This window comes from Podarcis melisellensis (assembly GCF_964234715.1).
Source record: "Podarcis melisellensis genome assembly, chromosome: 13".
NCBI lineage: Eukaryota > Metazoa > Chordata > Lepidosauria > Squamata > Lacertidae > Podarcis > Podarcis melisellensis.
This window is the reverse complement of record NC_138545.1, coordinates 47,409,458-47,536,688: the sequence shown is the minus strand read 5'-3', so window position 1 is coordinate 47,536,688 and position 127,231 is coordinate 47,409,458. Positions and strand designations below refer to the sequence as shown.

General features: G+C 46.0%; 5 protein-coding genes across 7 annotated transcripts; all 5 read right to left on the bottom strand.

The window, feature by feature from the left end:
• Window positions 1-7,515: 7,515 nt before the first annotated feature.
• LOC309354171 (UDP-glucuronosyltransferase 2A2-like) lies at window positions 7,516-19,713 on the bottom strand. The gene is made up of 6 exons (XM_081884156.1): window positions 18,894-19,713; window positions 17,035-17,183; window positions 15,710-15,841; window positions 15,269-15,356; window positions 13,705-13,924; window positions 7,516-7,925 (listed from the first exon to the last, which is right to left on the bottom strand). The coding sequence occupies exons 1-6, from the start codon at window positions 19,627-19,629 to the stop codon at window positions 7,637-7,639; spliced, it is 1,614 nt and encodes a 537-aa protein (XP_081740282.1). The 5' UTR covers window positions 19,630-19,713; the 3' UTR covers window positions 7,516-7,636.
• A 10,393-nt stretch (window positions 19,714-30,106) lies between these two features.
• Window positions 30,107-48,883, bottom strand: LOC309354165 (UDP-glucuronosyltransferase 2A2-like). The gene is made up of 6 exons (XM_081884135.1): window positions 48,091-48,883; window positions 46,558-46,706; window positions 43,769-43,900; window positions 42,271-42,358; window positions 39,441-39,660; window positions 30,107-30,422 (listed from the first exon to the last, which is right to left on the bottom strand). Exons 1-6 carry the CDS (start codon window positions 48,848-48,850, stop codon window positions 30,143-30,145), a joined length of 1,629 nt encoding a protein of 542 aa, XP_081740261.1. The 5' UTR covers window positions 48,851-48,883; the 3' UTR covers window positions 30,107-30,142.
• An 8,634-nt stretch (window positions 48,884-57,517) lies between these two features.
• LOC309354048 (uncharacterized protein) lies at window positions 57,518-76,938 on the bottom strand. Its single transcript, XM_081883754.1, has 5 exons — window positions 76,773-76,938; window positions 71,529-71,586; window positions 70,129-70,222; window positions 61,312-66,863; window positions 57,518-57,657 (listed from the first exon to the last, which is right to left on the bottom strand). The coding sequence occupies exons 1-5, from the start codon at window positions 76,786-76,788 to the stop codon at window positions 57,564-57,566; spliced, it is 5,814 nt and encodes a 1,937-aa protein (XP_081739880.1). The 5' UTR covers window positions 76,789-76,938; the 3' UTR covers window positions 57,518-57,563.
• A 3,367-nt stretch (window positions 76,939-80,305) lies between these two features.
• On the bottom strand, window positions 80,306-94,700 carry LOC309354267 (sulfotransferase 1B1-like). Of its 2 annotated transcripts, none has more exons than XM_081884387.1 (8): window positions 94,518-94,700; window positions 91,488-91,689; window positions 89,469-89,594; window positions 85,449-85,546; window positions 85,180-85,306; window positions 83,304-83,398; window positions 82,584-82,764; window positions 80,306-80,499 (listed from the first exon to the last, which is right to left on the bottom strand). In XM_081884387.1, exons 2-8 carry the CDS (start codon window positions 91,633-91,635, stop codon window positions 80,387-80,389), a joined length of 888 nt encoding a protein of 295 aa, XP_081740513.1. In that variant the 5' UTR covers window positions 91,636-91,689; window positions 94,518-94,700; the 3' UTR covers window positions 80,306-80,386. The 2 variants fall into 2 exon arrangements, with proteins under 2 accessions (XP_081740513.1, XP_081740512.1); XM_081884386.1 differs by having other exon boundaries at window positions 91,488-91,679.
• Window positions 94,701-97,665: 2,965 nt separating this feature from the next.
• LOC309354256 (sulfotransferase 1 family member D1-like) lies at window positions 97,666-117,337 on the bottom strand. Of its 2 annotated transcripts, XM_081884365.1 has the most exons (9): window positions 117,107-117,337; window positions 114,397-114,552; window positions 112,015-112,163; window positions 108,215-108,340; window positions 106,980-107,077; window positions 105,072-105,198; window positions 102,879-102,976; window positions 101,430-101,610; window positions 97,666-99,034 (listed from the first exon to the last, which is right to left on the bottom strand). In XM_081884365.1, exons 2-9 carry the CDS (start codon window positions 114,468-114,470, stop codon window positions 98,922-98,924), a joined length of 966 nt encoding a protein of 321 aa, XP_081740491.1. In that variant the 5' UTR covers window positions 114,471-114,552; window positions 117,107-117,337; the 3' UTR covers window positions 97,666-98,921. The 2 variants fall into 2 exon arrangements, with proteins under 2 accessions (XP_081740491.1, XP_081740492.1); XM_081884366.1 differs by lacking the exon at window positions 114,397-114,552.
• Window positions 117,338-127,231: the final 9,894 nt, after the last annotated feature.

Below are 127,231 nucleotides of genomic sequence, written 5' to 3'. Positions count from 1 at the left end.
CAGTTCTTATTTTTCATTTTGTACATCTTTGCTAGTTTGGTGGGTGTTAAGTACCACCTATACATCATTTTTAACAAATTCTCTTTTAAGGTCATGGATGCGGTAAATTTTATTCCTAAATCCCATAGTCTTGTCCATTTCTCATACTTGATATTATATCCTAGGTCCATTGCCCACTTAGTCATGACCTCCTTAATTTCTTCATCTTTTGTATGCCATTCCAACAAAAATTCATATACTTTAGACAAAATCTTTGTATGACCTTGTAATACACCAGTCTCCAGTATTGATCTATTATGATTAAATCCATATTTTTTTTAATCTTTAAGGAATAGATCATTAATTTGGTGATTGTCAGGGAACTGCCATCGGAGCCAGAGGCGGAGGCAAGACTCCCAAGCGATGCTGGAGAAGGGCCCAGCAGGGAGAGAGGCAGCTCATCGGCTGGGGAAGGAAATCAGTGTAACACCAGGGATAAAGGGGGGCAGATGGGGGAATCATAAACAGCAGCAGGAGACTTTTTCAGGTGGTTCGCAATCTATCAGAACCACCTGTACCACCGGGGCCTGGTAGGGACCCCAAGATCTCCTGCAATGCTTTTGCAAAGTTTTTTGCAGATAAAATCGCTCAGATTCAGAAGGAGGTAGACTCCACCGTGGGAGCAGGGCCAGGGTGGGAGAGTGCTAGAGTTCTGTCTGGTCCTGTTATATGGGATCAATTCCAATCTGTTACCTCCGAGGATGTGGACAGGCTGCTTGGACGAGTGAAACCGACCACCTGTCTCCTTGATCCTTGCCCATCCTGGCTGATAAAAGCGAGCCGGGAAGGGCTGGGCGATGGGCTCTGCGGGGTGGTGAATGCTTCCCTCTGTGAGGGAGCCTTCCCAGACCCGCTGAAAGAGGCGGTCATTAAACCGCTTCTTAAAAAAACATCTTTAGACCCGGCCAATTTGGCCAACTATCACCCAGTCTCAAATCTGCCATTCTTGGGCAAGGTGATTGAGCGGGTGGTTGCTGAACAACTCCAAGCACGCCTGGAGGAAACGGACCATTTGGATCCCTTCCAATCGGGATTCAGGCCTCACCATGGGACTGAAACTGCCTTGGTCGCGCTGGTTGATGATCTCCGGCGGGCTAGGGACAAAGGTGAGAGCTGTTTCCTAGTTCTGCTGGATCTCTCAGCGGCCTTTGACACCATCGACCATAACATCCTTCTGGACCGTCTAGAGGGGCTGGGAGCTGGGGGCACTGTCATACAGTGGTTCCGCTCCTTCCTCCTGGGCCGTGTCCAGAAGGTGGTGGGGGGGGGTGAGTGTTCAGACCCCTGGGCTCTGACTTGTGGGGTGCCTCAGGGTTCTGTCCTCTCCCCCATGCTTTTTAATATCTATATGAAGCCGCTGGGAGAGATAATCAGGGGGTTTGGACTGGGTGTTCATCAGTATGCAGATGACACCCAGCTCTACCTCTCCTTTAAATCAGAACCAGTGAAGGCGGTGAAGGTCCTGTGTGAGTGCCTGGAGGCGGTTGGAGGTTGGATGGCGGCTAACAGATTGAGGTTGAATCCTGACAAGACAGAAGTACTGTTTTTGGGGGACAGGAGGCGGGCAGGTGTGGAGGATTCCCTGGCCCTGAATGGGGTAACTGTGCCCCTGAAGAACCAGGTGTGCAGCCTGGGAGTCATTTTGGACTCACAGCTGTCCATGGAGGCACAGATTAACTCTGTGTCCAGGGCAGCTGTCTACCAGCTCCACCTGGTACGCAGGCTAAGACCCTACCTCCCCGCGGACTGTCTCGCCAGAGTGGTGCATGCTCTAGTTATCTCACGCTTGGACTACTGCAACGCGCTCTACGTGGGGCTACCTTTGAAGGTGACCCGGAAACTGCAATTAATCCAGAATGCGGCAGCTAGACTGGTGACTGGGAGTGGCCGCCGGGACCACATAACACCGGTTCTGAGAGATCTGCATTGGCTCCCAGTACGTTTCCGAGCACGATTCAAAGTGTTGGTGCTGACCTTTAAAGCCCTAAACGGCCTCGGTCCTGTATACCTGAAGGAGCGTCTCCACCCCCATCGTTCAGCCCGGACACTGAGATCCAGCGCCGAGGGCCTTCTGGCGGTTCCCTCATTGCGAGAAGTGAGGCTACAGGGAACCAGACAGAGGGCCTTCTCGGTAGTGGCGCCCGCCCTGTGGAACGCCCTCCCATCAGATGTCAAAGAGATAAAGAATTACCTGACGTTCAGAAGACATCTTAAGGCAGCCCTGTTCAGGGAAGTTTTTAATATGTAATGCTGTATTGTTTTTAATACTGATTGGGAGCCGCCCAGAGTGGCTGGGGAAACTCAGCCAGATGGGCGGGGTATAAATAATAAATTATTATTATTATTATTATTATTAATCGGCGAGGGGGCTCCAGGACTCCTTGCCGGAGACCAGCGGGGAGAGCACGGGTCCTCCGCTGCCCAAACCCTCCCTGCGCGGAAGTCTTCTGCGCAGGGAGAGTAGGAGGAGACTTGGCGTCAAAGAACTTATTTGCTGGAAGAGGTTCAAGAAACGCCCACTGACTGATTCTGCTAGCGACTGAAACAGCCACGAAGTGAAGGGCTGTCCAGACAGAAAAGGTTTAACCAGGCAACCTAGCCAGGAGTGGTGGCAACTTACGCAGGAGCAACCCCTATAACCATTACAGTGATATTCCATCCATCCTGACAATCTAGGTTTTAGTTCTTCATAAGGTCTGATTTTGATTATGTTATTGTCTTCTTTCAACAAATATCTATAGGTTATCCAATCTCCTTTCATATTTAATTTTTTAACTGAAAAGGCTTCCCTGCTTTGATTGAACTCATTCTGTAATCTCCAGAATTAGCATTGTGGCTCAGTAACTACTTATTTGGAATTGGTGGAAACCCTCAACACATGTATCAAAAATTGTGTGTTACTATTGCCAAAACTGGAGACGCAGGTGGCGCTGTGGTCTAGACCACAGAAGCTAGGGTTTGCTGATCAGAAGGTCAGCAGTTCAAATCCCTGCGACGGGGTGAGCTCCCGTTGCTCAGTCCCTGCTCCTGCCCACCTAGCTGTTCGAAAGCACATCAAAGTGCAAGTAGATAAATAGGTACCGCTCCAGCGGGAAGGGTATAAAAGACCCCTAAATTTAAAAAGTCTGTTGTGTTCTTCTTGCTCCAACTGAGAAGAGATCTGCGCTTCCAAAGAATCACCACACATCATCTTTGCTTAAGAATAGATATATTATTTCCAAGAATTACCAACAGTGGAGGAATGGAAGATGAAGATGATGGACTTTTTGGAGCTGGCTGACCTGACTGGAAGAATCCGCGATCAGAAAGAGGAGGAGTACCAAGAAGAATGGAATAAATTTAAGGACTATTTAGCTAAATATTCTAAGATAATATAACTAGAATTACTTGTAAGTACCAAATTGGCCTAGGAGTTAAACATGTTAAATTGTATAACATTATGGACAGAAGATAATTTGAAAATAAAGACAGATGTTAATCGTTTAAGTTAATTTTATTTAAAAGTAGTATTGGAACACTGCTACAATGACCTATATGGAAACTCAGCTAAGGGGATTTGAGGAAGTCATTTAACAATGATAACAAATTTGGGATTTTAACAGTGAGGATAAATGTTTGTTTGTTTGTTTGTTTGTTTGTTCTTTATATTGTAATCTTTTTTGTTTGTTATAATTTTTTTATTTTGTTTGTTATAAATTTGGGAAATTAATTTTAAAAAATTGGAAAAAAGAATTTTTTCTTTTAATTAAATTAATTTTAAAAAATTGGAAAAAAGAATAGATATATTATTTATTCCCCCACCTCCTCCCTCCTTTTATTAACTTAGTGTGGGTCCTGCTCAGGGCCAGATTTAGATGAAGAGAGGCCTTAAGCTATTCCACTTGTGAGGCCCCACCCAATCCCCCACCCTCACGACTAGAAGAAAATGGAAGCGTGTTATAGACAAAACTGAGTGAAGCCAAGGATGATGACGGGTATTTAAAATTCTGAAATTCACCATTTCTCCTCTAAAGGACAACAGAAAAACTTCATCCAAATTTGTTTGTCATTTTCAGTGTACAGACTGCTCAGTGTGGACAACCTCTCTTGAGACATCGTGACCCTTAATTCATTTTTAATTCTTTGGAGTCTCGACAAACTCCTCTCTCCTGAGCAGTTAGTGACCATAAAGCTAAGAAATAAGCCGCAAAATTGCTTCCACATTAGGAAAGGCCATCTGAATTTTTTCCTCTATATAATTGGATAAAGGTTTGTATGAGGCAGAGAGTGCTCTGCTGTAAGCCTACGGCTTTGTCTCACGTACAGGTGAAAGTCCAAAAGTTCATCACTAAGTTTCAGGTGTTGAAAATAAAAATTGCCCTATTGGTTCCCTATTGGTAGGAGAAAACAACAGAGGCCAGTCAGAGAATATTGAGAAGCAAAGCAGCTGACTTGTATCTTTTGATTTCTCTCGCTCTGCCGTGAGAATAAAATATTTGTTTTTGGAACTTGAAGGTATGTGTGTGGACTGGTAATACACTTGCACAGTGGGCATTGAATTACCAAGTGGTAGCAACAAACAGGACAATTGTTTGACCCTCAGACAAATCTGGCTTCCTTTTTTTTGAGTTTTATTTATTTATCAACATTCTTATGTTACATTGGTAAATATTATCATATTATTACATCATATCACAAGGCTTATTATAATATAATTTTCAACATGTATACAAAGTTTATATACCTAAAGAAAAGAAACAAGGACAAAAAACTATTCCAAAATTATATATGTACCATCACTTTGGACTTCCTGTCTATCCCGTTGCAGATTCCTTTTTTCCAAATGAATGTACTCTTATTATTGTATATTTCTTTACATATTATCTAATACATTCCTATATCAATATGTACCCTTGGTCTTATTTCTCAACTCAGTCTCTCTCCAACGTCAATCAAGTGCTGGCGTAGATGGCGAACTTTTACTGTATTTTTGAACGTATATCTGATGTCTATCCCACTTTTCCATAAATTTTTGTTTTGAATTGCCTCTCAGGGTATTTGTCAACTGCGCCGTTTCAGCAAATGCTTGTGGCTTGTTATGCCAGTCCGTTATTGTCGGGACTTCCTCTTCCTTCCACCCCTTTGCCACCAAAGTCCGAGCTGCAGCCGTTGCATATAAAAATAGCTCCCTAAAGGCATTCGGGATGTCCCTGCCAACAATACTTAACAGAAATCCAGCTTCCTAACATGTGTGCATACACACACTGATCCCAACAGCGAACATTACAGAATAAATATGGGCAATCTCTCGTTTGGGGCTTTGCCATTTTGTGGTTTGCTTCAGGTGCCGAAAGGTCTTGGGCTGGCCCTGGGTGCAACAACTACCAGACCAGTCAAATTCGATTTCAGAGGAAAGATACCATGAGGGATGTGTATCAGCTTGGTGTGTGTGTGTGTGTGTGTGTGTGTGTGTGTGTGTGTGTTGCTGTGTGAATGTCCCATGTTTGCCCACTACGGAGTGCCTTAGCTCATGCAGCACAACAAACTCTTTTCCCTTTTATGTGTCCAACATCCACCCAATCTTATCCAAAAGATAGAATAATGCCAGTGTGCCTTTTAATGCTAGTGTCAGGGCCAGATTTAGGTTTGATGAGGCCCTAAGCTCCTGAAGGTAATGGGGCCCTTTATATGTCCAGCTGTCCTTTGTCAACAACAAATTGTCACTGTTTTTTGTGTTGAATATATGCTATATGGTGATTTATGGACGTAATAGGTATCTAAAGCCATTTGCACGTAACAAAATATGTATTTTATCAAAGTAATCGTTGAACTGAAATACAATTAATAAGTATATTAATAGTGCAATTTGGGGGGGCAAGAGAGTGGGGCACTAAGCTGTAGCTTGTTTAGCTTATACGTAAAACTAGCACTGGCTAGTGTCTGCACTGGGAACTGGGAGTGGAGCAGTAAATGAATGAGATGGATCTTGCTGCTTTACTGCGTGCCTGAATCTCTGTGTTTCTGCAAGCAAGGACGATAGACCTGTCAAGTTCTTCTGAGACAAAGAATTCCAAAGCATTGGGGCCACCACTGAAAATGCCCTGCTCTGATTCCTTATTGGCTTGTACCAAACACGGAATGCAGAACAGTATTTTGACACCGTATCTCATGGGGATAGTCACAAAAGGAGCATTAAAGGAATGCCTAATGCTGTCTTATATGGAAGAAGACAGCTCGGTATTGCCTGTGTGGACTGCTGGCCTGGCTTTGAGACCGGGTTCTCTCGCAGGTCTACCAGATTTAACCTAGGAGATTGCTCTACCATAGAGATGCAATCTTCAGTTCACTATCCGTGTATTGTATTTGCTGCAGTAGTGGAAGGGAGGAGTATGTATGCCCATGTTGAGATGGTGCGATTTAACTTTATTTGGTCTTTTTCAAATAGCAAAACCATATGATAGTTTGCTAATGAGCTTATTCCAATTTATAAAAATTGATCTGTATTCTGAGCAGTGCAGCCAAGCCATTTACAGTATAAAAGCTACGGCCATTGATTCTTTTTCTTCATCACTATTACATTGCTTTTACATTACTAACTTATTATGCTGCATTTTCTGGATCTTTATTTTTATAGAATAATCTCAACGTGGGGGGAGTAACCCTAAAGCGAACCATTATGGATACCCAGTGCTTTTTTTCTAATATGTTTAGGGACGCGGGTGGCGCTGTGGGTTAAACTACAGAGCCTAGGACTTGCTGATCAGAAGGTTGGCGGTTCAAATCTACGATGGGATGAGCTCCCTTTGCTCGGTCCCAGCTCCCGCCAACCTAGCAGTTCGAAAGCACGTCAAAGTGCAAGCAGATAAATAGGTACCGCTCCAGCGGGAAGGTAAAACGGCATTTTTGTGTGCTGCTCTGGTTTGCCAGAAGCGGCTTAGTCATGCTGGCCACATGACTGTATGCCGGCTCCCTCGGCCAATAAAGCGAGATGAGCATCACAACCCCAGAGTCGGCCACAACTGGACCTAATGGTCAGGGGTCCCTTTACCTTTACCTAAACATATATATGTTTAGGGGTACTCTCATTTTGACTCAAGAAAATCACCATTTTATAGTTCAAATTGGGTGGAAATAAATACAGTAAATGGACAAAAGTACAAAGAACATGCATTACACCGGGAAAGAAAGTGAAGTTGCTATTGGAGGTGGTAACAACGAAACTGACCAATCACCGTGCTAGATTCCAACTCCTACTTCACACATTAAACGCTCACTTCTGTATAAGACTCAGGAAACACCGTGGCAGGAAAAAGCACTGTGAATACCTACAACTCTCCTCTCTCCACTGCTGAATAGAGGGTTGTTAAGGCTGGCTTCAGCTGAGCATTGCAATAATAATAATAATAATAATAATAATAATAATAATAATAATAATTTATTTATTCCCCGCCCATCTGGCTGGGTTTCCCCAGCCACTCTGGGCAGCTCCCAGCAGAATATTAAAAACATGATAAAACGCCAAACATTAAAACCTTCTCTAAACAGCTGAAAATGCTTAGCACTTTTGGAAGCAGATTCCATAAAGGGGCACACAACAATGGCTGAGTCCCAAGAGAAACTATTCTGTTTTCGTCTTCATAATGATCCTAACACGTTTCCGACAATACAATAAACAGCACAAACAGCATTTGACAGCAATGAATGTGAAGAGTGCCATGAAACCAATCAAGAAGGCAATGGTATCCAGGGAGTGATATTGGTACCAGGTCAAGTGATGGGCAGCTACTCTCAAGTGCTTGGCACCTTTGTGGCGCATGACAAACTCTATCCAAAAGACAGCCCGGTCCAGCGGCTTTAACAGTTGGTCATGGTGGATCTGTGATAGCCTTAACGCGTTTTCCTTATATCTGGAGGAAAGAGAGGTGGGGAAGAGAAATAAAAACAAATTGAGATAGGCAGAGGCGTAGGAAGGTCAGGTGGTACCCAGTGCGTAAAATTTATTGTCACACCCCCCCACACGTTGATTTATATACCGTATTTTTCGCTCTATAAGATGCACCAGACCACAAGATGCACCTAGTTTTTGGAGGAGGAAAACAAGAAAAAAAATATTCTGAATCTCAGAAGCCAGAGCAGTAAGAGGAATTGCTGCTCAGCGAAAGCAGTGATCCCTCTTGCTGCTCTGACTTCTGGGATAGCTGCGCAGATTGCATTCGCTCCATAAGACGCTCACACATTTCCCCTTACTTTTTAGGAGGGAAAAAGTGAGTCTTATAGAGCAAAAAATACGGTATTTTTTTGGCCTGCAAAAATGGTTTTATGTTATTTCATATTTTCCTACAAAGGAATAATAATTAATAATAATAATAAACTTTTATTTATATCCCGCCCTCCCTGACCAAAGTCGGGCTCAGGGCGGCTAACATCAGATACATAACACTGGTATAAAATCAAACAGGGCATTACATCTATGTCCCAGATACCTCGATATCTGTCTACCTTATCGGTTGCGTCGCATAGATTCGCATTTGTTAGAGCCAGATTTAATGTGTTCCCCTCAAATGTGCTGAGCAATAGATTTTCTAACGGTAAAACCTCTGTTTTATGCGCATGTGACAACAAATCAATAGAATCCCTTTATCATATCTTGTTTAATTGTCCTTTATATATTGTTCCCCGATCAAGGATTCTGAGTTCAATCATTTTGGAAACTGTTGCTAAACCACCTGAATTACATCTAGCTTATCTACTCCAGGATATTGACTCTTATAGAACATTACAGGTTGCCAGATTCCTGAATTCAGTTCTTTCATATAAAAGACTTCATGGAATGCTGCATGACTATTAAAAATCTAGTAAACTCTATGCACCATCTTTATCTTCAAGGCCACAATACGGTACATCTAGAGATTGTATGTAATGTGAAGGAGATTATGCGTTGAAATATTTTAGTTGATATTTTAGAATGCAAAATGCTATTTTATTTATTGATTGGTTTTACCTTGTGGGCTTATAGCTGAATAAAGTATTATCTAAACAATAATTAAATTACTTCCTAAAAACAAGTCAAAATCAAATTAAGGTCTAATTAGATGGCTTTCCGCAGGGCTAGGGTTGGGAACAGGAAGGGCTCCACTGAATTGAAATTTCAGCCTTCAAGACATAGGGAAATGGCCAGGTAAAAAGCTATTTTCATGGAGGAGGGTCAAGATATTAACTGATATGCATGAAATTTCATATATAGCTCTATAATCCCTAGTGTACTAAGATAAGACCTTTGGAGCAGGCATTTTCAAAAAAAGTTTTTTATGAACCGCCCTAGTAAGGCAGTAATTGTTCCTTGATAATTTGTCAGTCCTACGCCCCTGGAGATAGGACCAGAACTCAATTTTTGATTTCAGTTTAGCAAGCACTGTAGCATTAAAGTCCTTGATGATTACCCCCAAAATTCAAAATCAACACCTTTATTATGTCACCATGATCAATTGGTTAGCCTTTTGTTGCAACACACCCACATGGGCACACCTCTGGAAACTGTTAAGCAGCATTAAAACTTGCCTACTGTTTTCCATTCAAGATCCCAAAGTGACTTATTGCTAATGTTGCAGCTGCTTAACTGAAGGCAATATCCTGCCCAGATTAATATTTCGGAAATATTGCAACAAAGCCTGTTAGTAAGCAGTGGCAATGGGTCCTGTGGACAATGAGGTGCCAGGGGCCTGACCAGTTGTGGTTTTCTCTCCATCCTTTCCCTTGCAAAGATATCGTGGGCACCTAAGTATTTGTACAACTGCAATGCTTAGGTAAAGGTAAAGGGACCCCCGACCATTAGGTCCAGTCGTGACCGACTCTGGGGTTGTGGTGCTCATCTCGCTTTATTGGCCGAGGGAGCCGGCGTACAGCTTCCGGGTCATGTGGCCAGCATAACTAAGCCGCTTCTGGTAAACAAGAGCAGCGCACGAAAACGCTGTTTTCCTTCCTGCCGGAGTGGTAACTATTTATCTACTTGCACGTTGACGTGCTTTCGAACTGCTAGGTTGGCAGGAGCCAAAGATGTTGGCTATTTGCAGTTTATTTATTTTTTTATAAGATTTTTATTAAAGTTTCAAAAATTATATAAAAACAAAACAGAACAGTAATACAAACAAACAAAAAAGAAAAACAAGTATAATTTCAATCCCTAATTTTCTTATAACTTACTTCCCCGACTTCCTCATACCTCCCCTCTCTGTATTCCAATTTCTATTTTGTTACTTCAGCAAATCCTTTCCCTTAATTTTCATTTAATTTTTGGCCTTTCTTTTCTTTTTACTTATCCATTACGGCTGGAAACCACATAATTTCTAAACCAACGTCATTCTAACATTCATTGGCTATTTGCAGTTTAGTAGCACTGCAGAGAGCTTGCTGGGGAGACCATGCATGACAAGGAACTCAAAAATAACTTTAACAAGGTTTTAATAACAAAAACAAAACTCCTTTTACACTAAACATAACATCAAACATGACCCAACCACCAACCCATCCTCCAGGGTAATGAGAGAGTTAGGTGCTGCTCCTTATATACTATGCCCAAATGCTGACACAGCTTAATTAACACAACCTAGCAGCACCTGCTATGTTTCACAGCTGTAAGACTGGGTCTCGTTATTTGCCCTGGCCCTGGCCCTGGCAACGGGAGCTCACCCTGTCGCGGGGATTCGAACCGCCGACCTTCTGATTGGCAAGTTCTAGGCTCTGTGGTTTAACCCACAGCACCACCCGCGTCCCTCCGCAATGCTTAGCATCTAACTAAACTGAAAATGTGTCTTACTTTGGTTCAGAAGGTGTCCCTGCTATCCAGTTGCTTCACTGCTGGGAGAAACGTTGTGGGGCCACCACCTCTTAGGACCCTCTCTCTATCCTCCTAGTTTGCAGTGAAACGGGGCATTTAAACACTGCAGCTGTATAAAAACTTAGCACCTAACTAAGGGCTCATCCACACTTCTGCTTGTGCCGTGCCCAGAAATCATGCGTCCCAGAGGTTTTCCCCTTGCCCCGTTCCTTTTCAAGGGAAAACTCACTCTTTGGCGATAGATCAGAACAAATGGCAATCCAGGGCCAAAACGGAATTGCTGTTTCCTCCAATTGAGCACTAAAGAGCAGCTTTCTCTTGGGTGGGGGAAAGCAGCAAGACAAGAGGAAGTGTGAATAAGCCCTGAGTGCCACAGCTTGGTTCAAAGTTGGTATCGCAATGTCTAGGGTGGATTCATGCCAAAGAAACTGTACATTACTCAACCCATATAAATAGCCAAAGGCGATGACAAATGTGCAGCAACAGAACAAATAGAGTGATACAGATCATACATCTATAATATGAGCTAACACCCAAGAAGTGAGAGAAAGGTTACCAGAGACATCAACAAACTGAAAGCCAGGTTGATTTCAAATCAAACAGTTTTATAGTGGTTTTATCCAACTCTAACTTTTTCCTGATTCTTCTTTTACAGCCAGTGCAGCCCCACTGAATTCTATGGGGATTGCTTCCCCATATGTATGGTGAAATATACTCAGAGTCGAAAGTGGATTCCATGCTCTTTATTCAGCTCATAGCGGTGAGGAGGAATGGAAGTTCCCCCAGAATGTCTGCCTTATATACATTATTTACACAATGGGCCCCATGTGATTGGCTAATTCCAGGATTCTCCTGTAGGCCAATCAGGTTGCGGGTTCCCTTTCACCTGGAGCTGGATTGGGTGGCTCCTGTGGTCCAATCAGACTGCTGCATTCTGAATCCTATTACTCTAGGACCAATCAGACTGCTGCCTTTTGGATCCTATTCAACTCAGTACATAACATATGCACTGCATGGCAGCCTGCATAGCTTAGTCTTAAAGGAGCCACACAGGGCTGTTAATAAGTCCCCCCCCCCCATAAATTCCCAGACCTGTGTGAAAAGATTATTCCCCTCTTTCCAGAATGTGCAGTAAAGTGGAGGCATATTAACTGGGCTAGGAGCTGGGAGATCAGAGCCAAAACCATCACAGAGCCATGAAGTTCCCTGTGTGATCATGGGCCAATTACTGTCTCTCTCAGCCTCAACTCCCTCACAGGGTTGTTGTGAGAATAACATGGGGGGAAGAAGACCCATGAATGCCACCTTGAGCTCCTTTGGGGAAAGATGGAATGGCTATAAACTCAATAATTGATAAATAAAGAATGATAATAATTATTTTCAGCCTGTCTGTCCCTGATTTTGAACTGGGGGAGGACTGTGTGTGTCACCAGGTTTGAGTCATGAAAAGCAAACACCTACAAAACAAAGGAGGTGCAAATCTGTGACAGAACCACAATATTTAGGCATATGAGCACCTGACTTTACATGCATATTGTTATGTACTGAAGTTCTCACCCTGGGCCAGCAGGGGGATACTGTAGATAGTTTTCACTCAGGTCCACGTCAGTTATTTTAGGTGGGAAACCCTGGGTTGTTGTTGCTACAATGTTGATAGCTGGCTGCCTATAAAAGCAGGCCGGCTGAGCTGTTTGCTGTTCAGTTTTCTGTTCCAGCTTACAAAATAAAGAGCTGCTTTGGAGAAATCGCTGTGTCGTCTGCCATGTCTACCCACTATTCTACACATATCTTCAGCAAATCCAATGTGTGGGTGCATACTTGCCCGGGTGAGGTGTGCAAGCAGGGTGCAATACATGCCTTGATACTATGGACATTGATTTGAATCCTACTTTCTACAGCAACATTTTGAATCAACCACCATTTTGAATTTATCCATACAGCAACCCTGTAAAGTAGACTGCAGTGCAATTCTAGGAAATTTTGTAATTCTAGCAAAACAACAACGGGCGCAGTGCTAAGGAGCAATACTCTTCCATAAAGCCACTCCCGACATAAGGATGGGGGGTTGCGGGCTCTTGCCCACCATCATCCGTGCGGAGCTGGCTGCGGTCCCGCGTGATCAGGGGAATCCTTGGGCCGCGTCATACCACCCTCCCTCGAGGTTTTCCCTCGGACTTTGGTATGGACCTCGGTTGGTCGCCGCAAGGGGCCTGATAGGAGTTTTTCCACTTGGCTAATTGGCATTGTTTTTGAAAGCCATTTGGTTTTTTAGCTTACCTTGTAGCAAAACGTCACAACGCCTTTGGTTTTGGAGGTTAGGCATTGGTAGGGGTATTATTATGCAGATGAGTCGGGGGGAGCGCCATCACCCCCCAAAAAAAATATTTAAGGGTAGTCCGATAGAGGATTCTGGGGGGCGTTGCCTCTTCCGAAACCTATGGAGGCTAGGGCCTAAAGCGCGCTCCTGAGCGGTGACCCCTCGGGGAACGCCTAGGGATGTGCATCTCAAGGGCTCCTCCTGTTGGTGTTATCCCTTTCCGGTTCTATGCCGGATAGTCTGATAGGACCAATGCCTAAAGCCAATAGCGCTCTTACCTGTAACCAATAAAGTTGTGGCCATTTTTCATCCATTAACCTAACATTCTGGTGTCCTGTGTCTTTATTTATCCCAACTGGAGTGGGGGGCTGGAATCACCATGTAATCAGCTTTTGACACTTGTCATGGCTTCTGCCCATTTCCACAGGTAAGCTGCCATATACCTGGCCCTGAAGCAATCTCACATGCATTCTGTAGACTAATGGAGACCACTAGTCATCTCTCACTTTCAGAGGAGAGTTTGCGATTGACTCACGTGGCGTTGAGAATAACAGCCTTCACAGCATCCACTAAATCTTCGGCTTCCATTGTCTGGATGTCCAGCCCTACAGCCATCCCCTTTGCCTTCATGTGCTGAATATTGTCGGGCTGGTCAGCAAACATGGGAATCCCCACTGTGGGAACGCCATGGTAAATAGCTTCATAAATCCCATTGATCCCACCATGTGTTATGAAGGCTTTGGTCTTGGGGTGACCTGGAAGGAGAAGATGAGACTCTGTTGACTATGGGATGATAAAAGTAGGTTATTAGCATTGAGTCTCAGCAGCACTGCCCATTATAGTCCAACTGTCAGGCAATCTCTAAAGATTGCAGTTCACTATACATATTAATGTTTCTAGAACTCAGCGCTGACCCTGGCCAAGCACACAACAACAGCTTTGTAAAACAGAGAGAGTTTGTAGTCTCTGATATCCTGAATAGTGGAAGACACAAAGTACCAAAAGTTTAGCACTGTCTGGGGGCTTGGTTTTCCCTGGGGTATACCCCATGTTTCCCCTGCCTCTTCCTGTTATGAGAATGGTTGCTAAACATGGGAATCCCCACTATAGGAATACCATGACAAACAGGTTCATAAATTCCACTGGTTCCACCATGTGTTATAAAAGCTTTGGTACTGGGGTGTCCTGGAGAAGGAAGAGGAAAATTTACTGGAAATGAAATGGTTAAATTATAATTGATCTTAAGCTACAGCATTCGAGCTTAGTCCACATGCCATGCTATCCCTGAATGTTGCATATAGATATATCCTCAACAAGGAAGCAGGCAGCACAAAACACAGGAGCAGTCCAACTTGCTGGTTGGACTAGAAAGCACTACAGTTTTATGATGATACTGAAGTGTAGATGGGTTTCCATGAAGCAAGGCAAAGTGATAACTGCACGAACCTTTTTTGAACTAATAGAACTGGACAACAGGGGCAGAGCAACTGCTTATATACCGTGGTACTTCGGGTTACATACGCATCAGGTTACAGACTCCACTAACCCAGAAATAGTACCTCAGGTTAAGAACTTTGCTTCAGGATGAGAACAGAAATCATGCTCCGGCAGCGCGGCGGCAGCAGGTGGCATCATTGGCTAAATTGGTGCTTCAGGTTAAGAACAGTTTCAGGTTAAGAACGGACCTCTGGAACAAATTAAGTACTTAACCCGAGGTACCGCTGTACATTTCTGAATGTCTGGGCCATGCCCAACGTGATTGGCTATCTAAACTTCTAAGCTGCAAATCATAACTCAGAATTTAAGGGCCAATGGCAGTGGCCCAAATCCTGAAATGTTCTGTGGTTGGATTATCATGTATCGAATCAGGACACAGGGGCTCAGAATCCCTAGTCCGGACTCAAGCTCAGGCAAACACAGACCACTGGATACATAACAACTACCATTCTGTGATCAGGAATGGAATAGAATAGAACAAGGGGAGAATGCTCATTGCTGTCATGAGTGAAGAATATGGGGATGGAGGAAAGATATTTCCAAGGGACTGGCAGAACACAGCAATGAAGCCATAACTGCAACAAGCATGAGGTCTCTCTCACCAAGAAGATCATTTTGTGGTATCCAGTCATAAATCCTGGTGTTTTCTCCTAAGGTTTCTGGTCTTTTCCCTTTGTGGCGCCAAAGAACCTGGTTTAGAAAAAAAAGAGGAAAGCTTCCATGACTCCTACATTCATAACGTAGGTGTAAAATTTAAGAAAACAAACAAACTAAAAGTTATCCAGAGCAAATTCCATCTGCTTCTCAAAGCAGACCTTGGGGAGTCTACCTTCTTCTCTATGAATTATTCTGCACCAATAATTAGCTCTCATAACATGTATTAGACAAGGATAGCTTCAACATCTAACACAACTCTAATGTATTTAAGTAAAGGGATGTAAAGGAATGCAATTTCACAGGTCAGTTAAGGGAATTGACGCAGCATTTTCACAAGTCCACTATACAACTTTTTGTTTTCATTACCAAACAACATGAATACTGACCTTCTGTGGAAGCTGGCTAAGTGCCGAAGCAACGATGTTGCTCTTTTCATCCGTTAAGTTTGCAACAAGAGAGCCCAGAGAAAACACCACAATGCCATGTTCCCCTGAACTCTGGACAAATTCTTCCATTTCCTGTCAAAAGTTCAAAGCACATTTTAAAAATAAATATATTGACAAGTCACATTCCTCCATGTCTTTTCCATTTGGACCTGATGCATGAGTAGCAATGTGAATATTTTTCTTGATATTTAATGTTGTGAGGGAGTGTTTGGGAAATGATCTTTAACTTCCAGCTTCCAAACTGTGCTTTAGGCCCCATGGAAGCCTATTAGAGTTTTAAATGTAAAAGGTAAAGGACCCCTGGATGGTTAAGTCCAGTCAAAGGCGACTATGGGGTGCGGCACTCATCTCGCTTTCAGGTCGGGGGAGCCAGTGTTTGACCACAGAGAGCTTTCCATGTCATGTGGCCAGCAGGACTAAAGCACTTCTGGCACAACGTAACAAAGTGACAAGTGCCAGAGTGCACAGAAATGCCGGTTACCTTCCTGCCACATTGGTACCTATTTATCTACTTGCACCGTTGTGCTTTCAAACTGCTAGGTTGGCAGGAGCTGCGACAGAGCAACGGGAGCTCACTCCATCGCGGGGATGTGAACTGCTGACCTTCCAATCGGCAAGCCCAAGAGACTCAGTGGTTTAGACCAGTGTTTTTCAACCTTTTTTGGGCAAAGGCACACTTGTTTCATGAAAAAAACCACGAGGCACACCACCATTAGAAAATGTTAAAAAAATTAACTCTGTGCCTATATTGACTATATATAAAGTAATTCTCTTGAGTAGGAATAAAATAAACACAAAGAAAGTATTTTATAATTACTTTATTATGAAATAGTAAGTAAACAGAAATATGAAAAATTATAAAATACTTTATTTTTAAATCTTTTGAATTTTTCAATTTTTCCCATGGCACACCAGGCAACATCTCGCGGCACACTAGTGTGCCGCGGAACAGTGGTTGAAAAACACTGGTTTAGACCACAGCGCCACCCAGAGAGCAGAGCAGACAACAGACAAAGTCACTGGTCACTCCAGCTGCAGACACCTTTTCTCCACTTTTTCACCTGTGCTTTTCACATCAGCCTGAAAAGCAGAAATTAAGCAAGCCAAGTTCTTCCTGGCACAACTATATCAGTGATGATAAGCTTCCATCCTGCTCATTATCTACATTTGCTACACTTCTCATAATGTATAATTCACCCAGCAAGAACAATGGGACCTTCTCTCAAGAAAGCACGCCTAACTGATTTTTTTTTTTTCAGAATTACCTCTGGCAAAGGCTTGGCTGGCTGACACTGCAGACCCCCCACAAACTCAAAATTTGGTAGGAGAGGCCGTGGGAATTCAAGGTCCCAGTAGGTACGGATCAACCAGATTTCCGCTTTCCCCATCACTTCACACTGAGTTGTGGGTCTTCCTGTCGAATGAGAAAGAGGAATGAGGTTACATTCAGCTTGTCTCTCCTTCACATTTTCAACATTTCCACAAATAGTGAAAGCTGGTTCACACATTACATTTCAACTGGACACCTAAAAAAAGGAAGAGATGTGAACAGGAACTGTGGACAGAAAGAAATACATGTATTATGAGCACTCATTCACTAGCAAGCCTGGACTGGCTATGGCTCCTTGATGGCTATTCTTTCAGGGGAAGTCCAAGTTTTCTCCTCCATAACGTTAGAAAGAACCAATTGGCCTGAAGTCAGCATTGGTAGCTGAATGTGCACCAGAACTAGTGACAATCTATTGACAAACCAGGCCATTGGTTCAGTTCTTGTTACTGAATTCTGCATAGAACCCTGTGCAGATACTATCAGTTGCAGCTTTTGGTTCCTTCAGTTTCCTTGACTTTCTTTCCCCCTCAACATTACCGATGCATTGATAACATGTCTTCCCCTCAAAACAGCAACAACAGTGTGGTGGTGATTACATATACAGCTGTATGAAGATTATCTTCATGTGGTATCTTTCCGATGTGCAGGAGCTAAGGAAAGGTCAATTGTGGCTGCTCTCAGTTTCTTTCTTCCCCAATCAATTTCAATTGTCCACATTAGTGCATTAAAATGCCATTCATTTAAAAGGCTTTCACAAAAAAAGTGTCACTCCTAACAGACATATTTTTGTATGCACTTTTGCATATGATACACATATTTGCAAGCAGTTTTCCCTAATCTACTAAGCTATTCTCACAAATGTATGCATTTCCCTGCATGCTTCACATAACTTACACATTTTTGTACATTTTTTTTGGTTGATTGAACTGCATTGCAAAATTTAGGTAACTCCAGTTACAAAGCATAGTTGTATGTCAGTGGGTCTGTCACTCCGGGAAGTGGAATTTACATAGCTTTATAATAGCTTTTCAAGTTTCTCCACCATCCATTGCAATAATACACATCAGTAAAATACCACACAGAAGGATCCTGATGAAATAATAGATAGAACTACATAAAAGTTCCTTGCTCATCATTTGTTGAGTGGTGGAAAAGAGCAGAAAATCCCAGAATAATGTCTGTGCTTCAACTCCAAAGCTAATTTTAGATATGATTCTAGTTCAGTTTGAGCTCAGGGGGAGTTGTACAGAAGGCGGAGCAACTGGGTGAAGCCATAAAAGAACAAAACAGGTAAGATTCACTCCTCACTCCCTTACTCTCTGTAAAGACAGAGTTGTTCCACCTGGCCTTTGACTCTGAATCAGTTTGATTCCCTCCCCCTCTTTCTTTTTCCTTTCTCCTCCTATGAAGAGATTTCTCCCTAATTGTTCTAATGCTGTATCTTAATCTTTTTAAAATTGTATTTTAATCAACTTGTTTTTATTATTGGTTGTTAGCCTTGGCTGGGGAGGGCAGGGTATAAATAAAAAAATATTATTATTATTATTATTATTATTATTATTATTATTATTATTATTATTATTGATGATCAGGCTCTAAAGCTTAGTAGAGTCTATTCCCAGCTGACAGTGGCTCTACACAGCTCCAGGATGAGGCCTTTCCAATCCTGCTACTTGGAGGTCCTTTCTAACTGGCCATGCCAAGGATTGAAGTTGGAATCCTTGACCTCTTTAGAGCATCTACTCTACCAAATAATAACAATACTTTGGGAAAAAGAAACAAAAACAGGCTTACCTAAAACCTGACTGTAATAAGAGTCCCAGTCGCCATACCAGGTCTGGAAAACATGGTCTTGCACGAGGTAAGATATTATATTCTTCACCCTTTCTCCAAATGACATTCTGTCCGTGAGCCCAGACAAGACAGCAGGGGCATAGGAAGGAGGGGCGGGTATCTTGCCACAGTGTCTCTCCACCGTTAAGCCTGGCGTGAACTGCAGGGTGTACACAAATGGGATGTCCATTTTCACAGCAATCAGGTCGCCACAGGGTGTCGCAGGGTCTGCAAGGAGCACGTCGTAGTTGCTCTTTTTCAGGCGGGCCATGAGTTCCTGATCAGCCAGCACATTTTCACACTTGAACTTATGGAACTCGTGTACTTTCCTCATCATCTTTCGCATCTCTTGGTAGAACCTGTAGAAGGTCAAAGCAGTTGGCTTGTGGTCCAGCAACAACGTGACGAATTCCTCAAAGAATGACTGGGCCTCAGCCTTTCCATAGGGCACAGGGAACACCTCAAACTTGGCAGCTGATATATCATCACTGGGTTCGATTAAGATGGACGCTGATGGGGCTAGGATGCTGACATTGTGACCTCTATGCAGCAGTTCCTGGATAATGACCTTGATATTTAGCCAGTGGCTGGCATCCTCTGGCCAGATAAGCACATTCCCACAGAAAATGTTTCCTACTAAGGCAAGCTGAAGTATTAACAACTGAATTGCAACCGCTCTTGCTGAGGTGGGGACCATGATGTGTGTTTCTGGGAAAGCCAAAGATTCGTCTTCTGTCACTTGTCAACAAAGATGTCATTCAGTGCATAAAACTCCTATTCCACACCCTACTTCAGAGAAGACTTTTTACCAAGTGTGTTGAGTCTTGATTTTTAACTGTCCAGGTGGAACACTGTTTGAAGATTTCTGGAATGAGAAGACAAATGGCACAAGCCATCTCCATCACTATTTCAACTGAATGATATTTTTACATGACCATAACCAATACAAATCTACTACCCACACCAATAAAATTACTCGAATATCATTTTATTCAAATAGATGATGCACCTATCGTCTCCTAGGCTATATCGCTCAGGTCCTTGGGGTATAAGCTAATGGCAGCTGTTCCAGTGGCATAGCAGCTTCGATATATTTGGGGGTATAGGATTGTTCATGGAGTTTTCTTGGCAGGGATACTGGAGTGGCTTGCTGGTTCCTGCTCCAGGTGACAAACCTAGACAGCATCTTAAAAAGCAGAGATGTCACCTTGCCAAAAAAAAGTCCATATAGTTAAAGCCATGGTTTCCCCAGTAGTGATGTATGGAAGTGAGAGATGGACCATAAAGAAGGCTGATTGCCAAAGAATGGATGCTTTTGAATTATGGAGCTGGAGGAGACTCTTGAGAGTCCCATGGACTGCAAGAAGATCAAACCTATCCATTCTGAAGGAAATCAGCCCTGAGTGCTCACGGGAAGGACAGATCCTGAAGCTGAAGCTCCAATACTTTGGCCACCTCATGAGAAGAGAAGACTCCCTGGAAAAGACCCTGATGTTGGGAAAGATTGAGGGCACAAGGAGAAGGGGATGGCAGAGGACGAGATGGTTGGACAGTGTTCTCGAAGCTACGAACATGAGTTTGACCAAACTGCGGGAGGCAGTGGAAAACAGGAGTGCCTGGAGTGCTCTGGTCCATGGGGTCACAAAGAGCCGGACACGACTAAACGACTAAACAACAAGTAGGATTGTTCTACTACTTTCACCAAGCACAACTTAACCTTTTATTTCCCCAGCTTGGATGATCCTCCTACTAACTGCGTTCATGGCATTCAAACATGCAGACATCGTGCCCATTATATTTGCAGAGCAGAGTAGACATGTGAAGCAACCTTCCTGGGACTGTTCCACTGGGAACAGGGGGGAGATTACCTGTCTATTTCCTCCCTGCACACTGAAAGCTCGCGTGTCAGTGGGGAGAAAGCAGGCTCAGGCATTTTCCCTGACAAGCTACCTTATCATCTGCTGGGAGTGCATAGACATGCTATCTTGTATGTGGACATGAGTCCCAATCTGGGAGAAAGGTGGGATGCAAATATATTAAAATGATAATAAGAAGAATTGACTTCCACATGCAGCCTGAAGTGGTACAGTGCCAGCGTTCTGTGTTTGCAGTGCCGGATTAAATGTTTTAGAGAAGGAAGTGTCCCAGAATTGCAGCCTTAGCTGCCTTGGGGACCAGTTCCTTTGCAGGGCTACACCGCTGTAATTACTGTTTCTCTTTCATTATTTTATTTTACGGTAAAACGGAGCATTGAAAGAAAAAGAAAGAAAACAAAAAGAGGAAGCAGAAAATAAAAGTTCCACATCCAGCCCAGCCCTCAGCCCCTCAAGGTTCCAACATTTGGGGACCCTTTATCATTACGAAGAAACTGACCATCATCATGGCGACTGCATCATAAACCGTACTTTTCTGTGTATAAGGCAAGGTTTTTGGTGTTATTGGTGGCTGCGGGAAGGGCTGGTTTGGATTTGCTGTCGCTCCAACAATTGGGCAGGTAATTGGCGGTTTCTGGCGGCGATGGGACATATGAAAGGCAGCTTTTGGGATGTGCGCGAGTGGCAGTGTAAGTCAGGTGGGTGAGCGATTTTCGTCAATCCCCCCTTTAAAAAGCTCAATTCCAATCCTTCCCCCCAAAAAGCTCAACAACTCTGGGCAATCTTCACCCATTTTCCTAATTTTGAGTCCCCCAAAATACGGGGCATCTTATACACGGGGGCATATTATACACAAAAAAATACGGTACCTTGGGTCACATGATTCCCTTCGCCCTCAGCTTGGCCAACAATTCACTTTGCCTTCCACCAATACAAAAGATTTTAGGTGTCTCCTGACTTACCTGGCTTTGCTGAGATCCCCACTTTCTGGTGCAGTAGTAGAGAAACAGAGGTTTCCTCAGTCTCATAGTAAGACTGCACACTGCTGGTGGAAATTGACTATTTAAGCATAAAACACAACTGAGCCCCATGAGCTCTAACAATTACAGTCCACACCCTTGCCAGTAACAAACAAAAAGCCTAAAGGTTTTCCTGTAATATTTTTGCAAAGCTGGTGATCACCAAAATTACTAAATTTTAACATTCCTTCCCTCAGGTTGTATTATAAGCATTTCCTGCTATGGCACAAGCAAAAAGCACACTGTTCACTTCCAAAAAAAAACAGATAAAGAGACGGGAAGGAAGAAAAAAAAGAACAGAGAAATGTGGAAAGGCAGGAAATTTGGGGAAATGAAAAAGGCAAGAGGAAGCAAGAAAAAAAAGGTGCATTAATTTTTTGTTGTTTATTAAATTTTATATTTCCCTTCAGCTGTAGATTTGAGGGTAGTTCACAGCATAGAACTACAAGGAAATTTAAGAACATTTTCATGTATGCGACAACGGCGGCAAGAGTCTTAATAGCACAAGGATGGAAGAATGAAGAAACCCCGACTAAAGAACTGTGGCAAGAGAAACTAATGGACTATGCGGAATTGGCGACATTGACACACAAACTACGTGACAAGGACAACTGTGACTTTAGAGAAGAATGGGAACCTTTTACAAAGTATTTCAAGAAACAACAAAATGAATTGGACTCCTTGGCAGGTTTTGAATAAACATACACAAATTTATTATTAATAACACATAGTAAAGGTAAAGGGACCCCTGACCATTAGGTCCAGTCATGGCCGACTCTGGGGTTGCGGCGCTCATCTCGCTTTATTGGCCGAGGGAGACAGAGTACAGCTTCCGGGTCATGTGTCCAGCATGACTAAGACGCTTCTGGTGAACCAGAGCAGCGCACGGAAATGCCGTTTACCTTCCCGCTGGAGTGGTACCTATTTATCTACTTGCACTTTGACGTGCTTTCGAACTGCTAGGTTGGCAGGAGCAGGGAACAAGCAATGGGAGCTCACCCTGCTGCGGGGATTCAAACCGCCGACCTTCTGATAGGCAAGTCCTAGGCTCTGTGGTTTAACCCACAGCGCCACCCGCATCCCTTCATTAATAACACACAGATAGATAAATTAAGGATCTTTATAACTTTATAATCTGCAGAGACGTATATGTATTGAAAAACCAGAGAGAGGACCTGAGGGAAATCAGGGGGAGGGGGGTTTCTGGGGAGGGGAAAAAATTGGAGGGGGGAGAAATTAAGGATGATATGTCTCTTGCTAAAATGTTATGTTGAAATTCCTAATAAAAAACTTTTAAAAAACACACGGTAACATTAACAACCTTAAAAAAAAAGAACTACAAGATAAAAACAAAATATACACAATAAAAACAAGAAAGGGGGGTAAGGGAATGCCCCCAATTATTTGGGGAAAATAGGTTATCTACATTCCTTAAGCTACAGTTGGGTCTTATTACCTTCTCTGAGCCTCCACCCAAAATTATAACTTGTGATGAGGATTTGTCACAAAATGGCTATTATCCCTGTAAAATGTGTTGAAGATTCTGTTTATAAGGACTGATTCCCTTCCAGGAAGGCGGCAATTGCAGCCCATCACAGCTCCTCAGTGGACAGGGGGCGGCCTCTTCATCTTTCGTGCCTGGCCATTTGCCTTGGGTTTGGCCAGTCACAGGGGAGGACAGGATAGCCCGCTAAATTCTAAATTTAAATTACCCAATGGTAGTTTGGGTGTGTTGTAGGGCTTCAGTGGCAGAGGAAGGAACCCAGCTGCCCAGAGTGGATAATAATGGGCTTGACGCCAGTCCATCGCTGTGTTATTGGGAGCCAGTAGCGCAGTCAGAAACCCACCTTACAAATTGGAATTGCCCTCGAAGTAAGTGGGCAGTATATATTGAGCACCTTGATGTGAGATAATCAGATGCCATATTTGGGGGCCAGGAAGAATTTTGCCTTGGGACGTGGGTGGCGCTGTGGGTTAAACCACAGAGCCTAGGACTTGCTGATCAGAAGGTCGGCGGTTCGAATCCCTGCGACGGGGTGAGCTCCCATTGCTCGGTCCCTGCTCCTTCCAACCTAGCAGTTCGAAAACACGTCAAAGTGCAAGTAGATAAATAGGTACCACTCCGGCGGGAAGGTAAACAGCGTTTCCGTGTGCTGCTCTGGTTCTCCTGAAGCGCCTCAGTCATGCTGGCCACATGACCCGGAAGCTGTACACCGGTTCCCTCGGCCATTAAAGCGAGATGAGCAGCACAACCCCTGAGTCAGTCTCAACTGGACCTAATGGTCAGGGGTCCCTTTAACTTTGCTAGATACTGAATAGAACAAGAATCCTGCATTTCTCAGATCTACAGTTCACACTCTTCCTCATACACCTTTTATCAGGTTTTGTTTGTTTGTTTAAGTTAATTAATAAAAGGTGTGTTTATGACTGGACCTAATGGTCAGGGTTCCCTTTACCTTTTTATCATCTCTTTCCCCCAAATAACTGTGGGCATTTCCCAAATAACTCCCCCATTCTTCTCAAGGCACCTCTGTTCTTTTTGCTTCCTCTCTGCCTTTTACGTTTCTCCAAATTCCCCATCCTTTCTCCCCCTCCTTTCTTATGTGTGTTTCCCCCCCCCTCCTTCCCATACCTTTCTCTGCTAATTCTTATTTTCTGTTTCCTCTTTCCCGTTCTTCAATTCAGTTACGAGAAGTTTCAGAGGGAACAGGGTGCTTGTTGCTTGCACCACACCCAGGGGGAAAGTTCAAAATAAACCCTGAGGGATCAAATGTGCTCAAATGTGTGCAACGGTAGTTGGGGAGTCAAAAGTTAGTAAGTCTAAGGGTCACCAGCTTCCAAAAGACAACACATTAAAAACTTCCCTGAAATCTCAGGCCATTCCAAAAAAGAAGAGTGGATTTGTAAATTAAGTGAGTATATAGAATTGGCAAAATTAACTTCAGTTATAAGATATCAATCAAATCAAAAGTTAAGAATGGAGTGGAAGTATTTCGAAGACTATATGTCAAAATATTGTTCTAAAAATGACATGTTAATGGGCTTAGAATAAAAAATGTAAGCAATAACAAAAGAAAGAAAGAAAGAAAGAAGAAAGAAAGAAAGAAAGAAAGAAAGAAAGAAAGAAAGAAAGAAAGAAAGAAAGAAAGAAAGAAAGAAAGAAAGAAAGATCAGAATTTAACAAAAATAATTTATTATAGAATGCAAGGGGGGAAAGGTAGAAAGAAATATACAGAAGTCAAATTGCTGTGGAGGGAAGTAGAGGGTGGGTGGTGGGTTTTATAATTAAGTGTATAATTATGCTACTGTTGTAATTTATATATTATATTTTATGTGAGGGAATCATTGGGAATTTTGTTTATTATGTATAAATGTTTCAATAAAGTTTCAATAAAGAACTTTGAAAATTGAAAAAAAAAAACTTCCCTGAACAGGTAAGCCTGGGGACTCTTTTTTCTATTTTTCCTTTTGATTGGGAGGCAAAGTGAATTGTTGTCCAAGAGGCAGGGGTGGAAGAAGGGGGGCGGTGGTGGCGATTCGCCCCAGGTGTCATCACTGAGGGGGGGGGTGACATTTGGTCGTCAGGTGAAGGGGCAGAGCTGTGTCGCCTTGCTGGCAGCCTTCCCCCCCTCCCGTCTTCACTTTGACAGCTCAGGAGAGGCTTGGGAGTGGCGGGCGGGTGGCACGCCATTGCCCCCCACTCCCGGGCTGCTTCCTGGGGGGGGGCAAGCCTCCCCCGAGCTGCCGAGAGGAAGAGGGAAGGGAGGAAGGCTGCTGGCAAAGCATCATGGCTCCCACCCACCCACCCCCGTCCAGGAAGTGGCCCGCCATAGGCGGCTCACTCCACGCCCCTGGCTGTCTCGCCTCCTGGGACGCTCGCCCCGCCCCCATGGCCCCGCCCCTTCTGTGCACCAATCCGGGCGCGGGAGCAGCTAGCTCCGCCTCTGCCAAGAATTCTTGCGGCGAGGAAATGGAAGAACGTAACAATACCAACAATTACAGACTGGCACATACTGATGTTAGAAGATGTACAACTAGCGAAACTGACGGGAAGAGTTAGAGGAGTATTAAACCAGAAAATATTTGGAGAATGGAGAATATTTAAGGATTATATAAGATCATATTGTACCAATCACATCATATTAGCAGAACTTGAGTGATCATTGTAAACACAACAAATAGAGTTTGTGGAGTAGATGGGAACAATATGAAAGAATATAAAACTATGTGGAAAAAACGACGACAATATAAACAATACAATGAGAATGATTGGAAGACTCGTTTTGTCAGAAGTCTTTTTTATTTAAGTGTTTAATTAAGTATTAATTAGGAAGGTTAAGGGGTTTTTTATGGACGGAAATTTGCTTTTTCTTCTTTCTTTTTGCTGCATTTTCTTCTTTTCTTTTTTCTTAATTGTTTTTTCTTTAATTTTCTTTTTGTAATATGAGATTGTAAATTCTTTGAATAAGTGTGTAATTTATATTAATAAAGATTATTTTTTTAAAAAAGAGGTAGGAGCTAAGCAGATCTGTCTCTGCATAGCATGGCTGTAAGATGAGGATAGGTGTTTTTCTACGCACTCAGTCCCTTGGAGACACACTTGCTTTTAAAAAGTGGGAGCTAGTATTCTGAGGAAACCGAACCCTGCACCCAGGACCATTTATTCCCATCCTGGAGAACTGAAGCATATCTGCAGCCTTGTCAAGAAATGAAAATGCAAAATGTGAGTCATCTTAAGAATTGCAAAGTCACTTCCGACCTCGGGAGGAGGTGGTGTTGCAGGCGCACGCCCCCAACACTCACACAGAGGCTGGCTCCCAGCCCCGCGCAATCAGGGGAATCCTCTGCCACATCATCCTCTTGGCTAGCCAATCAGCTGGCTCAGGGGGTGTGGCTTGTCCTCTTTGCCGCCAATCAGCTGGGGAATTTCCCTCCCACCCACCCACCCTTCAAGGTTTCTCCTTTGACCTTGCTATGGACTTCGGTTGGTCGCCGTTAAGGGGCCTGGTAGGAATTTTCCCACTTGGCAAACTGGCACCAACCATTTGGTTTTTTCCTCTACCTCATAGCAAATCGTCACAACTTCCCTGGTTTGGCGGTTAGGCACTGGTAGGGGTATTGTTACCCCATGTAGATGAATGGGGGGAGGAGCACCCCGGTTTACTGAAGGGTAGTCTGGTAAAGGATTCCGGGGGGCGTGGCCCCATCCGAAGCGTATGGAGGCCAGGGCCCAAGGCACGCCCCCAAGCGGTGACCCCGGGGGAGTGCCTAGTTGATGTGCCATCAGAAGAGCTCCCCCTGCTGGTGTTAACCCTTTCCGGCCTTCAGGCAGACAGACTGAAGCCGGATAGTCGATTAGGACCAATGTCTAAGCCAATACCGCTCATCACCTGTAACCAATAAAGTTGTGGCCAATTTTAGCCCATTAACCTTGATTATGGTGTCTTGTGTCTTTATTTCCACAGGTAGGAGGCAGGAACCCGACACACAATGTTTATACCTTCAGCAGATGCAGAATTGGACTCTGAGGCAGCCATTGGCTCCTCCTTTTTTGGATCACTTTGGAAGGCAGCAGCTGTACTGAAGACGATCATGCACATGGAACTTAAGCCTTTAGTCTTGCATTTTTTCCCCATTAATGTGTGATGTTTCATTATGCTTTTATATTTGTTGGAAGCTGCACAGAGTGGCTGGGGCAACCGAGTCAGAAGGGGGGGGGTATTATTATTATTATTATTATTATTATTATTATTATTATTATTATTATTTACTACAAGCAGACTCTGGTGTGCCTGATGTCTCATGGATCATATCCATTGTGCATATATTAAAACAGGACCAAGTGACAAATTTCCACAAAAGACCCTAACTGCTGTTTTTCAGAAACTTGTTCTTCCTTTCACAAAGGACTATGTGACATAATTTTCAAGTAAGTAACTGTTTTAGGGCAATGATCAGGGCTGGATTTAGGTTTGATGAGGCCCTCAGCTACTGAAGGTAATGAGGCCCTTTATATGTCCAGCTGTCCTTTGTCAACAACAAATTGTCACTGTTTTTTGTGTTGAATGTATATGGTAATTTATGGACCTAATAGGTATCTAAAGCCATTTGGACATAACAAAATGTGTATTTTTTCAAAGTCATTGTTGAACTAAAATACAATTAAGAAAAAGTATATCAACAGTGAAAAGGGGCACAGGTGGCACTGTGGGTTAAACCACAGAGCCTAGGACTTGCCGATCAGAAGGTCGGTGGTTCGAATCCCCACGACGGGGGATCTGTTGCTCCGGTCCCTGCTCCTGCCAACCTAGCAGTTCAAAAGCACCTCAAAGTGCAAGTAGATAAATAGGTACCGCTCCAGCGGGAAGGTAAAGGGTGTTTCCGTTCGCTGCTCTGGTTCGCCAGAAGCAACTTAGTCATGCTGGCCACATGACCCAGAAGCTGTACGCCAGCTCCCTCGGCCAGTAAAGCGAGATGAGCGCCACAACCCCAGAGTCAGTCACGACTGGACCTAATGGTCAGGGGTCCCTTTACCTTTATATTAATAGTGAAATACAATTAAGAAGTAGTATATCAATAGTGAAATAATTATTAAGCTCTAACTTAAAATGATTTTTTATTCATAACAAACACATTGGCATTTGGCAATAACAAAAGTTCCTTTAGAAACACAATTTAGGTTTCATTTTATTTGTTTTTTTATCTTATATTTTGGAAATGTACATCCAGTTCTTTTTTTCATTAAAAAAATTTGGGGGCCCTCAAGAGAGTGGAGCCCTAAGCTATAGCTTATTTAGCTTATATGTATGTAAATCCGGCACTGGCAATGATACACAATTTTAAGAAATGTATGAGGGGGCACCATTTCCAAATAAGCAGGTACTGAGCCACAAAGCCAACCTTGGAGATTATAGAATAATGTCATTTAAAGAAGGGAAAGCAACCCTACAATGAACTATCACTGATATCTACAACTCTCTCTTGGCTGCTGACTGGAGCGTGGTTAAGAAGGATCTCCTTCATGGAGAACACGTGTTGCGGTGGGGGCTACCATGACATCCCCTGTTGCTGGGTGGGTTAGTATGGATGGCCACAGAATTGATTGGGCACCTCCAATTGTTGCTGAGGAAAATGTAATGTTGCAATTTTATTTGATTGATGGTGCTATTTATTCCCTGTGTGCAGCATTGAGCTTCCTCTTTTCACTGCGCACATCGGATTATCTGCCCACCCTCCCTATACTTAGGGTTTGTTCGCTCTGACCTTGCTATGCCTGTCATGGGCTCGTCTGCTTTGGACCAGGGGCCTGGTAGGAATTTTTACCATTTGGCTGATTGGCTGGTACCATTTGGTTTTTTGCCTAAAGTAAAGGGACCCCTGACCATTAGGTCCAGTCGAGGCCGACTCTGAGGTTGCGATGCTCATCTCGTATTATTGGCCGAGGGAGCCGGCGTACAGCTTCCGGGTCATGTGACCAGCATGACTAAGCCGCTTCTGGTAAACCAGAACAGCGCACGGAAACACCATTTACCTTCCCGCTGGAGCGATACCTATTTATCTACTTGCACTTTGATGTGCTTTTGAACTGCTAGGTGGGCAGGAGCAGGGACCGAGCAACGGGCGCTCACCCCGTCGTGGGGATTCGAACTGCCAACCTTCGGATCGGCAAGTCCTAGGCTCTGTGGTTTAACCCACAGGGCCACCTGCGTAGCAAATCATCACAACTTGTAAGGTTGCTGTTAGGCATTGGTTAATTTTGGTTGGTAGAGGGGATGTAGTTGGCTGTGCCTGCCCCTCCAATGCTGCTGCTGCAAGGGTATTCCGGTAAAGGAATCCAGGGGCTTGCCATGCTCTTGTCCGAACCCCTGGCACGGAGCTAGGGCCACGCAAGAGCCCCTGGAAGCATTTGGGGAGAGGTGAGAGCCTGGCGCCCAGCTCTACGCTCTCCCCAAAAATGTTTACCCTTACTGACTTCCACAGGCTTGCAGTTGTCAGTTCTGTTCCTACCTCTATGTGGGAACAGATAGTCTCTAACCAATGCCTAAGCAACCACTCACATGCTGTAATTCAATAAAGTTGTGGCCAAAATTATGCCAAAAACCAAAACAAAAATGTTGTGGGAACCGTGTCTTTATCTGGGGGTGTCCTGGGGGTCCTCGACACGCAATGTTTGGTTCGTTGTACAATCATTTCAGTTTAAAGTTGTTGCAAATGATTAGAGCCTTTGAAGTAGATTTCCTGAAGGGGCTTCAGCACACCAAGTCTGAGCGTACCAAATAACGCAAGTGAAACTATGATGACCGAGTCACAGGAGAAGTTATTCTGTTTTTGTTTTCCTAAGGACTCTGCCACATTTCCGACAACAAAATAAACAGCATTTAACAGCAATAAATGTGACGACTGCCATGCAACTGATCAAGAAGACGAAGACGTCCAGGGAGTGATACTGGTACCAGGTCAAGTGATGCGCAGCTACTCTCAAATGCTTGGCACCTTTGTGGCGCATGACAAACTCAATCCAAAAGACAGCCCGGTCCAGCGGCTTTATCGGTTGGTCGTGGTAGATCTGCGACAGTCTCATTGCATTTTCCTTATACCTGGAGGATTGGATCAAGAAGGGGAGGGGGAAAGAGAGAAAAGGAAGGACAAATTGGAATAGGGCCCAAACTCACGTTTCCATTGCAGTTTAGCAGGTGTTACAAGTCCCGTTTGTGTTGTTATGGATGCAGAGCTCGGAGCCCAAGGAAGAAGGAAAGGAAGTTAAGAGTGTTGAAGGACACCAGTAGAGTCCTCATGAGACAGGGAAATTGGAATTGACACCCCATGAAATGTCTGGTCCTGAATGGGATTGCTTTAAAAATTATCTGACAAAATATGGTTCCAATAACAACACTGGGCTGTGGCTAGACTAACTTCACAGATATAAGGAAATTCTCTTTTTTAATAATGGAATACGGATTACTTAAATGTAAGAGAAATATGGAAACCGCAAAGAGATAGAGGGAAGTCAATTAACATATAAGGGACTCGATCCAGTTGAGTGGAATAGAAAGAATGTGACGGTAAAGAAAGAAAAAGAAAAGATGGTGTCACGGCCACCCAGGACGGGTCCCAGCTCACAAGAGACCTCACTCCGTTGCAGTTTATTTACAGGAAAAGTTTATTGAAGATTTCTGCTTCTCGTACAGTTCAGCATCGTGGCCGTACGTCTGTCACGTTAGACCGCTGAAGTCCCCTCTGACTCCTCCCCTCTTCCACACCAACTTAATAGCCTGGCTCTAGACCACCTCTTCCTCTCCTTTCTTTTCCGCAGGGTCTTCCTGCCCCCCTGGGTTCCCTCTCTCCGTGACTCGCCTGAGGCTGAATCCTCTGCCGCCTCTTCCCCCCTCCTTCTGGCTTTAGGGCCGGGCTCCTCCCCTGAGCTCTCTCCACTTCCGCGCGCCTCTACGTTTGAACTTGGCGCGCGTACGTTGCTGCTGACCTTTCTTTCGACCGCTACACCACCCCTTGTTCTGCTCTCCACCCTTTCCGGCTGAACACCTTGCTCCAACCCCCTTTCTCTGTTCTCTCCTAATCCTGCTCCCTCCGAGAGGCTGACGACTCCACCCCCTTTACTCCGTTCCGGCTGAGACGCCTCTTGCTGCGTCTGTCTTCCACTGGGCTCCTCTCCGCTTCTCCCTTCTCCTCCCTTTTGCTTGATTAAGGTAACCCCCTTTTGAGAATCCTCTGACTCGCTGCTCAGACTCGTGGATTCCCTCAGAATTCCGTCATCTTCTTCCTCATCCTTCTGCCCCTCCTCCCACTCGCTCTCCGTCTCCTCTGTCATCTCCTCCTCTCTCCCAGAAACCCTGACATCCATCCCCCCCTCGAAGCCCCCCCTTCCCCCCTCCCGCTCGCCGGGTGCAGGTTGAGGAAAACGTGGTTCTTCCGGGGTCGGTTCAGGATACAAGTTGTCCACTTCAACGTTCTCCTCTGTCATCTCCGTATATGTGTGTTCGAACTCGGGTTCCCCACCCACAGACCTCACAGTCTCTTCCTCCATCACTGCTTCTCCTGGCGCTGCCTGCCAAGGACCTACCATCCATCTCTGACTCCATGCCTCCCTTGGCTGATCCACCCACCAACAAGGGCCTGTCTCCTCCCCCCCCAGTCTCGGATCCCTGGTCGGGCTTGTTTCGGGCGTATGGCCCTCGGGTGAGGAGAAACCCTCGAACGTGCTGTCTGACAAAGTGGGCGTGAAAAGCCAATCATCAAAATACTCCTCGGGCATGGGCTTGTGCGGAAAAAGTGCATGGAACTCCTCCTTCAACAGGGGTTCGTCCAACGCGTAACCCGGCACCCAGCTATTGGCAGAGGCCGGAGTGCCTTCCCTGGCTAGAAAATATTCAACTCCCTCCTCCCCCCATCTCGAGTCCAGTATCTCTGTGACCTCGTTAAGAGGTTCTGGTCTTGGCGATTCCCCCCCCTCAGGCGCCCTCCTACGTGGCTCTGGGAGTGCTCCTGACTCTTGAAACCTGTGTGGGGTTTTGTAGGGAGTGAGCACCGACCTATGAAAGACCGGGTGCACCCTGGAACCCTCCGGAAGGGCTAGACGAAAAGCCACCGGATTGATCTTAGCCTCAACTTGATATGGCCCTAGCTGCCTGTGTCCTAACTTCTTCTTGGCCAATGACCTGGCCGGCATCGCGTGGGCTGCTAACCACACCCAGTCCCCAATCTGGATGTCCTCTCCCGCCCTCCTGTGCTTATCGGCCTGCACCTTATACGCCTGTTTTGCCAGCTCCAAATGTCTCCGCAGCTCCTCGTGCACCTCTTGCAACTCCGCTGCAAACTGGTCGGCATCTTGAGGCCCCCCCCCTCCTGGTGCCGCAAATCTCGGGAAGGTTCTGGGATGACGGCCATTGTTCGCGAAGAAAGGCGTCACCCCGGTGGATGCGTGTTTCGTGTTGTTGTAGGCGAATTCAGCCATCGGCAGATAGTCCACCCACGCCGCAGGTCGCTGGTTGGCGTAGCACCGCAGGTACTGCTGCATGATCGCGTTGACCCTCTCCGCTTGACCGTTGGTTTGTGGATGTCTCGCCGATGTCAGGTTGATTTTGACGTGCAAGATGCCCAGAAGCTTTCGCCAGAAAGTGGAAACAAACTGGCGCCCCCTGTCGGACAAGACGGACTGCGGAAGTCCATGCACTCTGAAGACGTGATCGATGAAGAGCTTTGCGGTCTGTTCTGCCGTCGCCACCTTGGCACAAGGGATGAAATGCGCCATCTTGGTGAACAAGTCCACCACCACTAACACCGCCGTCTTACCTCTGGAGCTGGGCAGGTCCGTAACAAAGTCCAACGCTACCCTCTCCCACGGTTGCTGCGGTGTCTCCAGCGGTTCTAGCAATCCCGCCTGCTTCTGGTGCACTGGTTTGGACCTCTGGCAGATATCACACCTGGCGACGTAGTCCGCCACCTCTCCTCTCATCTGGGGCCACCAAAAGTCTCTAGCCACCAACTCCATCGTCTTCTCTTTGCCGAAATGGCCTGCACTAGGGGCGTCATGCAATTGTTGCAGAACCTTGGCTCGAAGATCGTCGGTGGGCACGTAAAGGGCACCCTTACGAGTCAAAAGTCCATCTTGCAATTGGAACTCATCGTTGTCTCGCGACCCTCCGCGTAGCTCCTCCATCTTGGACTGTGCAAACTGATCCCTTTGCAACGCGCGTCGCACCGCGTCCAGGTCGACTGCGATGGTAGCGCACGTCCACGCCTGCGGTGCGAAAATGTGCTTTGCTGCGATTGGAGCTGCTTCCTCCAAGTATTGCGGCTTTCGGGACAGCGCGTCTGCAATAACATTGGAGTCTCCTGGGATGTATTCTATTTTGAAGTCGAAATCCGCAAAGAACTCCGCCCAGCGCATGTGTCGCTGGGTCTGTAACTTAGCCGTCCGCCAATACTCTAAGTTCTTGTGATCCGTGCGGACTTGCACCGTGTGCTTGGCTCCTATTAAGAAGTGTCGCCACGCTTTGAAAGCTGCATGAATGGCCAACAACTCCCTGTCCCATATGGTATAATTGCGCTCCGTCTTGCTGAGCTTCCGGGAGTAGAACGCACCCGGTCTCCAGTTGCCTTGTGAATCCTCTTGCAAAAGAACGGCCCCAACCGCTCTGTCTGACGCATCGGTCTCTACCCGCATGGGTCTGCCGGGATTCACGTGGAGCAGCTGCTCTTCGGAGGCGAAAAGACCTTTAAGCGTCCGGAAGGACCGCTCCGCTTGTTCGGTCCAGACGAACTTCTTCTTCTTGGAACTGAGGGTGTCAGTGATAGCCGCCGTCGCGTTCGCAAAACCTTTAATAAACTTGCGGTAAAAATTGGCAAAGCCGATGAACCTCTGGACCTCTTTCCGATTTCGAGGGCTTTTCCAGTCCAACAGCGCTTGAACCTTAGCCCTGTCCATGGCCAGTCCCTCGTCGGACAACTTGTAGCCAAGGAAATCAACCTCTCTGACATCAAACTGGCATTTTTCCAACTTGGCGTACAGCCTGTGGTCCTTCAGCCTCTGCAGGACCTCCCTCACGTCCTTATCGTGATCCTCCGGCGATTCCGAGAAAATCAGGATATCGTCGAGAAAGCAGACACACTTCTTGTAGAGGAGACCTGCTAGCACGTGGTGCATAAATGCTTGAAAAACGTGGCTGCCATTTTGGAGACCGAAAGGCATGACTCTGTATTCGTATGTGCCCAGAGGGGTGAACATGGCGGTCTTCCACTCATCTCCTTTCCGGATGCGGATGAGATTGTAAGCTCCACGTAGGTCCAGCTTGGTGAAAATCTTGCCCCTCCTGACGGTCGCTAAAAGGTCGTCAATCTTGGGCATGGGGAAAGCTTTGGGCTTAGTCAAGCTGTTTATGAACCTGTAATCCACTATAAGCCTTTTTTGGGGCGTGTTTTTCTTCTTCACAAAGAACACAGGGCTGCCACCCGCTGCTTTAGATTCCTGGATGAAACCTCGCTTGAGGTTATGGTCTATGAACTCCCGAAGCTCTTGCATCTCGTCTTCCGACATGGAGTACAGCTTGGCAGCAGGCAGTTGCGCCCCTGGCACTAAATCAATCGCGCAGTCGTAAGGTCTGTGAGGCGGCAACTTGTCAGCTTCCTTCTCACAGAAAACCTCCAAGAAGTCCTGGTACTTGTGAGGCACTGTTTGCACCATACCCAGATGCAACTGCTGCTCGGCTTCTCCTCCCTGATCGGTCTGAAAGCAATGCTGAGCACAATACGATGAACAAAAGGTGATCTGCCGCTGGTACCACGCAACCGCGGGACTGTGCCTCTCCAGCCAACTCATGCCTAACACGATGGGTGTGTCCGATAAGTGGGTGACATTGAAACTAATAAGTTCTCGATGGTTGCCAATCTGCATCATCATGGGAGGGGTTTGCTGCACCACTTGCCCCCCCAGCAACTTCCTGCCGTCTACCGTGACCACGTTTAGAGGCGTCGTTGCAGGCAGGAGCGCCATGTTGTGCTGCTTAACGAACTGCAGTCCCACGAAGTCGGCGTTGCTTCCCGAATCGATCGTTATTGGAACCTCGAGGAGTCTCCCATCAGGCAACTGGAGTGTTGCTGTGAGCAGAACTGCCGGTCTGGGAGGCAAAGGGTCCACGCTCTGCAGTGATGCTGGGGGCTTGTCTACAGATCCGCCTGGCTGAGCCCCAGTAGCTCTGCTTCCAGCCAGGCACTGTCGTTTCCCTGAAGCTGCTCCCCTGGTTGCACCTCTGCTGTTACAGTTGCCAGTGCTGCAGTGTGCTTCTGGAGCCTCTGGGGGCACTCTTTCGCCATATGGTGCGCACTGTCACAGATGTAACACTTCCTGGTTCCTCTAGGAGGCTTCGCTTTGGCTGCACCAGGGACAGGGCTCTGGGATGGCTTCTGAGCCCTAGCACCACCAATCTCCATCGGCTCCTCGCTGTCCTTCCCCATTGGCGAGGGGTGCGCACGGCTGAAATCCCTGTGCACAAAAGGGAGAGTCCTCGCTTGCGCACGCGCTTGGGGCCCGTCCTCCTCGTGCCACGGACGTCCCTCATGTCGAATTCCAATAGCTAAAGCCCGTTGCACCACGTCTTCTAGGGTCTGGGGTCTGTCCCCCCTAGCGATCTCATCCTTGATGGGGGGGCTCAATCCCTCCCAAAAAAGATCTCTGACCGGCTTACTGTCCTTTGGCCAATCTAAGGCGGTGAGCAATGCAAAAAATTTAGAGTGGTATTGGCGCACAGTCGCTTTCCCCTGCCTCAGCCCGTGCATTTGACGGCGCGCAATGTCCACATCCACAGAGGATTGAAAACAAGAATCCATCGCTTTGATGAACGCAGTTGAATTGCGACGGGCCGGTCCATCTTCGCGCCACAGATTGCGTAGCCAAGCCCTGGCCTCCCCATGCAGGTGCGAAACAATGAACCCCACTTTCTCCTCCTCATCTTTAAAATCGTGACGGAGTAAATGCAGTGCATATACGACGTCCGCTCTGAAATTGGGATAGTCTTGCAAGTTGCCATTAAAATGCGGAACCAGGGCACCCCCCCTCCGTCCAAGCGCAATGCCCTCCGCTCTGGAACCTGGGGCCCCCGCCCTGTCCGCGTGTTCCCACCTTGCCTGCAAATCCTGGCACGTCTTCTCCAAGTCGTCATTCTTCTTCTGCGAAGCAATGACTGCCGATGTGAGAGCGGTAACCTGACCCCGCAGTGCAACCAGCTGCTCCTCAGCGCTCATGGCTGCTCCCGTTCGTGAGCTTCGCAAAAAAAATTTTTTGCTTTTTGGAGAGGGGACTTACTGTCACGGCCACCCAGGACGGGTCCCAGCTCACAAGAGACCTCACTCCGTTGCAGTTTATTTACAGGAAAAGTTTATTGAAGATTTCTGCTTCTCGTACAGTTCAGCATCGTGGCCGTACGTCTGTCACGTTAGACCGCTGAAGTCCCCTCTGACTCCTCCCCTCTTCCACACCAACTTAATAGCCTGGCTCTAGACCACCTCTTCCTCTCCTTTCTTTTCCGCAGGGTCTTCCTGCCCCCCTGGGTTCCCTCTCTCCGTGACTCGCCTGAGGCTGAATCCTCTGCCGCCTCTTCCCCCCTCCTTCTGGCTTTAGGGCCGGGCTCCTCCCCTGAGCTCTCTCCACTTCCGCGCGCCTCTACGTTTGAACTTGGCGCGCGTACGTTGCTGCTGACCTTTCTTTCGACCGCTACACCACCCCTTGTTCTGCTCTCCACCCTTTCCGGCTGAACACCTTGCTCCAACCCCCTTTCTCTGTTCTCTCCTAATCCTGCTCCCTCCGAGAGGCTGACGACTCCACCCCCTTTACTCCGTTCCGGCTGAGACGCCTCTTGCTGCGTCTGTCTTCCACTGGGCTCCTCTCCGCTTCTCCCTTCTCCTCCCTTTTGCTTGATTAAGGTAACCCCCTTTTGAGAATCCTCTGACTCGCTGCTCAGACTCGTGGATTCCCTCAGAATTCCGTCATCTTCTTCCTCATCCTTCTGCCCCTCCTCCCACTCGCTCTCCGTCTCCTCTGTCATCTCCTCCTCTCTCCCAGAAACCCTGACAGATGGAATATGAAGGTAATGTCTTTCTAGGAATTTTGGATGTAGAATATTCAAACTATGGTTTCTACTCCTTAAATAATTTGTTGTATTTGACAAATATCTTTTCCTTTTTTAATTTTAATTTTTATTTTCATATTTTATTTTATTTTATTTTATTTTCGGTATATGCGGGTGTAAGGATTAATTTATTTTCTTTTTTTGTAACTTTTAAAAATGCAATAAAGATTGATAATAAAAACAATAGAAATGAACGACAAAGGGAAAGAAAGAAATGTCTGAACCTGGGAAGAGGTTCAGTGGTCTGTGGTTAGATCTGGTTTGCAAAGAGAGGCTGAGTGGGTTTGCAGAGGAGCACCCACCTCCGTGGTATTGGACCCCCCTAGCCCAACACCTCCCAATGGTGAGCAGCCTCTGGCATGTCTTCCTATCAGTGAAGGGCGTCCCTCACCTGGAGAGGCAGCTGGAAGCAAAGATGATGCTGAGCCACCCTTGACTTTGCCTCCGTTTTTATGGACACAGAGATGCCAGCACCAGTACAAAAATTCTACAGAGAGTCAGCCCATTCGACAGAGTGCCTTGAGACTCCAGCCACTTGCCTCCCCCTCTTCAAAAGGAAGGTGCAGGAGGTGTGTTGCTTCTTGGGTCAATGTCTTAGGCATGTGTCTCCTCCCTCTGATGTACCTTGTAATCTGTAGTTTATGTACCAATCTGATTTGAGCATTAAAGCCTTTGGACATTTGAGTTCTTCATCCGAATGTGAAGGCAGACCCTCCAAGTGTCCCTATTTTCCTGAGACAGCGCCAGGTTTACAGAAGCCATCCCGGTTTCTGATTTGATCCTGGAATGTCCCACTTTTCCTTTAAAAAGGTAAAGGATCCCTGACAGTTAAGTCCAGTTGTGAACGACTCTGGAATTGTGGCGCTCATCTCACTTTATTGGTCGAGGGAGCCGACGTTTGTCCGCAGACAGTTTTTCCAGGTCATGTGGCCAGCATGACTAAGCCGTTTCTGGCAAAACCAGAGCAGCACATGGAAACAAGGGAGCCGGCGTACAGCGTATTGGCCAAGGGAGCCGGCATACAGCTTCCGGGTCAAGTGGCCAGCACGACTAAGCCACTTCTGGCGAACCAGAGCAGCACACGGAAACGCCGTTTACCTTCCCGCCGGAGCGGTACCTATTTATCTACTTGCACTTTGACGTGCTTTCGAACTGCTAGGTTGGCAGGAGCAGGGACCGAGCAACGGGAGCTCACCCCGTCACAGGGATTCGAACCACTGACCTTCAAATTTGCAAGCCCTAGGCTCAGTGGTTTAGACCTTAAAGGTAAAGGTAAAGGGACCCCTGACCATTAGGTCCAGTTGTGACCGACTCTGGGGTTGCGGTGTTCATCTCGCTTTATTGCCTGAGGGAGCCGGCGTACAGCTTCCGGGTCATGTGGCCAGCATGACTAAGCCGCTTCTGGTGAACCAGAGCAGCGCACGGAAACACCATTTACCTTCCCGCTGGAGCGGTACCTATTTATCTACTTGCACTTTGATGTGCTCTCGAACTGCTAGATTGGCAGGAGCAGGGACCGAGCAATGGGAGCTCACCCCGTATTGGGGTTTCAAACCACCGACCTTCTGATCGGCAAGTCCTAGGCTCTGTGGTTTAACCCACAGCGCCCCCCGTGTCCCTCCGGTTTAGACGTTAGGAGGTCCCTATTTTCATTGGAGAATTGTTGGAGGGTATGGAGTTATGTGACCCCCCGAGCCAAGGAGATAACTATACAACCTTTAGAAGACATCTGAAAGCAGCCCTGTTTAGGGAAGTTTTTAAATGTTCAATGTTTTATTATTATTTTTATATGTTGGAAGCTGCCTAGCGTGGCTGGGATAACCCATTCAGATGGGCAGAGTAACAATTAAAAAAACTAGTATGACATCATTCACTCAAAATCCAAAGTGACTTAGTGCGAAGGGGCTTTGAGATTCGGGAGAGAGGTTTTCTTTAAAAAATTGCTTGACATTTTAAATGGGAGGGTTGACCACTCACGTGGGATTCTGAATCACAGCCTTCACAGCTGCCAACAAATCTTCTGCTTTCATTGTTTGAAGGTCCAGTTCCACAGCCATCCCCTTTGCCTTCATGTGTACAATATTGTCATGTTGGTCAGAAAAAAAAGGAATCCCCACTATGGGAACACCATGGTAAATGGCTTCATAAATCCCATTGATCCCACAATGTGCTATGAAGGCTTTGGTCTTGGGGTGTCCTGGAGGAGGAAGATGAGAATCTGTTGACTATGGGATGGTAAAGGCAGGTTATTAAAGTTGCTAGAATTCAAAACTGACCCTGTCCAAGCACATAACAGCTTCGTAAAACAGAGAGAATTTGTAGATCCAGATCTCCTGAATAGCTGAAAACACAAAGCACCAAATATTTGAGCTCGGCTAGCTTGCTCAGGTTTGGGCCAAGATTTGAAAAACAGCACTGTCTGAGGGCTTGGTTTTCCTTGGGATGGACCCAAGTATTTTCCCTGCCTCTTTCCCCTTTCTGCCAAGGATCCCAAGAAGTTACACCTGTGAGAAACAGGCGTGAGAAACAGCTGCTGGATGAGGGGTAATAACTTGATCCAAATGGGGATGGCAGAAGAAATATGATAACCAGGGGCTACCTTTGAAGGTGGCCCGGAAACTGCAATTAATCCAGAATGCGGCAGCTAGACTGGTGACTGGGAGTGGCCGCCGGGACCACATAACACCGGTTCTGAGAGATCTGCATTGGCTCCCAGTATGTTTCTGAGCACAATTCAAAGTGTTGGTGCTGACCTTTAAAGCCCTAAACGGCCTTGGTCCAGTATACCTGAAGGAGCGTCTCCACCCCCATTGTTCAGCCTGGACACTGAGATCCAGCGCCAAGGGCCTTCTGGTGGTTCCCTCACTGCAAGAGGTGCGGTTACAGGGAACCAGACCGAGGGCCTTCTCGGTAGTGGCGCCCACCCTGTGGAACACCCTCCCTTCAGATGTGAAGGAAATAAGCAGCTTTCCTATCTTTAAAAGACATCTGAAGGCAGCCCTGTTCAGGGAAGTTTTTAATATTTAACACTGTACTGTTTTTAACACTTGATTGGGAGCTGCCCAGAGTGGCTGGGGAAACTCAGCCAGATGGGCGGGGTATAATTAATTAATTAATTAATTAATTAATAATAGCAGGGACAGCCTGCATCTCACCTTGTGTAGAGGCAGGCGGTGGGAGGCGTGGCCCTTTGTGGACAATGGTCTGATTCTACTCTTGGATGGGGGAAGCTCAGTCAAAGAGCTTGTGCCAATTGCTTGCACCAGACAAGGAGTGGGGTCACACCAGCAAGCAGTAAGTGGGAAGGGAATGTGAAAAAGCCTAGAAATTGCATCCTTGTCCACTTCAAAAAAACAAAAACATACAAGTCTTCAATTGGGATTCTCCCTATCCGAGTGTCTCCAAGTACAGCAGGGGTCGGCAAGGTTTGCCTTACCTGAGCCAGTTCACTCCAGCAGAGATCCCTTCGTGGGCTGGATTGCCCGCCCGCCCGTCCGCCCATGATTTCTGCCGCCCGTGTCTGCACAGACATGATTTCCGGAATTTCCGGCAATTTCCGGCGCCGCAAAAGCGAGTCCCCGCGCAGCGCTGTGCAGGTTTAGCACATGGGGACTCACTGAGTGGGCAGCTTGGTTCAGGGGCGGCTTGTGGGCCAGTTAAACGGCCCCCATAGGCCTTAGGTTGCCAACCCCTGGGCTACAGCATGTGTGCGCTCACCATTTTCCAGTTTGCATCTTCCCCTCTTCCCTGCCCAACACACACATTGCCAATTCTGAGATTATTTTTTTAAATGATCCAAGCTCAGCAATAAAACAGGCAGAACAGAATACAAGGCCCAAAACAAACAAGATGAACTTTAACAGGGAGAAATGTAAAGTATTGCACTTGGGCAAAAAAAAATGAGAGGCACAAATACAAGATGGGTGACACCTGGCTTGAGAGCAGTACATGTGAAAAGGATCTAGGAGTCTTGGTTGACCACAAACTTGACATGAGCCAACAGTGTGACGCGGCAGCTAAAAAAGCCAATGCAATTCTGGGCTGCATCAATAGGAGTATAGCATCTAGATCAAGGGAAGTAATAGTGCCACTGTATTCTGCTCTGGTCAGACCTCACCTGGAGTACTGTGTCCAGTTCTGGGCACCACAGTTCAAGGAGGACACTGACAAACTGGAACGTGTCCAGAGGAGGGCAACCAAAATGGTCAAAGGCCTGGAAATGATGCCTTATGAGGAACGGCTAAGGGAGCTGGGCATGTTTAGCCTGGAGAAGAGGAGGTGAAGGGGTGATATGATAGCCATGTTCAAATTTATAAAAGGATGTCACATAGAGGAGGGAGAAAGGTTGTTTTCTGCTGCTCCAGAGAAGCGGACAGGGAGCAATGGATCCAAACTACAAGAAAGAAGATTCCACCTCAACATTAGGAAGAACTTCCTGACAGTAAGAGCTGTTCGACAGTGGAATTTGCTGCCAAGGAGTGTGGTGGAGTCTCCTTCTTTGGAGGTCTTTAAGCAGAGGCTTGACAACCATATGTCAGGAGTGCTCTGATGGTGTTTCCTGCTTGGCAGGGGGTTGGACTCGATGGCCCGTGTGGTCTCTTCCAACTCTATGATTCTATGATTCTAAGGGGCAGGGTGAAGCTACTGATTAGGAATGGAATAAACGAAGGGGAAGATGTTCATTGCTACTATCTAGGGCTGTCATGACGTGAGTGAGGAAAGTGAGGATGGATGAGAGATATTTCCTAGGAATTGGCAGAACTCTGCAATGAAGCCATAACTGCAACAAGCATGAGGTCTCTCTCACCGAGAAGATCATTTTGTGGGATCCAGTCATAAATCCTGGTGTTTTCTCCTAAGGTTTCTGGTCGTTTCCCTTTGTGGCGCCAAAGAACCTGGATTTGGAGGGGAAATGGAAAGACTGTTCTCTGTAGCTCAGGTTGCAAGGAAAACTGGGATGACCCCCCCCCCAGGCATTCTACTCATCTTGCTTGGCTTTCAATCAGCACCGTGTTGATCTGTAGGCTTCTCCAACAACTTGAGCTGTCCTTCTGGTTTCTAGTATGAATCATCAACACTGGCTGCTTAGCCACTTTCTTTAGTGACAGTATAATAATACAGTGGTACCTCGGGTTACATATGCTTCAGGTTACAGACTCCGCTAACCCAGAAATAGTGCTTCAGGTTAAGAACTTTGCTTCAGGATGAGAACAGAAGACGTGTTCCGGTGGTGCGGCGGCAGCAGGAGGCCCCATTAGCTAAAGTGGTGCTTCAGGTTAAGAACAGTTTCAGCTTAAGAACGTACCTCCGGAACGAATTAAGTACTTAACCCGAGATACAGCTATAATGCACCATATTTCTGTACCACATCCGTGTCCCTGATATATAGTAGCCTAGTAGACAATGCAGCATTTATATATTAAGAAAATTTATAAGCTACATTTAAACAATCAAGTATGTTGACTTCAGGCTATGTTGGACTGTTCTGACTCCATATTCCCCCAGCACTGAGAATTCATAATGTATGAGTAAATCTGAAAAAAAGATTCAAACTAAAAGTTATCCAGAGCTAATTCCATCTGCTCCTCAAAGCAGACCTTAGGGAGCCTATTTTCTCCTCTCTGAATTATTTTGCATTATTCTAAATCTCATAACAAGCATTAGGCTAGGAGTAGCCTCATTCTCTAAGCCTGCTCTAATTTATTTAAGTAGGAGTAGATTTCAAGAAAAGCAAGTCTTTAAAACGTCTTGTAATGGGGTTTGGGGATTGCTTGTGCGTAAAGCGCAAACTGCTCCAAGCTGAGTAGTTTGGTCAAAAACTTTCCCCTGGCTGGACAGTCACTACTCCGTGACTGCCTCAATCACTGGCAGAATCCGTCAGTGGGTGTTTCCTGAATTTCTTCCAACATAACAATTCTTTGACACCCAATCGACGCCGTGCTTCTCTGCGTGGAAGCTTCCTGCGCAGAGTGGGCGTTCCTAGAGGAGGTCCTCTATTCTCCCCGCTGGTCTTACTGGAAGAGTCTCGGAGCCTTCCCTCCGAGGTTCCCTCAGCTTCCCCTATTTCTCTGGTGTCACGTCTATTTCCTTCCCCAGCGGAAGTTCCCCCTCTCTCCTTGCTGGTTCCCTCCCCGGCGTCATCAGAGAGCCTTAGCACCACCCTTGGCTCCGATGGCAGTTCCCTGACACGTCTGTTGTAAAAGCATGCAATTTCACAGCCAGGGTAAGGAAATCAGGGAAACATTTTCACAAGTCCACTATACAAGTGAATTGTTATTTTCTAACCGAATGACATGAACACTGACCTTCTGTGGAAGTTGGCTGAGTGCCGATGCAACCATGTTACTCTTTTCATCTGTTAAGTTTGGGAAAAAAGTGCCCAGAGAAAACACCACAATGCCGTGTTCCCCTGAACTCTGGACAAATTCTTCCATTTCCTGTCAAAAGATTAAAAGCATTCTTTATAACCTGGGAGAAGAAAGGATTGAAGAAGATTGGAAGAAATTCAAGATCTATCTACAAAAATATTGTGATTTAGTGGAATGTTAAAAAGGATGCTTGGTTATAAATAATTGGCCATCACTAAAATGGATCAGAATTTGATGATAAGAGAGATTAAGAGAAACAAAATTTGTAAGAGAACTTTTATATTGTATTTAAATGAGTGGCTATAAAACTGCAAATAAGATGATAATTTGCTTGAAAAAATTTATCAATGATGCAAGTGGGAGCGGGAAACGCGAGGAAGTCTAAAGATGTTATGAAATCTTGTAAAAACAAAGCAATGTTGTTTATTATTTTTGTATTTCTTTTATTAAAAACTCCAATAAATATTTATTTTAAAAAAGCATTCTTTATAAACCAACAAACCACCTTCCTCCATGTCTTCGCCATGTGAACCTGCTGCGTGAATTAGAAATGTTAATGTTAACACTTCGAGTTGTGCTGGCCTCTGAGTGAGAAGGTGGTATTTAAGGTCCAGTTTCCAAACTGTGTTTCCCGCATCTTAGAAGGAAGTTCCAGTGCCCTTTAGGACTGAGGAGTCACAGGTTGTGTGCTCAATCAGTCCGGTTTCTCTGTGCTATCAGAAAAAGCAGAGCTGTGCTCCGGAAAATGTTTCAGGAATGTATGTCCCTTCTAGAGAAATTTGAAATAGTGTCCCTGGATTGACACGCAGACAATGATATCCCCCCCCCAATTAATTAAATTTGATTACTGCCCTTCATCCATAGATCTCAGGTTGGTTCGCATCATAAAAAAACCCAACACAAAATACATAATAGAAACAAGAACAAATAAAACCTCCACAAACCAATAACCGCCCTGCTCCCACAAACGCATTTTAAAGGGTATTGGATGTTAATCACGTTGGGATTTCATTCCTCCGTTGCTGGATGTGTGATTGTTTTCACCACATGTCTGTGTTAACATTCCATACTATTGGAGTCATGAGACTGGAAGTTCAGTTACACTGTTTTGTTATGTATGTAGTACTATTGCTTTTAGTCTGTTATCTCTCGGAGAAGAAGAAGAAGAAGAAGAAGAAGAAGAAGAAGAAGAAGAAGAAGAAGAAGAAGAAGAAGAAGAAGAAGAAGAAGAAGAAGAAGAAGAAGAAGAAGAAGAAGAAGAATAGTAGTAGTAGTTTGGATTTGATATCCCGCTTTATCACTACCCAAAGGTGTCTCAAAGCGGCAAACAATCTCCTTTCCCTTCCTCCCCCACAACAAACACTCTGTGAGGTGAGTGGGGCTGATAGACTTCAGAGAAGTGTGACTAGCCCAAGGTCACCCAGCAGCTGCATGTGGAGGAGCGGGGAATCGAACCCAGTTCCCCAGATTACGAGTCCACCCCTCTGAACTACTACACCACACTTATTAACAAATCCTATATAGGTCCCACTTTACTATAGTCACTCTAGTATGCTGTGTGCAGGGACTACCGCTCTTAACCACTACACCACACTGGTAGAGAGAGGAGCCATGTTTTCTTTGTTCTGTAACACTTGTATATAATAAATTAGCTTAGATTCCACACCTCAAATGCCTAGCTTCTGCTTTGACTCTGCAATCGGATTGTGTGCATATATCTTCGGATATGTGTCACAGAAGCACTTCGGGGGGGAAAGAGTGATGAATCATCCCGAGGGTTGCTTGTGGGGGAGAATGCAGCTGCCTGGCATTTTCCAAGTTGGTTCAAGAAGCCCAGTGCGGTTTAACATAACAACAAATCAATTAAAGGCCTGGTTGAAGAGGAATTTTTTGCCTGGCACCTAAACGTGTATAATGAAGATGCCAGGCAAACTCCTCTTGATCTATCCCTCCCTCATTCTGCCACTCAGAATGTCATACCAGACGTCACCCCTTGATAAGACTGCCTGCGTCTTCAGATTTGAGTGCTACGATGCTGCCAATCATCTTAGAGTCAGGGTTGCTCTTTATTTAGAGCAAGATTATGAAATCAATCCATACCTCCTCCACGTATAATTAAAAGTTCCGAAGACAGCATCTTAAAAAGCAGAGACATCACCTTGTCGACAAAGGTCCATATTGTTAAGCTATGGTTTTCCTAGTAGTGATGTATGGAAGTGAGAGCTGGACCATAAAGAAAGCTGATTGCCGAAGAATGGATGCTTTTGAATTATGGTGCTGGAGGAGACTCTTGAGAGCCCCGTGGACTGCAAGAAGATCAAACCTCTCCATTCTGAAGGAAATCAGCTCTGAGTGCTCACTGGAAGGACAGGTCCTGAAGCTGAGGCTCCAATACTTTGGCCACTTCATGAGAAGAAAAGACTCCCTGGAAAAGACCCTGATGTTGGGAAAGATGGAGTGCACAAAGAGAAGGATGAGATGGTTGGACAGTGTTCTCAAAGCTACCAACATGAGTTTGACCAAACTGCGGGAGGCAGTGGAGTGCCTGGCGTGCTCTGGTCCATGGGGTCATGAAGAGTTGGACACGACTAAACGACTAAACAACAACAACAAGTCCTTGCCACTTCTTTACCGTGCCACCACATGCCCTCCCCTTTCCCGGAGGTGCTTTGAAGAAGATCCAGGCATAGTTACCAAGCAGGCAAAGGCGCAAAGGAGAGAATTACCTCTGGCAAAGGCTTGGCTGGCTTCAAGTGCAGACCCCCCACAAATTGAAAATTTGGTAGGAAAGGCCGCGGGAATTCGAAGTCCCAGTAGGTGCGGACCAACCAGATCTCTGCTTTCCCCATCGCTTCGCATAATGTTGTGGGTCTCCCTGTTGAACGAGGGAAAGGGAATGAGTTTAAATGCAGCTTGTATTTTCTTTACAGATATGAGGGCTTTAGCAACCTTGTTTGCCAAAATACAGGAAGCTGGATTCCACATTACGTTTTAACTATATACTGTACACCTGAAAAAAGAAGAAAAGAAATATGAACAGCAACTGGGGACTGAGTCTGCAGAAATATGTGTTATGCTACACATTTGTTAGGAAGCCAGAACTGGCTATGGCTCCTTCAGAGATATTCTTTCAGTGCCAAATCCATATTTTCTCTTCTATAATATTTAGAATAATCCTTTCCTCTGAAGTCAGAATTGGTAGCTGAATGTGCATCAGTACCAGTCTCGGTCTCCCCAATCTGATGTCCTTCAGGTGCTGGCTGGGGTGTATGGAAGTTTTAGGCTGAAACGCTCCATTAGACTAAATTTTTCAATTTGTGATTTATTTTTAAAAGTTACTGCAAAGAAATTACCAGCATTTTAGTGCATATTTTATTCTAACACACACATTTTTGTGTGGCAGCTACCCTATTGCGTGTTGTTGTTTTGCAATTTCCTCTATTATAATACATTTTCATAAGGTCTCCTCATGCCTGCTTCATTTAATGTCTCGTAATTTCTTTTGTATTGGTTATTTTCTAGTTAGTTGCTTATGGGACGCGGGTGGCGCTGTGGGTTAAACCACAGAGCCTAGGACTTGCCGATCAGAAGGTCGGCGGTTCGAATCCCCACGGCGGGGTGAGCTCCCGTTGCTCAGTCCCTGCTCCTGCCAACCTAGCAGTTTGAAAGCACATCAAAGTGCAAGTAGATAAATAGGTACCGCTCCGGCGGGAAGGTAAACAGTGTTTCCGTGCACTGCTCTGGTTCGCCAGAAGCAGCTCAGTCATGCTGGCCACATGCTGTACGCCAGCTCCCTTGGCCAATAAAGACAGATGAGCGCCGCATCCCCAGAGTTGGTCACGACTGGACCAAATGGTCAGGGGTCCCTTTACCTTTACCTTTAATTTCTTTTGTATGGGTTATTTTCTAGTTAGTTGCTTATAGCAAATCCTTAATAAAAAAAAAGTTTTAAAAAGAGAGAAGTTCTTCAAGATCAATTTGAATTCAGGGAGAGTTGCCCAGAAGAGAGAACAATTTGATGGAGCAAGGCAGGTGAGATCTGTTCCTTTCCTTACAGGTGATCAAGTTTGGTAAGCTCTATTTCCAGATGACCGTGGCTCTACACAGCCTCAGGATGAGGCCTTTCCAATCCTGCTACTAGGAGGTCCTTTCTAACTGGTCATGCCAAGGACTGAAGTTGGAATCCTTGACCTCTTTAGAGCATCTACTCTACCAAATAATAATAATACTTTGGGAAGAAGAAACAAAAACAAGCTTACCTAAAACCTGACTGTAATAAGAGTCCCACGCTCCAAACCAACTCTGGAAAACATGGTCTTGCAGATGGTAAGATATTACGTTTTTCGCCCTTTCTCCAAATGACATTCTGTCTGTGAGCTCAGACAAAACAGCCGGAACATATGAAGGAGGGGAAGGCATCTTCGCACAGTGTCTTTCTATGGTTGAGGCTGGCATGTACCTCAAGGTGTACATAAATGGGATTCCCAATTTCAAGGCAATCAGGTCACCACCGAACGCCACAGGGTCTGAAAGAAGCACATCATATTTGCTCTTTGCCAGGCGGGCCATGAGTTCCTTATTGGCCAGAACCGCTTCGCATATGTCCTTCTGTAAGTCAACCATTTTCCTCACCTCTTTTCCCAGCTCTTTGTAAAACCTGTAGAAGGTCAGGGTGGTTGGCTTGTTGTTCACCCATGCCCATATGGCGTTCGAGAAAATGGAATCGACCTCATCCCTTCCATAGGACACTGGAAATACCTCAAACTTAGCCGCTGATATCTCATCACTGGGTTTGATTAAGAGTGCTGACGTTGGAACTAGAATGCTGACGTTGTGACCTCTGTGTAGCAGTTCTTGAATGATGACCTTAACATTTAGCCAGTGACTGGCTTCCGCTGGCCAAATAAGCACATTCCCACAGGAAATGTTTCCTATTAAGGCAACCTGAAGTATTAGCAGCTGAATCACAACCACTGTTGCTGAGGCAGAAGACGCAAGAAGCTTTTCTGAGGCGGCCATATTTCTTCTTCTATCACTCCACAACAGAGGAAAATTATTCAGCGTTTTGTTTGTGTGAGAAAACTCCCGTCCCAAGTTTTCCTTTCACAGAAGACTTTTTACCAAGTGTGTTGAGTCAGGGGTTTTTTTTAACTCTCCAAGCAAGCAGGACGCTGTCACTGAATATTTCTGAAATGAAAAGACAAATGGCACAGCTTTCCTCCATCACTATTTCCAACAAAAATCATAACCTGCCCATACCATTTCGGACCCAGTCAAGGTTAGCTCTTCTTACAAACCCACCCAAACCTTCTCATTATGTTAATATGTGGTGAACTATATTTCTTCTTCAATTTCTTATTGAAGAAAGACTTCCGTTTTTACCACAGCTGCAACAGTGTGAGCTTCGATCACAGTAAGCAAGTCGGGGCGTACACCGGTACTGTGAGGGGCAAGGTTTGGCTAAACGACCCCTGAAAAGGCTTGGAAGGGAGCTCAAGCCAAAGGAACTTCAACAGTGTCTTTTTGGAGTCCCAGCACCCCTCGCCGCAAGAAAAAATAGGCTGAGGTGTGTGGGGTGAATCCAGGCACAGAGAAGAACATCAAACAGACCAGTGAAAAGCCTCACATCATTGAAGCAGCTCAACATAAAAAAAACTAAGATCATGGCCACTGGTCCCATCACCTCCTGGCAAATAGAAGGGTAAGAAATGGAGGCAGTGAGAGATTTTACTTTCTTGGGCTCCATGATCACTGCAGATGGTGACAGCAGTCACGAAACGCCTGCTTCTTGCGAGGAAAGCAATGACAAACCTAGACAGCATCTTAAAAAGCAGAGACATCACCTTGCCAACAAAGGTCCTATAGTTAAAGCCATGGTTTTCCCAGTAGTGATGTATGGAAGTGAGAGCTGGACCATAAAGAAGGCTGATCGCCAAAGAATTGATGCTTTTGAATTATAGTGCTGGAGGAGACTCTTGAGAGTCCCATGGACTGCAAGAAGATCAAACCTATCCATTCTGAGGGAAATCAGCTCTGAGTGCTCACTGGAAGGACAGATCCTGAAGCTGAGACTCCAATACTGTGGCCACCTCATGAGAAGAGAAGACTCCATGGAAAAGACCCTGATGTTGGGAAAGATGGAGGACACAAGGAGAAGGGGACGACAGAGGACGAGATGGTTGGGCAGTGTTCTCAAAGCTACCAGCATGAGTTTGACCAAACTGCGGGAGGCAACGGAAGACAGGAGTGCCTGGCATGCTCTGGTCCATGGGGTCACGAAGAGTCGGACACGACTAAACAACAACAAACCCTTGGTCTAAATGATTAAGCACCAAAGTTTGAAAAGTGGAGGCTATTTCTATCTATGCAATGTCAAAATACTGGGTAAAATGGTTCACATACACAGCTGGGCTTCCAAGTGGGAAACCCAGATTTTATGGAAGCTTATCAGCAGTTCCTCAATGAGAAAATCAGAAATGGGCAAATATATCTGATATTTGCATACAGCGTTTGTTCTTCCTCTTCAATATGGAGTCATAAGGGCAGGTATATTGGGTGTATTTTGGTGTATATTTGTGGTTCCTCTTTTGCTAAATTTGGTATTCATTTCATTTATATCTCAACTTTCTTTTTCCCCCCATGGAACTCAAGTCAGGCTACATAGAGTTCCCAGCCAAATTTCATCCTGGAACTGACCAGGTCCAGACCTATTTAGCATCCAGAAGGCTGTGACATCACATACCTTCTGACCAAGTCCCGGGCCATATTGTTCCCTTCACTGTCATGCCGGCCAAAAATTCACTTTGTCTTCCCAAACAAAATATATTCAGAGTCTCCTGACTTACCTGGATTCACTGAGACCTCCACTTCCTGTCACTGGTAGTAGAGAAACAGGCGTGTCCTCAGGCTTATACGGAGAACAAACACTGCTACTCACTAAGGGAACTTGGCTGTTTATTTTTGACCAAGGTACAAGTGAGGTCCAGAGCCTTTAACTACATCCAGTCAGCCTACCAATAGCGCAAGAAAGAACCAGGGGTTCTTATCACCATGCGGCATCTAAAAGGTCCCTCCTACAATTAATAACTTGTCATTCTCTCATTACTATTGAATACACTCTGCCACATTCCTTCCCAACAATTTATTAACTCATCACAAACAATTCAAGTCCAGAGGCCCCTCTCTGCTTTGGAGCAGGCATGTCCAAAGTCCATTTTGGGGGCCCAATCCAGTTTAATCCAGTCCCTGTGGCAGTTTATTTCCTGGGGTAAAATCCAAAAGAAAGCTCAACAACTTCAATCCTAAAAAGTGTGTCCTCCCTAAAAGATGGCATGTGTTGCGGTGAGACCTGGAGACTGACCTCTTGGTTGTGGGTGGGTCTATTGGATAGCCACAACACCCGATTGGTAGGTCTCTCGTTACTGGGTTTAATCTGGCCAATGGGGAGCTGTCTAAATGGGCCGAGGGACCTATATATACCTATGCACGTGACCCAGACCTTGTGCATCGGAACAGCCACCCACCTCTCCCTACTTTTAGGGCATTTTGCGCTTGACCTTGCTATGCCGCCGTGTGTCATCTGTCGTTGGGACAGGTGCATGGCAGGAATTTTCCCCACTTGACTGATTGGCTGTTGCCATTTGGGTTTCTCCTGCCGTGTAGCAAATTGTCGCAACTCGTAAGGTTGTGGATAGGCACTGGTTCATGTGATAGGGATGGAAGAACAGTCTTGCTATCCGTATGTGAAGGGTATTCTGTTAAAAGAATCCAGGGACTCAACTTGGTTTGGTCAACCCCTGAGAGGGAGTTGTGCCCATGCCTGAGTCCAAGGGAGCATCTGGGGAGTGGACATAGTCTGTTCCTGGTCTTTCCACCTACTTCAGGTGTTCACCCTTGGCTGACCTATGATAGAGCTCTGGGTCAATACTACCTGCAAGGGTGCAGGGAGCTAGTCGAACCAGAGCCTATGCGACCACTCACTTTCTGTAATCAATAAAGTTGTGGCCTAAATTCTGCCAAAAACCAAAACTAAAATTTGAGTCAAATGTGTGCTTAATTGCAGGGGGGGGGGAGGTCTCTGGGTCTGAACATTCAAAAAGGCCAACAAGTTAAGCTCAACAACTCTGGGATAAAACCGTAAAAAAAGTTCAACAACTTCAAGCCTAAAATAAGGTCAACATCTTTGGTCAGCCCCTTGGTTGGTCCTCACGCATGTTCACTTCATCAAATCTGGCCCTCTTTGAAAAAAGTTTGAACACCCCTGTAATAGACCAATGTAGAACTGGTCATGGTTTGTGCAAATTTCAGGTCCTGGTGCACTTCACTCAAAGCGAATTTCAACTTTGCCATGTGGCGGCTGTGCTGGCAATATAGTTCAGAGTAATCTCCGAGTGCCTTAAGGGTAGTACCGAATCCATCCTTGCCTTCCACAAGATATGAAACTGGCCCTAATTTCTGGAGTACTTTGGATGGAATCCATTCACCTAAACCAGGCATAGGCAAACTCAGCCCTCCAGCTGTTTTGGGACTACAACTCCCATCATCCCTAGCTAACAGGACCAGTGGTCAGGGATGATGGCCTTCTGCCTTCTGATAGACCTTACCATGCTAGAACTGAACTGGAACGCCTTTTCCCGTTCACTTCCAGCCCTGTATTAGTGCCCACTATTTTTAAACAACAACAAATAAAAATCAAATCATAATTGGAGACATTTTTTATTTGCAAATACAGGAGAGCAGCTATGCTTGTGAATGTTTGGACCTTTGCACTGTTAAATGGAAGACCTGACAAGATTAGCAGGTTTCTGCTTAATGAACAACTTTGCCCCTGCAGAATCAGCTGTATGCTGGCTGGGTCATTTTGTACTGTGATTGAGGACACTTCCAGACAGGGGCTTAATTGGACATTGGCAAGAGGTGTTTTCTCGGTTGGGCCGGCCACCAAAGGAACTCCCATCAAAACTCTGCTGGCATTGGCCAATTAGCTGGCAGCCATGGAATCCAGCCTTCCATTCGCTGGGTCACTTGCCATGGACCAAGGACTTGAGAAAGAGTAAATTTGGGTTAAATAAGGTGGGGAGGGGATTGAGTTTGTATGGATACTGCAAACAAGCAAGCAAGGAAGGAAGCTTGCTTGATGAAATGTACTAATCTCTGAAACTGGACACTTCCAAATGGTCACTATTTTGGGTGGAATTCGTTCACATCCCAGCATATTCAGGTTGCACAATTAAAGCTGATCTGGAGCTCTTGCAAAATAAGTCCATCTTTCCCAATGATTATCCTCCCAACGGGGAGGTGTACTCAAAAGGATGGTGTGGCACTTGCTTGATGCAATATCATCTACTCTCTCCATGTTGTTGTTGTTTAGTTGTTTAGTTGTTTAGTTGTTTAGTTGTTTAGTCGTTTAGTCGTTTAGTCGTTTAGTCATTTAGTCGTTTAGTCGTGTCCAACTCTTCGTGACCCCATGGACCAGAGCACGCCAGGCACTTCTGTCTTCCACTGCCTCCTGCAGTTTGGTCAAACTCATGCTGGTAGTTTTGAGAACACTGTCCCACCATCTCGTCCTCTGTCGTCCCCTTCTCCTTGTGCCCTCCACCTTTCCCAACATCAGGGTCTTTTCCAGGGAGTCTTCTCTTCTCATGAGACGGCCAAAGTATTGGAGCCTCAGCTTCAGGATTTGTCCTTCCAATGAGCACTCAGGGCTGATTTCCTTCAGAATGGATAGGTTTGATCTTCTTGCAGTCCATGGGACTCTCAAGAGTCTCCTCCAGCACCATAATTCAAAAGCATCAATTCTTTGGCAATCTGCCTTCTTTATGGTCCAGCTCTCACTTCCATACATCACTACTGGGAAAACCATAGCTTGAACTATATGGACCTTTGTTGGCAAGGTGATGTCTCTGCTTTTTTGCTCTCTCTATACATGCACAGAAATCAGAATGAAAGCTCACTAAATAGCTGCCATTGTCTAATCACTCTGCAAAAAAATCTGGCTGAATGCTCATTAAACATTAAGCCAGTCATCTGGAAGTGATCTCTGATAGGTTTCTGTTTTGGGAATGAGGCTTTTTGTTAATGGAAAGGTAGCTAATTTTTTTTTTGTTTTCACTACAAATTAGGAAGCCGAACTACCTTTTAGCTTCTCTGTGGATTTGTTTGCACCTTTCAAACCTTTTCCTGGGTACATGATTATTACTATTACAGTGGTACCTCGGGTTAAGTACTTAATTCGTTCCGGAGGTCCGTTCTTAACCTGAAACTGTTCTTAACCTGAAGCACCACTTTAGCTAATGGGGCCTCCCACTGCCGCTGCACCGCTGCCGCACCATTTCTGTTCTCATCCTGAAGCAAAGTTCTTAACCCGAGGTACTATTTCTGGGTTAGCGGAGTCTGTAACCTGAAGCGTATGTAACCTGAAGCGTATGTAACCCGAGGTACCACTGTATTATTATTATTATTATTATTATTATTATTATTATTATTATTATTACTAATAATAATAATAAATTTCTATACAACCCTTCATCTGAAGATCACAGGGTGATTTACAATATAAAAACACAATAATGCAAACAAAAATAACAAACAAAAGCAAAAGGCCGCTGTCAGGGAACTGCCATCGGAGCCAGAGGCGGAGGGAAGGCTCCAGAGCGATGCCGGAGAGGGTCCCAGCAGGGAGAGAGGCAGCCCATCTGCTGGGGAAGGAAATCAGCGTAACACCAGTGGAGAAGGGGGGCAGATGGGGGAATCGGAGAGGGGGCTCCAGGACTCCTCGCCGGAGACCAGCAGGGAGAGCACGGGTCCTCCGCTGCCCACACCCTCCCTGCACAGAAGACTTCCGCGCAGGGAGAGTAGGAGGAGACTCGGCGTCAAAGAACTTCTTTGCTGGAAGAAGTTCAAGAAACGCCCACTGACGGATTCTGCCAGCGATTGAGACAGCCACTGATGGGTGGCTGTCCGGACAGAAAGGGTTCACCCAGGTAACCCAGCCAGGTGTGGTGACAACTTACGCATGAGCAACCCCTAGAACCATTACAGCCGCCCACCCACACAGTTTAAAAGCCCATATCTTGTTTAATCAGCCAAAGGCTTGGGAGAAGAGGAATATTTCTCCTGGCACCTGAAGATAATGTAACACACTGCTAAGTGAGTATTCCACAAGCCACCACATAAAATCCATTAGCACCATCAAAGAATTCTCTACAATCAGCTTTTACCTCTCCATTGTTTTCCTCCGTTGTTTTATTATACTGAGTTAATTCTTTCTGAAAATAAAAAATTTCAAAAGGAAAAGATCAGAGCAGTACCCTTAGTGCTCTGCGGTTGACAGACTTCTAGCTTTGTTCTTGTTCATCAATTTAATGGCTGATCTAGATGGCAACATCTGCCTGGTCCCTTCTATTATCAACAATAGCATTCCTCTGGCTGTCATTAGCAACCATTTTGACCAGCTCTCTAATAGTTGTACACTTTGGACAGCTATTCTCGCTATTTTCTGCTTTCCACTCTAGATGTCTTCCCGACCATGTTCAAAGCATTCATGTAGCCATCCCTGAATCCCTCCACTGTGATACTTACTCTGTAATCCAAACCATGCCTACTCAGAATTCAATGGGTCTTCCTCCCAGGTGAGTGGGGTGAGGATTGCAGCCTTAGATCGCCTTATTTCATAGTCCAGTTCTCCCAGGGGATCTTTATCAACGACTTGGATGATGGACTCAAGGGCATCCTGATCAAATTTGCAGATGACACCAAACTGGGAGGGGTGGCTAACACCCCAGAGGACAGGATCACACTTCAAAACGACCTTGACAGATTAGAGAACTGGGCCAAAACAAACAAGATGAATTTTAACAGGGAGAAATGCAAAGTATTGCACTTGGGCAAAAAAAATGAGAGGCACAAATACAAGATGGGTGACACCTGGCTTGAGAGCAGTACATGTGAAAAGGATCTAGGAGTCTTGGTTGACCACAAACTTGACATGAGCCAACAGTGTGACGTGGCAGCCATGTTCAAATATATAAAAGGATGTCACATAGAGGAGTGAGAAAAGTTGTTTTCTGCTGCTCCAGAGAAGCGGAAACGGAGCAATGGATCCAAACTACAAGAAAGAAGATTCCACCTAAACATTAGGAAGAACTTCCTGACAGTAAGAGCTGTTCGACAGTGGAATTTGCTGCCAAGCAGTGTGGTGGAGTCTCCTTCTTTGGAGGTCTTTAAGCAGAGGCTTGACAACCATATGTCAGGAGTGCTCTGATGGTGTTTCCTGCTTGGCAGGGGGTTGGACTCGATGGCCCTTGTGGTCTCTTCCAACTCTATGATTCTATGATTCTATCAGGTATGTTGGATGTTCAGATATGATTTTGACCCAAGTGGTTACAATCATGACATACTGTGAGAGATAACATGACCCAATTCATCCCAGTACATCTCATGCCGAATAATACACCAGAGTTAGTAGGTCATACAGCGGGTGCCATTGTGGTCTAAACCACTGAGCCTCTTGGGCTTGCCAATTGGAAGGTCAGCGGTCTGAATCCCCACGATGGGGTGAGCTCCCGTTGCTCTGTCCCAGCTTCTGCCAACCTAGCAGTTTGAAAGCATGCCAGTGCAAGTATATAAATAAGTACCACTGAGGTGGGGAGGTAAACAGTGTTTCCGTGTGTTCCGACTTCTGTCACAGTGTCCCGTTGTGCCAGAAGCGGTTTAGTCCTGCTGGCCACATGACCTGGAAAGCTGTCTGTGGACAAATGCCAGCTCCCTCGTCCTGAAAGCGGGATGAGTGCCACAACCCCATAGTCGCCTTTAACTGGACGTAACCGTCCAGGAGTCCTTTACCTTTACTTTTTACCCTGTGTTTCCTATGTGGTCTTTCCTGTTGTGGGATTGTAATATGTGTTTCCCATTGTGGCATTATATGCTGTTCAGAGAGGCCCAACCTCCCCTCCGTCAATCAAACAAATTTTCCGGCACACATTTCCGGCACACATTTTTCGGCACTCATTTTCCGGCACACATTTTTCTCAAACATGCATTGGCTCAGTAAGAAGAAGAGTTTGGATTTGCTACCCCGCTTTATCACTACCCGAAGGAATCTCAAAGTGGCTAACAATCTCCTTTCCCTTCCTCCCCCACAACAAACACTCTGTGAGGTGAGTGAGGCTGAGAGACTTCAGAGAAGTGTGACTAGCCCAAGGTCACCCAGCAGCTGCATGTGGAGGAGCGGGGAATCGAACCGAGTTCCCCAGATTACGAGTCCACCCCTCTGAACTACTACACCACACTTATTAACAAATCCTGTATAGGTCCCACTTTACTATAGTCACTCCAGTAGGCTGTGTGCAGGAACATGGGTGGTGCTGTGGTCTAAACCACTGGGTACATCCTGAGAGTCTGCTGTCACTAACTGGCCTTTCCCCATGCTGTTGAATCCATGACTAAAATATTTGAAGCGGGATTACAGGGGTGTTGACTGTGTGCAGTAGCATTACAGACAAAACACACACACGCATGAACAGTGCGCCATCCCACAGCCTTTCTGCAACTAAAATGTGCACCAGTTGTTCCTGCATTTCCCCCTACTGACGGTTTTGCTGCACCTGTCCTTGCTCACGCCCCTTCGCACACCTCCGCCTGCTTCTGTGTTTGCTCACCCACCTACAGAAATAGCCGTTGGTTACGTTTCTGGTATTTTGCAATCTTTTATTTCTTTAAATTCAAGAATTCACTATTTCTTTTCATTGCTAGTTTGACGCTTTGGAGACATCTTTACGTGTAAGTGCACGGACACTGGCGCTGCTCGCTTCGGTCCCCTAGGTACCCTGAAACACAAGGAAAGGGAACATTAGGAAGAGTTTTCGGATGCAGGTAACCATTTTGAGGGCAGCCCCTTTGCGTGGTGAACAGTCACAATTCGTTCAGCCCTCTGTTGCTTTCTGGTCCAAACAGGCCATGCTTGTTTTTGAAAGAATATGAAGACCCTCCAAACCTATTTAGCACCAGCATGTCAGGGTGGAGTATTGAAATAGTCGGGGAAAGAATCATAGAACTGTAGAGTTGAAAGAGACTCTGAGGCTCATCTGGTCCAATCGACTGCAAAGCAGTTGTGCCATACGGGGAATGAACCTGCAACCCTGGAGTTATCAGCACCATGTTCTAACCAACTGAGCTATCCAGGCTCATTTCTCAGAGGCAAGAATGGAACACATGGAACACATGAACACAGGTGATCTCTCTTTCAGCTCTCACCTTCAATTCTCTGGTGGTTGTGGGGGTTGGGAAAAGACTAATGGGATGGATCCAAACGAAGCTACACTTTGGTCCCAATGAAATGATTTTATTTATTTATTACATTTCTATACTGTCATCCAAAGATCACAGGGCAGTTTACAATATACCGGTTTTTTTGCTCTATAAGACTCACTTTTTCCCTCCTAAAAAGTAAGGGGAAATGTGTGTGTGCGTCTTATGGAGTGAGTGCAGGCTGTGCAGCTATCCCAGAAGCCAGAAGAGCAAGAGAGATTGCTGCTTTCGCTGCGCAGCAATCCCTCTTGCTGTTCTGGCTTCTGATATTCAGAATATTTTTTTCTTGTTTTCCTCCTCCAAAAGCTAGGTGTGTCTTGTGGTCTGGTGCGTCTTATAGAGCGAAAAATACAGTAAAAACAATTCTGTACCAACCTATCAGCATTTATTTACCAAAGCCAGGCTAAATGTATTTCCTCTGGAAGTGCTAAATGGTAGGTTGAGAGGCAACCCTTATCCGAACAGGCTTTGTTTATGTTCTCACGACGTTGATTGCATGAAGCATATCTTACTGCAATTGTGGGCAGTATGGGCAAGCAGGGGCATGGGTGGCACTGTGGGTTAAACCACAGAACCTAGGACTTGCCAATCAGAAGGTCGGCAGTTCGAATCCCCACGACGGAGTGAACTCCCGTTGCTCGGTCCCTGCTCCAGCCCACCTAGCAGTTCGAAAACACGTCAAAGTGCAAGTAGATAAATAGGTACAGCTCTGGTGGGAAGGTAAACGGCGTTTCCGTGTGCTAAGCTGGTTCGTCAGAAGCAGCTTAATCGTGCGGGCCACATGACCCAGAAGCTGTACGCCGGCTCCCTTGGCCAATAAAGTGAGATGAGTGTTGCAACCCCAGAGTTGGCCACGACTGGACCTAATGGTCAGGGGTCCCTTTACCTTTAGCTTTTATGGGCAAGCAAGGGATCAAACCCCTACTGGCAAATCTGCCGGGAAAATCTGAAGCCTCCCATATTAAATATATTTTGGGTGACAGGTCTAATGACATTACACTGGCCGTGGCAAAGTTTCTTTTGGAAGTCAAAAGAAACAAAGACCATCAAGCTTAAAACAAAACAAAATGACCGCCTCAGTTTCTCTCTCTTTTGTGGTTGGCCGTCTTAACTGTATTTTGTTCTGAAATTGTTCTATGGGTCTTTGGACCGCAATAAAGATTTATTTATTATTATACCAAAACACGAAACTGCATTGCATACTAACAAACAAAACAGTAACAACCCCCTACTCCACCCGCACACAGTGTAAAAGGCTGTAGATTCTTTAATAAGCCAAAGGCCTGGGAGAAGGGGGATGCTTTTTCTTGGGACTTAAAGATAATTAATGAAGGCAACAGCTGAGTCTTCCTGGGGAAAGCATTCTACAAATGGGTAGCCACCGCAGAAATGGCCTGTTCTCATGTTGCCACCCTCTGGACCTCTCATGTAGGAGGCTCACAAAGAAAGGCCTCGGATTATTATTGCAGGGTCCAGGTTGGTTCCTACGGGGAAAGGCAGTCCTTGAGGTACTGCGGTCCTGAACCATTTAAGGGTTTGTAGGTCAGAACCAGCACTTTGAATTGGGCCTGGAAACTAATTGGCAGCCAGTGCGGTCAGACCAGGACCTGTGTAATATGATCAAACCGTCTTGTCCCGGTGAGCAACCTAGCTGCTGAATTTTGCACCATCTGAAGTTAACCACCTGTTGATTTCAGTGGGAACTAAATGCGACTCACTTAATCTGGATCCATCCAATTGCCTTACAAGGGAAGCCTCCACACTAGCAGTTTAGTCTGGAATGAACATAATAAAACACTCAGTTTTTATGGGGAATCCAGACAGTGTCATTCATTGTCAACTCATTGTATTCCTACTAAGTCCTCCTGAGCTTTCCCGAGTCTCTGCGTGTATAAGTTTCCTGTTCAGATTTCATTGCTTTCTGTCTACTCACAGGACAACCTATCTAAAGTGGGGGGGGGGGGGGCGCCACTTCCACACTAGCTGTTAGCATATTTGCAGTATCCCAGGCACATATTTTTGTTGGGGCATCTGTACAACTTTCTGTTGTACAACTCCCAGTTTCCATCCACTGTTAATGCATTTTTTTGTTTTTGTTTTAAAAAATCAGGCCAGACATGCTAGGGCTAGCAGAGATGCGAAAACATTTCTATTTCAAAGCAGTTTTTGAAGACAGTTTTGACATTTCTTGGCAGGGTGCTCGATTGCCCCCACGGCCAGAGGAGCAAGGCGACACTTCCGGCGGGATCCCCACGAGAGCCCAGCAAAATTACACAGAGGCCTTGCACAATCTCGCAGGGCTCTTGCAAGATCTCGCCGGATCCTAGAAGCCGCTGATGTGCGACTCCAGAAAGGGGGAAAAGGAGGGATGGGGGCAGTGGCGCACAACGTGTGCACAGTGCGGCGCATCCCTGTTTTGCCTCAGGCGGTAATATGGGACAGACCTGCCTGTGTGCACAAGTCCCCCTCAGCAATTAAGAAGGCAAGAAGGCAACCATGTGCTGGCGGGTAAATCCCTGCAATGCCCACAGAGAGGAGCTATGCCTTGCCCGCCTCCCTGTCTGTGCCTGTTCACTTTGGAGCTAGGTTGCTCTGCCACTTTCGCCAGGACAGGGATCCCCACGGAAGCCAGCGCCTACGTGGGGACGCCTGGTTGCACCCTCTCATAATTTTGTGCCCAGGGCCACGGCACCTCTGGCTACGCCACTGAGGCTTGCTTTTAAAACCTCTCCTCAATGCTCCAGCTTTGTATGTACAGTGGTACCTCTGGTTACGTACTTCATTCGTTCCGGAGGTCTGTTCTTAACCTGAAACTGTTCTTAACCTGAAGCACCACTTTAGCTAATGGGGCCTCCTGCTGCTGCCGCGCCGCCGGAGCACGATTTCTGTTCTCATCCTGAAGCAAAGTTCTTAACCCGCAGTACTATTTCTGGGTTAGTGGAGTCTGTAACCCGAAGTGTATGTAACCTGAAGCGTATGTAACCTGAGGTACCACTGTACAGGGAGCAATTAACATGGGGAGCCCACCTTCCGCTTCAAATGGTGCAGCCCAGTAGCAGGTTTCTACTCATGTGCTTTAGCTGTCAACCTCTGAAGCTGAGGTAGACCGCAGAACGGGAATGAAAACCATCACAGCACAGTAAAGCGACAGCAGAGCAGTATTCATCTCCTACCTTTTGGCTGCCACGTGATCACGCAAAGTCGGGGCCCTTTCTTTCACATGGAGGTCTTGAAAAGAAGTCTGGACTTGGGCCTCTGCAAATATGCGAGATGCACGCCATTTCTTCCCCCGGGGTATTTCGACAAACGAGGTCTGGACCTGGGCTTCAGCAAACGCAGGAGCTTTCGACTTTTTCGGCACTTTAGAAACTTGTTTTGGTTTCTTCCCTTCAGGTTTCGTCGCCTCTGCAATCTCCACCTGGCTGTCTTCCAGCTTTGGGAATAAAGGTAAATCCTCGAGGTGAAGCTGAAGTTGGTCAGTTTGCTTTTGAACCTCGGCCTCCTCTCGTGTGGTCCATAATTCCAGCAGTGTTTTTTCCATCGAAGCTCTTTTCTGCTCTGCGAGGTCAGAGTGCTGCTCCTCTGCGTACAGCGATGCAGGTGAGGGCGGTCGGATTGGGCTGAGAATTTCTGATGCGGCAGGAGATGCAGGAGTGTATGACGGGACAGGAGAAACAGGAGGGTGGGAGGAAGCTGGAGAGGCAGCAGGGCGAGAGAGGGCAGGAGAGACAGTGCGAGAGAGGGCAGGAGAGACAGCAGTGCGAGAGTGGGAGGGAGAGGCAGTGTGAGAGAGGGCAGGAGAGACAGCAGTGCGAGAGTGGGCGGGAGAGACAGTGGTGCGAGAGTGGGTGGGAGAGACAGCGGTGCGAGAGAGGGCAGGAGAGACAGCAGTGCGAGAGTGGGCGGGAGAGACAGTGCGAGAGAGGGCAGGAGAGACAGCAGTGCGAGAGTGGGCGGGAGAGACAGCGGTGCGAGAGAGGGCAGGAGAAACAGCAGTGCGAGAGAGGGCGGGAGAGACAGCAGTTTGTGATGGAACAGGGCTCAAAGATGTGTGTGATGAGACAGGAGTTACAACTTTGGCACTTGCCAAACTGGTCTTTGAAGACTGCTCCTGCGCTATGGGTAATTCCTCTGGTGTCTGCATATCAGGCTGGGAGGTCTGGTCCTTGCTGTCACTTGGTGATGGGGGAAGTGACTTTGGAACATCCACTGGCTTCATTGTCTCGGGCATTTCAGGTAAGGAAGTTGACTCCTTAGGTTCAATTGGGGGAGGAAATTCAGGAGCTGTATCTACTGAGTCAGGCATGGGTGACTGTATTGGGCTTTCAGCTTGTGATGGGAGAAGCACCTCCTTGGTCCCTTGTGGCAAATCTGCCAGGGAACTTTGCATCTCAGCGTCAGCGCGCTCTTTTTTCCGCCATATGTCAGAGAAGGAGGTTTGCACCTGGTTGTCAATTCTGCCTGGAGAACGAGCCTCTTTTATCTCAAGCTCAGGTGGCTCAATTGGGCTTTCAGACTGTGGTAGGAGGGGCACTACCTTGGTGACCTGTGGCAAATCTCCCAGAGAACTTTGTATCTCAGCATCCGCTTGTTCTTTTTTCTGCCATATGTCAGAGAAGGAGGTTTGCATCTGGTTGTCAATTCTGCAAGCCGGAGGAGCCTCTTTTAACTCAACCACAGCTGGCTCAATTGGGCTTTCAGACTGTGGCAAATTTCCCAGGGAACTTTGCATTTTAGCATCCGCTCGTTCTTTTTTCCGCCATATGTCAGAGAAGGAGGTTTGAACCTGGTTGTCCATTCTGCCTGGAGGAGCAGCCTCTTTTATCTCAACCACAGCTGGCTCGATTGGGCTTTCAGACTGTGGTGGCAGAGGCACCTCCTTGGTGCCTTGTGGCAAATCTGCCAGGGAACTTTGCATCTCAGCATCCGCTCGTTCTTTTTTCCGCCATATGTCAGAGAAGGAGGTTTGAACCTGGTTGTCCATTCTGGCTGGAGGAGCAGCCTCTTTTATCTCAAGCTCAGGTGTCTCAGTTGGGCTTTCAGGCTGTGGTAGGAGGGGCACCACCTTAGTGACTTGTGGCAAATCTGCCAGGGAACTTTGCATCTCAGCATCCGCTCGTTCTTTTTTCCGCCATATGTCAGAGAAGGAGGTTTGAACATGGTTGTCCATTCTGGCTGGAGGAGCAGCCTCTTTTATCTCAAGCTCAGGTGTCTCAGTTGGGCTTTCAGGCTGTGGTAGCAGAGGCACCACCTTCGTGACTTGTGGCAAATCTGCCAGGGAACTTTGCATCTTAGCATCCGCTCGTTCTTTTTTCCGCCATATGTCAGAGAAGGAGGTTTGCACCTGGTTGTCCATTCTGGCTGGAGGAGCAGCCTCTTTTATCTCAAGCTCAGGTGTCTCAGTTGGGCTTTCAGGCTGTGGTAGCAGAGGCACCACCTTCGTGACTTGTGGCAAATCTGCCAGGGAACTTTGCATCTTAGCATCCGCTCGTTCTTTTTTCCGCCATATATCAGAGAAGGAGGTTTGCACCTGGTTGTCCATTCTGCCTGGAGGAGCAGCCTCTATAATCTCAACCACAGCTGGCTCAATTGGGCTTTCAGGCTGTGGTAGCAGAGGCACCACCTTAGTGACTTGTGGCAAATCTGCCAGGGAACTTTGCATTTCAGCGTCCGCTCGTTCTTTTTTCCGCCATATGTCAGAGAAGGAGGTTTGCACCTGGTTTTCCATTCTGGCTGGAGGAGGAGCCTCCTTTATCTCAAGCTCAGCTGGCTCAAGTGGGCTTTCAGACTGTGGTGGGAGAAGAGGCACCACCTTGTTGCCCTGTGGCAAATCTCCCAGGGAACTTTGCATCTCAGCGTCCACTAGTTCTTTCTTCCACCAACTGTCAGAGAAGGAGGTTTGCACCTGGTTGTCAATTCTGCCTGGTAGAGGAGCCTCTTCCATCTCAAGCATAGGTGGCTCAATTGGGCTTTCAGACTGTGGTGGGAGATAAGGTTCTTCCATGGGTTCTGGCACATCTATCCAAGAAGTTTGCTTCTGGGCATTATGGAGTTCTTTTGCCTTCCAGATATCAAGGAGGGAGGTTTGCATCTGAGCATCCAGTAGGGCTGGTGGAGGAGACTGTTCTTCCTCAGGCATGAAGTAGTCAGCTGGGCTTTCAGACTGTGGTGAGAGAAAAGGATCTTCCGCATCTGTTGGGAAATCCATCCAAGAAGTTTGGATCTGGGCATCATGGAGCTGTTTCGCCTTCCATATGTCCAGAAGGGAGGTTTGTGACTGGATGTCCTTTTGTGATGAGGGAAAAGCTTCTGATTCTTCCTCGTCAAATTCCAGTGAAGTTTGCTGCTGAACATCAGAATGCAAGCGTGATGAACGCCACGAGCTCCCCGCAGGTATTTCAACATTTGAGGTTTGCACCTCAGCATTGGTTGGTTGCGCCAGAGGAGGCTCTTTTTGTGTCTCTAGGAAATCAGAGATGGAGCGTTGTGCCTGAGTACCAGTCCCCACTTCAAAGTCACTTTGTAATGGGGGGAAATACGTTCCTTCAGGATCCGTTAAGTCCATCTCAGATGCCTTCTGCTGCATGTAGTCTTTTGATTTCCCCAGATCAAGGAAAGATGTCTGTACCAGCTTGTCAACCTGTTCAGTGGGAGAAGGCCTGATTCCTTGCTGTAGAATTTTGTCTACTGAAGTCTGTGTTTCAATATCCATTTGTTCCTTTGCTTTCCAAAAGTCAAAATCTGACGTTTGTGCGTGGCTATCAACTAGTAATCCATGAGGGAACTCCTCTGTTTCAGTTTCATCGAAGCCGCAAGTCTGGTTCTGGGCTTCAGCTAACTCTCTTGCTCGCCATATTTCAAGCAAGGATGTTTGGGTCTGGTTGGCCTTCTGCACTTGGGGAAAGGATTCCGCTTTTTCCACGGGTACTTTAAGCCCTGAAGTCTGCACCTGAGCTTCGGTTTGCAAACGTGATTCACGCCACTTGTTTCCATATGGTATTTCAACATGCGATGTTTGCACCTCGCTGTCCGTTGTTGGCGTCCAAAGAGGCTCTTTTTGAGAGGCTGATGTCTGAACTTCTGGGAGTTCATGATACCATTTACGGATCTGAGCTTCCATCACCTGTGGGGTAATAAGGTACTCCTTCCCTTCTGTTAAAGGTTCCTGATTATCATGCCCACCCTCAATCAATGACAAAGAAGAGTACTTTTGAACATCAGTGTCTGATACTTTCTTCTGGGGTTCAGCATGTGACATGGAAGTGTAGCTTTGGAAATCACTGTCCAATATCTTCTCCGGAGTTTTTGCAAATGATGCAGAGTGGGACTTTGGGAAATCAGCGTCTGAGGTCCTCTCCTGGGGTTTGATATATGAGGCAGAAGAGGACTTTCGGAAGAGAGTGTCTGTTGACCTATCTGACAAAAGTTTATTGATGAGTTCTACCTCAGATGTTTGTATCTGGGCCTCCTTGGTTGTTGACTTGGGAGAAAGCAACCTTGCCAGTTCATAATCTGAGGTCCTAAGCACTTGTGCCGAAGATGGACGCTTCTTCAGCAGCAGCTCATCGCTTAAGATCTGGTCTTGGACCTCGGAGTTTGACCAAGAAGAAGCCTTCCTCAGTAATTCAGGACTTGAAGTTTGCATGTGGGGTTCACCCACTGACAGGGAGGAAGCTTTCTTTAGTAACTCGGCACGGGAAGCTGATTCCATGCTCTGAATCCGGGATAGCAAAGAAAGCTTCTTTAGCAGTTCAATGGTGGAGGTTTGCACCTGTGCATCAGATCTTGGCTGTAATGAATGCCATTGCTTCCACTGCCGAAGCAATGTCTCAGATGTCTGCATAGCTCTTTCAGCCCGTTCAGAAGGCAGAGGTGCCTCTTCTATAGAAAAAAGGGATTCCACTTCTCCTGCTGTCTCCTCGCCTTTTCCTAACCCAAGCATTGGCCGTTGGTCTGTCATCGACGCAAAGGACGTTTGCACCTGGGCCGCAGTATTTAACCGCGCAGAACGCCAGTCGTTGCCAGGCGGTATTTCCACAGGTAAAGTTTGGACCCCAGTATCAATATATACGGGATATATCATGCTTTGTTCTATCACGGACGACTGGGGTGATAGCTTACTCTGGGGCTCAGAGGAGGATATATACTCTCTTTCTGACATGTAGTCCGAAAATGAAGTCTGCAACTGGATGTCTATCTCCGAAGGAACTCTTATGTCAAGATGTGAGGTCTGCACCTGGGCCTCAGATAACATGGGCAGAGAGGGAAACTTCTCCAACAGCTCTAGATAGGAAGAAGAGGACTGGGCAGATCCTGCAAAAGATGCCAGAGACCTCCTTTCTGGCAACGAGCTGAACGAGGTTTGGGCATGCATCTCCTTTTCTCCAGGTAACGAAAGCAAGGATGTTTGGACCTGAGCTTCCGCCTCTCTTGGCAATTCCATAAATGAAGTTTGCACTTGAGCGTCATTTTCTACCGGGGTTGGAGACCTCAGGGAGAGAAATGAAGTTTGCGCCTGGGCCTCCCTTCCTCTTGGTAGGCTCGAAAACGAGGTTTGGACCTGAACGTCTGCCTCGGATGACGTCTCTATCTCTGGAATGAGTACAGCTGTCCTTGAAGTTTGCTGCTCTACTTCTTTGTGTAATCGAGACCACCTCCACCTATTACCTTCTGGGATATCCACTTTTGAAGTTTGTATCTCATTCTCAACATACAAGCCATCTTCCTGTTTGGGGAAAGAAATAGTATGTATGTCTGACCACCGACACCTTACATTCAAAATAAGAGTTGACTTACGAAGTTAAAGAGACACCCTTTTTGCTGATAGGCAGGAAGGAGTCTGGGCTCTTAGCCAGATGCATTACTTGAAAGCCCTTAGGATGGGTGAGAGCGGGGAAGAACATAATGTGAGAAATTGACAGCCCAACCTGACAGATGCATATTCTTGCTAGTTAGCATCAGAAGGAGCTAAGTTCACAGAGCTGTATTGCTGATAGGTAGATAGACCATAGAAAAACAATTGGTAGAGAGGACTCTGTGTGATGCCATTTCCCCTTCCTCTCCTGGAGAGGAAGGAGCATATAGCACTTCCTGTTCCTCTCACTCTGCCTTTGACCAGAGTTAGATGCTCTGAAACTGACACATGCCTGAAGCTGGTTATACTGTAATATTTTGCCTGCATAGTCAACCTTTTTATTCGACCGTCAGTCAGAAAAAAGTACATTTGTCAATACACAGTTAAAACATCCAGGAAGATTTTAGAACTTAGCCAACACTAAAATGGGCTAAACAGATAGCCCCATATCAATACAGGCCTGCATAGTTTTTACTGATGGAACCAATGCATGATTATAAAGTTAATCTTACTTTTACACTTATTTTACAAGTTGTTGCCTGATTTTTTTTTTTTAAATTATTTGGTTTTTCAAGTTAAAATTTCACAGAGATATATCAAACATGAATCATAAAAACAAGATTCCAAGGAATCTCCTGGACTTCCGTCCTCCCCTTTGTGGGTCCTATTATAAATCATTTCCCCCTGCATCTTTTATTATGATCCAAATCTTTTACATCTCCACTGTGTCCAGAATTCGCCCTTAAACTACAAGTGATATTCCAATCCTACTAACGATTTTAACTGTTTACAGTGGTCTTTTAAGATAAATTATAAATTTTCCCCATTCCATATTAAAATTTTGGTCTCCCTGATTTCTGATTCTTCCGGTCATTTTAGCCATTTCAGTAGAGTCCATCACCTTCATCTGCCATTCTTCTCTGGTAGGAAATTTATCTTCTTTCCATCTCTGGAAAGTTGTTGCCTGGTTCTTTATTAAGCAGGGTAAGAGGAGGGAAGCCAGCTTACTTCATAAAGGTAAAGGGACCCCTGACCATTAGGTCCAGTCATGACCGACTCTGGGGTTGTGGTGCCCATCTCGCTTACTGGCCGAGGGAGCCGGCGTACAGCTTCCGGGTCATGTGGCTAGCATGACTAAGCCGCTTCTGGCGAACCAGAGCAGCACACAGAAACGCCGTTTACCTTCCCGCCGGAGCGGTACCTATTTATCTACTTGCACTTTGACGTGCTAGGTTGGCAGGAGCAGGGACCGAGCAATGGGAGATCACCCCGTTGCGGGGATTCGAACCGCCGACTTTCTGATCGGCAAATCCTAGGCTCTGTGGTTTAACCCACAGTGCCATCCGCGTCCTGGACTCAAAACAAGGTTTTACAGCCTAATTCCTATGCTTTTACTTTTACTGCCAAGGGTGGGACTTGGAAACTCTGTTGAACCCACACATGTGGGAGCCTGGAGGGATAAATTGCAATTAATATATCCTCTCCTTGTTACAATCACCCTACTCGCGTGTAGGACCCTGGCAGAGACACATGCCCAACTGGCATGTTCTCTCCCTCCTGGTCGATCGTTTGGGAGCTTGAAAAGCTTACTCCAAACCGAACAGCACAGCGACTGATACCAAGAGGCATTAGCAAGCTTAGGGATCCTGCAGAGTATCTGCAGTTCGCGTAACAGATTCAATAGCTCAGCATTTTGGCTAATCTACTTTTATTTATATATAATACACTCGGAGCATTCTGACTTAGCTCCTTCCTCTTTCTCATCAGACAGCAAAGAGAAAGAAACAAAGGACAATAGTCCTACATTCCGGAACACAGTAGTACAAAACATCCTGTCTCCGTCACTTCCCACACTGTGGAATGAAAACATACACCGTCCTGTGATAGAGAACAATCCCATGACTGCAAGCACAGAGCAGGAATCCTAACACTCCTACCCATAGCACACATAAATGCTACGATTCTTTTTACGCTGCACTGAACTGGTGATTTAGCAACCAAAAAGAGCTAAGCAGTCATGTCAGTTCTGAGCATATGCACACTATAGATATTCCCTCTACCTGAGAAATCCTCTCTAGCTTCAGCCTTCACCCTCTACAATCCACTGTATGCTTTGTGGAACGCCATGGCAATTAACCAGGCCTAAAACTGATGCAGTGGGAGAAAATTATATGAATATGATATATCAGTGGTACCTAACACAGAGTAAAGGGGCAAAAATGTATAAATCTAAATAAAATAAGTGTTGGAAATGTAAAAGAACATTATTTTTATCATATGTGGTGGTCTTGTAGTAAGGTTAAAGCTTACTGGTAAATGATATATAATGAATTGAAAAAGATGTTTAAAATAACATTTGTTTAAAAACAAAACGAAAAAACACCCAGAAGCCTTCCTTTGGGGAATTATAGGGACAGAAGTACCCAAGCTGTATAGAAATTTATTCATGTATGCGACTACAGCGGCAAGAATGTTCCTTGCTCAAAAATGGAGAAATCGCAAATAAGAAGTATGGGTACAAAAACTTATGGGATATGCAGAAATGGCAAAACTTACCAGAAAAATAAGAAATCAAGATAACAAACTTTTTATACAAGAATGGAAATGGTTTATTGGATATTTACAAATAAACTGTAAACAGATAAGAACATCGGCAGGATTCTTGCAATAACCTGCAGTTTTATAATACAGTGTCATTGTGGGCAGGTGGGAAATCAATACTGTGTCACCTCCGCAACTGTGACCATCAGCACACACCTGACTTCCCACAGTGTAAGCAGGATGTTGTCCTGCGATGGGGCATGGGGTGTGTGGACAATAAGGACTGCAGTGTCTAATTTTGTATTATGCCATGCCTCCCCCAGCCATGGCATTTTACATTGCAACCCCACCCCACCCAGCCACGGTGGCCATTTTGTAATTTCTCAAAATGGGCCCAAAAAGTTGGTGACCCCAGGAGCAACAAAATTTTTAAATCTCAAAGGTACCAGAAGATGCCTTGCCGATTGGCCACCACAAATTAACACATCTCCCTCAAATGCGTTGGTAGGAAATACTATATTTGTATACCACCTGTTCTCTAAGCAGTCCATCTGAATTAGGGATGGCAATATAATGAAGATATAGAATGAATTACCGGGTCCTGGTCTGGCTCTATCTCTGAGGGGTCTGGTTCCGAGGGGTCTAGCTCTGAGGGAGGCTTGAATTGCTCAGACGAAGCGATATTAAGGCTGAAAGACACAAGGCAACAAATAATTTCAGGGCTTGTAGGACAGACAGCGATAGTAACCAAAACTTTAACATGTATTAACGGATGTGAAAATGTTTTCTTAAAGTGGGGGATAAGAGGGGACCGTAGTCATAGCCAGACCTATATATGTATTTTATAAGATGTCCAAGTCAGAACAATTTCATCCATAAATGCAGGCCACCCAGAATTCCTCCAACTTGCCCTATGGTCCTGATGACTCCCAGCAACACTGCTGGCCATCACTGGTGGAAAACCTACTATATCTCTCTCTTACAAATGTAACTTCAACATGTGCCAGGGAACCCAATCTGATTGCTAGTGTTCTTGCCTGCTATTGCAGACACACAACGCACCACACAGAGGGCCTCTGGGCAGTATTTGCATTTTTTAGGTTGCACAAGCAGGTGTCACAATGCAGAGCAACACTTGCCTCAAATAAGTCACCTCCTTCAAGCATGCATTGTTCAGCCCCATTGTTCTCACCTGGGGTGAATAGTTTATGCAAAATATATGCAACTGGGTGACTTGCTCTTCACAAGCTCTCCATGCCCTACAGTTTTAACTTACATCTATGTCCCAGATACCTCGATATCTGTCTACCTTATCGGTTGCGTCGCATAGATTCGCATTTGTTAGAGCCAGATTTAATGTGTTCCCCTCAAATGTGCTGAGCAATAGATTTTCTAACGGTAAAACCTCTGTTTTATGCGCACGTGACAACAAATCAATAGAATCCCTTTATCATATCTTGTTTAATTGTCCTTTATATATTGTTCCCCGATCAAGGATTCTGAGTTCAATCATTTTGGAAACTGTTGCTAAACCACCTGAATTACATCTAGCCGATCTACTCCAGGACATTGACTCTTATAGAACATTACAGGTTGCCAGATTCCTGATTTCAGTTCTTTCATATAAAAGACTTCATGGAATGCTGCATGACTATTAAAAATCTAGTAAACTCTATGCACCATCTTTATCTTCAAGGCCACAATACGGAACATCTAGAGATTGTATGTAATGTGAAGGAGATTATGCGTTGAAATATTTTAGTTGATATTTTAGAATGTAAAATGCTATTTTATTTATTGATTGGTTTTACCTTGTGGGCTTATAGCCGAATAAAGTATTATCTATCTATCTTTAACTTGGAGGCAGTTTGATGAAACCCATATAATGGGTTGGTACATTCACTAATTTCCTGTTCTGTATCAATGAGACATACATCTCATGCCTGGGCCAAACATCCAAAGGGCGTACACTAAGAAAAGGGAGGTGTAGCTCACCATGTTGAAGACTGCGTTTCCGGTGGGCCAGTACAACAGAAAAATTTTCTCCAGCCTCCTATAAAAACAGACAGAAGTAAAAATGAGCTTTAGCCTGTGTTTCTCACAGGAATCCATCCTCAAAAGCAGATAGGAACATATGATGTCCCTACCATCTGCCAAGGCTATAATAAAAACTAGGTTGTGAGATATTGAACGCCAAGAACTTACAGTAGCATCAGAGAAAACATGTCCCCCTCTTTATTTTCAACATTCTTGGGCGCATGAAACTAACCACAATTACCTTGAATTTCTGCTACTCAAGAAAGAAGGGCATTTTCACTGGCCAGGTTTAATTCAAATCCATCCAACCTCCTTTGGGGAAGGTTCTCAGGCAGGGTGGAAGGAGAAAGAACTTGCCCATGTGAAGACCACCTGGTGGAAAGCCTTACACATATGGTTCTCAATTGTAAACTATATGCTGATCTCCGTCAGCATTTCTCGATCAACTCTGCATCCCCACATGGAAACCAGAGTCGGAGGTCTTACATTTTCTATTAAAGGTAAAGGTAAAGGTACCCTTGCCCGTACGGGCCAGTCGTGTCCGACTCTAGGGTTGTGCGCCCATCTCACTTAAGAGGCCGGGGGCCAGCGCTGTCCGGAGACACTTCCAGGTCACGTGGCCAGCATGACAAAGCTGCATCTGGCGAGCCAGCACAGCACACGGAAACGCCGTTTACCTTCCCGCCAGCAAGCGGTCCCTATTTATCTACTTGCACTTTGACGTGCTTTCGAACTGCTAGGTTGGCAGGCGCTGCGACTGAGCAACGGGAGCGCACCCCGCCACGGGGATTCGAACCGCCAACCTTTCGATCAGCAAGCCCTAGGCGCTGAGGCTTTTACCCACAGCGCCACCCGCGTCCCACATTTTCTATTACTGGGGAATAATCAGGAGCTCACCAAGTTAGTGGCTAAATATCTCAAAATACACTGCAGACGCCTGATCTCCCTGGAGACCAAGAGATGTGACGATAGACTGCTCTGCCTCCTTTCTTTTAGCAAAGGTTTTGTGCCACTGGGGAAGGGGTAATTCTGTATTGATTTGTTTGGGATGTTTGTATGTGACGCCAATAAAAGGTTTATTAATTAATTAAAATGAAGAACCTACTGGATCGGGCCAAGGACCCATCTACTCCAGCATCCGGTTGTCATAGTGCCCAACCAGATGCCTACGAGAAGAAGCCTGCAAGCATCACTTGAGCGCAACAGTCCCCTCCCCACTTATGATTTCCCCAAAACTGGAATTCAGCCTCTGAAAGTGAAGGTAGATCATCGCCATCAGCTTTAGCAGCTACTGATAAGCCGTATCCTCCATGTACTGTATTTTTCGCTCTATAGGATGCACTTTTTCCCCTCCAAAAATGAAAGGGGAAAGTATATTCGTCCTATGGAGTGAATGCAGGCTTCAGGAACTATCCGCAGAGCCCGGCGGGAGTTCCTGCCGGGCTCCGAAGGCTCGCAGATAGCAACCTGCAGCCCGAAGCTGTTTTGGCTTCGGGGACAGCCTTTCAAGACTCCACGGGGTGGCAGGGTGCCTTCACCCTGCCGCCCCACGGAGGCTTTGTGCAACCACCCTGAAGCTAGAACAGTGAGACGGGGGCTGCGCAGCCCTTCGTCTCGCTGTTCTAGCTTCGGGATGGCTGTGCAAAGCCTCCGCGGAGGCTTGAAAGGCTGTCCCCAAAGCTGCGCTCCAAAGGCTCCAGGGATCTTTGAGGTTGGCAGTGGGGAAAAGCAGCAATTCCCCCAACTGCCAGCCCCACAAGCTTGGGGGGCAACGGCAAGGCTGCGCGCAGCCTTTGCGCTGTTCCCCGACCTGCTCTTGAACGCACCTTGTTTTTGAGGGGGAGAACAAGAAAAAAAGAATTCCTGTTCTCCCCCTCCTATGGTCCGGTGCGTCCTATAGAGCGAAAAATACGGCATTTGTCTAATCCTAATGTTTTTAGCCATCCAAGTTGGTGCCCACTACTGTGTTCCATAGTTTAACTGTGCACCACATGAAGATGTCCCGGAGGCAGTTTTCTCTCTCCTCCTCTTAAAAACCTTTTTAAAAACCTTTAAAAGGAAGGGTAAATGGCAGTGCTGGTTGTGCTTCAGTCAGATTGCAACCCAACTGTAGGTCAGGAACACAGGGTAGGTGAATACCAATGAACAACGGGTTGTGCAGGGAAAGGGAGCAAGCACACATGAGAAGTATCCCATGTACACAGAATGTTTTCTTTTCTTTTTTTAAAAGATATTTATTAAAGTTTCAAAGATTATATAAAAGCAAAACAAAACAACAATACAAACAAACAAAAACAAAAACAAGTATAGTTTCAATCCCTTATTTTCTTGTAACTTACTTCCCTGACTTCCTCATACCTCCCCTTTCTGTATTCCAATTTCTAATTATTAATTCAGCAAATCCTCTCCCTTATTTTTCATTTAATTTTTAGCCTTTCTTTTCTTTTTACTTAACCATTACAGCTGTAAACCACATAATACACAGAATGTTTTCAATGGCTAGTAGTGGTTGGGGCAGAGGGAGAAAACTGAACAGTGGTACCTCAGGTTAAGTAATTATTTCTTTCCGGAGGTCCATTCTTAACCTGAAACTGTTCTTAACCTGAAGCACCACTTTAGCTAATGGGGCCTCCTGCTGCTGCTGCCACGCCGCCAGACCACGATTTCTGTTCTTATCCTGAAGCAAAGTTCTTAACCTGAAGCACTATTTCTTTATTAGCGGAGTGTGTAACCTGAAGCGTATGTAACCCGAGGTACCACTGTATCAGAATGGTTTTTGGTTCAGGTGTATTAAAAATCCACACAGAGACCTTCAAATTCCAAAACAAACGTTTACATTCCGTGCAACAAGAGCGACTGAAGAATATAAGACAGCCCTGTAAATATACGTTCTTTTCATTGTTCAAGAAGTTTGTGACAAAGTTTTAGAGTTGCTTATGAATCTTTTAAAGTATGGAACACAAACTTTGCAGCTGATTCTAAATATTATGTATCTGTGGCCATAATACAATTTTTATAGAGTCAAAAGAAACAGATTTATTTGTCCTTTGGTTGTTCCTTTCGTTAAAAGAAACATAAAACTAACTCTTCACTAGCACGTGGATAAAGACAATAGTGATAGAGAATGTCATCAAATCTGTTTTAACAGAAAAAGAGAGAACATTAAAGTGAATTAGCCCTATGTTTGGGAAGAAATAACAACCTCAAATGACTACCACAGCTTCCTTGTGGATCTATAAGCAATACTCAAGTGTAACGTAGAACAAATCTTCTTGGGAAATGTTACAGAGCTCTAAAAATCAATATTTTAACCTACTAGAATACAACAGATTTTACTTAATTGTAGCCCAAGGGGAAATAATTCAGGGTACCAACATACTGTAAGCTCAGCTTTTATTTTCCAGGAAATTCTTCTTTCAGGTCACTTCGAGATGACGCGTTTACTAAGCATTCAATCATTCTTATAGACATTTCCAAGGAGATTATGTGACAGTCATTATTATTGAGCATTTACTCAGATATTTTTTTTCAGTTGAAGAATATAATGTCAAGCAATCATCATCCTTTTACTATCCTTGTTGTGGAAAGCCTGGGTGGTTCTTTTTTGGGGGGTGGAGAAGAGGTGGGGAAACAAGTTTGTTTCACAACCCGACTTTCCCTGTAGTGGGGGTCTGGATTAAGTGAGCCTCAATCATGCCTATTAGAGTCTTCAAATGTTGAAGGACATGTGGGTCCAGAATTGGCCTTCACAGTCACTTACGGACTCATTGTTAAAACCGTGTTTATGGAAGACAATCTTACTCGGCTACGAGGGATCGCCAAAGAAGAAGAATCCAGGAGCACACTAAACTCCCTTTATAGTGATCAGGTCTCCGAGTACCAATCCATATACAGTGGTACCTCGGTTTACGAACTTAATCCATTCCGGAAATCTGTTCTTAAACCGAAACCGTTCTTAAACTGAGGCACGCTTTCCCTAATGAGGCCTTCCGCTGCCGGTACCCTTCCACTGTTCGGCTTCCATTCTTAGACCAAGGTAAAGTTTGCAATCCGGGACACTACTTCTGGTTTTATGGAGTTTGTAAACCAAATTGTTCATAAACAGGGCTGTTCTTAAACCGAGGTACCACTGTAGAAGTTAAAACAGCATCAGCCATACACAATAAGAAGCAGCAACAGGCTGGGTTGAACCCCAGGATTTGCAGAAGTAGAAAAAAATCCCTTTGGGAGGATCTACCCAAAACCCAAAATTATGTGTGCTCAGGGATCATGGGATGCTGATTTGACTGTTGGAAGGGCAGGAGGGGGGGGGACACACCAGAGAATGGGAGAGAACAAGAGAGAGCAGGAGAGGAGTAGAGGCACTCAAGGCAGCAACATTTTATTGCAGGTCTCCCTTGGCCTTCTTAAAACCTACTTCAGCCGGCTACAGATGATGGGAGTTGTAGTCCAACAAACTGTGGCATGGCGCTGTGGTCTAAACCACAGAGCCTAGGGCTTGCCGATCAGAAGGTCGGCGATTCGAATCCCCGTGACGGGGTGAGCTCCCGTTGCTCGGTCCCTGCTCCTGCCCACGTACCAGTTCGAAAGCACGTCCAAGTGCAAGTAGATAAATAGGCACCACTCCGGCGGGAAGGTAAACGGTGTTTCTGTGCGCTGCTCTGGTTTGCCAGAAGTGGCTTAGTCACGCTGGCCACATGACCCAGAAGCTGTATGCCGGCACCCTCGGCCAGTAAAGCGAGATGAGCGCCACAACCCCAGAGTCAGCCATGACTGGACCCAACGGTCAGGCGTCCCTTTACCTAACCTGTGGCCACCCGAAGTTCAGAAAGAGATACAGTGGTACCGCGGGTTAAGTACTTAATTCGTTCCGGAGGTCCGTTCTTAACCTGAAACTGTTCTTAACCTGAAGCACCACTTTAGCTAAAACCACTGCACAGCCAGAGCACGATTTCTGTTCTCACCCTGAAGCAAAGTTCTTAACCTGAGGTACTATTTCTGGGTTAGCGGAGTCTGTAACCTGAAGCATCTGTAACCTGAAGCGTCTGTAACCCGAGGTACCAGTGTACCTTGGATTTCGCATGGTTTCTACAGAGGTAGATTTCCTCTGAATATGTAGGCTCTCCACCGGTATCCTTCACAGGGCAATAACCCCCGGCAGCTTTAACCCTAACACACACACCCCTGTTGAAAGACGCTCACCTCTTTTCTTCCCCATGTTTTGCACACCCAGTGTAGCCCCGCATGCAGTTGTTAACTCGGCAGCAGCCGGGCGTTGCTTGCTGCCGGCTCCCCCTTGGGCCCGACACTGAGCGCGCCCAGCATCCCGCCGCTCCAGCCAGGAGACGGTTCTCTGAGCGACGGCGGGCGTGACGTCACCCAGAGGCTTTTTGACGTCACGCAGGCAGGATTCCGCTGTTGCGCCCCGTCCTCCTCCTCCTCCTCGCAACTCAGCGCAGCGAAAAGGGGCTGCTTCCCGTGGCGGATCCAGCCCCGTCGAAGAACGTGCGCTTTAGCAGCGCTCGCGTCCAGCAATTGCGGTGCAAACTTTGGTGGGGGAGAGACGGAAACCGAAGCCAGCTCCAGTTCAAAATTCGGTTTGGCAAGGATTTCAACTGGATTCAAGTTCGTGTGTCTGATCGCAGTCCTCCCCCAGCCACCTCCCTTACCTGGGAAGGACTAGATCCTGGCAACGTCGGATAAAAGGCAGTATAAAAGTTGAAACAAACAAATAAATATGCCTCCCTGTGCCTGAATTTTAGAACCCTAAACTTGCAGTTGGAAGGGACCCACAAGTCATGCAGGAATGAATCTGCCCTCAAGCATCCCTGACAGGTGACCTGCTTAAAAAAACTCCAGTAAGATATCACTTTAATGGGATTTAACTTCCGAGTGCGCAAACCTACGATTGCGCTTTCAGTTGCTTTGGCACATGGACACACAAACACATCAGAGAGGACTAAGCAAATTCATGGTGAGGAGAGAGCTATGGGTGGCTACCTGCGCTCAGATCCTGTTGGTGCGTTTTCCCCTTGGGGCATCTGGTTGTTGGCCACGGGAGAACAGAATGCTGGACTAGATGGGGCCTTTGGCCTCATCCAGCAAAGCTTTTCTTATATTCTTGTACGTTTCTGAGCACAATTCAAAGTGTTGGCGCTGACCTTTAAAGCCCTAAACTGCTTTGGTCCAGTATACCTGAAGGAGCGTCTCCACCCCCATCGTTCTGCCTGGACACTGAGGTCCAGCATCAAGGGCCTTCTGGCGGTTCCCTCCCTGCGAGAAGCCAAGTTACAGGGAACCAGGCAGAGGGCCTTCTCGGTGGTGGCGCCTGCCCTGTGGAACGCCCTCCCACCAGATGTCAAGGCTGTAAACAACTATTGTACTTTTAAAAGGCACCTGAAGGTGGCCCTGTTTAGGGACGTTTTTAATGTCTGGCGCTGTACAGTGGTACCTCAGGTTACATACACTTCAGGTTACAGACTCCGCTAACCCAGAAATAGTACCTTGGGTTAAGAACTTTGCTTCAGGATGAGAACACCTGCGGCGGCAGCAGCAGGAGGCCCCATTAGCTAAAGTGGTGCTTCAGGTTAAGAACAGTTTCAGGTTAAGAACAGAACGAATTAAGTACTTAACCTGAGGTACCACTGTATTGTTTTTGATATTTGGTTGGAAGCCGCCCAGAGTGGCTGGGGAGACCCAGCCAGATGGGCGGGGTATAAATAATAAATTATTATTATTATTACTATTATTATAGCGTCAAACTAGGACCTGGGGGAAACTAGGGTTCAAATTCCCCCTTGGCCATGAATCTCACTTGGGTGGCCTTGTGTGTCAATGGCTGCCACTCGGCCTAACCTACCTCACAGGGTCGTCTTGAGCATAAGATGGAGAGGAGAAGGAGAACCTTCAGCTCCTTTGGAGAGAAAGGTGGGGTGTGAACGGAATAAATGTATAATCGGGCAAACCGGCGAGACAATTATTTGTATGGTTTTAATAGATTTTCCACAGTAAAGGTGGGTTTGCTATATAAAACCTATGAAAACCGTACAAGTTGAGGAATTTATGCAGGGGTTCCGTTCTGGGGATCATGCCTAGGCCCAAAATCATGTCTAGTCAAACACATGGGGTGCAATAGCAGGTGGGATTGTCAAAGTGTTTTTTTCCCCCTGGGTGCCCACCTCATTTATTTCTTTATTTGCTGGTTGGTTGTTTTGTTTGTTTGCCCATCCATCCGTCCATCCATCCAATTGAACATTGATGATTTACAGTACTATGTTGTTGTTTAGTCGTTTAGTCGTGTCCAACTCTTTGTGACCCCATGGACCAGAGCACGCCAGGCACTCCTGTCTTCCACTGCCTCCCGCAGTTTGGTCAAACTCATGTTCGTAGCTTCGAGAACACTGTCCAACCATCTCATCCTCTGCCATCCCCTTTTCCTTGTGCCCTCCATCTTTCCCAACATCAGGGTCTTTTCCAGGGAGTCTTCTCTTCTCATGAGGTGGCCAAAGTATTGGAGCCTCAGCTTCAGGATCTGTCCTTCCCATGAGCGCTCAGGGCTGATGTCCTTAAGAATGGATAGGTTTGAATTTCTTGCAGTCCATGGGACTCTCAAGAGTCTCCTCCAGCACCAGAATTCAAAACCATCAATACAATTCTATACTACAGCATAAATTAGTAGAAATCCGCAGAGAATTAACTCATAACTGAGAAATGCCTGTACTCTGTGAAGGAAAACATACTAGATTTTGCAGCAAGGAAATTCAAACACAGACAAAATATATTCACCAGGATCAGCACAATATACTCAAATATGACTAAAAGCCACCAGATACGTCTGTTTTATCCTTAACTTTTTAATAATCGCAATTTGTGAATAATACATGATGGGGTGGCTTTGGAAGTTACTGGCATAGCTCAATTGGTTAGAGCGTGGTGCTGATAATGCCAAGGTAGGAGGTTTGATCCCCGTATGGGACAACAACATATTCCTGCCTTGAGGGGTTGGACTAGATGATCGTCAGGGTCCCTTCCAACTCTGCGATTGTATGATTCTTTCCCTATTTTAAAAATGTAAAGTAGCATGTCACTGAAAGGAGAGAGGAAGGGCCCGCTTCACCATTTACCTTCTTGCCAATTGTCCATTCAATATTGTTGTCCCAAGCTGCTATTGGGACGCAGGTGGCACTGTGGGTTAAACCACAGAGCCTAGGACTTGCCGATCTGAAGGTCGGCAGTTCGAATCCCCACAACGGGGTGAGCTCCTGTTGCTCAGTCCCTGCTGCTGCCAACCTAGCAGTTCGAAAGGACGTCAAAGTGCAAGTAGATAAATAGGTACCGCTCCGGCGGGAAGGCAAACAGCGTTTCCATGCGCTGCTCTGGTTTGCCAAAAGCGGCTTAGTCATGCTGGCCACTTGACCCGGAAGCTGTATGTCAGCTCCCTCAGCCAATAAAGCGAGATGAGCACCGCAACCCCAGAGTCGGTCACGACTGGACCTAATGGTCAGGGGTCCCTTTACCTTTACCTAAGCTGCTCTTAGAAGCAGAATTGTGGAAGAAAACAAGAAATGAGGTATAGGAGAGGTTTATTGATACATGATCAGAGTCTCTCTCCCTCTGTGTGTGAGAGAGAGGGGGGGGAAGGGAGAGATTGCTCGTGCAAATCATGAGATCTAGCCCCTGAATACTTTCCCAGAGACTACATACACATTTTTTCAAACGTGTATCCCACAACCATCTAGGTCAGCGGCTTCCTTCTTCTCTTTAATTGTCTACTGAATGATAGGTGGGTTTGGAATGAAAGCACAGAACACGGGGCTTCAGATCTCCGTTCGGAATCGCAGCGTTGTGTCCGCCATTTTCCTCTTATAATCTTCATCAAATACCTCATTCTGAGCCACTGTAAAGTGATTCTTCCAGTCTCCAGCAATCCCTAGAAGAAAGAAGAATACGAATCAGATGTTCACGAGCTCTCTGGAAGATTAAGCCATTTAAAAAAGGGTGGACAGTTGAGAGTTCTCGGTGGTAGATTAATCAACTGATGTTTTAATCAGTACAGATAGGTTTTATTTGGTAAAAGCCAGTTTTAGTCTGGCTAGAAGGTAATGGGCCACCTGTTTACTTTAGCTAGGATAGTTCAATAGGTACAACATGAGATTCTTAATCTTGGGGTTGTGGGTTCCCTGAATTGCGGGGGGTTAGACTAGAATCAGGGGTCAGCAAACTTTTTCAGCAGGGGGCCGGACTACTGTCCCTCAGACCTTGTGGGGGAGGGCTGGACTATATGTTTTTTTGGAGGGGAGGGAATGAACGAATTCCTATGCACCACAAATAACCCAGAGATGCATTTTAAATAAAAGGACACATTCTTTGTTGTTGTTGTTTAGTCATGTCCGACTCTTCGTGACCCCCTGGACCAGAGCATGCCAGGCACTCCTGTCTTACACTGCCTCCTGCAGTTTGGTCAAACTCATGCTGGTAGCTTTGAGAACACTGTCCAACCATCTCATCCTCTGTTGTCCCCTCCTCCTTGTGCCCTCCATCTTTCCCAACATCAGGGTCTTTTCCAGGGAGTCTTCTCATGAGGTGGTCAAAATATTGGAGCCTCAGTTTCAGGATCTATCCTTCCAGCGAGCACTGAGGGCTTATTTCCTTCAGGATGGAGAGGTTTGATCTTCTTGCAGTCCATAGGACTCTCAAGAGTCTCCTCCAGCTCCATAATCCCTGCCGAGAAAACTCCATGGACAAGGACATATTCTACTCATGTAAAAACACGCTGATTCCTGGACCGCCCATGGGCTGGATTTAGAAGGTGATTGGGCCGGATCCGGCCCCCAGGCCTTAATTTGCCTACCCATGGACTAGATGACCCACATGAAGCATGCTGGTGGCACTGTGGGTTAAACCACAGAGCCTATGACTTGCTGATCAGAAGGTCGGTGGTTTGAATCCCCGCGACGGGGTGAACTCCTGTTGCTCAGTCCCAGCTCTTGCCAACCTAGCAGTTCAAAAGCATGTCAAGTGCAAGTAGATAAATAGGTACCGCTCTGGCGGGAAGGTAAACGGCATTTCCGTGCACTGCTCTGGTTCGCCAGAAGTGGCTTAGTAATGCTGGCCACATGACCCGGAAGCTGTCTACGGACAAACACTGGCTCCCTTGGCCAATAAAGCAAGATGAACACCGCAACCCCCGAGTCGGCCACGACTGGACCTAATGGTCAGGGGTCCCATTACCTTTAACTATAGAGCAGAGGTCTACCATTGGATATTAGCCAATCCAATACCATTGGATATTGGCTATGCCCTACCCCCACAGTTCCAGGGGAAGCAGGTGGCTCTGCGGGTCATACCACAGAGCCTAGGGCTTGCCGATCAGAAGGTTGGCGGTTTGAATCCCCATGATGGGTTGAGCTCCCGTTGCTCGGTCCCTGCTCCTGCCAACCTAGCAGTTCGAAAGCACATCAAAGTGCAAGTAGATAAATAGATACCACTCCGGTGGGAAGATAAATGGCATTTCCGTGTGCTGCTCTGGTTCGCCAGAAGCAGCTTAGTCATACGCCACATGACCCAGAAGCTGTACGCCGGCTCCCTCGGCCAATAAAGCAAGATGAGCACCACAACCCCAGAGTCGTCCAAGACTGGACCTAATGGTCAGGGGTCCCTTTACCTTTTTACTCCCACAGTTAGAGGCAGCATGCTTCTGAATACCAGTTGCTGGAAATCTCAGAAGCGGGGAGTGCTGTTGTCCGCAGGTCCTGCACTCAGGTTTCTTGCAGTCACCTGGCTGGCCACTACAAGAACAGGATGCTGGGCCAATGGCCTAATCCAGCAAAACTCTTTTTCTGTATTTATGGCTTTTCCTTCTAGTACCAATATTGAGGTTTTGGTACTATCCAGATTGAATTGGGGTGGTTAATTAATCAATAATAATAAAAAAACCGAAGTCAGTTACTGATCTGTTCATGATCCTAAATCTTTATGGAATGGTGGTCAGAGAGGACGGTGCAAGTCTTTTACCTTTGCGCATAAATGGGGAGATGCTGTGGTCCATCACAGCAGCTGGAGCCATCCTATAGTTTGTGGCAGGATTGTCCTTCATCAGTTCAAAGGATGTGTTGTAGGCAATCTTATCCACTACCGAATCGTCCAGGTTCTTTCCCAAGAAATGTACCACTTTCTTTATCTCGCGCTTTGGGTCCTATGGGAAACGGTGTTGAAATAGATCAGCATTTTGATGGTTCTTGGGTATTCGATGAAGCAATTGTGCTTCTAATTCAGCAAGCTTTGCTGAATACAGTGGTACCTCGAGTTAAGTACTTAATTCATTCCGGAGGTCCGTTCTTAACCTGAAACTGTTCTTAACCTGAAGCACCACTTTAGCTAGTGGGGCCTCCTGCTGCCGCCGCGCCGCCAGAGCACGATTTCTGTTCTCATCCTGAAGCAAAGTTCTTAACCTGAAGCACTATTTCTGGGTTAGCAGAGTCTGTAACCTGACGCGTATCTAACCTGAAGCATATGTAACCCGAGGTACCACTGTATATAAAACTCCATACAGGATAAAATGAAGGAGAGCCATTATCTTTTTGCTGGACCCGTGGCCCAAGTCAGGAAGGCAATTCTTAAGATTTTCCACATTTTTAAAAACAAAAATTATACGGCATATAATCCCCTGCAAGATTTGCTTCTTCCAATATGTCACATAAAATAGCCTCAAGGGCTTATCCTGTTGGTTCCTACCTCTTTCATGTCTTCATAAAACAGGTATAGGATGGGGTGGTCGTTCCTCTTATCCCACCAGCTTTTCACATGGTCATACCAGGAACCAAAAGCCACTAAATTTTGAGAAAGAGCAGAGAAGTGGAGAAATAATAGATGGTTTTTATATATTTAAAAAAACCCTAACAAGTTGAATCTTGTAATAGAATACAAGGGCCTATTGGCTAAATTGTAAACTGAGAAGTCCCCAGACCTAATCCTGTCTCAGTTACATATTTGCTAGGGGGCTTTAAGCAAGCCACACTTTTCTCAGCCTCAACTCCCCATCTGCAAAATGGAGGAAATGATGCTGGTCCACCTCCCATGGTTGTTGTAAAGATCACTGAAAAAAACGCACACAAGGCATTTTGAACACTCAGAAGGGGTTGCAAAAATGCCAAGTGTTGTTTTTATTCTCACAATGATCTCAGCTTGTGGTAGCAGTCGTTTTCGACTAGCCACTGCTGCCTTATTCCTTCATTCGTTCATTTCATAAAACTTGCACACTGCTTGCTTCTGTTTCCACTGGCGTACTCAGGCCTGTGCAGGCTCTGATATTACTCCAGATCAGCTATTGGCACAGCAGCATGAGAATAGATTGGCCAGGGGTGAGTTAGGCAAGCGGTTCTTAGCATGTGGCCCATGGACCCTGTGAGCTTCAGGGGGGTCTGTGCGCCAGACACAAAAGGAAAAATGTTTGCCAGTGCAAAAAAATTAAGTGCATGCAAAACTTTGTGTGAATGTATTTATAATTGCATTTTTTTCTGAAGAGATGGGGTCTGTAGTTTTCATCAAATTCTCAAAGGGGCCTGTTACCCCACTCTAAGGGTTAAGTATCACTGGTTAATTTCAGTCCACCATCCTGTGTGTGGCCAGTTCCATCTATGGCAGCATTACTTAAATCTTAAAGAAAACCAAGGCTAAAATGGTTGTGAGATCAGAACCTAAGTCCACTGACGTTCCCTGTGCGTTTCTGCATGAAGATGGTGGATCAACATAGATCTGTAATCCACAGGTGCTGGATCTAATCCCTGTAGTCTTAACATCTGGATGATGATGATAAGTATAATATAAACCACATATTCTTGAGCTTTGACACACACAGAGTTTTATCCTGGCTTTGTAGCTTAAATGCCTGGAGTGTCCCACCACTTAGGTCATTCTTTGAGGTGCTGATGAGAGCACTTTACTGGCTAGCTATTAACCAAGAAACTGGTTTGAACAGCATCTTCTAGTACAGGGGTCAGCAAGGTTTACCTCGCCTGGGCCGGTTCACTCCACCAGAGATCCCTCTGTGGGCCAGATCACACGTGCACGTAAATGCGCACCCGCGATTTCCGGTGTCTGCTTCTGCACATACACAATTTTCGGCGCCGTGGAAGCAAGTCCCCATGCTGCACTGCGCCGGATTAGCACAGTGGGCAGGGACTTGCCGAGCAGTTTGGGGGCAGCTTGGGGGCGGTTAAATGACCCCCACGGGCTGCTTGTGGCCCCTGGGCCTTAGGTTGCCTACCCCTGTTCTAGCAGATCAGAGGTTCCCAAACATTTTTCAAAGAGGGCCAGATTTGATGAAGTAAACATGCGTGAGGGCCGACCAAAGTTGTTGAGCTTTTTTTTTTTAAGGGTTTTTTGACCCCAAGAAATAAACTGCCACAGGGGCCAGATAAAACCGGCCAAGGGGTCGGATTAGGCCCCCAAAACAGACTTTGGGCATGCCTGTACTAGATTGTCAAGCTCACTGGATGCAGGATCACAGACTGAACTGACCCTCCACCCCAAACCCATAACAATACTTTATGTTTCCTGGGAAAGTGAAAAGTTTAGCTACATACAGTCGCGAATAGATGGGCAGACTTGCCTCTTCCAGCCATGAATTTCTCCAGGTAGTTTTCCCAGGGACCTGGGTCTGGGTGCAGCTTGTTCATCAAGTCAAAGTGGTAAAAGGAGACAGCGACGTCCTTTGCGTTGCGAGCCACGTAGATCATCTTCATAGAAGGAAAGCAGGGGGGGGGGGACACACAGTCCAAATTGTACTGGTAGTTTTTGACACTAGGTACGTATAAACCGGTGGATTTTTTGTTTGTTTGTTTTTGCAAAACTTTGAAACTAGCTGCCTTGTAGGATTACCTTGCAGCCATTTTCCCAGAAGGACTTGGGAAGGAGGTCAATTGGGAGGTGGGTCTTCACCAGGCGAGGAGATGGCATCTGAGTTAATTGTTCTGTGCCTGCTGAGCAAAAGAGTGTTACTAGGTAATATGGTTGAACAGTTGACCTGGGGTATGAAGGACAGTTCACTGTTCCTGTCTGCCATCATTACCTAGCTGTGGGCAGAAGAGGGAACTGTGGTGAGACCTGTGACCTGCGGGCCAAGGAAACTTCATTGCACCAGTAGGCTAAAGCAACTCAGGCAAAGCTTGGATCACTAGAAAAAGCTTTCAGTATGGTAGTTGCAGGAAACCTTTTGTGATGGCCTGGGATTCAGACTCAGAGGCTGAACCTGAAGAATCCCAGCCTGCACAGGAGTCCCCGCCTCCAGAACCAGCTGAGCCAGGGCTGGGGCTTGAGCCTGAAGGGTCCTCACCTGTGCTGGATCCTCAGGTGCAGGCACCAGCTGAGTCTGCTCTGGCCCCTAAGGTGATGGAGGACCCATTTCCTGCAGGTGCTCCACTCTCAGCCCTGTCAGGGGAAGCTGAGGTTACATCTGTGTCCAGTAACCCTCCAGCCTCTCCTGAGCTGCAGAGGCTCAGGGCAGAGAGGCAGAGGGAACTAAATTCCTGCAGGAGGAGTGCTCACCTCCAGGCCAGGGGAGGCAAGTCACTTGTGGACCAGGGCCGCCCTATGCCTTGGGGCAGATAAAAGTCAGTCAGCCCCAGTCCCAGGTTGCGGGAGCAATGTTGTTGCTAGCCTGTTCCTGCCTGCACCCTGTCCTGCTCTTCTGCCAGAGTTCCTGACCCCACCCGACTCCCTGCCTTGGACCCAGCTACAGCTTTGACGGACAGCCTCCATACCGCACCATCGACCTTGGACTAGACTCGGACCTCGCCTCTCGGTTAGCCTCCAGGACCGACGAACCTTTACCCCATGCTCGCCGAGGTTACAGAATCATATAATTGTGGAGTGGGTGACCCCAAGGATCGTCTGGTCCAACCCCTTGCAATGCTGGAATATTCAGCTGCCCCATACAGGGACTGAACCTGCAACCTTGACATTACAGTCTTACCTCATGTTACGTTTGCTTCATGATACATTTTTTCAGGTTGTGTGCTGCAGCAACCCGGAAGTACCGGAAAGGGTTACTTCTGGGTTCCGCCGCTCGTGCATGCGCAGAAGCGCTAAATCGCTCTTCGTGCATGCGCACAAGGGCCAAATCACGCTGCGCACCTGAGCAGATACGGTGCTTCAGATTGTGGGCTTTTCTTTTTGTGAACAGGCCTGCGGAATAGATCCTGTTCACAACCAGAGGTACCACTGTATCAGCACCATGCTATAACCAACAGAGCTATCCACTTGCTGAACTAAAACTCTTATCAGCCCAGCAAAGCATGGACAACGGCCTGGCATGACGTGGTTCAGCAATATCTCATCTGGAGGGGCACAGATTCCCCACCCCTGTTCAATGATCTGAGAAACAAGGGAGCGTATTGTTACAGCCACACACACCCTAATCTCCGCGGAGGTTCCAGGCATTTACCCAGGCTTCAGTTTCCTTGGAATGAGGCACAGCGGAGACCGTGGTGTCTTTATGATGTATGGTTTATTTATAGATATATACAACCTGAGCCTAGGATGGGGCGGGGGGCTTCCACGTGGGTGGTGCTGTGGGACGCGGGTGGCGCTGTGGGCTAAACCACAGTCCTAGGACTTGACAATCAGAAGGTTGGCGGTTCAAATCCCTGTGACGGGGTGAGCTCCCATTCCTCGGTCCATGCTCCTGCCAACCTAGCAGTTTGAAAGCACGTCAAACTGCAAGTAGATAAATAGGTACCACTCTGGCAGGAAGGTAAATAGCGTTTCCGTGCGCTGCTCTGGTTTGCCAGAAGCGGCTAAGTCATGCTGGCCACATAACCCGGATGCTGTACGCCAGCTCCCTCATCCAATAAAGCAAGATGAGCACCGCAACCTCAGAGGCGGCCACGACTGGACCTAATGGTCAGGGGCCCCTTTACCTTATACTTTAACATGCTAAATTCAATGCCTGGCGCCCCAGAATTAGAAGGAGGTGGTCCAGGCACCCCACAAATTTATAACACTATTCTTCCCCTCTATGAGAAATATTCCCAATAGCCATATTAGAAGACTGGGCTTTTTGAGTTTTCACTGTGGTAGGTTTCCTGTTTCTAGTCATCCTCAGTGAGAGAGATGCTAGCATACAGCATGATTTTGAGAGCTGCTTTGGATTTGGGTTGGCAGGTCCTTTTGGGGTGGTTCAGTGTATGTGTTTAAGACTGCTGAGTCATTTATTTTTGGCTGGCCTTCTACTCAGCAATTTGTCATTGTGCATTCCCGCCCTCATCACTGCGTGATATACCCAGAGGTCATTTTCCTCTGCTTCTGGTATATGAGTCTCCCCTCTTCTTTCTCTTCTTTCACTGTCTACAGCAGGAGTAGGCAAAGTAAGGCCTGAGGGCCGGATCCGGCCCAATCGCCTACTAAATCCGGTCCGGGAATCAGAGTTTTTTTACATGAGTAGAATGTCTGCTTTTATTTAAAATGCATCTCTGGGGTTTTTGTGGGGCATAGGAATTCGTTCATTCCCCCCCCTCCCAAATATAGTCCAGCCCCCCCCCCCAAGGTCCGAGGGACAGTGGACCGGCACCCTGCTGAAAAAGTTTGCTGGCCCCTGATCTACAGCAGGCATAGGCAAACTCAGCCCTCCAGATATTTTTGAGACTACAATTCCCATCATCCCTGACCACTGGTCCTGTTAGCTAGGGATGATGGGAGTTGTAGTCCCAAAACATCTGGAGAGCCAAGTTTGCCTATGCCTTGTCTACAGGCTTTTCCTGCAGATCCACTTAAGGATGGTCCAAGAGGCAGGAAAAGACTTCTTTGACTTGGGTCCAATCCAGCACATGCCTCTCCTGATCTCCACTGCTAGGGATCACAGTGCTAGGCTGTTGCTTGAAGTGAGGTGAGCTGTCATCTGACTCATTTTCAGGCAGAAGTAGTCGAGGCTCCATTTGCACTATGCAGTTAAACCAGTATCACATCACTAAACAGTCATGGCTTCCCCCAAGGCATCATGGGAAATGTAGTTTGTTAAGGGTGCTGCTGAGAGTTCTTAGGAGGCCCCGTTCCCCTTCACAGTGCTACAATTCCCAAAGAAGAGGTGTAGGCTGTTAAACCACTCTGAGAATTGTAGCTCTGTGGGCAGGAAACGGGCCTCCTGTCAGCACCCTTAACAAACTATAGTTCCCAGAATGCTTGAGGAAGCCATGACTGCTTAAAGGGATGCGGGTGGCACTGTGGGTTAAAACACAGAGCCTAGGACTTGCCAATCAGAAGGTCGGCGGTTCGAATCCCCACAACGGGGGATTTCAAAAAGTGCAAGTAGATAAATAGGTACCACTCTGGCGGGAAGGTAAACGGCGTTTCCGTGTGCTGCTCTGGTTTGCGAGAAGCCGCTTAGTCAGGCTGGCCACATGACCCAGAAGCTGTATGCCGGCTCCCTCGGCCAATAAAGCGAGATGAGCGCCGCAACCCCAGAGTCATCCGCGACTGGACCTAATGGTCAGGGGTCCCTTTACCTTTTTTTATGACTGCTTAAAGTGGTGTGATACTGCTTAAAATGCATAGCAATGGTGGCCTAACCATCCTAGTTTCCCCCCCTGCACCTGCTCCCACTTCTCTTTTTTCTCCCAGTTTGGGTGCCGGATGTTATGAAGAGGGAAAACCACTCTCTGAAAATTACGTGTGATCTAAACATATAAAATAGTCTCACTCACCTGCCAGAAATGCAGATTTCTTTTATGCTCCCTTTCATCAAGGCAGGGAAGAGGAGCTTTGATCCTTGGCCAGAGATCAAGAAAAGATAGGAAAGCAGGAATCCACAGGAAACTGCTTATTCCGCCACCCACTTTAATTTTTACCTGTTCACCTGGGATCTCTGAAAGTCAAGTTCTCTCGGTAACTCGCACGCAAGTTTACCTGCTGGCATGTTTCCTGGGGCAGCAAATTCCAGCATGGGCACTTTATTGAAAATTGCCCGTTTGCTTTTGTCAGGGTCGCCATCGTTCCTAATCAAGTCCACAATTTCGCTCATCCATGTGGTGCCTGGAAACAAACAAACATACAGAAACGAAAAGTAAGACAGGGAATTTTCTCAGAAGTCCAAATGGGTTGATACACCTGCTGAAACATCTCCAGCCAATGCCTTATGATCAATAGGGGTGTCCTAAGGGACGCGGGTGGCGCTGTGGGTTAAACCACAGAGCCTAGGACTTGCCAATCAGAAGGTCGGCGGTTCTAATCCCCACGACGGCGTGAGCTCCCGTTGCTCGGTCCCTGCTCCTGCCAACCTAGCAGTTCGAATGCATGTCAGAGTGCAAGTAGATAAATAGGTACCGCTCCAGCAGGAAGGTAAACGGTGTTTCCATGCGCTGCTCTGGTTCACCAGGAGTGGCTTAGTCATGCTGGCCACATGACCCGGAAGCTGTACGCCAGCTCCCTCGGCCAATAAAGCGAGATGAGTGCCGCAACCCCATAGTCAGCCACGACTGGACCTAATGGTCAGGGGTCTCTTTACCTTTTATGCAGCCAGTAGGTTGTAGGGTGTGTTTTATGGAACCCTTAAAAAGCTCCTAATAATTAAAATCTATTGACACGCATAGGTTACAGCCATGTAGCTCAACCCCGTATGTGCTTACTAGGGTGCAAGTCTCACTGTTTTCTTGTAGAGCTTACTCAGCCATACATAGACTCTCTATAGCAGGCATAGGCAGACTCCGGTCCTCCAGATGTTTGGGACTACAATTCCCATCATCCCTAGCTAACAGGACCAGTGGTCAGGAATGATGGGAATTGTAGTCCCAAACATCTGGAGGGCCGGAGTTTGCCTATGCCTGCTCTATAGGGCACATTCTTCTTCAGGCATTCCCTAAATGTGTAAACACATGGGGGCGGGGCAGTGGGGACAAAATGGCAGCTTGGCGTCTTCTTGTGCACTCTTGTTCAAGATGGAAGCCCCCTTACAGGCGAGCCTTCTGTACAACCTACACATTTCAGAAACTGCCCTCCTAACTCATAGAGGACAACAATGGCAGCGAATGGGTGCAGGGGTGCCAAGTTGAATAAAATATTGGGGTGGAGCCCAGGAAAGCCCCGTCCTGCATAATCGGTCACATGACGCAGTGCGCACGCACCATTTGAATGGCAATGTCCATCAACTTTGGTAGAGCTTGGCCCCCTCAAATATTTTATTCGGGAGGGGCTGAAAACCCCTTGGCCCCTAGGATTTGGGCTTTGTGATGTTAATAATATAATAATAATTTATTATTTATACCCCACCCATCTGGCTGGGTCCCCCCAGCCACTCTGGGCAGCTTCCAACAAAACACTAAAATACAATAACCTATTAAACATTAAAATCTTCCCTAAACAGGGCTGCCTTTAGATGTCTTCTAAAAGTTTGTTAGTTATTTTTCTTTTTGACATCTGGTGGGAGGGCATTCCACAGGGCGGCTGCCACTACCGAGAAGGCCCTCTGCCTGGTTCCCTGTAACCTCACTTCTCACAGCGAGGGAACCGCCAGAAGGCCCTTGGAGCTGGACCTCAGTGTCCAGGCAGAACGATGGAGGTGGAGACGCTCCTTCAAGTATACTGGACCAAGGCTGTTCTGGTGTTCTGGTGTTTATAAATAATAGTGTGTCTGTGTAATAATATTACAGTAATCAGGGCAAGTTAATAGGTGGGGTAAGTGTGTAGGAAAGTGGGGTACAGGGCAGGGCCTTCCTGGTGGCTGCTCCCAGACTCTGGAACTCCCTCCCTGAAGAAACTAGCCTAGTTCCCTCCTTGCTGTCCTTCTGGTGCCAAGCAAAGACATCCTTGTTCCAACAGGCTTGCCACTGTTAGACACACCGAGATGGGCCACACCAGACAGCGAATTTTGGGCGGTCATCAAAAGGTAGCAGATTGTCAACGCGGTCCTGTTCCCCACGCAACGCTCACCAGATTTGGGGTACGTGGATATCACGATATCATCCGGCCTGCTCTGGAAACGGTCGATCCTGTCCCAGTCAAAGGAGAACGCGCAGACCATGGGGATGCCACGGATCATCTGCCAGTCTTTCCGAAGATAAGAATCTGGGCTGCCCATCTCTCAGGCAGTGCAGTCAAAATAAGAGAAGACGAGAGGACCACCTGCAAGACACTTTGCCGAATAAAATGCAGGAGGGGGGAGAAGTGGAGCTACGGCTGAATTTTGGTGGTCAAAGTCCCCAAATTATCATCCAGAGAGGGACAGGTGATGGGGCCAGTGGCAAACAGACCCAATGCCATCACTTAGGCCACTGTGGCCATGCTCTGCCCCCACCCCTCCGGAGTTTATTTTGGCCATTTATTTTCATTTTAAAGGTGTTATAGTACGGGAGCGAAAGGGACGTGGGTGGTGCTGTGGGTTAAACCACAGAGCCTAGGACTTGCCGATCAGAAGGTTGGCGGTTCGAATCCCCGCAACGGGGTGAGCTCCCGTTGCTCGGTCCCTGCTCCTGCCAACCTAGCAGTTCGAAAGCATGTCAAAGTGCAAGAAGATAAATAGGTACCACTCCGGCAGGAAGGCGAATGGCGTTTCCGTGCACTGCTCTGGTTCGCCAGAAGCGGCTTAGTCATGCTGGCCACATGACCTGGAAGCTGTACGCCGGCTCCCTCGGCCAATAGAGCAAGATGAGCGCGCAACCCCAGAGTCGGCCATGACCGGACCTAATGGTCAGGGGTCCCTTTACCTTTACTTAGTACAGGAGCAGCTGACCAGGCATATGGTTACTGCTACTCATTTATTCTCGCCAATAGCCAGGTGTGGAGCCGAAAATGTTGGCTTTACCACCCAAAGCTTGCTTTCTTTTGCCAATGCAGAACAGGGAGTGAATATCAAGGCTTTGGGAGAATCATCTTATAGGATCAAAGGTGTTGGGAAGGGTGGGGCTGATTGGGAGGAAAGGTGCTCATGGGCCCAATTTGAACTCCTGGCCAGAGGTTCGCCAACGAAGGTCTAGACTGAAGTTTGCTGTGAAAACCTTGTGTAACACTGGACTTAACCGAAGCAGTAATGTGTCGAGGTTCTCTCATCTATATACTGCTTTGATTGGCAGAACTGGCACACCTACAAGCGACATATAATATCCATTCTGCATTTTTAAGAACCCGGTCGTTTAGTTTGGCAGCATGTGAACTTTGGAACTCCCTGCCTATTGAGATTGAGCAGGTGCCTGCACAGTTCTCTTCTTGGCACCTGCTAAAAACATCCTTGTTTAAACAAGCCTGCCCAGATGCTTTGAAAGTTGAGGTAATTTTAATCTGTTTTAGTAATGTTTTGTATGTTTTAAAAGTAGGGTTGAAAATGTTTCTCAGTATCACTGTTTTCTCTTTTTGTCAACCGCTTTGAGGGTGTGTGGTTTGTTTATTTACAAGCAAGAGGAGTATAAAAAGGTAAAGGTAAAGGACCCCTGACAGTTAAGTCCAGTCGTTGCTGACTCTGGGGTTGCGGAGCTCATCTCGCTTTACTGGCCGAGGGAGCCAGCGTTTGTCTGCAGACAGTTTTTCCAGGTCATGTGGCCAGCATGACTAAGCCGCTTCTGGCGAAACCAGAGCAGCGCACGGAAACACCATTTACTTTCCCGCCAGAGTGGTACCTATTTATCTACTTGCACTTTGATGTGCTTTCGAACTGCTAGGTTGGCAGGAGCAGGGACCGAGCAACGGGAGCTCACCCCGTCGTGGGGGTTCGAACCGCTGGCCTTCTGATCGGCAAGCCCAAGAGGCTCAGTGGTTTAGACCACAGCGCCACCCACGTCCCTTTAAGAGGTGTATAAACCTTATTAAATAAATAAATAAATTTAAAAGATTTTAAGAACACATGTTAAGCATATTACATACTAAATAACTAACAGTAAAACGATATAATATTGATTTAAACACATACATAATTATAAATCAGTCAGATATAAGATTTTCATAGAACAGCAACCGCTGTTCCAGCAAAAACTCAGCCTCTGCACATGGCAGAGAGCATAAACTTCAAGCGAGAGACAGCTCAAGAGAGAGTGAAGCAGTCAAAAAGAGGAAGTGAGTTTTTCTAAGATTTACGGACAAAAATATCATCTCATCAGAACCAACTCGAGAGCAGCCCCACCTCCCCGTCCACATGCTGACGCTATCCGCTATCTTTGAGCAGCAGTAGATCATTGCCAAAGCTTCTGCCTTCACAACCGCGCCAGGAGGCAGGGCCAGCCCAAGACATTTTGACACCTGAGGCAAGCCACAAAACAGTGTCCCTCCTTGGCAGGGATGATGGGCAAATGAAGATGTATACCAGGGACAAGGTGGGGAATCAAATCAACCATAGCAGGTGGGTGAAGTGGGAATCAAAGACCCGCTTCAAGTCATGTCAGACCCCAGGAGACCCCAGGGAGCAGTTTCTGGGCTGGGGCGAGACCACCTCCTATTTGCCAAGAGGCTGCTGTAGAGACAACATCTGGAGCGGGGTGCCAAGGAGGCAGCAGAACCAGCCTCCAAGACGCACATGGATTGGTGGCACTAACAGGTGATGCATTCCTTGGAGGCTGATTCTGCTGCCCCGTGGGTCCTGCCACCTGAGGCGGTCGCCTCACCTTGGCTCATGGTGGGGACTGGCCCTGCCAGGAAGATCTGAACAACCAGTCAGCCAAAATTGCACCCCTGAATTTTTCAAGTCACTCCTTGTTAAAGAGTAGCCAAGAGATCTCCACCTCACATTAGGAGTTCAGGCACCTGGCTCCTCTTCGCTTTTGCAGCTTTCAAAGGCAAACTTTCCTCCCAAACTTTTAACAACAATTCCAAATTGAAGCGTTGCCTTTCCCCCTTCCTGCTCTGCCCCGCTCCGCCCTGTTTCAACAAGTTCCCAAACTTGGAGCCCTGATTGACTTTCGGAGAAAAACAGGCACTTGTTTTCTGAAAAGCTGCGGCGTTATTTCGACGGACAAAAGGGGGAAAACGAAGGCTTACCTTTCCTCATAGACAGATGGTACTGCTTTAGTGGGCGAAAGACAGCGAGTTGCCCAGGAGGTGGTGTGATTTTTTTCACAGGGAAGGGTTTAGGGAGGCTTTCTTCACAAACAAAAGAAAATAAACCCTCGGGAACAAGGCCAAGGAAACCAAAGGTCTCAGTTGCCCAAACAGAGTGTGTGTCATGTGGGAGGGGTTGGGGAATAGAAGCTGGGCTCGATGCCAGCGGAGAAAGAATGTCCTTGGCTGAATGGCTTTGAAATTTAAAAAAAGTTTGAAGGAGAAGTCTCTGAAAACAGCCAAGTTAAGCCGCATTTGAAGGGAAAAGAAATCCACTGGACTGGAAGGTGTTTAAAGGATACTTGCAAAACCATATCGAAAAATCAGAACTCCTATTAGAATAAACAAGTTCCATTTCAAATACGGAAATACTAAATAAGATGGATAACAATGTGTAATAGAAAAAGAAGTATGAAATTAGGTTAGAGGTGTGTGAAAGAAAGTAATAGAAGTGGAAAGAAATTGCAATTGAGTAGATTGGAAGTCTAACACAAAGGTGGGGTGAGGGGTGGTGGGTGGTGATGGGAAAAGGAATTATCTGTGGGATTGAGTGTAGGTATGTTTGAACATTTTAAAGGATTGTATGAAATGTATGTTTGTATGCTTGTATATTTGCAATATCTGTGTATTAATGAAGAATTATTTTAACAATAAAAACTTTTCAAAAAGGAAAGAAAAGAAATCCCAACGCCTCCCTTTGCTGCTCTTGGTTTTCAAGAGATCTGTGCTTCCTTCTTCCTAGTCAATGGTTTTCCCCCTGACCTATATTTTCTGAACAAATACGGTGTGTGGGCAAGGTTGCCAGCTGTCCCTGCTGGCAATTCTGAACAGGAAGCCAGAGTCAGGTTTGCTAGCCATGGTGCAACACCGCAGGCTTGTTGCAAACCAGGGACTGGGAGTCTCTGAGACTCACCAGTCCTAGCCAGTATGGTCAGTGGTCAGGGATGATGGGGGTTGGGAATCCAAAAACGTCTGGCAAGTCCATGGTCCCTCACCCTGTTATAAACAAGCCAGAGCCTGGCCTGCAAAATTCACTATGTGCAACTTTGCACGGTGGCCGTAAGTAATTCGGTTTCCAGCTACAGCCCCTCCAGTGTGAAATACGTGGACGTTGAACTGTATTGGCTCTGTTCTGCTGGTGTTTTAATGTCTCGTGCTAAAATAATAAGAGAGACCAAGAATTTCCCCCTCTGCTGCTACCTTTCGGATTTGTCTGTTTTTCAGGTGAGTAAGGGCATACATAGGGACGCGGGTGGCGCTGTGGGTTAAACCACAGAGCCTAGGACTTGCCGATCAGAAGGTCGGCGGTTCAAATCCCCACGACAGGGTGAGCTCCCGTTGCTCGGTCCCTGCTCCTGCCAACCTAGCAGTTCAAAAGCACGTCAAAGTGCAAGTAGATAAATAGGTACCGCTCCGGCGGGAAGGCAAATGGCATTTCCGTGCGCTGCTCTGGTTTGCCAGAAGCGGCTTAGTCATGCTGGCCACGTGACCCGGAAGCTGTATGCCGGCTCCCTTGGCCAATAAAGCGAGATGAGCACCGCAACCCCAGAGTCAGCCACGATTGGACAGGAAAGCTGGACAGGATCGTGGCTCTCCCCCCACCCCAAAGAGCAGCCCAGGAGCGCGGGGCAATGGCGCACAGCCTGCCCACTGCTCCAAAACCTTCCCGGAGCTTCAGGGGAAAGAGGAGGCTGCTAGCAGAGCAGCGTGGCTCCCTCCCCCACCTCCAAAGAGTAGCCCAGGAGCGTGCCGCACTCGGGCGATTTGGCTCCAGGACCACACATTCGCGCCATAAGATGCACGGACATTTCCCCTTACTTTTTAGGAGGAAAAAGGTGAGTCTTGTGGAGCGAAAAATACGGTACCCTAAACCAGGGGTGTCCAACTTCCAAGAGACAGCGATCTATTCATACTGTAAATAAACTGGCAGTGATCTACCTATTGGGTTGATTCATAGCTGTCAACTTACAGATTTGAAAATAAGGGACCAGCAGCCAAAATAAGGGGCCTGCAGCCTCACCTGTTCCAGACACTCCAGTCTTCCTGTCCTCCTGCAGTCTGGTCAAACTCATGCTGGTAGCTTCGAGAATACTGTCCAACCAACTTTGTAACCAGAGCTTCTTCAGTGTATCTGAAGAAGTGTGCATGCACACGAAAGCTCATACCAAGAACTAACTTAGTTGGTCTTTAAGGTGCTACTGGAAGGAATTTTTTTTTGTTTTGTAACCAGAGGTCCAACTGAATAGAATCTGAATCACATGCACCTGCAGCCTCACCTGTTCCAGGCACTCCAGTCTTCCTGTCCTCCTGCAGTCTGGTCAAACTCATGCTGGTAGCTCCGAGAACACTGTCCAACCAACTTTGTAACCAGAGGTTCAACTGAATAGAATCTGAATCACATGCACCACAAGGCCTATGCAGCCTCAACGTAAGATGGCTCCCCAGCCTGGCTTTGCACTGCAAAGTTTGCAGTAGCACATGCAACAAAATGGCGTCCAGCATTCAAAACCCCCTCAGCTTGCATTAACTAGCCACACACAAGGCATGCAAGCTCCACCCCCCAGTCTTTCTTAGACTTCTTATTGGGTGAGCAACACAGCCAAGCAACACAGTTGGAGCCTCCCTCCTCCCTGGCCGGCAGGGAGGGAGGGAGAGGAGCTGCTTCATTTGAAATTTAAGGGACATCATTTGAGGGACATCCATCAATAAGGGACAGCAGTGGGACATGGCGCTGGAATAAGGGACTTCAAATAAGGCACACTTGACAGCTATGGATTGATTAAAGTTGTTGAGCTTTTTTGGGGAGCCACAGTTGTTGAGCTCCCTAAAGAAAGTTAGCAGCACAACAGCTGAGGGTCCAATGACCAACCAGGATTGACCAGGGACACCCCACGAACAACCAGTAGATCGCGATCAACCTGTTGGGCAGACCTGCCCTAAACCATGACATTGAGAAATCACTTCAGGCAAGGAGCCCTTCTGACTGTCTGCTTGAGATGCCGGAACAATGCCTCAGGCCACCAGCGCTGAGGAAATGTTATAGCTGGCCAAGTGTGATGTGCCAAACAGATTAGCAAATATACCGTACTTTGTATGGTAATTACAGAAGCACCTGGTCTGAAAGAGGGAGGACTTTATTGGAAACAAAAGTCAACTAAGCATGGGAAGTGAGAACAAGATAAAGGCCACTCCTTCAGGACTCTCTCTGAAGCAGTTTCATAAAAGTCAGAAGTCCCAGAGGCAGAGCTGTAGTTGGGTCAGGCAGAGAGCCAAAGTCCAGGGGAGCAAGCGTAGATCAGAAAGCACAGAGGCAGGGACTTTGCAAAGGTTAGGTAAGTGGTTAGCTCTGAGGAAGGAGCAGTCCGAGGGACGAGACGCAAGCTGCAGGATTCTTCGTGGCTCTTCTTATTGACGGGTTGTTGAGGAACCTGGCCTGAAGGAATGGTTCTATGAGGCAAACCTATTGGCTCCTCAAGACAACTAAGCTGCTGAGATGCAATGATTTCTTCTGGGCCATTATCTGTGTTACAGAAATTACGGGGGGGGGGCACATCTTTAATGTTACAAATATTATGCCTGAATGTATCCTTTCAACTTGACAGCTCAGGGAAGTTACCTAGCTTTAAAAATAATATAAAATCAACTCCTTTGCCAGTTTCCTCCATTCCAAAGCTATTTTCCCCTTGAAAAAGGACTCCAGGAAGTCCCTAGAGGTGACAATTGCTGGGCTCATTGTTAGCCAAGGGAAGCCAAATCTCATCACCTGACTTGCCTCAGGCTCCAGACATGCAAAGGAACTTCTATTGTACTTTTGGGTGGTGGGTACTTAAGACATATTTGTCTATGCTAATCTTATACCTGAGTCTTGCCCTGCCATGTCTGCTTATGCTAATCTTGTACCAAGGACTTGTCTGGACATGTTTGCCAAGGTTAAACTAGTGTAACCCCTGTCTACCCCTCCCCTTTTGTGACATGTCAGTGATGTAGCAATGATATAGCAATGATGCTGTACAAACTGTGTTCTGGAATATGGTGGGAAAGTTTTAAAAGTCCTTGTCACCCCATCCTCAGGGTTCAAAATTCCTCTTTGAACCTGTTGCTCAATAAACTGATCTACAGCTATTTGTTGGTGGCTGGACTCCTTCCTTTATTCCGCAGGGACCCGCGGGCTCTGCCCGACGAGCTGGGTGACTGAGCAGCCTCACACCTAGATTTTTCCGTAACAATCTGGGTAGTGCTAAAGCACAACAAATCTCAAATTAATCATTGTGGGAGCAGGGCTGAGAGAGGAGAAGCCAGTGGCTTTCACGCCCCCCCCCCCCCGTAGAGAAAAGTGTTTGTCCGTTAGATCTCCATTCGAAAAAGCAAGGTAGATCCCTTCATTTTCTCCGCATAATCCTCATCAAATCTCTCGTTCTGAGCTACGGTGAATTGGTTTTTCCAGTCACCTGCAATCCCTGTGGAGAAGGAAACCAAAAATCACTAGGTGACCATCATAAGGCCTATGTTCTGTTCTGCAGATAACCATCAGCGCTGTAATCATTCTAGCCCAGAGCTGGGTACATTTCAGACCATTGAAATCAAAGTTTTGCGTAGGTTTTGACCCAGATGGCATGGGCACAAACCATTTGCTGGCAGGGTGGGTCAAACAATTCCATTTCCCAGCACTTGAGACAATTTGCTTTTCTTCAGTAGAAGTAGCTAATAATAGCTAACATTAAAGAGCCACGGTTATTTCACTATTATTAGTTTTTAAAAGGGAGGGGGGAAGGAATTGGGAGCAAAGCAATACTTAAAGATTTCACTCACTGCAGGGAATATAAACTGGCATTGGGGAACAACAGACAGCCCTTTCATGGGCATGGTGGCTTTTAAAATGAACTGGTAAGACCTGAAAAGAGGAAGTGTTTAATTTTAAAGCACCGAATTCCTGAAAAGCCTTAAAAATGCTTTGGGCTAGTCTACACTGACCTCGGGCCCCACACTTTCTAGACACAGGTTCACACATTCAAGCTCCATGTCTGAGCACTTCTCTCTTTTTTTTTGCCCAGCCGCTTTCCCCAGGAAAACCCGCTCTTTAACGCTGAATCAGAACAAAGAGCAATTCAGGTCTTCTGTGGATTGCAGTTTTCTCTGATTCAGCAGGAAAGAGCTGGTTTTCGCTAGGAAAGCGCTGGGGCAAAGAAGGAGGAGGAGGAGGAGGAAAGAAAGGGAAGGAAGGAAGGAAGGAAGGAAGGAAGGAAGGAAGGAAGGAAGGAAGGAAGGAAGGAAGGAAGGAAGGGAGCCCCCACCAAAGATGATTGGCAACTCAAATTAATGGAATATGCCAAAATGGCTAAATTAACTGGAAGACTTAGAGATCAAGAAGATGGAAAATATAAAAAAAAGAATGGAAAATGTTTATTGCATATGCACAAAAGCATTGTAAGGAAGTTAATACAGTAGCAGGTTTTTAAAAACACTTGTAATATTAAGGAGAATGTTTAAATTTGGAGATAATTAAAGATAAGGAAATTATTGACATGTATAAATTAAGATAATGACCGCTCCCCGCTTAAAACGGGGGGCACCCTTTGCGTGGACGCGTGCAGCCCCTAGACCTGGAGCGGCTCCAACAGCATAGGCTAGGCTATGCCATCCCTCAGGTGGGATACCTGGAGGTCTCCGCCTACCTCAGTCAGTTGTCCAATCCCACCTGGGGGAAAGAGTTGCCAAGGAGACCAGGCCAGGTAGGGGAGGGATTACCTGCCCACACAAAGGAGGGAGGATTTTACCTGGGAATTCTCACTTGGCTCCAGAGCTTCTCCCACCCTACCCACCCTCAGTCAATGTCTTATGTTGCAGGTTAATTTTCCTCACATGTTTTGCAAGTTAATTTTCTTCACAGGTATGCGGGCGCTGCTACGTTAAGGTCGCTGTTAAAGGGCCAGAAAGGAATTTCCCTGCATTGGCAGGTTTCGCCTTTCCCGTATCAAAACGTCACAACTTTGGCAGTATCAGGCCTTGGGCGGAATCCTTTTGTCCATCTTCCTCTTTGCGGCGGCGATACCAGGGTTCCCCGTTAAAGGGGTTTCTGAAGGGAGGCTTTGACCGTACGCCGGAAGGTCGTCATTGCTCTCCCCTGCGGCGGCGGCGTTACGGGGGCGGCTATCTCTGCTTGAACATATGTTCTCCAGAGCCGGCCCATCCCCCACACACACACTGGATAACCCTGATGCTCCCTAGGTCCCCGGCTGGGGACTGGGGAGGGAGAACGCCCAATGCCTGAGCCAAGGTCTACCCACATTTGAAATTTAATAAAGTTGTGGCCAATTTAATCCCATAGCACGTTGTCTTGAGTCGTTATTCCACATGACGGGGGGACCGCGCAGGATCTGGGGACTCCGCCTGTCCATGCAATATAAAAGAACCAGGGGAGGGAATGGAGGGAAGTTGAGGGTTCTGAGTAATCCCAAAATGTGGATTTAATATTGTGTGAAAATGTTTTATTTTCTATTTTTTTATGTGTGTGCACTTTTATACTTATATAATATTTAATTGCAAAAATTAATTTTAAAAAATTGAAAAAAAATTCACGTGTTGTATACTCGCAAAAAACTATTACATTCATAAATGTAAGTATCTACAGATCCGATGAACAAGAATTCTAACTTTCGTATCTATTGAGAAGTTGAAAATGTGACGTGAAGAAACTCGGCATAATATTAAAATAATCTAAAAGGTGTAAGGATCTTAAATTGCCAATTTCTTAAACTATTGTTCTGTTTTTTTAAAAAAAAAACTCTGGTCCCAATTAACGATTTGTGGGAAGCTGAATGTTGCAAGGTCATGTTGCATATAAAGGAGACTGACCTTTTCTCATGAAAGGTGATACACTGTGGTCCATTTGATCACCTGGTATCATGGTATAGTTTGAAGTGGGGTTCTTCTGCATCTCCTTGAATGACGTATGGTGAAGAATTTTATTCACCACTTCCTCTGACATCTCCTTTCCCAGAAACCGAATCACCTTCTCTACTTCACGCTTGGGGTCCTGCAAAAAGAGAGGCAGCAGATGCTTCCTGACTTTCAGTCTTTTGGGGTGGGATTCATTCCCCTGACCATTAGGTCCAGTCGTGGCCGACTCTGGGGTTGCTGCGCTCATCTCGCTTTACTGGCCGAGGGAGCCGGCGTACAGCTTCCGGGTCATGTGGCCAGCATGACTAAGCCACTTCTGGTGAACCAGAGCAGCGCACGGAAACGCCGTTTACCTTCCCGCTTGAGTGGTACCTATTTATCTACTTGCACTTTGTGCTTTTGAACTGCTAGGTTGGCAGGAGCAGGGACCGAGCAACGGGAGCTCACTCTGTCACAGGGATTCGAACCGCAGACCTTCTGATCGGCAAGTCCCAGGCTCTGTCAGCAAATTCAGGTTTTGACATTATTATCTGATTGGGAGTGCTTACACAACAAACCCAAAAGATCAGACTTTTGGTAATGAGCAAAAATGACTGGGAAAGGCACTAGGACGTGTGGGATAGCACTTTTTTTGAGGCAAGACCATCTCAATTCCTGGGAAACAAATAAGAATAAATGCTCATTAATGTGTCATCTGGAGAACAGTATATCCGGACTGGATCAACTGTTTCTAAGATGAATCTTCATCAGCTGATGGTGAAATTAAGTACATTACATACAACGAATGACAACAAAAATAAAACTGAGCAACTTGCATAATGAAGAAATAATAAATAAGGAATACATACCAAGTAATTTTTTAGAATATCCATACAGGTAAATATAATACTTGTGGATCAGAGCTCGCTAACCAGTGTAGCTAAGTGATGCTGATAAAACCGATGTAAGAACTTATAAAGTTATTCACAGGTGTGTCAAATAACAAATAATTAAGAACAGAATAAGAAAATTTAAAGGTACAGTATATCAAATCTGGCATCACAACGCAAGCTGAAACCATAAAATTATAGACTTTAAATAAAATGCTTCTTGGGCATTGAAAGGCATCCTGTCTGCATCGTGGTGTTCCTCGCCAGTAACTTATTATGTTGACTACTCTTTGGTTATGGACTGACATATTTGGATATTATTTGGAAATTGGAAATTTTGGATGACATTCTGCTACCAACAATAATGCATTTATTACATTTATTAGCTATGTGTTGCAGCTGTATTTGAGCAGATATCTCTGTATTGCAACACAGGGGTTTGTTTTTGTCACTCCCTAAAAAGGAATCAGCAGGAATGCTCAATAAACAGGTTGTCTGGGACCATCGTGCCTTTAGAATCCGAGGATTCACACACCTCCTTCATGTCTTCATAGAAGAGATACAGAATATTAGGGTGGGTCTTCTTCTTCTCCCACCATCCTTTTACATGGTCGTACCAGGATCCAAAAGCCACTATAAGGGTAGGGGGGGAGAGACAGGCAAATGCTTCTTTTAAAACTCAGATTACAAAAAAAGAATGCAGACAGAATATCAATATGAAAAAACACCAATGGTCAAATATCAAAATAAGGCTACTAAGAAGTAAGTCCGATTGAACAAGTGGACCTTGCTTCTGCACGGGCTCTGACTAGATGAGATGGAGGGAGTTCTGCACAATATTTGTTTTCTTTCTTAATTCTTCCAGCTTTGCACATACCACAGAGGCTACCTTTCTATTACAAATATATCACATTTGCTAAACCCCAAGTGTACTATACAGTGGTACCTTGGTTCTCAAACTTAATCCGTTCCGGAAGTCTGTTCCAAAACCAAAGCGTTCCAAAACCAAGGTGTGTTTTCCCATAGAAAGTCATGCAAAATGGATTAATCTGTTCCAGACTTTTAAAAACAACCCCAAAAACAGCAATTTCACATGAATTTTATTATCTAACGAGACCATCGATCCATAAAATGAAAGCAATAATCAATGTACTGTACTATAAAATAAATAAAACAGTATTGTAGATTATAAAAATTACAATTATTTTTTTTTTCTTACCTGCACTGATGATAGTCATTGTTTGGATAGGGGGCTTTTATCCATTTCCACAGTCACACAATCAATCAATCAATCAATCAATAGCTGAACTGGGATCCACACAGTCACAAAAACAAATTAATTGAAAAAGCCTCAAAACCAAAAATGCAAAATAAATAGCAAAAACGAAAGCACCAAATACAAGCTTCAAATATCACCTCAGAACACTGCAATCGGAAACGGAAGCCTGGGTTACAATGGGGGGATGCAAATTAGCAGCGCAACAGAAAACACAGGGGGACTCAAAACTGAGCATGTTTGGCTTCTGAAAGAAGCTTCCGGTTTTGCAGCGTTTGGGTTCCAAGCTGTTTGTGAACTAAGCTGTTTGAAAACCGGGGTACCACTGTATTTTGAATGGCAAATATGTTCAAAGTCACATTCCTAGTTATATGCAGTTCATATCTAGACTTCTGTTCCTGCATATGAGCAGCAGTTGTGTTGAAAGGCCATTATTGTTTTGTGTACCACAGACATTAAGGGCAACTCTATTCTTCAGGCTTTAAGGGGTTCAACAGTCTCCCCCTCCTCTATGGGGGCCTTGGATATTTTTATTCCCTGGTTGGAGGGGGAGGGGGACCCTATTAGACCCTAACAGAGAATGTTTTGGGACCAAAGCACATCCTTCCTTTTAAAACGTGCATCTCTCCCATATGTGAAAGGAAGGAAATTTACAGTGAAAAGGTATCGTAGGCAAAGAGATACTAACCCCTTCCTCAGAGGTGGTTTTTGGGTAGCGCGACTGGGCACTGCAGTGAAGGGGGCACCCCAACAATGCTATGGAATGGAGTGGGGAGGCACCCAATTTGAGCATCGCACAGGGTGCGGCTGAACTCTGAGAGACCAAAGTCTGCCACCACCTTCCTGATTTTCATCCTAAATCACTATACCTCCACTCCTGTCTTCCACATGATGGGAACAGACCTGCCCTTAAGACAGGAGCCTGCCATTTGGCCCTCAACAACAACTTAAGTAAAGGTAAAGGGACCCCTGACCATTAGGTCCAGTCATGGCCGACTCTGGGGTTGCGCGCTCATCTCGCTTTATTGTCCAAGGAAGCCAGCGTACAGCTTCCGGGTCATGTGGCCAGCATAACTAAGCCACTTCTGGCGAACGAGAGCAGCGCACGGAAACACCATTTACCTTCCCGCCAGAGCTGTACCTATTTATCTACTTGCACTTAAGGGTGCTTTCGAACTGCTAGGTGGGCAGGAGCAGGGACTGAGCAATGGGAGCTCACTCTGTCACAGGGATTCGAACCGCCAACCTTCTGATTGGCAAGTCCTAGGCTCAGTGGTTTAACCCACAGCGCCACCCGCGTCCCTCCCAACAACAACTTACCAGACTACAAATCCCAGGATTCTTTGGGGGACACCATGACTGTTTAAGAGGAACAAAACTTTTGCCTAACTAAGGACCAGGAGAAGGTCCACAGGTTGTGCTCAGAAATGAAATGTTCTTTCCAAGTTCTACCTTCACCCGCCACAAATTTCCCGAGAAACTCATCCCAGGTTCCAGGTTCCGGGTGCATCTTTGCCATCTTGTAGAAGTGGTAATAAGAGACAGCTACATCCTTGGCATTCCTGGCCACATAGATCATCTGTAGGAACGAACATTGAGTGTTTCTGTTAACTGCGGATTTGTCCAAATTTGCAAAATGTACATTTGAAAAACTGGTCCTTTTATTGAAAGTCTTAAATTAAAAAAATAAGTTCTATGTTCTGTACACCCCATTCCTCATTCTTAAATAAATTCATAATGAACTTACTAACTTATAAAAAGGTAAGGCTGCATTTTATGGAATGACATTTTACCCAAATTTCAAAAACATTCCCTATCTCTTTCAACACTGGTGCACACTGTCTGTATTGGCAGGCAAGAATGCTCCCTCCATACCTGCGTGAAGTGCCCTGACTATCAAAGTTGACAGATCTGTGAGGTAAATATGGGACCAATACAAATAGTCATTTGCCTCTTTGATACATGATGAAAGATCCCATCTGAAAGGTCCACTAGGTAATTTGGGAAGGTTGATAAGTTGGAGACATTCCAAAACTGGAAGGATATACAATCATCAGACCAAATGAAGAATAAACTAGACCTTGAACCTCCTACACATTCATGCAAATTCTACCTTTCCTAAGTAGGTTTAGCAAAAGTCAACAGTTTGGGACAGGAAAGAACGATTATGAAATATTATTAGATGTCAACAATGTACATAATGAGACAACAGTACACAAATACATAATAAAATGGAATAAAGATATGAAAATTGGAATCTCACAAGATGTATGGCTATTTTTGTTTCAAACAAATGAAAAATCATTTCAGTTCCTCAAGTGCAACATCTTATGAGAATTGTATAAAGATGGCAGTCCAATGGCAGTGGACTCCATGGAAAAGCAAATCCGGAGGTGGGAGATAGATATGTCAAGAACCAAAAGTGGACTAATAATGTATTTCTTATATATACCCTGCGCATCTGGCTAGGTTGCCCAGGCCACTCTGGCAGACTTCCAACAACAATACAGGAACAACCACAGCAAGAACAACATCAATAACGAAAAGCTTCCCAAAACAGGGCTGCCTTCAAATATCTACTGCAATGCGTTCTATGTGGAGCTACCTTTGAAGGTGACCCAGAAACTACAATTAATCCAGAATACGGCAGCTAGACTGGTGACTGGGAGCGGCCGGCAACATCATATAACACCAGTCTTGAAAGACCTGCACTGGCTCCCAGTACGTTACCAAGCACAATTCAAAGTGTTGGTGCTGACCTTTAAAGCCCTAAACGGCCTCAGACCAGTATATCTGAAGGAGCGTCTCCACCTCCATCATTCTGCCCGGACACTGAGGTCCAGCGCTGGGGGCCATCTGGCGGTTCCCTCACTGATAAGCCAAGTTACAGGGAACCAGGCAGTGGGCCTTCTCGGTAGTGGCACCTGCCCTGTGGAACGCCTTCCCATCAAATGTCAAAGAGAAAAATAACTACCAAACATTTAGAAGACATCTAAAGGCAGCCCTGTTCAGGGAAGCTTTTAATGTTTAATAGGTTATTGTATTTTAGTGTTTTTTGGAAGCCGCCCAGAGTGGTTGGGGGAACCCAGCCAGATGGGTGGGGTATAAATAATAAATTATATTATTATTATTATTGCAGTGAGGGAACCACCAGGAGCCTTGGCTCTGAAACTCAGTGTCCGGTCTGAACAATGCGGGTGGAGATGCTCCTTCAGGTATAGTACAGGACTCCTTGATCCTTCAAAGAATCAAATCCAAGGCTGAAGCAAATTCAGAGATGGTTCAGTCAGAATGCGTAGTCAGGCAAAAGTAAGCATTAGCTTCTGTAGTGCATCCTAATGAAAGGCAGATTTATTTTACCTTGCAACCGTTTTCCCAAAAGGACTCAGGGACAAGTTGCACTGGGAGGTGAGTCTTAACTAGTCGCGGAGAAGGTATCTCAGCAAGTTGTTCTACACCTTGAAAACATAGAGAAAATAATTAAAGTGGGCCGGGGACAAAAACATTTGAAAAAATAATTTCTTCTGGCCTGATCTAGAGATGCCCCTGGATTCTTGCACAGGTGGAATTTGTCAGTGAATTTTTCAGGTCTACCCCTGAAGACTTGCCCAGCTAAAATAGGTTATTTACCAAAGACAGAGGCGCTAACATCCCAATACCTGCACACAGCTCACCTGTTACAAGAAGGATACCTGCCTGTTGCTTTTTAAAAAATATATTTTTATTGATTTTTCCATGTATACTTCTTCTAACATTTTTCGTATTTCCACCCTCCTCCCCTGGACTTCCCTCATACTCCCATTTTGCTTCATTTCCATATTGTTCACCCTGCGTATTGTTTCCCAAAGTTTTCCCAATACTTATAGTCTTATTTTTTGTTGTATACAGTTGTGGTTGTTTACTCAAACACTGCCAATGAATCCATTTATTTATGTTGCCTCTTCGTGTAATTTCACTGTATACAAGTTTAACAAAAGTCTTTGTTCTGTCTTGGAAGACAGAAGAAACACCAATGAAAGAACAATGGCCAGGGAAACTTATGGAATATGCAGAACTGGCAGAACTAACAGAAAAACTACATGAAAAGGACAACAAAGACTTTTGGGGAACCATTTTGAAATATACTCGGAGTCGCAAAGTGATTTCATGCTCTTTATTCAGCTCATAGTGGTGAGGAGGAATGAATGAAAGTCCCCTCAAAGTATCTGCTTTACATACATTATTTACACAATGGGCTGCATATGATTGGCTAATTCCAGAATTCTACTGTAAGCCAATCAGGTTGTTGATTCACTTCTATCTGGAGCATGATTGGGTGGTTCCTGCCAACCAATCATACTGCTGCATTGTTCTTGGACCAATCAGACTGCTGCATTCTGAATCCTATTGTTCTAGGACCAATCAGACTGCTGCCTTTTGGATCCTATTGTTCTAGGACCAATCAGACTGCTGCCTTTTGGATCCTATTGTTCTAGGACCAATCAGACGGCTGCAGTTTGGATCCTATTCAATTCAGTACATAACACATTTACAACATATATTTGAAATACTTTATTGTCACTTGTTCAACTTGTTCAATACAGCAAAGGCTTTACCATTAATAATGTCAGGAATAATCAGCTCCATGAAAGGAACACGATTGAAAATGGCGTCTCGTTTACACTTTTCCACATCTGCATCGTTGTAAATCATGTCCAGAATCTCACTGACCCAGGTTGTGCCTGAAAATGTAAATGCATGTGCTAATTAGATAAAATACCCACAGAGTAATATTAGCATAAGGTATCAGCTGGGTTTGTAAAGCCTGTCTTCCCTAAAAGAGGGCAGGTGTTGCGGTGAGACCTGGAGACTGACCTCTTGGTTGTGGGTGGGTATATTGGACAGCCACAGCACCTGATTGGTAGGTCCCTCGTTGCTGGGTTTAATCTGGCCAATAGGGAGCCGTCTAAAGGGGCCAAGGGACCTATATATACCTATGCACGTGACCCACAGCTTCCTCTTTCGGCTCGTGCATCGGAACACCCACCCATCTCTCCCTATATTTAGGGCATTTTGCGCTTGAACTTGCTATGCCGTCGTGTGTCGTGTGTCATCTGTCGTTGGGACAGGGGCATGGCAGGAATTTCTCCACTTGGCTGATTGGCTGTTGCCATTTGGGTTTCGCTTGCCACGTAGCAAATCGTCACAACTTGTAAGGTTGAGGATAGGCTCTGTTTCAGGTGATTGGGATGGGAGAACGGTCTCGCCTCCCTATGTGAAGGGTATTCCGTTAATGGAATCCAGGGACTCAATTTGGTTTGGTCAACCCCCAAGAGGGGGTTGTGCCCATGCCTGAGTCCAAGGGAGCATCTGGGGAGTGGACATAGTCCGTTCCCAGTCTTTCCACCTACCTCAGGTGTTCACCCTTGGCTGACCTATGATAGAGCTCTGGGTCAGCGCTACCTGCAAGGGTACAGGGGGCTAGTTGAACCAGAGCCTATGCAACCAGTCACTTTCTGTTACCAATAAAGTTGTGGCCTGAATTCTGCCAAAAACCAAAACTAAAATTTGAGTCAAATGAGTGTTTATTTAGGGGGGAGGTCACTGGGTCTGAACACACAAAATGGGTATAGATTGCTGACACCGCACACAAGTTTAAAAGAGAGTCCCTTAAAACCAGCTGACTAATACAGAAAAGGAATACAGAAAAATTGGTTTTAATTCAAACTGAAAACAGAACTCAGCTTCCTGTGAAGCTTAGCTATCGTTAAAAACAAAGAAAGAAACAAAATCTATCCTTTAGAGTTGTGAAGATATGCTTGAAGCTTCCTGTGAAATTCCTCTGAAGTTGTCCTCTGATGACGGTATAAATTCTGGTGCAGAATTCAGTGGCCAGGTTACTCACCAGGGCAAGATGGTTTGAGCATATAGTTGTGAGCATTAAATGCCCATTTGCAGATAGTAAACTCAGACCTTTACAACAGAATGCAGCAATCTTGCTTCGACTGCGCTGGCTGCCAGTTAGTTTCCAGGCCCAATTCAATACGCTGGTTTTGACCTATTAAAGCCTTAAAATGGCTCATGGCCGCAATACTTCAAGGACCTCTTCCGCCCATATTAACTGACTCGGCTCCTACATTCATCATCTGCGGCCTTTTTTCATGTGCCTCCTCCATGAGAGGGTGGCAAGATAAGAAAAGGCCTTCTCTGAGGTGGCCCCCTGTTTGTGGAATGTTCTACCCCCAGGGAGGCTCGCCTGGCACCTTTGTAACATATCTTTAGGCACCAGGCAAAAACATTCCTCTTCTAGCAGGCCCTTGTTAAATTAAACAATCTAGGGACTTTTAAGGGACGCGGGTGGCGCTGTGGGTTAAACCACAGAGCCTAGGGCTTGCCGATCAGAAGCTCGGTGGTTCAAATCCCCACGACGGGGTGAGCTCGGTCCCTGTTCCTGCCAACCTAGCAGTTCAAAAGCACGTCAAAGTGCAAGTAGATAAATAGGTACCGCTCCAGCAGGAAGGTAAACGGCATTTCCGTGCGCTGCTCTGGTTTGCCAGAAGCGGCTGTGTCATGCTGGCCACATGACCCGGAAGCTGTACGCCAGCTCCCTCGGCCAGTAAAGCAAGATGAGCGCCGCAACCCCAGAATCGGCCATGACTGGACCTAATGGTCAGGGGTCCCTTTACCTTTACCTTTTAGGGACTTTTAATCTGGAGGCTGGCATTGGTTTTGTTTGTAACTATGCTTTGCAGGTGCTGACCTTTAAAGCCCTAAACGGCCTCGGTCCTGTATACCTAAAGGAGCGTCTCCACCCCCATCATTCAGCCCGGATGCTGAGGTCCAGCTCCAAGGGCCTTCTGGTGGTTCCCTCTGAGGGCCTTCTTGGTAGTGGCACCCGCCCTGTGGAACGCCCTCCCTTCAGATGCCAAGGAAATAAGCAGCTATCCTATTTTTAAAAGACATCTGAAGGCAGCATAGCTGTCATTTTTTTCCTTTTCTTGCGAGGAATCCTATTCGGAATAAGGGAATTTCCCTTTAAAAAGGGGAAACGACAGCTATGAAAGGGAGCCCTGTTTAGGGAAGTTTTTAATTTTTAATGCTGTATTGTTTTTAACACTTGATTGCGAGCCGCCCAGAGTGGCTGGAGGAACTCAGCCAGATGGGAGTGGAAAAAATATATTATTATTATTATTATTATTATTATTATTATTATTATTATTATTATCATCATCATCATCATCATTTTATATTGTAAACTGCCCTGTGAACCTCCGATGAAGAGTGGCATAAAAACCCTAACTTACTTTGGGAGGCCGTGTTTGTCCACCCACAGCCCTGGTGTCATTTACTGGAAACAGAACTTGGAGCTTGAACTAGATCTGGAAGCTAGAATCTGAATGGCAACAGGAAGAAAGCTGATGTTGCACATCCCTATTCTTTTTTTATGTCAGAATAAATCTCTGGCATGAGCACAAATAGTCCCAGCATCAGGCCATAGCTGTCAACTTAACAGATTTGAAAATAAGGGACCAGCAACCTCAAAAATAAGGGATCAGCAGCCAAAATAAGGGATTTTCCAAGCACAGGTAGGTTCAACTTCTGAGCCCCTCCGAGTCAAAGGCAGAAAGCCCAGCAGCCAAACGAAGCCTCAAGCGGTGGTTCCCACAGCGCAGCAACCCAGCAAAGGGGATGCAGCAAGGAAAACAACCGTCACCTCTCCGCTGGGAAGCGCTGAGCAAAGGCGAGTCCCCAGGCAACGCGGCCGATTTGATCGGCACAAGGCATGCAAGCTCTACCCCCCAGTCGTTCTTAGACTCCTTATTGGGTGAGCAACACAGCCAAGCAACCCAGTTAGAGCCTCCCTCCTCCCTGGCCAGCAGGGAGGGAGGGAGAGGAGCTGCTTCCTTTGAAACCCGGGAAATTTAAGGGACATCATCAATAAGGGACAGCAGCGGGACACAGCGCTCGGATAAGGGACTTTCCCGCCAAATAAGGGACGGTTGACAGCTATGCATCAGGCCATAAGGTCTGCTATTCCAAACCCCAGAGCCCCTGACAATTAACATAACTTTGGCACAAAAGAAGAAGCTGTCATCCAGCAAGGGATTCTTAGAGATGAATCCAATGGGAGAAGACAGCTCCACATGGCATGGAAGTGGCCTTGCCTGGTCATCATGAGTACCATGGGAGAAGATGTAGCAGTCTGACAATTGCCCGTCACATATTCTCATTTGACATGGCAATCTCACAAACACTGCCAGGATTCCTGGCAGAAGTGCATATTTTTCAAGCAACATTTTGCAGCGTGTAACTAGACTGAATCCCACTCCTGTAGATGTCCCAATTCCCTGCAACAAATAAGTTGTGCGTTCTATACATTAAACAAAAATCCAGGGAAGCCCTTAGGCATAGGCACCTGATTTTGGGTAGGTGGCAATCAGAAGATCATCTTTCTTGGCCTGGAAGTTCTCCACCTGGCTCCATGCCTCAGCGATGCTCCAGAACAAGGCAACACCATGAACATCTACCAGTTGCCGCCTGAAGATACCTTCATTCGACGCCATCCTGTGGCAAGGAAGAAGAGGAAGAAGTAGCAAACAGCAACAGCTTACATGTGTATGAAGCCTTCTTTTTTTATTGATTTCAGTAATGGACATATTGCATATTCCAAAACTATCTAAAACACAGCAACATAGCAGTGGTGCGACATAGACAATTTTATTCTGTTATCAGTGAAAGAAACGGGCTTGAAACGTATCGGTAACTCGTCTCCCAATTACATAGGTGTTTTGAATTGTGGAAATTAGAGCACAGTATTGATTTTATCAATGAGAGCTGGACCATAAAGAAGGCTGATCGCCAAAGAATTAATGCTTTCGAATTAGGGTGCTGGAGGAGACTCTGGAGAGTCCCATGGACTGCAAGAAGATCAAACCTCTCAATTCTTAAGGAAATCAGCCCTGAGTGCTCACTGGAAGGACAGGTCCTGAAGCTGAGGCTCCAATACTTTGGCCACCTCATGAGAAGAGAAGACTCCCTGGAAAAGACCCTGATGTTGGGAAAGATGGAGGGCACAAGGAGAAGGGACGACAGAGGACAAGATGGTTGGACAGTGTTCTCGAAGCTACCAGCATGAGTTTGACCAAACTGCGGGAGGCAGTGGAAGACAGGAGTGCCTGGCGTGCTCTGGTCCAGGGGGTCACGAAGAGTCGGACACAACTAAAGAGTCGGACATGACTAAACGACTAAACAACAACAATTGATTTTATGGTTTTTCACAGCCAAAGGTACACCTTAGTTATGAAATCCTTTGTTGGCATTACACAGAAGGATTATCTGCAATGAATACGTCCCACCGAATAGAAAAGAAAACCATTGTGATGTAAAGAATATTATGGAGTTGAAATCCCTAGCAGCTGTGAATAATCTTGTGCACAGAAATCCAGCAGACTCATACTTTGTGGTGGCTTAAGGTGCCCTTCATAATGTCAGGAGGTGTTGGTTTCCACTGACATCATTGTTTACTTAATGATAGGAGAGGACCCTGGAGATTAGCACACTCCAGAAGCGGCACATTAATGAGACTCTCAGCTATGGCAAGCTTTTATTAATCCATGTTTACAACCGCCCATGGAATTTGGGCAAGGGGAATTTCACAAATTATATGGAGGCAAACCCCTGGATTTGCCACCAAAGGTACACCCAGAGCAACAACCAACCAAACTCCTTGGTTAGAGGCCTTCTTTAAATACCGCTCCCATGTCAAGTGGCCTTAAAACTTATAATAAAGGCTTTGTAATTGCAGGGTTATAAAAAACAAAAACAAAATAAGCTTCTGGGCTGCTTGAACCTCTGCCCATTTGAGGACCGGACTCGATAAGACATGGGAGATTTGTGAATAGACTCTTCTGATATCTTGTTTGTTTAGAAATGTCAGTAACAGCAACGAGGTTATTTGGATTAGGGATATGGCTCTGGGAAAGCTGAACTTTAATTTCTGCCCCAGGTGTCGCCACCACTTCTTAAATCCCCCCACAACTGCTACTTGCAGAGGCAAAAGAAACAGGTAGCCAGTGGCCCCCCAGAAGTTATGGAATGCCAGCTGCCATCAGCCTTGGCAAGCATGGCCAATGGCCAGGGAGCTGTGGTTCAGCAACATCTGGGGAGTCACAATTTCCTCAGCTCTGTTCTAGGAGAATGGCTGGATTATTTCCAGAGGTGAGAACTGTTAAATTGTGGGTGAACATATCAGACGACACAGTGATTCTTCAAACAACTCTTGTTTATTCACAGGCCAGACCAGAACTGAACTGAAGGGTTCAGCCAGCCTGCTTATACTCCAGGACATTGACTCTTATAGAACATTACAGGTTGCTAGATTCCTGATTTCAGTTCTTTCATGTAAAAGACTTCATGGAATGTTGCATGACTATTAAAAATCCAGTAAACTCTATGCACCATCTTTATCTTCACGGTACATCTAGAGATTGTAAGTAATGTGAAGGAGATTATGCGTTGAAATATTTTGGTTGATATTTTAGATTGTAAAATGCTATTTTATCTATTGATTTGTTTTACCTTGTGGGCTTATAGCCAAATAAAGTATTATCTATCTATCTATCTGCTTATATAGAGCTCTAGTACAACGTAACTGTAACAACTTTCTGTAACTATCCAATCACTGAACGTCACTTTCAATCCCTTATTTGCATGTGTGGACCTGAACTATCTACAGTATCCCCATGCTGGCCCAGGGTGAGAACTTCACTACATAACAAGAACAGAAATTGACACCAACCGTTCTGAAATTACACTACCAATTTGTCTTTCCTCTCTCCAAAGTTGGCGGTGCTGGCTTCTACTTGTCCCCATGCCATATCATGGATATCATTGCAGCAGTGCTGGGGAGCAGCTCCTGTGTGGAGCAAGAAAACGAGCCCCATACGTAGGGAACCTGCCCAAAATGCATACTTCAAAAGAAATTATTTCTGTGTCGCAGAAGTACAAAATGTAACACCTGAATTGCCAGAAATCAGGCACACACCTCAACTGCTTCTCTCCCACACCTCTGTTGTGCTCATGTGGAGATCAAACCTGTGGGGATTATCTCTTGCATAACGATGTTATCCAATGCTGTTTTATCCCCTTGTTCAAGGAGAGCAAGTTACGCCGCGTACACACGGTACATTTAAAACATATTATTTCTTGCAAAGAATCATGGGAGCTGTAAGTTGCCCCTCACAGAGCTACAATTCCCAGCATGCCTAGCAAACAACATGAGGGGGGGGGGAATAAAGTGCATTAATGCAAAAGGTAAAGGACCCCGGACGGTTAAGTCCAGTCAAAGGAGAATATGGGGTTGCGGCGCTCATCTCGCTTTCAGGTCGAGGGAGCTGACGTTTGTCCACAGACAGCTTTCCGGGTCATGTGGCCAGCAGGACTAAACCGCTTCTGGCACAATGGAACACGGTGACTGAAACCAGAGTGCACAGAAATGCCAGTTACCTTCCTGCCACATTGGTACCTATTTATCTACTTGCACCGTTGTGCTTTCAAACTGCTAGGTTGGCAGGAGCTGGGACAGAGCAATGGGAGCTCACCCTGTCACAGGGATTCAAACCACCAACCTTCCACCGTATGGACCGTACGGACACCGTAACGGCAACCAGAGTGTGAGTTTTGCATGATGCAGGAAAGGGCCAGATCCTTGGGTTTTTCATATTTTGAATGCGCCCGCCCCTGCACCACCTCCCTACCCCGAACTGCTGACGGCATACATGTCCTCTTTTTTGCTTTTCAAAATATGGCAGCCCTACTCATTCCTTCACCATAATCTCACCTCTATATGTGAAGAAATAGCAAGAAGGGAGGCTGTGCGGATAGGGGCATAGACCAGGAAGACCTTAATTAAAATCTCTGCTTGGCCCAAAGGTTGTTGAGTGATCTTGGACCAGTCATCATTTCTCAGTCTAACCTACCTTACATAGTTGTTTTGTGATAATCCTAACCCTGGGTTTCTCGCCGTAAGGGTGGGATAAAAACGTAACACATTAAATAAAGCCATGCCTTATTCCTGCAAGCCTATTCAAGTTATTCCCATAATGTTGAACTCAGCCAATATGCTTTACTCGCAACTGGAGCTTTAAAGGCACTCCTGACCGCTAAGTCCAGTCACAGACGACTCTGGAGTTGCAGCGCTCATCTCGCTTTACTGGCCAAGGGAGTCGGCGATTGTCCACAGACAGCTTCCGGGTCACATGGCCAGCATGACTAAGCCGCTTCTAGTGAACCAGAGCAGCGCACGGAAACGCCGCCGGAGCGGTACCTATTTATCTACTTGCACTTGACATGCATTTGAACTGCTGGGTTGGCAGGAGCAGGGACCGAGCAACGGGAGCTCACCCCATCGCGGGGTTTAGAACTGCCAACCTTCTGATTGGCAAGCCCAAGAGGCTCAGTGGTTTAGACCACAGCGCCACCCGCGCTCAATTGATAGGAAATTGATAGGAAAGCTGTCATTGCCCTGACGACAGATGAAAAACTGTGGGTGGAGACAGGGCTGGAGTTAGGTTTGATGAGTTACTGAAGGTAATGGGGCCCTTTATATGTCCAGCTGTCATTTGTCAACAACAAATTGTCCCTGTTTTTTGTTGTTGAATATATGCTATATGGTAACTTATGGACCTAATAGGTATCTAAAGCCATTTGCACATAACAAAATATGTATTTTATCGAAGTAATTGTTGAACTGAAATACAATTAATAAGAAGTATATTAATAGTGAAATACAGTTAAGAAGAAGTATATTAACAGTGATAGTGATATTTTAGGGAGCAGGCGGGGCCCATTGCTTACATCATAGGAGCCTACACAACACAAAACACTGTTGCTGTATGGAGGTTTTATTTTATTTGTTTTTTATCTTATATTTTGGAAATGTACATCCAGGTTTTTTTTCCTTTAATTTTTTTGGGCCCCCCTAAGAGAGTGGGGCCCTAAGCTATAGCTTGTTTAGCTTATACGTAAATCTAGCACTGGGTGGAGAGAGTAAGCTCTACAGTGCTAGAGTCTTGCACCATCAGCCTTAAGGAGATGATCATGAGTAAGATATAGATGGTGATACAGACAAAAATAACTCACTGTCTCCATGACTAAACTGGTGAGTAAACAGTTGTTTGGGAAACGACATGCCCGCTACTATGAATTTGTGTTGTCATCGATATCTAGATGGAACCTGTTTCTAAAGCCACTTTCAGCTGAGTTGCAGCCACATAAGCCTAGCCTCTCCTCTAGTGGCAACCACCCTCCAATCCCCAGAAAGAGCCGGACAGAAAGGGCCCCTCGATGGCAAAACCTCCTGTAGTCTTGTTCCACAGAAAATGAGCAAATATCGTTACCCTTCAATCAAATCTCCTTCTGAGTGGTGCCTTCAAGAGAGCCCTGCAGGGCTGCACTGAAGGAGCTTGAAGCACCTGCCGGTAATTTCATTACAAAAGAAGCTTGCTTACCTGTAGTTAGTTTAGTGCTGTAAGATGGCACTAATGTATGGTGTACTCAAAGTGCAGTACGGTTTGGTAGCTGATCTGAAGCCACAATTCCAACTCCTTGAAGCCTTTGTGAGCGAACTTGTTGCTTTTGCCCTCCGTGCTGCCTCTCAGCCAGGCGTCAGATCGCATAGACTTTTCTCTCAAACAGGTTGCACTGCTCTAGCGGTAGATTTCGATGTTCTCAGGAGAAGCTGGCTTAAACACGGAAATAAAAAGCTTTATGACTGCAGTGTAAAGGTGCCTATAGAGGGGTTTTTTAATGGAGGGGGTGTTTCCTATGACATAGTCCAAACTCGTATCACACTGATAACAAAAGCCTTGAGAACGAATAAAAGGAACAGGGAGCTTTAATTCATGAAGTAATCTGAGCAAATGCTTGCATGGGCACAACCGCCGGACATTTCTCCATATAATATTTCATATTTATAAGTTTGCCCTTCTGACTGTGCTCGTCCAGGAGCATTAGAGACCATTGGAGTGTCTGGAGGCGGTTGGAGGATGGATGGCGGCTAACAGATTGAGGTTGAATCCTGAAAAGACAGAAGTACTTCTTTTTGGGGGGACAGGAGGCGGGCGGGTGTGGAGGACTCCCTGGTCCTGAATGGGGTAACTGTGCCCCTGAAGGACCAGGTGCGCAGCCTGGGAGTCATTTGGACTCACAGCTGTCCATGGAGGTCAATTCTATGTCCATGGCAGCTGTTTACCAGCTCCATCTGGTACGCAGGCTGAGACCCTATCTGCCTGCAGACTGTCTCACCAGAGTGGTACATGCTCTGGTTATCTCCCATTTGGACTACTGCAATGCGCTCTACATGGGGCTACCTTTGAAGGTGACCCAGAAACTGCAACTAATCCAGAATGCGGCAGCTAGACTGGTGACTGGGAGTGGCTACCGAGACCATATAACACCAGTATTGAAAGACCTACACTGGCTCCCAGTACATTTCTGTGTTGGTGCTGACCTTTAAAGCCCTAAATGGCCTCGGTCCAGTATACCTGAAGGAGCATCTCCACCTCCATTGTTCTGCCAGGACACTGAGGTCCAGCGCCGAGGGCCTTCTGGCGGTTCCCTCACTGAGAGAAGCCAAGTTACAGGGAACCAGGGCCTTCTTGGTAGTGGCACCCGCCCTGTGGAACACCCTCCCACCAGATGTCAAAGAGAAAAATAACTGCCAAACCTTTAGAAGACATCTGAAGGCAGCCCTGTTTAGGGAAGCTTTTAATGTTTAATAGGTTATTGTATTTTATTGTTTTGTTGGAAGCCGCCCAGAGTGGCTGGGGAAACCCAGCCAGATGGACGGGGTATAAATAATAAATGATGATGGTGATGATGATGAAGCTAAGAGAAAGGGGAGACACTTTGTGTTTGTTCTGCTTGCAGTCTTCCGACCGGAAATAAACCTCCAGTGTTTATTCTAATCACAAGCAGCCAAAACACTTCTCCATTCCCAACCATTCTGTAACTGAAAGAAAGAATGTGACAGAGAGGGAAGAGAAAATAGGAATTAACAGAAAAAGGAGGGAAGGAAAAAATAACACAAAGAAGGCAAGCCGGCAAATTTAGGGAAATGAAAAAGACCGCAAGAGAACAAGAAAAACAGAGGCGCCTGGAAAAGAATGGGGGTATAAAGGGATGCCCCCCTCCAGTTATTTGGGGGAAATATATTCTCTCCCTCCCTTAACCTATAATTGAGTGCTGATTCCCTTCGTGAACAAATCATAGCTATGAATCTGAGCCCGCCCCCCCCCCATTATATATTTTGTGACTAGAATTTGCCCTCTGTTACAAAATGGCCATTTCCCCATAAATATATATTGAATATTCTGTTTATAAGGGTCGATGGAGGAACTTCACAAAATGGCTGTACAAAAATTACAGAGTTGTGGCCTCTGAGCCATGTATTATTTACAACACTGTCTGGAACAGGGTCTAAAGACACAAACTTATTAATAGCAATGTGCTGTCCTTCAGTTTGTCTGGGAACGTGGTGCATCCTTGCCAGAGTAGTTTAGTCCATTAAGTCCTACAGTCTTGTTGGGCTTAGTGGAAGGAGGTGTCATCTCAGTCTGAGAATCTCTCCCAGATGCTGCCTTGATTGCACTGAACTTCCATTGTCAGGGAACTGCCATCGGAGCCAGAGGCGAAGGCAAGGCTCCCAAGCGATGCTGGAGAAGGGCCCAGCAGGGAGAGAAGGGAGCTCATCGGCTGGGGAAGGAAATCAGCGTAACACCAGGGATAAAGGGGGACAGATGGGGGAATCGGCGAGGGGGCTCCAGGACTCCTCGCCAGAGACCAGCGGGGAGAGCACGGGTCCTCCGCTGCCCACACCCTCCCTGCGCAGAAGACTTCCGCGCAGGGAGAGTAGGAGGGGACTTGGCGTCAAAGAACTTCTTTGCTGGAAGAGGTTCAAGAAACGCCCACTGACGGATTCTGCTAGCGACTGAAACAGCCACGAAGTGGCAGAGTTTGGAGAAAATGAAGGATAAAGTGCGAGACTGGTTACACTATGCTCAGATTAAAGAAGTCTTTAAAAATGATAAAAAGTTAGGGTTCCAGGTGGAGAAATCGAAGTTGGAAACAGAACTGTTAGAACCTAAGACTAAGGTACTTTCAAGAATGTATAACTTGCTGCTGAAATGGAATACACAAGATGAAATGGTTAAATCGGCTATGATAAAGTGGGCACAGGATATTGGGCATAACATTATGTTTGAGGATTGGGAAAAGTTGTGGACCACAGGGCTGAACTTCACTGCATGTAATGCTCTGAAGGAAAATGTAATGAAAATGATATATAGATGGTACATGACCCCAGTTAAACTTGCCAAAATATACCATTCATCTGATAATAAATGTTGGAAATGTAAAGAAAATGAAGGAACATTCTTTCACCTCTGGTGGACTTGCCCTAAAGTGAAGGCCTTCTGGGAAATGATATACAATGAGCTGAAAAAGGTATTTAGGTATACCTTTACCAAGAAACCAGAGGCTTTCCTTTTGGGTATTGTTGGCCAGAAGGTGTTAAAGAAGGACCGAACATTTTTCATGTATGCAACAACGGCAGCAAGAATACTCATCGCTAAGAACTGGAAAACCCAAGATCTACCCACACTGGAAGAGTGGCAGATGCAGCTGATGGACTACATGCAACTGGCCGAGATGACTGGCAGAATCCGAGACCTGGGAGAAGAGAGGGTTGAAGAAGACTGGAAGAAATTTAAAATTTATCTACAAAGATATTGTGATTTGGTTGAATGTTAAGAAGGATGCTAGATCATAAATAATCGCCCACCACTAAATTAGATCTGAATTTGACGATAAGAGAGATTAAAGAAAGTATAAACTCTTTTTAGGAGAATTGTCAGATTGTATTTAAATAAGTGGATATAAGATTGTAAACAAGATGATAATTTGCTTGGAAAAATTTTTCTACAATGGAAGTGGGAGCGGGAGACGTGAGGGAGTCCAAAGAAGTGAAGAAAGTATGTTATATAAGTAAAGCTGTTTACTATTTATGTATTTGTATTCAAAAAATCTTAATAAATATTTATAAAAAAATATATATTTGAGGGGGCTGCCCCCGGCATTGCCCCCCCCCAAAAAAAGAAACAGCCACGAAGTGAAGGGCTGTCCAGACAGAAAAGGTTTAACCAGGCAACCTAGCCAGGAGTGGTGGCAACTTACGCACGAGCAACCCCTTTAACCATTACATCCATGATATGAGTCAATTGCAAGGATTAGTTCTCCAGCATAGGTGAAAGCCAAAACAAACCTTGACAAAGAAGAGGGAAGATCAAGGAATCCTGGAAACCGTAGTATGATGCAGGAGCAAATATTATAATTGAGGAAAGCACCCAGCAAACTCCCATTTGGAAGGGAAGAAGGTAAAAATAATAATACTTTTTTGAGGTTTTTTTACAAAAAGTTCCATGCGAAACCCAAATGCTCCTTGCTTTCTGATTTGTAATTGGCCCTAATGAATATATAATAGGCTGTTTGAATTACCTATTTTTCTGTGTATAAGACGCCCCCCTGTATAAGATGCCCCTTACTTTTGGGGACCCCAAATTTAGAAAATGGACATATGCACAATCCGTGTATAAGATGCCCCCAGATTTTCAACCTTATTTTAAAGTAAAAGAAACCTAGTCTTATACACGGAAAAGTACGGTATATACGAAGATGCTGGCAAGTTCTTGCACTTCCCAGGTATGTTTTATGTGACCCCAGTGCCAGACTTGCAAGATAAGCCTCGGCAGTAAAGTGTACAAGAGTATTAAGAGTTATGTAAGTTACCGGTGGAAATCAATGAGAAAGGATTAAGCGTGTCAACTATGGCCTCTAGTGTTCAATGGAAGGAAAGGCATACATGGTCACACGGCACAGTAAATGCCTTGCAGCCGTTCCAAAGCATCCAACTCATCTCCATTGATAAATCAGGGGAAACAGCAGCATGCAACTGACATATGAACGGCCCTTCTGGATCAGACGCTGTGGGTTAAACCACAGAGCCTAGGACTTGCCAATCAGAAGGTCGGCGGTTCGAATCGCCGCGACAAGGTGACCTCCCGTTGCTCGGTCCCTGCTCCTGCCAACCTAGCAGTTCGAAAGCATGTCAAAGTGCAAGTAGATAAATAGGTACCACTCCGGCAGGAAGGTAAACGGCGAATGCTGCTCTGGTTCGCCAGAAGCGGCTTAGTCATGCTGGCCACATGACCCGGAAGCTGTACGCCGGCTCCCTCGGCCAGTAAGCGAGATGAACGCTGCAACCCCAGAGTCGGTCACGACTGGACCTAATGGTCAGGGGTCCCTTTACCCTTTTACTTACATATAAGCTCCCATTGTGAGCTTATATGTAAGTAGTTGTGAGCTCCCGTTGCTCGGTCCCAGCTCCTGCCAACCTAGCAATTTGAAAGCACGCCAGTGCAAGTAGATAAATAGGTACCACTCCTATTAATCTTTCAGCGTTTCCATAGTGGGAATGCTGTTTTCTTTTAATCAGATGTTGTACTGAAAACCAAGTCCCGTTTGTAAGCACCAGCCGCAGGAACCTGCTTCTCCTGACTCCAGCAACCTTGCAGAACCACCTTTCCAAATAGTCACCCATCCTTCGCACATCAGCACAAGTTGTAATTAATTCCATTAAAACAGAAGTACTAGTTACGAACAACAGTGGACCTGAGAACATTCCCACACAACACAAAAATCAGGTGTTTTTTTCTTATCTTGCTGTATAATAAAATTGTAAGGCATGACCACGCTGTTTTCATCGGCTAGTTGCCATGGTTCAAAAGGCAGGCACAGGGTGAGGTTGCTCCCAGAAACTAGTGTGATGATGGTGGGGGAGCAAGAGAGAGAAGGGAGGAAGGAAGGGAGTTCCTGAGTCTGGAAGCCGCCACCAGGAAGGCCCTGTCCCATGTCCCCACCAAACAGGCCTAAGAAGGACCTTCCCTGAAGATCTCAAAACCTGTGCAGGTTTGTATGAAGGAATACAATCTTTCACATAGCCATCGGAGACACAAACAAAGCAAATGTTAATTGGTAGGTTCTTTTGTACATGTACATTGGGACAATACAGGAGTTGAACTGGGAACATTCAGATCTGTGTACAGCTGCTTCGTGTTGTGAGCTGTTGAACTGCAAGCCATGGCATCTGCCTAGTTCCCTTCAGCCATGGACTACCATATTCTTCGCTCCATAACACGCACTCCCCCCCAAAAAAAAAGGTAAAGGGAAATGTGTGTGCGCCTTATGGAGCAAATGCAGGCGGGAGGAGCCGCTCTTGCTGGCTTTTTGGTGAGGTGGGAGAAGGGAAGCAACCTCCCTTCCTCCGGCTCGCTGGGAAGCCGGCAAGAGCTGCGCAGCGTGTCTGCCCGCTCTATGGCTTTTCAGCGAGGTGACTTTATAGTCTGATGGGCTGACTGTAATTCAAGCAAAGGGAGAGCTGCTTACACGCATGTAAGCAGCTCTTACTCTGCTTTCTTTACAATGAGCCGGAAGGAGGGACAAAGAGGGCACCCCCTTCTGTCCCTCCCCCAGCACCTCACCGGTAAATTCAAACAAACCGGCTTACGAGGCTCCTGCCCCTCCGTCTCCTCTTCTTCTTTTTGCTCCGGTTCCAGCAAGGCAAGGCAGCTGCACAAATGTGAGCTCCCCCTCTCTCTTCCTTCCTTCCCTCCCTCCCTCTTCCAACTTCAATAAAATATTGGGGGGCGGCCAGGTAAGCCCCACCTCACATACCACAATGGGGGGTGGGGGATGACTCTCTCAAATATTTAATGGGGGGTGAAGGCAACTAGGCCCATAGGAGTTGGCTGCTTTGCCTAGGACAAATGTGAGCTCTCCGTCTCTCTTCCTTCCCTCCCTCTTCCAACTTCAATAAAATATTGGGGGGGCAGGTAAGCCCCATCTCACAGACCGCAATTGATCTCAAGACAAAGTGCATGCACACTGGTATATGAATGGCAATGCCCATCAGCATGGGGTGGGAGGAATGACTCTCTCAAATATTTAATGGGTGGGTGAAGGCACCTATGCCTATGGTCAGACCTCACCTGGAATACTGTGTCCAGTTCTGGGCACCACAGTTCAAGAAGGACACTGACAAACTGGAACGTGTCCAGAGGAGGGCAACCAAAATGGTCAAAGGCCTGGAAACGATGCCTTATGAGGAACGGCTAAGGGAGCTGGGCATGTTTAGCCTGGAGAAGAGGAGGTTAAGGGGTGATATGATAGCCATGTTCAAATATATAAAAGGATGTCACATAGAGGAGGGAGAAAGGTTGTTTTCTGCTGCTCCAGAGAAGCGGACACGGAGCAATGGATCCAAACTACAAGAAAGAAGATTCCACCTAAACATTAGGAAGAACTTCCTGACAGTAAGAGCCGTTCGACAGTGGAATTTGCTGCCAAGGAGTGTGGTGCAGTCTCCTTCTTTGGAGGTCTCTAAGCAGAGGCTTGACAACCATATGTCAGGAGTGCTCTGATGGTGTTTCCTGCTTGGCAGGGGGTTGGACTCAATGGCCCTTGTGGTCTCTTCCAACTCTATGATTCTATAGGAGTTGGCTGCTTTGCCTAGGACAAATGTGAGCTCTCCATCTCTCTTCCGGTTGTTTATTAAATAGTTTAGTACAACATTTGATTCAGAATTTTTTTTTTCTTGTTTTCCTCCTCTAAAAACTACGTGCATCTTTTGGTCGGGTGCGCCTTATAGAGCGAAAAATACGGTAACCTCACCCACGGTCTGGTCACCAGATAGTCCTGGACAAGAAGGACTATCAGAGGACTTTCTGCTTTATCTAAGCCTTGCTTGAGCGGCAAGATTCCAGAGCTCTGCTACATTCCTATATCCTTTGGTTGTCCTTCAGTCCTGTTCTCCAACTTGCTCCTGGGGTAAGGTTACCAGATTGTTTTCAATGAATCCGGGGACACTTTTCAACTTCAGTCGAATGCGGAGGATTTTGCCAGGGGACTGATCTGTGAATCCGGGGACTGTCACCAGAAAAGAGGAAGTCTGGTAACCTTATCTTGGGGACTCTTCTGTCCCAATTGCTAGCTTTGTCCCATGGTTCCTGACTGGTGGCTCCCCTCAGACAGCTTCCCGCGGCCCAGCTCAGACTTCCTTACCTTGTGAATGTCGTTCCTACTTAGGGGTGCCATCCAGACCATGGGTAAGCAAAGAAAGGCCCGGGGGCCAGATCCAGCCCAATTGCTTTCTAAATCCAGCCCACAGATGGTCTGGGAATCTGCGTGTTTTTACATTAGTAGAATGTGTCCGTCAGGGAACTGACATCGGAGCCAGAGGTGGAGGCAGGGCTCCCAAGCGATGCCGGAGAAGGGCCAAGCAGGGAGAGAGGGGACTCAGCAGCTGGGGAAGGAAATCAGCATAACACCAGGGATAAAGGAGGGCGGATGGGGGAATCGGAGAGGGGGCTCTGGGACTCTTCACCGGAGACCAGCGGGGAGAGCACAGGTCCTCCGCTACCCACACCCACCCTGCGCAGAAGACTTCCGCGCAGGGAAAGTAGGCGTAGACTTGGCGTCAAAGAACTTCTTTGCTGGAAGAAGTTCAAGAAACGCCCACTGACAGATTCTGCCAGCGACTGAACAGCCACGAAGTGAAGGGCTGTCCAGCCAGGAAAGGTTTAAACAGGCTACCTAGCCAGGAGTGGCGGCAACTTACGCACGAGCAACCCCATATAACCATTACAGTGTCCTTTTATTTAAAATGCATCTCTGGGTTATTTGTGGGGCATAGGAATTCGTTCAATTTTTTTTCTTTTTCCAAAATATAGTCTGGCCCCCACAAGGTCTGAGGGACAATGGACCCTGCTGAAAAAGTTTGCTCACCCCTGATGCAGACCATATATTTAAAGCAAATTCAACACACATTTAAATGGGCTTCCCCCCAAAAAATCCTGGGAAATGTACTCTGTCCCTCACAAAACGATTCCCAGGATTCTTTCATGTGTCATATGGGTGTGACCTTCGATAAAGCTACTATCCTGGTAACTTATGATTCAGGCCTTACTGATCAACTCTGGCAGAATCATAACAAACCACCCTCCTCCGAGAATTTGGGGAACAAATATCACAACTGGAGAGAGACCAGTAGGAATGTAATGTAAAAGTGTTGTGTAAAATGTATAAGATGGAATGGGAGACAAAGGATGTGCAAGTAAAATCCTCAATGACACACTGGGCAATAGATATCAGTCATAATACAGTGGTACCTCTGGTTAAGTACTTAATTCGTTCTGGAGGTCCGTACTTAACCTGAAACTGTTCTTAACCTGAAGCACCACTTAAGCTAATGGGGCCTCATGCTGCTGCTGTGCCACCGCTGCACGATTTCTGTTCTCATCCTGAAGCAAAGTTCTTAACCTGAAGCACTATTTCTGGGTTAGCGGAGTCTGTAACCTGAAGCGTATGTAACGTGAAGCATATGTAACCCAAGGTACCACTGTATAGATATGGCAGCAGGGGAAAGATTGTAGAATATGGATATAAAATTTACGGCATGTTATGGTCTAACAGAAAATGATATGAAAATGATATATCAATGGTACCCAACACCGAGTAAAGTGGCAAAAATATATAAATCTGAATCAAATAAGTGTGGGAAATGTAAAGAGAAAGAAGGTTCTATTTATCATATGTGGTGGTCTTGTAATAAGGTTAAAGCTTCCTGGGAAATGATATATAATGAATTGAAAAATAATGTTTGTAAAAAACAAACAAACCCAGAAACTTTTCTTTTGGGAATTATAGAGACAGAACTACCTAAATTGTATAGAGATTTATTCGTGTATGCAACTACAGCGGCAAAAATGTTACTTGCCCCAAAATGGAAAGAAGCAGAAGCCCAAGAAAAGGAAGAATGGATACAAAAACTTACGGAATATGCAGAAATTGTGAAACTTACTGGAAGAATAAGAAATCAAGATAACAAACTTTTTATAAAAGAATGGAAATGCTTTATTGAGTAAATAAGAATATTGGCAGGATTATTGTAATAACCTGCAGTTTCATAAGAGTATATATTTAAAGGAGATGGATAAATGAACAAATTGAGTTAATTTGGATATGCAGAAGATATTTAAAATAAATTTAAGGAACCGCAGAAAGAGGGGGGAAGGAAGTCAAGTTTGGAAATGCAAAAATGACTATAAAATTATTGAAACGCATAAACCTGAAAATCATAAATAAAAATATAAAACAAAAGGAAACCATCCTCTCTTTGTTCCCTTGCCAGTTCTTATGACCCCCAAATAAAGTTAGCCCTCACTTCATAAGCTTTTCCTAGCATTAGACTGTCAAAATAATTTAATTTCTTCAATAAGCTCTCTCTCTCTCTGGAAAACACTGAGCCTGAAAGCTCAGCATGGATAAGTTATTTTTAAAATAGAAGATGACAGCGTGCGTGGTTCATGTTTTTTTAAAAGGTCTTGTAAAAATGAAACCAGATATTTCCTGAATTGATGAGCGTTTCCACTGAACCAAGGCATCCTGGGTTCTTGGGTGATTTATTCTGTTCCATGAAACCCATTTTTAAACACACTTTTCATTAATGTAAATTGAGGGCA

Bases quoted from the DNA above. Each gene is read 5' to 3' on its own strand.
- LOC309354171 (XM_081884156.1), bottom strand. From the start codon at position 19,629: ATGGTCCCCACCTCAGCAAGAGCGGTTGCAATTCAGTTGTTAATACTT. The intron at 15,842-17,034 runs GTAATTCTGAAA...AACTTTTGACAG, and splicing joins CAGCCAAGCCTTTGCCAGAG to GAAATGGAAGAATTTGTCCA. The intron at 13,925-15,268 runs GTGAGAGAGACC...TTCTCCTTCCAG, and splicing joins ACCACAAAATGATCTTCTTG to GTCACCCCAAGACCAAAGCC.
- LOC309354165 (XM_081884135.1), bottom strand. From the start codon at position 48,850: ATGGCCGCCTCAGAAAAGCTTCTTGCGTCTTCTGCCTCAGCAACAGTG. The intron at 46,707-48,090 runs GTAAGCTTGTTT...CTCGTTCAACAG, and splicing joins TTATTACAGTCAGGTTTTAG to GGAGACCCACAACATTATGC. The intron at 39,661-42,270 runs GTGAGAGAGACC...TTCCTCCTCCAG, and splicing joins CCCACAAAATGATCTTCTCG to GACACCCCAAGACCAAAGCC.
- LOC309354048 (XM_081883754.1), bottom strand. The intron at 66,864-70,128 runs GTAATTCATTCT...TTCCCCAAACAG, and splicing joins TAGAGCCAGACCAGGACCCG to GAAGATGGCTTGTATGTTGA. The intron at 57,658-61,311 runs GTAGGAGATGAA...CTTGTGTTTCAG, and splicing joins GATCACGTGGCAGCCAAAAG to GGTACCTAGGGGACCGAAGC.
- LOC309354267 (XM_081884387.1), bottom strand. From the start codon at position 91,635: ATGGGCAGCCCAGATTCTTATCTTCGGAAAGACTGGCAGATGATCCGT. The intron at 89,595-91,487 runs GTGAGCGTTGCG...GTTTGTTTCCAG, and splicing joins ATCCACGTACCCCAAATCTG to GCACCACATGGATGAGCGAA. The intron at 83,399-85,179 runs GCAAGTCTGCCC...CTCAAAATTTAG, and splicing joins GAAATTCATGGCTGGAAGAG to TGGCTTTTGGTTCCTGGTAT.
- LOC309354256 (XM_081884365.1), bottom strand. From the start codon at position 114,470: ATGGGGACAAGTAGAAGCCAGCACCGCCAACTTTGGAGAGAGGAAAGA. The intron at 108,341-112,014 runs GTGCCTATGCCT...TTACATTTTCAG, and splicing joins TGCCACCTACCCAAAATCAG to GCACAACCTGGGTCAGTGAG. The intron at 99,035-101,429 runs GTCAGTCTCCTT...CCTTCTCCACAG, and splicing joins ATCACCTTTCATGAGAAAAG to GGATTGCAGGTGACTGGAAA.